General features: G+C 42.9%; 13 protein-coding genes and 1 long non-coding RNA gene across 15 annotated transcripts in view; 7 read left to right on the forward strand and 7 right to left on the reverse strand.

Moving 5' to 3' along the window:
* The first annotated feature begins 3,769 nt into the window (after positions 1-3,769).
* pld5 (phospholipase D family member 5) lies at positions 3,770-19,670 on the forward strand. Its single transcript, XM_062388451.1, has 10 exons — positions 3,770-3,922; positions 10,115-10,251; positions 11,206-11,389; positions 11,623-11,731; positions 12,178-12,305; positions 14,269-14,466; positions 15,258-15,409; positions 15,789-15,954; positions 16,238-16,328; positions 17,215-19,670. Exons 1-10 carry the CDS (start codon positions 3,770-3,772, stop codon positions 17,472-17,474), a joined length of 1,578 nt encoding a protein of 525 aa, XP_062244435.1. The 3' UTR covers positions 17,475-19,670.
* A 1,263-nt stretch (positions 19,671-20,933) lies between these two features.
* On the reverse strand, positions 20,934-36,522 carry LOC133953171 (uncharacterized). Its single transcript, XR_009920669.1, has 4 exons — positions 36,384-36,522; positions 27,436-27,637; positions 21,182-21,318; positions 20,934-21,069 (listed from the first exon to the last, which is right to left on the reverse strand). It is a non-coding gene; the product is annotated as an uncharacterized LOC133953171 (long non-coding RNA).
* On the forward strand, positions 21,260-42,125 carry LOC133953170 (girdin-like). Its single transcript, XM_062386964.1, has 29 exons — positions 21,260-21,322; positions 21,403-21,494; positions 23,619-23,724; positions 26,133-26,202; positions 26,722-26,780; positions 26,935-27,018; positions 27,191-27,331; positions 27,458-27,639; positions 29,092-29,173; positions 30,178-30,336; positions 30,460-30,606; positions 30,764-30,908; positions 31,726-32,400; positions 32,496-32,701; positions 32,804-32,998; positions 33,413-33,540; positions 33,641-33,782; positions 33,854-34,027; positions 34,638-34,799; positions 34,937-35,214; positions 35,302-35,445; positions 36,368-36,554; positions 36,664-36,809; positions 37,038-37,130; positions 37,779-37,984; positions 38,735-38,815; positions 39,717-39,944; positions 40,120-40,185; positions 40,477-42,125. Exons 1-29 carry the CDS (start codon positions 21,260-21,262, stop codon positions 41,544-41,546), a joined length of 5,511 nt encoding a protein of 1,836 aa, XP_062242948.1. The 3' UTR covers positions 41,547-42,125.
* Positions 42,126-42,894: 769 nt separating this feature from the next.
* On the forward strand, positions 42,895-45,167 carry mettl26 (methyltransferase like 26). Its single transcript, XM_062388973.1, has 6 exons — positions 42,895-43,215; positions 43,424-43,586; positions 44,351-44,410; positions 44,533-44,600; positions 44,693-44,771; positions 44,882-45,167. Exons 1-6 carry the CDS (start codon positions 43,022-43,024, stop codon positions 44,936-44,938), a joined length of 621 nt encoding a protein of 206 aa, XP_062244957.1. The 5' UTR covers positions 42,895-43,021; the 3' UTR covers positions 44,939-45,167.
* A 252-nt stretch (positions 45,168-45,419) lies between these two features.
* Positions 45,420-47,658, reverse strand: wfikkn1 (WAP, follistatin/kazal, immunoglobulin, kunitz and netrin domain containing 1). The gene is made up of 2 exons (XM_062388596.1): positions 47,370-47,658; positions 45,420-47,258 (listed from the first exon to the last, which is right to left on the reverse strand). The coding sequence occupies exons 1-2, from the start codon at positions 47,652-47,654 to the stop codon at positions 45,741-45,743; spliced, it is 1,803 nt and encodes a 600-aa protein (XP_062244580.1). The 5' UTR covers positions 47,655-47,658; the 3' UTR covers positions 45,420-45,740.
* Positions 47,659-48,920: 1,262 nt separating this feature from the next.
* LOC133954231 (ras-related protein Rab-40C-like) lies at positions 48,921-52,880 on the reverse strand. Its single transcript, XM_062388573.1, has 6 exons — positions 52,183-52,880; positions 52,033-52,093; positions 51,873-51,933; positions 51,713-51,790; positions 51,263-51,485; positions 48,921-50,860 (listed from the first exon to the last, which is right to left on the reverse strand). The coding sequence occupies exons 1-6, from the start codon at positions 52,334-52,336 to the stop codon at positions 50,565-50,567; spliced, it is 873 nt and encodes a 290-aa protein (XP_062244557.1). The 5' UTR covers positions 52,337-52,880; the 3' UTR covers positions 48,921-50,564.
* A 688-nt stretch (positions 52,881-53,568) lies between these two features.
* zp3c (zona pellucida glycoprotein 3c) lies at positions 53,569-56,271 on the forward strand. The gene is made up of 8 exons (XM_062388820.1): positions 53,569-54,171; positions 54,252-54,358; positions 54,488-54,591; positions 55,068-55,251; positions 55,336-55,462; positions 55,533-55,621; positions 55,785-55,858; positions 56,051-56,271. Exons 1-8 carry the CDS (start codon positions 53,632-53,634, stop codon positions 56,218-56,220), a joined length of 1,395 nt encoding a protein of 464 aa, XP_062244804.1. The 5' UTR covers positions 53,569-53,631; the 3' UTR covers positions 56,221-56,271.
* Positions 56,260-58,681, reverse strand: LOC133954408 (inositol 1,4,5-trisphosphate receptor-interacting protein). Its single transcript, XM_062388819.1, has 2 exons — positions 58,603-58,681; positions 56,260-58,304 (listed from the first exon to the last, which is right to left on the reverse strand). Exon 2 carries the CDS (start codon positions 58,297-58,299, stop codon positions 56,344-56,346), a length of 1,956 nt encoding a protein of 651 aa, XP_062244803.1. The 5' UTR covers positions 58,300-58,304; positions 58,603-58,681; the 3' UTR covers positions 56,260-56,343.
* A 1,929-nt stretch (positions 58,682-60,610) lies between these two features.
* LOC133954447 (calcium homeostasis modulator protein 1) lies at positions 60,611-62,797 on the forward strand. The gene is made up of 2 exons (XM_062388878.1): positions 60,611-61,195; positions 62,285-62,797. Exons 1-2 carry the CDS (start codon positions 60,650-60,652, stop codon positions 62,795-62,797), a joined length of 1,059 nt encoding a protein of 352 aa, XP_062244862.1. The 5' UTR covers positions 60,611-60,649.
* A 2,417-nt stretch (positions 62,798-65,214) lies between these two features.
* zgc:175214 (uncharacterized protein LOC557610 homolog) lies at positions 65,215-74,035 on the forward strand. Of its 2 annotated transcripts, XM_062387434.1 has the most exons (8): positions 65,220-65,376; positions 65,474-65,911; positions 66,096-66,463; positions 67,890-68,043; positions 70,055-70,097; positions 70,580-70,621; positions 71,385-71,467; positions 73,175-74,035. In XM_062387434.1, exons 3-8 carry the CDS (start codon positions 66,439-66,441, stop codon positions 73,293-73,295), a joined length of 468 nt encoding a protein of 155 aa, XP_062243418.1. In that variant the 5' UTR covers positions 65,220-65,376; positions 65,474-65,911; positions 66,096-66,438; the 3' UTR covers positions 73,296-74,035. The 2 variants fall into 2 exon arrangements, with proteins under 2 accessions (XP_062243419.1, XP_062243418.1); XM_062387435.1 differs by having other exon boundaries at positions 65,215-65,911; positions 66,039-66,463.
* Positions 74,028-90,961, reverse strand: pdcd11 (programmed cell death 11). The gene is made up of 36 exons (XM_062387433.1): positions 90,879-90,961; positions 90,431-90,549; positions 90,057-90,206; positions 89,757-89,921; positions 89,501-89,662; positions 89,311-89,425; positions 89,036-89,211; positions 88,752-88,859; positions 88,337-88,549; positions 88,106-88,230; positions 87,955-88,015; positions 87,193-87,339; positions 86,809-87,060; positions 86,322-86,447; positions 85,997-86,188; positions 85,707-85,877; positions 85,401-85,614; positions 84,623-84,772; positions 84,234-84,346; positions 82,849-83,348; positions 82,620-82,682; positions 82,039-82,135; positions 81,841-81,930; positions 81,605-81,707; positions 81,316-81,490; positions 80,424-80,480; positions 80,184-80,306; positions 77,347-77,469; positions 76,878-77,043; positions 76,433-76,570; positions 76,194-76,340; positions 75,677-75,927; positions 75,250-75,418; positions 75,009-75,162; positions 74,655-74,820; positions 74,028-74,560 (listed from the first exon to the last, which is right to left on the reverse strand). Exons 2-36 carry the CDS (start codon positions 90,530-90,532, stop codon positions 74,389-74,391), a joined length of 5,436 nt encoding a protein of 1,811 aa, XP_062243417.1. The 5' UTR covers positions 90,533-90,549; positions 90,879-90,961; the 3' UTR covers positions 74,028-74,388.
* A 144-nt stretch (positions 90,962-91,105) lies between these two features.
* On the forward strand, positions 91,106-92,362 carry atp5md (ATP synthase membrane subunit k). The gene is made up of 4 exons (XM_062388689.1): positions 91,106-91,210; positions 91,828-91,929; positions 92,024-92,117; positions 92,233-92,362. The coding sequence occupies exons 2-3, from the start codon at positions 91,846-91,848 to the stop codon at positions 92,108-92,110; spliced, it is 171 nt and encodes a 56-aa protein (XP_062244673.1). The 5' UTR covers positions 91,106-91,210; positions 91,828-91,845; the 3' UTR covers positions 92,111-92,117; positions 92,233-92,362.
* On the reverse strand, positions 92,352-97,149 carry taf5 (TAF5 RNA polymerase II, TATA box binding protein (TBP)-associated factor). Its single transcript, XM_062388688.1, has 11 exons — positions 96,738-97,149; positions 95,878-96,109; positions 95,466-95,781; positions 95,192-95,355; positions 94,589-94,724; positions 94,359-94,479; positions 94,126-94,255; positions 93,845-94,009; positions 93,552-93,729; positions 93,099-93,276; positions 92,352-92,949 (listed from the first exon to the last, which is right to left on the reverse strand). Exons 1-11 carry the CDS (start codon positions 97,147-97,149, stop codon positions 92,735-92,737), a joined length of 2,247 nt encoding a protein of 748 aa, XP_062244672.1. The 3' UTR covers positions 92,352-92,734.
* A 20,266-nt stretch (positions 97,150-117,415) lies between these two features.
* inab (internexin neuronal intermediate filament protein, alpha b) overlaps positions 117,416-120,342 on the reverse strand; it is a 4,471-nt gene continuing 1,544 nt past the window's right edge. Inside the window, exons 2-3 of the mRNA XM_062388873.1 lie at positions 120,093-120,217; positions 117,416-119,977 (exon numbers count right to left, since the gene is read on the reverse strand). Of these exons, the coding sequence (XP_062244857.1) occupies positions 119,701-119,977; positions 120,093-120,217 (402 nt within the window). The 3' untranslated portion in view covers positions 117,416-119,700. The remainder of the gene's footprint in view (positions 119,978-120,092; positions 120,218-120,342) is intronic.

Raw genomic sequence — 120,342 nt, forward strand, 5'->3', positions numbered from 1 at the left:
GTTTATGTGCACCGAAGACGGTTTTCCTGAATGAAACATAATTTGCTTTGTCACTGTTCACATGTAAAAAAGTTCACTACTTCAGCTTGATATAAACCATTGCAGCAACACAACGCATATTGTGATAGTATTTACAAAGAAAAGGTGTTGTTGCCATGACAGAGATCAGCACCTTGACAACTGTAAATGTCTGTGTTAGTCCGATTGGATGAAATATAAATAACCACATTATCAAAATGATCTGGCCATGATCTTGACCCGTGGTTCAACCCAGTTGCTGACTGCAGGTGTAGTTTGTCTGAGGACGTAGAACTAGATTCAACTCGGTCTGCCGACTGAGGGTCACGGTACCCCTCCGCCACCACCAGACCGGAACACCTTTTTATTCCATTTCAATTCATATGAATGTATCACGTGTTCAAATTGAACAATACTCTGAACTTCACTCCCCAAGGACTAGAATAATACATTTATTAAATATGAGGCATCGTTAAAAATGCCATGTGGGGTTTTGTTCCTGTTTACATTCAATTACTCCGAAAAATGCATTGTGTGTGCCCTTGATGTCTAACAAATGAATGTTGTTTTTTTTTTTCGTTTGACAGCTACATTGTTTACTTCCCAGTTTCCATCCCCGCAGGCTTCTTGTTAACGTGATACACAGTTTGCACAGCGGCATAAAATTGCTTGTAAGCAGAGGTGGCATTAATCAAGCTTCACTGAACTAATGAATGTGATCATGTCAAAAGGATTAGAGGTTGGATCAGTGGATAGTGTGAGATCATTACCAGGCATTTGTATAGCAACAACTGTGTGTGAAAGCGTACGCATTTAGTCTTCTTGCTTCTGCCTGACAGCAAACCCAACGTGGAGCCACACATGATAGCATCATTAATACAGACCAAAAAAACACAGGGGAACACAAGATGAATATTCTACTCTCTTGAGCTCTACCTGCTCGATCAGCACCAAACTTGAGCCTTCAAAAACTGACAAGACATGGCTGGTTGGTGAACATGGTAACTTTAAGCTCAAGCCAAATGTTTACCTTGGGAGCTTGTAAAAATGAATAAAAGAGGAGTGAATACTGGACTTATATCAGCAAGGTGAACAGAAACATGGTGTCAGGTTTTGTTTGGACCCCAAAGCAGCGACTGACACAGGGAGTTGTATTGCTCAACAAAAAGCTAGAGGAGCAGGCAGTGGAGCAAAGAGCAGGCTGGCTATAGCAGATTCAAGGGGCGGCCCGAGGGATGAGCACACGGAAAACCCACCTGAGAACAGGTTAAAACAAAAAACACAAGCTAAATGAGAAACACTGCAAAACTGGAAGCTAAACAATAAGGCACTTCAATTATACTGAAGAATCACTGAGAGGAGGAACACAGAGCAGTACAGAACCAGACTGAATCATCTGGCAGAGCGGAGGAGAGCAGACCAGGCTTTTATAGTCAGGTTGATGAGCTGAGTGGAAGCAGGCGTGGCCTGTCTGCTGCAGGAGAAGCCAGCCACACCCCCTGCCACCACATGCCCTGCATGATAAAGAACAGATACGTGAACCTATATTAATGGAAATGTTACTGCTCTTTGGAATTGGAAACTATGTTACCTGTTCAGGTTGAATAGATGAAAGTTGTGTTTCCAGTCCCCCTGTTTCCCCAGGAACAGACTGCAAGAAATCATTTGTTGCCATTAGTGGATATAATAAAGTACATTTACTTTGTTCTTGTTCATTTTTCAAGTATTTGTACTTCGCCTAAGTATATATTTCACTTTCAACCCATTACAAAAATCTGCAAACAGCTGTGCTTGCAAATCCACTACATATTTTTGTTTTATATTTTCAAAAGTAATCAATAACATGGGGGAACCAATCCACAGATCCAATCAGTGGGCAGGTAACATTAGACCCGCCTCCTCCTGAAATAGATTTGGAAGAAGGTGAGACTCATAATGATGAGATTAGGGAATAGGTTACACCCAGCAAGTACATTTAAATTTAATACTAAGTATATTTGAAATGGAGGTCTAACTTTAACTCAAATAGACAAGTTAACATGTTTTTTTTACCTTTACTTATGTATAAAATAATGATACACTATTTATTTGTACTTTTACTTTATGAGTCCTTCCTGCACCACTGCAGGTTTTGGACGAATCATGTAATTGCTTTGTTATTCAACAGTGTGGTAGTATCTACAGTTATTCCACATTTGATTATATGTTAACATAAAATTAGTAAGTGAGTTTTGACAAACCTGATTCGTCAAACTCTGGTATGCTCATCACTCCATTGATGCCTCCACTTCTTCATCTTCATCCCCTCGGAATCTCTACCTGCTCCCCTTCCCTGTCTGGCCCCGCCCTCACTTTTTGAGCCGCCGCACTACTAATTGCAGGTCTCCAGATATTCTGCTCCACTTCCTTAATCCTGGAAGCTGTGTCAGGGGTTTTCCTCCCATGCGAGCAACATATAGCGCAGAGACCCTGATGCCGGTGTTCACCTTAGTGGGAACACTTTATTTGAATTGCTCCCGCTTATTTCCATTAGGTCCAGGTTCCCTGTTGGCCTTGTTACCTCACTCACACTGCTTGAATTTATTGCATATGAATAAAATGTTCCTATCACTGCCGCTTTCTTACCTCTGGGATTCCGGGAGTCTGAATGTCCTCGAAATAAAAAAGATCTCTGAACTCACATATGTAGACCTAATAAAAATTCATGACTGTAGAATATTTGCCAGGTGATGCACAGCATGCACCTTACGTGCTGTTGTGTGTAATTTGAGATGCCATTTTTTTTATACAGGGCCTGTGCGGTCTCAGAGTGAATAAGATATGCGATGTAATCTGTGTGTGTGTGGGGGGGGGGGGTTAGAAAGCTGTATTGACTGAATCGGTGAATCTAAGACAAGAACTTACATTCGCTGATATATTGCTGACACAGTGGCCAGAGTGGATCTGTGTTTTTATTTAGATCACTGTAAACTCCCTGTTTTTATTACACAGCACCTGTATTATGTATCCCAAATAAAAAAAGGAGGAGGCCATAACAATCTCAAGTCACCCTGTTTTTGTGTGTGCATGCGTGTATGTGTGTGTGTGCGTGTGTGACATATGGCTGCTTTCTCGAACTTTCCAAAGGTTTCTTAAGGTGAAGTTACTGTAGCTCAGGACATCCAGCCTCTGCAAATCAGTATTCTGGGTGTGAGTTGCAGATGGAAGAAATTAGATTTTAGAGTGTGTGTGTTTGTGTGTGTGTGTGTGTGTGTGAGAGTGTGTGTGTGTGTGTGTGTGTGTGTGTGTGTGTTTGTATGTGTGTGTTTGTGCCTTCATGTCTGAAACTCTCCTTACACTTTTCTCAATCTGATTACCATATTCTTCCTCCGTCTTGTGCGGTCTGCTCATATTTAATATCCACTTAATCCAGACGCCTACAGAAACCCCCCGCCTGCCCCTCCCATCCCGCCTGAGACTGTACTACACACAAACACACACACACACACGCTCGCACGCACACACACACACACACACACCCTCCCCAACAAGTGTGTTGGAGTGTCCTCAAACGCTGGCCATAAACAGTCAGAGTGCACTTTGTCGCTCAGACAGCACAGAGACCAACAGCTGCGGACTGATGGAGAGAGATGCAAAGAGGGGAGACGTGAGTGACAATCTTTAAGTGTGTATGAGTGTGTGTATGTGTGTGTAAGTGTGTTTGTGTGTGCGTCAGTCTGTGGCCCGGCAGACAGGGGCACGCAGGTCATCAATGGAACTGTCAGTTGACCCAAGGTCGAGGGGGCAAGACGAGGCTCCCCCGGCACTCTCCCCCAGCGCTTCCAAGATGAAAGGCAGCACTGCTGTCCAGCAGCAGTACTACTCAGCATCCATCTTCCTCCGACGCAGAGACAAACTGGAACAGGTGAGTCCACCGGCAGCTGTCTCTCTCACATCAGCACTGACTTATATAACTGTATAGCTGCCTTCTGGAAAGTGACAAGGTGAAGTGTAACTGGGAGGGAGGTCATCCACTCACTTGAACGATCTGCATTAAATATGCAAAGTATTTTCAAGTGTATCTATTAAGTATATTAAACTATGTCCAGTCGACCAGCCAGTTTACCCAGTGCAGTGTGTTGCAGGCTGTGAGCCCAGGAGAGGCATTAGCTTCATCCTCTGGAAGCCCATTCATTCTGCATGTCTGCTGTGCATCAGCCTCAGCACTCGAGAGCTGCTGCTGGATAAGTGTGCGACTGACATCTGTATCTTCAATGAGAATTGATTACCACTTTCTTCACAGCTGCCAAGCCCATAGCACAGACACCCACACCCACAGCACAGACACACAAACACGCTAACACAAAAAATACAAACAGACCAAGGATACTACACTCTTTACAAGCAGAAATTATTTTTAAATGAATTTAGAACTGGTAAACCTTCATTTTTACTTAAGCGTTTTCTTCAGTAGCCTAAAGATTAACAAAGTAGAACATCTTGTATTTATGAATATGATATTGTTTGTTGTTGTCTATTGATTAGTGTTTTTCGCCTGAACTCGTATCTACTCACAAATGCTTAGGCAGGGCAAAGTTTGAAATCAACCATTTAGTGGATTAGTTGATCAACAGAATATTGATCTCTCCTCAGTTTTGATTTTTAAGATGTTTTTTTTTTTTTTGGAATGAGAGCCATGTCTGTGTGAGATTGTTGTTTGTATTGTTGTTTTTTGTCAACACAGTGAATATACAGTATCTTCTTGAGCGCTGGTAAATTCTGAACCCTGGAATCACACACACACACACACACACACACACACACACACACACACACATATCTGCCCGGTGATGCAGTGGTTGGAGCTGCTGCCACACACTTGAAGGTTCCAGGTTGGGCTGGGATATCTCTGTGTGGAGATGACTTGTTCATATTTACATTTTTGTCTAGGTGAGGCCTGTCCTGTGTAGGAACTTCATTCCCCCAGTTGCCTTTGGGTGTGCCAATAGATACCTCCCCTAGCCCCCCCCCCCCCACAGAAAAAAAGAAAACCTAGAATGGCACTTAGTAGAGCACACACCTCCACCACGTCCCCTTACATTTAATCATGCTGCACCAAATTTTGAGATTTCCGTCTTCGAAACGTGCCTGATTTTTTCATCAAGATACATCACTTATTGTCTAGGAAATCTGTTAAACAGTGTATCTCTCCTCTTTTAACCATCTGACCTGTTAGAGGCTGAACTGACAGCTTCCGTGCTCTGCTCACTGATGGAGCCTTCTACAACTGGATATCTATCTGCCCCCCCCCCCCCCCCCCTGTCCCCACTGCTTTTGGCACGTGGCCCAGCTGTCTGGTAACGCCCAGTCAGCCTTCACTCAGCACATATCACCCTGACCAGGATGTTATGCAGCACACACAAAAAAAATAAGCATGTTGTGTTTGTGAATGGAAAGCATGCTGCTGAGCCTCTGGTGTGAAGGTGAAACACCTACATCGAGGCGTCCTTCATAGAGATGTGTCTGGATGGGAGGAGTGGACGGCATCATTCACGCTATTCTAAATTTAATAATAATAAATCTAAAGATTTATGGGTTTATGGGTTCAAAAACAGGATAAGCAGGATAGAAGTGGGATGAAGTGGATTTAGAGATGCCTGGATGGTTTAAACAGCATTTCATAAAATCAAAATAGGCCCCACGCACAAACTGAACATCTAGCCTTTACCTCATGATAACCTTTTGTTCCACTGTGATTTGTGTCGTTTGTGTGTACAGTATAATTGTGTCTTACCACTTAATGATGAAGACCGTGTATAATTGGTCCCCTGTGTTTGAGAATTGTTCTGTACATTTTGAGATAATGATGTTCCGCACAGAGAGTCAGAGGCAGGGACATCTGAACGCCTGCCGACAGCACGGTGTGAAAAATGTACATATCAAAGAGCAGCTTAGCCTGAGGGAAAAGAAAAATGGACTTGTTAGCACCTCATGCATTAATATTCATCGTTGCATCGTTGCTGTGACTGTGCAGTCATCAAATTGTTTGTGTCAACGTTTTCCTTGCATGTGCCGTCATGTTGTTGCTCAGCTAAAATGTGACCTGTGTTTCTGCCTCAGCTGAAGGTGTCATGCCTGTGATGGTCAGCTGGACCTGTTTCTCCCCCTGTGTGTGTGTCTGTGTGTGTGTGTGTGTATTTGTGTACAGAGACGGTGACGTGCACCTGCACCGGACAAGTCACAGCAGGTTTCACTGCTCGGACTTTGTTTCACTGAGACGAGTATCTCTGTGGGATCTCACACAAGTGCACCGCAGGTTTAAAACATTTGAATCACCTCAGCTGTAATCTGCATACGCTTTTGGTATTACCATATCCAATGATCGGCCTTTTCATGGTACAACCAGCGTATTTTTATGAGGATTCACATGAGATACCCTGAGACACTCAGTTTGGGATCTAAAATACTGAACATAAGAGGATTAAGTTTACAGCCATGCTAGTAGCTCTGCAAGACTGTATTTTAAGTACAAAATGACTATATATAAAAATGTACAATGTATTTTCCAACTCCTCCTAATGCACACAAATGGAGTGCAAACATTGTCAGTGTAAACATGCTGATTTCTCTTAATATTTAGCGTGCTAACATTTTCCCAATGACAATGCTTATGTATATGCTGTTGTTTGGCAAGCACAATAGTATAGTAGTCATAGGTAAGCACAAAACACAATGTAGGCTTCATCTTAGCCAGGTATTTCTTTTTTATCAGTTCATTTCCTGAACAAATTTTGGCAATACATCCTAAATAGTAAATTTTAAACACGCATATTGATATGACTAGTGTGTAAAATGTATGTCTTTAACTTTCTTAAAGTCTTTCTTAAACAACTGTCAGACGCTCTGAGTTAACTCTCTCCATCCCCCATTAGCCGGTTATGCTAAACAACGCTTGACTCAGAGACAGAGCAGCAGCTTGCCTGTAGTCAGCAGCATATGTTGTTTTCTGCTATTAGGCAACACTGTATTCATAGAAAAGGGTTGGGATGAATAAAAGAGTGGAAGTATTGTAAGGATGAAAGTATTTGCATATTTTAATTTCCCCCCACCGAGGCACTTTAATGTAGTTCTGGGCAATCAGAGGAGCCAGAGCTTTAGATTGGAAGCTGTGTATGATAGAAGTGAAACATGAATGACAGCTCAGGAATCTGGTTCATTACTGAAAAGACCATTTATTATAACGATTTAAACAGTGGGAATTAAAGCTGACAGTAGTGCTGACTTACAGCTATTGGACTATTTTAAATTCTTTTGTCTTCGCTGGGCAGAATTGTGTGTGTGTGTGTGTATGTGTGCCTATAGAGAGCAGACATGTCCAACCCTAATGAGTTTAAAACAGTTTCAGAGTTTTGCTGCAGCTGTCACACACAGTGGATCACCAGTGGCATGCCTCAGCAGCCCTCCACTCCAAGCCAAGACCAACTGCTTTCTGCCAAATGAGTTTTGTTCACAAAGCAGATAAAAGAGGAAGATAAAGGAGGAAGAGGAAGAGGAGGGAGGAAGCAAGGAGGAGGGGGTGAGTTGCAGGGGCTCCGAGCACCAGCTCTGTATTGGCCATTTGAACGAGAGGGGTTGGTCTTCTCTCCATCTCTCCTACTGCCTCCACTCAGAGCCTGCACACACACACACAGCTGCACACACAGGCAGGCGAGGACCACGTCGGGACTCGGGATGGACCAGGAGCTGAGGTGCACACACACACCTGATAGGACAGGGAGGAGGCAGCAGGAAGAGGACAGCGGCAGAGAGTGAAGACTTCAGACAGGCTCGACACCGAGAGACAGACAGGTTAGAAAGATGAGCTGCTGTTTCCCATGTGTCAGAGAAGTTTGAAGGAGTGCTGCTCTCATGGCTGGACCGACCCCACAGGAGCCCGTGAAGGTACAACTGCACCTGCTTCTCTCTGCTTCTATTCAGGATGATGATATTCTCACTTTGACTGTTTGTGGAGTCTTGATGCTTTTCTCCATGGTTTCTATAAGCTCAACTGATCACATTGCATGAAGCCTTAAAATCAGTGAGACAGTGAAACACTGATGTGTATATGTTTAACCAAAAAATATTTTTACGATCAATAATTGTCCACCGAGTGTAAAAAACGCAACAGAAAACGTGTTATATAATAAAAAAAAAAAAAAAACTTTAAACAAATTGTATTTTATACTTATTACCCTTTCATTGTTTTCGGGATAAAATGTCAATGGAAAAATCTAATGTTCCCAGATTTTGATGAGATATTTAAAATGCTTATTTTCACTTCACTTTCACTTTCATCATATTAAATACCAGATACAAAGCCAGAAACATATGGTATAAAAGAAGAAAATGCTCATGTTTAGGAAGCAGACACATTTGACATTCTCACCGGAGTGCAAGGGGATGTCTTCAGATGGCAAACTGCTTGTTTTGTCCAAATAACAGAATGAAATACTCAATTTCCATTGATACAAAACAGAGCTATCGTGAAAAAAAGATTACACATTTGAGACAGTCAAACCAGCCAGTGTTGTGTCATCTCTGCTCGACAAATGACATTGACAATTACAGTGATTATCGAAACAGTTGCTGTCGAAAAAGTAATTTTCAAATAATCGTTCAATCTGTAAAATAGTGGAAAAAAGGTCTGTGCCAGTTTCCCTGAGTCCAATGAGACACCTCCATAAATCTTCTTTTGTTTAATTATCAGTTCAAGACCAAAGGCCAGGACAAAATATGCACCAACATAAATCAAGAAAGTTTAGCTCTTACGCAGTTTATCAAATTAATTGTCTGTCCATCATCCAACCAAATAATTGCTTCTGCTACAGTTTCATTGCTGTAACTGTGTCTGGTTGTTTCCCTGTGTCCCTAAATGTGTTATTGAGCTCATGAAGAGGTGGAAACCAGTCGCTCTAGTGCTGTGGTTTAGCTGTTCCGTCTCACTCTGTCAGTCTGGTTGAGGCTTTATTTCCACCAGGCCACGAACACAAGTCAAGCTTCTCGACTCTGCTAAACGTTATGAAGAGCTGCCCGGTCCCAGTGGACCACAGAGGGGTGTCAGGTGCATCCAGCTGGCACCATGTCTCTCAGCCTCATTGCCTGAGACGGACAGTGTCAAGACGAGCAGGGGGACGATCGTCCTCCAACCCCCAATTTTCTGTTGAGTCCAAAGCTCAATGCACATTTCATTAAGGTTTTTACTGGAATTCATCTGTTCTGAACCGAACTGTACTGCTCACTCTACTGTATGTATCGGAGGGAGGCCATTTATATGATTGATTGGAGAAAACAAAAGAGAATAAGTAATGTGATGTTGACGGCTCACGAGAGCGACTAAGCCAAACAGGGCAGGGAATGAGATGGTGGAAATCTGCAGTCGTAAGCAAAACAATAGTGCCTATAACTGCACTTTTTAAAACAGTGAGAATCCAGACTCCTCAGGCTGGAGCAGGGCGGCTGCTGCTTCGTCACCTCTGACCACGCCGGCTGTCACTCAACCTTTATGACAACAACACGCATACATGCACACAGATATAACCTTTCTAATATTGCTTGTCATATATATATGCACCGCCGGGGGTGTCCCTCCTTGCACAGAGGTCATAAAATCCCTTTCAGCTGGGATTCGCTTCGACAACAAAGCTGCTGCTGGACAGAACAAGCATAAACCAGAGCTTTCCATTATTCCTTGTAGTTGGGCTTTGGTGTGTATCAGTCTGCCTTCAGCTGGAGAGCGTTCCACTTCGCTCATCCTCAGCTCGTGGCTCAAAAGTGGGGTTTGTGAATGTGGGGGGATTTTCGCTCTGGCGAACTCGATCCCTCTGCGGCCTGGATGTCAAGTCAAATGTTTCCAATGTAAAGAAGACATACTGCTGTTGTTGCATCGATCATGAATCCGAAACCTCTAATCAATCATATTGACTGAGGACATTAGCAGCTATGGACAGATAATTTCCTGTTGTGCACGCCCCAGGACTAACTGACTAACCTGCAGGAGGAGGGTTGAGGTCTACAAAACAGGGGACTAATGTGTGTGTGTCTTTTTGTGTGTGTCTCTGTATGTGCGCCCATCTCCTAGACCCAGCAGAAGTGCATTGCCGTCTTCGCCCTCCTCTGCTGCTTTTCTGTGCTGGTGGCCCTGGTCTGCTCGTCAGCGGACCTCTGGGGAGACGCTGAGGATGGGATCACAGAGGAGAACTGCAGCAGAGACTGTCGGTAAGAGGCTCAATGACAGCATAACAAGCCGAGAGGAAAATTAGGCGTTGCCATTAAGTCGTGCAACAAACCAAAAAAAATCCAGGTTCATTAATATAACATATCTGCATTTATTCTTGAATAACTTTATTGTCGTCAGGTCAGATTTATTGAGGCAGACCCAGGGCAGGGCCAAAGGGCCCAAGCTGGAATCTGATTGGCTGGAGAAGTGCCCCGTCCAATCAGAAGTCTGTTTTTGTTTTTTTCAGTTCTAGACCAGAATAACCACAACAATTTGTAAAGAAAGTTTTATTTTCTAAGCTTTTTTGAGGGAACAATTTTCAAAATACTTTCAATGATGAATGACTTTTAAAATCAGGAATTGAGAAATTGGACACTGTGTACTGTACTGTATGGCCCCTGATTTAGAAAAAAATAGATTCACCTTTGCTGTATGGTATAATTTTTTCTACATTCGCTCAATTTATCTGAGTAATAATAGATGATTTTTCAAAGGCAACCTGTCCAGGCTGTGCCCCACCTCTTCCCCATTGTCAGCTGGTGGCTCCACCTGCAATCCCTTAAATGATAAGTGGTGTAGATAAGGGATGCAGATATATTTTTTAATGATCAACATCAATAAAGGCAAACCCAAGATCTCTCCTTATTTATTTCACACTCCTCTTCCTTGTCCAAACCTGCCACCTACACACAAAATGCAACTTGTCATGCTAGCAGCGGCTAATATAGCCTCAAGTCCTTCATTTCAAGCAGAGATAAGGGGGGGGGGGGGGGGGGGGGGGGGGTGTTACAGATATTTGCTAAGCTCACTTCTTTGTAACTCCACACTCTAGATGCTGACTCAACTCTGATCACCTGGGGCGGTTTATTCGATTTTGCACACCTCTTATCTGCCACAGAACATGTTTCACATATGTAGTCGTAAATCCATGCACAAACATGTGTTACTTCCAGCATTGTGCTCGTGGAGAACATTCCAGACGACCTCTCTCTCCCCATGGACGGCGGACCCCACTTCCCTCTCTCTGTTGGCTTCCACACCCTGCTGGAGCAGGCAAAGCACTCAGTTGAGCTGGTGTCACCTATCTGGAACCTGAACTCCGTGGATCTGGAAACAATGGCGACCACTGCCAAACAGGTACAAAGTCCTGGTCAGATTGTGTCCCCCGACATTCCTGCGGAGCATGGACAGGCTGCAGTTCCCAGGTGTCCCTATTAGAGGGAAAGCAATTATTTTCAAGTAAATCTCTGTGCAGTCTTCGTTAATGAGGCTGGTCTTGCTGAGGCAGAAGATGCCCTTTTTATAAGACGTCTGGAAACACTGCTCACCAGCCCGACGACAGTCTCACACAACATCCCTCTCCTCCTCAGGGTCAGCTTTTGTTCCAGCAACTGCTCAGCCTGAAATCTCGTGGGGTCAAACTGAAGATTGCCAGCGGTCTCACGAACTCTGCTGATCTGAAGACCTTGGCAGCGCACAGTGAGTGGCTGTCATTTTTTTAAATACCTTTTATACATATATTAAAGGAGTTTGTTATGTGACTGTAGCAAACCAGAGGGAGGATTTATATCTCCTCACTTGAGGTATCCATCTGATTTCTTTTGCACGAACATTAACTTTAGCAGCACAATAATATTACACATTGCAAACTGCAAGGAAACAGCATGCAGCCTCGTCCAGCAGCTCCACAGCACACATCATAAAAACCCTACTGTCTGCCAAAGTACACAATCAAGGTCAAAACATTATGAATGTGCGGATGTACCTGGCTGGTGTTCTGTCAAAGGATTCGCCTCGCAGGCTGCTCGCCCTCTTTCCCATTTATTTCGACTGACAGTCGAAGGCCGATTGGCACATTTCCACCATTTTCTCCCTCTCTAACTTTCCATGCTCCCTCCGCTCTCTCTGTTTCTCACGCTATCTAGATGCAGAGGTTCATTTCGTAAATATGACTGCTCTCACCCAAGGAGGACTCCACTCCTCGTTTGTGATCGTGGATCGGAAGCACGTTTACATCGGGAGCGCTGACATGGACTGGAGGTCACTCTCCAAGGTAAGAGTAGGCATCAACAAACATGAGCGTGCAGAGTGGAATCAGACCGAGGATGAGCATCTGCAGTCAAATCTGCAAGAAACCTTCAACCGCAAAATGGCTACAGTATATTTGGACAAAGACACAACTAATTAAATGATAACCTCTGCACCGCACAAGGATTAAAACACACCAGTCTAGATTAGCACTGTTTTATATTTAGTAAATCCAGCAGCTCTTATCAAGCATCAGCGATGATTTAAGACTGAGCTGTCTGATACGTGTCAGAGAGACAAGTGACATTTCACTTTGCATTGAGTGTGTAACTCAAGTGGAGGACGGACCAGAGAACAGCAGCATACTGTTACTTGAAATGATTACCTGGCACTTTTCATGCTGGAGTGCAAGCTGGAGGTAGAACTACTGTTGAGTATAATTAACTAAAGAGCCACAGGGAAGGAAGGAATAGACATGTATATCAATGTGTGTGTGTGTGTGTGTGTTTGTGTGTGTGTGTGTGTGCGTGTGCGCGCACATACACACTTATACACATGTAGAACGAATGACAGGCAGGCGGTAAAGAGGAGAGACGAATGCCCAATTTATGCGTGCCACTATAATGTGTTTTTGAGGATTGGATGCAATCTGATCTCAATGTGAACACTGGAGACATAAATAATACATTACATACGTTACATTTACTGGTGTAAATCCATCCATCCATCACCTATGCTGATTATCCTTTTGGCAGTTTAGGCGGAACCAATCCTTGCTGACATTGGGAAAGAAGGGCCAACATGAAGATACAAGCAACCATTTACGCTCATATAACGACCTACAGACAATTTACATTCTACCAAATCTCAGTCTGCAGGTCTTTGGACTGCGGGAGGAAGCCAGAGTACCCAGAGGAAATGACACACAGACAAGGGGAGAACGTACAAACTCCACACACAAGTGCCGTCCTAAAAGTGTAGTTTAAAATACTCATCATCACCATGATACTTCATCTTCATCATCCAGATACGAGACTCATTTAAATGCCAGGTGTAAATGGAGTCAAAAATGAAGAAATGCAGACTGAAATGTCTCAACATCTACTCGATGTGTTGCCATGAAGATTTGTAAATGCATCCATCCACGGGATACCATGGGGTTGGTTGAACAGCAATGCATTACGGTGGGTAGCCTGGGAGTCACATACATTGCATTATGGGTATTGTAGTCCCTACTTGTCACTACTCAATTATCAGAACCACAAGTCAACACTGTGCATCCTTGTGTACTAATCGTTCATCAGCGGTTTGAGGGTGTTGCAGTATTACAGCCGATACGCAGCAGGGGGCGCTGTGGTTGAAAAGTAGTTGACAAGTCATAGACCTACTTATCCTGTGCAAGGCCGGAGATATACTTGCTTTTAAGTATGTGCACGTGTAGACATCATGGCTGCCTGTCCAGCATCCACTTGGTGCATACATTGTGCACATGCGAACCATCTGCGAGGTGCAGTACGCACAGGAACAGTTGGGGGCAGCACAAGACCACACCAGGTCGCCTACATTTTACTTAAATACGAATTAGGTAGTTCAATACAATTTGACTCATGTGTGTGCCCCCTAGTGGAAAACTCATAGTAGTAGATATGTAGTCCCTACCGCTACACTTTGCCTTTAAGCTCAGCAACACACAAAGCCAAGTTTTTTTACTCAACTCTGAATATGCTGCCAGCATCACAACTCTATAGTTGCCTCAATTCCCCTCAGAGAAAAAGAAACTGATCCTTGTCTAATGGTAAAATTACTATTAGATCATCAGATTCTCTCACTATGTTACATTCTCAAACTGCCATCAGCATAATTGTGGACTTCCATGAAACTCTATATTCTCTCTATCATGTGTAATGTGTTTCTGTTCCGTGAATAACTTTTCTGCTGCATCACCTCTCCCTGTGTGTGCACTCCTTTCTTGTCCCCCCCCCCCACAGAGGAAAGAACTGGGTGTGTTGGTGTTTAACTGCAGCTGTCTGGCTCTGGACCTCCACCGGGTCTTTTCCTTTTACTGGCAGCTCCACGAGAGGGACTACATCCCCTCCATCTGGTCAAAGCGAGTTACAGCCCTCTACGGGAGGCACAGCGCCCTGGAGCTGCAACTCAACGACACCAATGCCACTGCTTATGTGTCTGTGAGGATCGACTTTGACTCGTTACAGTTTTTACTGCACCCTGACACATAAGTCAACTCTATACAAGATGCTAAAAATAAACACAAAGACAAGGGAGGTTACATTTCATTAGTAACTTTTTACGACTGGGTTATTCTCCTCGTAAGGCGGCAATTTCCTGGCTTTGCACTACAGAGGAAGAGCATCTTTATAAAAATCTTCCTCACCAACTAATATCAGAAACACCCAGTGGGTGATTAATCATGTTAATATCACGCTGAGGAGCATCTTGGGTCTGCATATGTTAGTACCTCAGCCTAATTTGACAGTAATGAATCTTGTAACCCTCAAAGCGACATGGTGCCTGCCAGTCGCATTTCAGGCATTTATCATCCTATAGGAACTAATGGAGCCATGCTGTCGCTGGCTGCTGGCAGCTCCACCATGCTCCTGTGCATCAATTCCTCTTGTAATGACAAATGACTGCAGGGTCATGTTCTTCTTGCTCACTGTCAAAATTTAACACTGAAAGTTTGCACTGGAGAGTGAATTAAGCAAACTAAGCAAAATAAAATCCATCTAAATCATTTTTTTCCTGTCCACTGTCTAACTCTACCAGTTTTGGATCACAGCAAGTGGGTTACAAGTTCGAAACCCAGTCGGGATTGGCTCCAGCCTTCCCTGCGACCCTCCAAAGAGATATTAGAGATATTAGAGATATTAGAGATATTAGAGATATAGATGATGAATGGATGGATGGACATTATTTTGGGTGCAAACTTTGACTGTGTGATTTATCCATGTATCCGCAGACCTCCCCTGATCTCCTCTGCTCGAAAGATCGCACCAGAGACATAGATGCCATTCATCAAGTCATCCAGAGCGCAGAGAAGTTTATCTTCATATCTGTGACCGACTACCTTCCTCTGGTGAACAGGAGATTCAGAGGAACCTCAGTCACAAGGTACAAAGTCTTGCATTTTCTTTTATCAAACAAATCAATAAAGAAAGTGTTCAATCAATTTCATTTTGCAGAGAAACATTGAGATATTGAGAGACACCTAGTATTAGAGCTAACATCCAACCATTTCCATTTTATATGATATTTCATTTTTCTGTGTAGCCCGTCTGATGCACAGGTATAAAACCTGACTGAGAAAATATTTGGCAGTAACTGAAAGAATCATGGATGGATGTCATGGTGTTAATAGTGGTTCAGATATGTCTAAATACAAATCTCTGATTTCTATAAAGCCCATGATAGTAAAATGAAAAGATACACATCATGTATGTAGCACTGCATATATTGTAATTATGTCTGCTAACGATGGTTATATGTAAAGATATTGGTCGCCTATCGATGAAGTGATCAGAGAGGCCGTGGTACTGAGAGGAGTCAGAGTTCGTCTGCTGATAAGCTTCTGGAAGAAGACTCACCCCCTCACCTTTAACTTTGTCACCTCCCTCAAGTCGCTCTGCATGCACCTGCACAACTGTTCCCTCGAGGTGGTGAGTGAAGTTCATCACAAGCTTGGGTTTTGTACGATGGCTGAGAGAGCTCAACGCAATGCAGATTAAGAAAACAACTCCATCAAGTTAACGACACATGAGTTGTCAAGTTGAAGGAGTTGTTTTCCCAATTGCACGTGTCTTTTTATTTGCATTTGATTTCTTAATCTGCAGTTTGTTGACTCTCTCGGCCACTGCAGTTTAGTGGTTTTATGCAAATAGTGAGTTGCTTTGGTATTTTCACACACGGATTCTGTCCACACACTCATTCGTGTTTTTGCAGAGGTTCTTCAGTCACAGAGAGCAGAAGGAGGACTTACAATATGGACTCAACCACAACAAGTACATGGTGACTGAAAATGCTGTTTACATAGGTAGGTCATGGATTAACTGTTTCCAAACTAGCTCAGTTCCTACATCAAATGATTTAATTTGTGGTATTTTAATTGCATTTTCAAAATGTTTCATCATTCTTGCTGTAAGTTTTTAAAACATGAAACAATTATTTTCTTAAATGAACAGGTGGATTGATATCATGCTAACATCTGTCCATTAAATATGGACACTGTTGGCAGCACACAGTTAGCTTAGCTTAGCACAAAGCAAAGACTGTAGGCTATACAGAGATAGCTGACATAACTCAACCCAAAAGGATCAAACCATTGTGGCTGCCTGCAGCACAAGCTATGAAATCATTCTCCTCCGTGGTAGCAGATGGGATATTGACTAAACTAAAAAGTCAAAGTGGACACCAACATTTCCTATCACGCTGATGTTAAGTGTTCATTTTTACTGCCAATTTTTGGCTTTAATCAGTTTTTTAAAACTTCATGATTGACATCCAAGAGTGACTCATGATTGGTTGTCCACGTGTGTCATCAGCACTTGACACTGCGATTCCATCCCTTGATCATTGCTGCACAGTATTTGCTCTAAATGCATTCGTCTCAAGATGTCAACGTTTGAATTGCGGATATTTTGGCTTCATTTCTGGATAGTGGGAGGAAGTGGAGATGTGTCTTCCATCCTTCTATACAGTTTATGATTGTAAATAGCTTAAAACAGCTCTGCTGTGTCTATAACAAAGAGATATACTTAACGTGGACCTTTTTTTGCCATTTGTATTGGAATAGTCCAAAGCTATATCAAGAAGAAGCACGTCGAAAAGAAAACCCAGCATTGAAATTCAAAGTCATTGTTTTGTTTTTTTAAATACTACCTGTGAGATATAATATCCAAGGTCTTGCTTTTTTTCCACAGGGAACCATAACTGGGTCGGTAGTGACTTTGCCGTTAATGCAGGAATTGGGCTGGTGGTGCAGATGAAAAATGACCCTAAAGACAGGGGAGTAACAATCCTGGAGCAGTTCAAGGCTGTTTTTGAAAGAGACTGGAGGTCACGATACGCGAAGAGCCTACAAGGAAGCAAAGATCCACAGAGTAAATACAGAAGCCTGCGACAAGAAGAAACTAAAGAGACGAAGGAGGAGAACGAATGGAACAGCCCTTTATCTTTATAAGCACAGAATGTTTACAAATCCTAAAGCGTCTTAAGCCCAAAAATAAAAACATTTACAACATGTACACAATATAAGAATGTAGACCTAAACTATTAAAGGTTCAGTATGTAGAATTAAGTGATATCTAGTGGTCAAGTTGCATGTTGCAGCTGAATGCCCCCTGCCCTACCCTTCCCTTCCAAACATTAGAGAGAACGCTGCTGTAAAAAACATGGCGGCCTCCGTACAGAGTTGTATAATTTAGATATTAGACACACTAGGATTATTTTATATTCAATTTCTGCCATCAGATCCTTTCACCTATATTTCACACACTGGACCTTTAAACTTGACCTTGAATTTTGTGACGTATTTAATAGATTATATAATCATAGAAGTTTTACAACACTAATGAAATACTTTGACTCTGAAACATTTGCACGCTACAAACGACTGAAAGGCAAGACAGAACAGGAAAGGAGGATAAAACACATTCACTAATCATCATGAATCTTTCCCTGAGGATTATTTCGTTGAATTTTTGTATTACAAGTTTTCTGAACATTAATTTTTATACATCCAATTTGCACATCATGTAATTTTTAAAATATTTCCTAATTTGCATACATTTCCAGAGCAGAAAAGTCAACATCAAAGTTCCTGATTCTTTTTATTGACATGTTGAAGTCAAAGGATTTCACTGAGTGGATTTTATATCAATCTTTTTGATATGCTTTAAATCAGAAAATAGTGTCAGCCATCTAAAATTACATTTAAGCAACTTCATCGAATGAAACAAACCACTTATAAAAAAATCTTTCCTATTTCATCTTGAAATAGGAAACTAGAATGTTTGCTGCTAAACTTGACATTTCTGGTGTATTACAAAAACTGAAGAAATCTGAAAGATATGTGTTAAAAGAGCAAAAATTCCATACATTTTTATCAGAAAACATTTTTTATGATATTGTGTAAGATACAGAGGAATGTTTGAATCCAATAATATCATGCATGAGAGAGAGCTTTATATTGACACCTGTGATGACCAGAGTCCTGCAGTTTGGGCCAGTGCATGAGAAAAACGTTCTTACCTGTAGTATTTTGCCTTAATGAATTTTCGACTGTTATATGAGCATGTGCCGTTGCATGAATATTGAAAGCAATATTCAAATTCAAACTATATACTAGGACAAGCAATAGGATGAATGATAGATAATATGTGTGAATCCACAGAAATGTCCCATCAAATGCATAAACAATCACATTCATGGTAAATGCTCTGTATTTATATGGTGCTTTTCTAGTCTTGATGAACACTCAAAGCTATTTACAGTTCAGTTGTACATTCATCCCTTCACACACCTACAGTGCATCTGTAAAGCACTTTCTCTATGGACAGGGGCAATTTGGGGTTCAGTATCTTGCCCATGGACACTTCGGCACGCGGTCTAGGGAAGACTGAGATCGAACTGCCGACCTTCTGGTAAGAGGACGACCTCTCTGAACCCTGAGCCAGAGCCGCCCTTTCCATTCAGTATCTAATGATGATGCACTGTTTCCATTTGTATTGTATTCACTTTTTAATACAGTTGGATTTGCGTTGCATCCAGTATGGCCTGCACTTAATGATGGAATTTCATGAATGAGACACAGGGTTACGCAATAGCTTTACAAACATCACAGCTGTCAATCATCTTATTGAAAGTTTTCATCTTCGTCTTTCGTCTTTATAAAAAATAACTTTTTGCCTAATTGTTGTTGTGTTTATTTTATTATAATCGCTGCATTCATATGCCGATTCCAATCTAACAAAGTCAGGTGCTCCGTGGTAATAAGACTTTCATGGTTGTGTTTTCCCTTCTCCATAGTTCCTGATCAACATTATTAATTCAGCATTGAATAAGGGAGCAAAACTCAACCATTGTTCATGTTTCCCTTTCATTCAAACCACTAAACTGTAAGTTCGTCACGCACTGTGTCTCTTTGTGGGATGAATTGGATGGAGGTGGAAATGTACAGAGTGAGTTTAGATTTGAATCATTAGGAGGCATGTGGAATCATATAATCTGCTGCTTTTATAGGTTTTAAATAAAAGCTATAAGTCATTAGAAATAAAATATATAACAATGTGTAATGGCAGGTACATCTAGTGAGGTCAACGTGTCTAAACCCACATTTACACAGCATTTTGAGAACAGTTTGAGCAAATTTAACTCCTTTGCGTTGTTGTAACTATGGTTTGATAGACAGTTTATCATTTATTATAAATAGATCATATGTTTTATTAGTTAACTTGTTGCTTAATGTGTGTTTAAGCACAATCTTCTCCTATTTCTATCCACCACAGCGAAGTGTGGGACTTTATACCATATATATTTGTATAGTTTAGCAGATTATAGTCCCTCACATATTATAAATTGTTCAAATGTTTTGTTTGAAATATTGTTGCTAAGTTCAATTTCAGAGAGTTAATGGAGAAACATTAAGTAAATGCAATATAAAATTACCTCAAAGTTATACTAAGAATTTCACTTTTTCATTTGATACAAGTGGACTATAAAGTCAACTGTATATTTGGCTGTTTACATTTATGAATGCTATTGTAATTTATAATCAATTCATCATTTTATAATTTTCTAGTCCTGTGAAATTTTACTTGATGGTGTAAGAAGAAAAATAAGTGTAGCCATTTAAGCATGTCTAACACATTAGATTTAAATGCATGTAAATATAACATGTATGTGTCGTAACTAATGCGTTTATGTATTTTATTAAAACTACTGTAAAGCATTTTTTTAACAATAATCACTGGGTGATGTGGTTCCAGTATTTAACACACGGTGGTGCTGTTGCACTATCGCAGTCTCCAAGTTGCTCCAGGTTGAATAAGAGCGTGAAGCTGCAGCTGTTATATGCAGAGGATCGATGATATATGTGGAGAATATAAGAACATCTTTTACTATAAATATTATCATAAAGAACTTTTTAATTGGGACAAAATCTCTCTTTGTAAACTCATAAGGCAACAGTCACCATAATGTTTAGGAAATTATAACTTAGCTCAGTGAATGTCTGTGGTTGTAACTTCAAACAAGTTATCTAGAATAAAATAGAACAAAATGAAATTAAATTAAATAAAAAAGATTTAAATAAATAACTTTAAAAGTTGCAGGTTGGGGTGATGGCATCGTCGTCACGGTAACAGATAAAGGCTCGGTTCGCACTTTTCCTGCAGTGGATTCCAAACTACGAGAACAACGGGACGGACTCGGTTTGTATCAAGGATGCAGGACTGTATGCTACATATGTATATCTATATATGTGGCTGAATCCTCACTTTTTTGTAGTATTTTGTCTTTGTAAAAACTCACATCAGTGCGGAGTGTTTCTGTGACGAGCAGAGGCGTCGAGAGGAGGGAGGGGGAGGAAGGGGGAGGGGGAGGAGGAGGAGGAGCGGATGCCTTTGCAGCAGAGGACCAAGGAGGATGAATGTGTGAGTGTGTGTGTGGAGGCTGTGCGTTGATTTGCGGGACAAAATGCGGGCGAGATTTTGCGTGAGCATCGACGCGTCGCCGGTTCCACTGACACGTCTCCCGGGGGAAGCCGCAGGCGGAATCTGTGCGTGGGTAAAAAAAGAAGCAGACAAGCTGAATCCGCAGTGGAACTATACTCAACTCTAGTTTAACAGAGATGGACGGGACGAGTTGATTGGTGCAACACTGACTCACTGTGGAGGAACATGTAGCGCCCAGCCGGCTCTCCGTGGATGATCTGTTGAGATCCATCAGCCACAAACCTCAGCCAGGATGGAGAGTGGAGGGTTTCTGCCCTGTCTGGACCAGTTCATGCTCAGCCCACTTGTCACCTGGGTAAGTCCAATCAGAAAACAACTCTCATCTCCTGCTCAACCGTGATGTCTCCCTGTCATCTGTATTTTCTGTCGCTACAGGTGAAGACCTTTGTGCCAAATGAGGGGGGCATGTATCTGGACTTCTCTGAATTACTGGACGGGGTCTTTCTGAACGACATAATGACCCAAATGTAAGTCGTTGCTTTGATTTCAGTGAGTCCCCTCGTGTCAGTTTATGTTCTCACAGCTCGTTCTACACATCTACCAGCCTCGGTTGTGATGAACAGAGTCCAGATGGATATTTCAGATTAGTAGCTGGTGTTTTGAAGCTGCTGGCTGTTGCAGATTCGGCATAACATCTGTCATGAAGTTATGATTCACAGTGAGGTTTGGGTGGACAAGTCAGAGCGTCCATGGTTCAAATCCACACCATCAAACTAAGTTGTTTTCATTTTGATGATGATGATGATGGTTTGGTGTCTTCTTCATCTTCGTCTGTCTCAGCTTTGATGCAGAATCAAGTGTCTGCAAACATTCTTATCCAGACGCCAACAGTACCTGCTTTTTCATTTCTATGGTGATGAAGAGGATCTTTGTCGTCTGCTGCCGTCTTTGAACGTAACTTCCTCATGACTTACAGGTTAAACCTTTTCCAAAAATATGTCAGAGTTAGCATAAAAGTTGAAGAAAGACAGTGTGCGATGAGGATGTGGACACGGGGGACATCATACTGTCAAGATGCTACTTAAGAGATTATGATTTGCCTTATGTTCTGTTCAACACAAACAAGCTCCAGCATCATCTTCATCTGGCAGTTTGCAGTTGCGTCTAAGACGAGACCCCCTGCATTCAGCCACTGAGCCACTGAGCCAACCAACATCTGAAGACACTTCAGATGTCGGTTGTCGAATCCTAACTGAAACTGAGCAGTTGTGAAAAAAAGGGTTAAAAGAAACTGATGACCCAAAGCACTTGTGGATAACGCCGTCTAGCCACCCCAAGTCTGTAGTATCCATTCATCCCACTTATCCCCCCCAGGATCACAGAAAAAATGCTGCGCCGATCGGAGGGGAGGGGGGGAGAGGCGGGATAATCTCTTGGATTGGGAGACCCTTTGGGATTAAGGGCCTCGGTGCTGCTGGTCTCTGGGACACAGATGGGCCGGGCAAAACGGACAAACAGCTCCAAAGACTGGCAGACTGAAAAGATAGATGAACAGGGCCGCTACAGCTTCTCTCTGTGTGCAGGCTTTCACTTAGATCTTTAGTCAAATTGTTTTAGACCATATTTTGCCCACATTGAATTGTCATCCGGCCTAAGTACAGTGTGGAATGATGGCACTTGCAGCGGTCTGCTCCTGTTGGCCAGATCCGGGCCAAAAGTAGCCTAAACCATAGCAATACCACATGTCATCCAAAGGATTTGTTTTGTTTTGAGCCATAATCACCAGTCACCAAATGGGCCACTTTAGGTTCACTGTCAGATCTCACATTCTGTAGAGCACCACATGTTCGCCCAAAAAGGCTCACGTTTGTTTTGGGAAATTTTAGCCACATTTACTATTTAACAAGTTGGCCACAACAGGCGCACGTCCAGTTTGTCTGGTCCACAAGGAGACCAGCAGTGCCAGCTCGTTGCCTGTCTTTATTCGGTACAGTTTAAAAAATATATTCTGAAACATTTCAAATAATATAAAATTTCTCAAAATGAGAAAATACAAAACTGATGTGAAATACTAAATTATTACCTATGTTTGACTCAGAATGAATGATAACGTGTGTATCCCAATAGACATAGAATAATAGTAAAATCAAAAGATGTGTGTATGTGATCAATAGTAAAAAATAAACCATTAAACAAAAAAGAACAACAGTTATAGAGCAGCAGTTAACTGGTCTTTTTATACCATTTTGAAATCTTTCACATGCTGTGGCTCTCCTTTCCTTGGCAACAAGCTGAAGTCTGACCCATATATTTGCAGCGAGGCCCATGAATGCTGATGTTTCAGCTTCAGGATGTGACAGCTCTAAGTCAGTCGACAGTGGGCTCAATAGCCAACAAACCCAAAAATCCATCTGAGGCATTTCTGTGGAGTGAACAGTCCCATTCGACTGGACAACGCTCCTTAAAGGAATGACGTCACTCAGGCTAAAGTTAGGAATGAACAGAGAACTCATACATGTTCTCATGGTGACGTCTGGGCCAAGCCTTGTGCCAGCTTCCGTTCACCCCATTCCACTGACAACCATGTATCTGTGTTTGTCTTTTAGCTGAAATGTCAAGTAAAATGTCTTGGTACTGTGTCCCATCTTCAGAAACCCCTCAGCTACTCCCCAGGGGGCAAACAACCTGAGCAGGGATCCCAGTCTGAGGATCCACAACCTGAACTTTCTCGTCCAGCAGATCAAGACGTATTATCTGGTGAGTTTTGGACCTTCTCCCCATCTGGTTTTTGTCAGCCATATATAAAGTGTTATACAATGCACCCGAGCTACAGGGCAGCTAAGCTTTCCATGCCGGATTATGATATCGTAACATTCGATTCAGATGTTTCGACCTCAACTTTGCCACACGCACACATCGGATCACGCATGCGCACGTCGGGGAAGTCGGGGGCACGCGTGTCCCAGCAGATCAACTAGTTCTTCTTAAGATGCATGGCTTAAATATCAGCCGTGTAAACATCTGTGTAATCTGCACAGCAGCGAGGGTAGAGCACAGCGTAGAGACAGGACAGAGAGACACACAGACAGAGAGACAGAGAGAGACACACAGACAGAGAGACAGGACAGAGAGACACACAGACAGAGAGACAGAGAGAGACACAAAGACAGAGAGACATGACAGAGAGACACACAGACAGAGAGACACACAGACAGAGGGACAGGACAGAGAGACACACAGACAGAGAGACACACAGACAGAGGGACAGAGAGAGACACACAGACAGAGAGACAGGACAGAGAGACACACAGACAGAGAGACAGGACAGAGAGACACACAGACAGAGAGACAGAGAGAGACACACAGACAGAGAGACGGGACAGAGAGACACACAGACAGAGAGACAGGACAGAGAGACACACAGACAGAGAGACAGAGAGAGACACACAGACAGAGAGACGGGACAGAGAGACACACAGACAGAGAGACAGAGAGAGACACACAGACAGAGAGACAGGACAGAGAGACACACAGACAGAAAGACAGAGAGAGACACACAGACAGAGAGACAGAGAGAGACACACAGACAGAGAGACAGGACAGAGAGACACACAGACAGAGAGACAGAGAGAGACACACAGACAGAGAGACAGGACAGAGAGACACACAGACAGAGAGACAGGACACAGACAGATACAGACAGAGAGACAGAGAGAGACACACAGACAGAGAGACAGGACAGAGAGACACACAGACAGAGAGACAGAGAGAGACACACAGACAGAGAGACAGAGAGAGACACACAGACAGAGAGACAGAGAGAGACACACAGACAGAGAGACAGGACAGAGAGACACACAGACAGAGAGACAGGACACAGACAGATACAGACAGGCAGGAAACAGGCAGAAAAGACAGATAGACAGAAGGACTGAAAGATGGACGGACATACAGGCAGGCAGACAAAATGATGGATGACAGTCAGACGGACAAACAGGCAGAAAGATGGACAACAGACAGACAGACAGACAGACAGACAGACAGACACACAGACAATACAAACAATAAATATGAAAATGTTTGAATCATTTTTATGTGTCAATTTTCACAATATATTCAATGATGTGTGGCTTTGCTTAAAGCTCAAGAGCTAACAGTAAACAAGGAAGGACTTAAATGTGCACCTGACTGAATCCAGGATTGTGACTGGATGTGGGACATTTATTTAAGATTTCCTTTATTGTCGTCCCTCATCAATCATGAAAAAATAATAAATAATAAAATTAACATCTCAACCAAGTCAATTGATAGGAAGAATGCTGTAGATGAAGGCCGGTGATTAAAATGACCCCGTCCATTCGTTCCAATCTAGTTTTGCCTAACATGCCAATGTTCCAGAGGGTAGGGGGAGTAATAATGTGGTTAACTATGTTCATTATCTAAGGTTAGCATTTTATCATGCAAGTATTTGCAAAAACAAAAAACAGATGTGGCTGATGAGATGTTATTCTGTTGTAAATATTATTGGACAAATTCAAATTTTCTTTCTAGATGAGAAGTGAATCACCCAAACTTTTAAATCCGAAATCTACTGCAAGTGTGTGCATCCCTGATGGATTTAAAGGTGCATACTGGTTTTATCTTAAGACGCCGTTTCCTATAATCTCTATTCTCTAATACCTCTAAAGACCAGGGACTCGCTCTCAGCTCCACATGCTTTAATCGCACTTAAGCTTGGAAAAGATGAGGATGTTTGAAGCTCCATGACCGTCACACTTCTGCTGTTCGGGTGTCGGACCCGGCTAGACATGACTGCTGGATGAGGATATCTGCAGTGCATCACAGGCTAAATGATGACACCACATACCAATGCATTAACACAAAGAACTTAAAACAGTTTTGGTGGATTTTACCGCTGCACCAAGGAAACTGGCTCTGTCACCCAGCCATTCAGAGCACCCGTTCATTTGTTGGCTGGGCCTCTATACATGTTTGGAGCAGCTGCTATGTGCGGTACATACATACACTCCTGTCCTTTCAGGCGCTTTGGCCGGAGTCCAAGAAAAGAGAAATGTTTTACTTTGCTCAGTTTGGCCGAAATCTGCTTATCTTCCTTTTTCTAAACCCATCTCCCTCGTCTCTTTCTGTTCTCTCCTTTTTTGCAGGATAATCTGAGACAGTTAATCATGATACCTCTGCCAAATGTGCTGCTGCTTGGCAGGACTCCGTACTGTGGTATGCTCCTTTAAAGTGTTTCTTATCTCTCCTGTTTATGGGAACTGCCAACTCAGTGTATGATTTGTCTATACTCATTACAACATCCATTGATTTCACATGATTTATCTAAAATCAAGAGATAAATTTAACATGATATGTCCATATGTCAATTTGAAATATGAAAACAACCTTTTCAGTGAGACAAACAGCAAAAGAGTAGTGTAAATGTTATTATCTAGGAAACAAAAGGATGAATATCTTTTTTGTTTCTACAAAGTGATGAAAATCACCTGGAAAGTAGTTTCAGTATTTCCTCACACGCAGACAGCTTCAGCTCTTTCTGATACACGTTGAGTTCTGTTGCACGCAATCAGCCTGATCCCCACGCTGGCTTGTGATGGTCAGGCTTTGGCAAGTGGTGACCCACATTCACCAGCCAGTGCTCTGATCAATTACAATCCATGCCTGCAGCTCACATGACTTCGATCTGATTCAATTTATGTCACATAATTAACTTTTTTTTTTTACTCTCCACAGAACAAAGTCTGGAGGAAATGAAGAGGCTCTTGTTGTTATTGTTGGGATGTGCAGTCCAGGTAAACAAGACTCACTGACATTCAATATCAGTCTGGAATCACATTTCGTCCTTTTTGTTTTTATATCGACCTATTTTTTACACCTTGAAGCCAGAACAAGAGCTAATTTACTTAAAATCGAAGTGTTCCAATGAATTTCCATGTTTATTTTCAGTGTGAGAGGAAAGACGAATACATCGAGAGGATCCAGACGCTTGACTTTGTCACAAGAGCAGCAATAGCTGCACATATTCAGGAGGTATTTACCGTAAATCAGTTTGTGTGTTGTTGGGGCGGGAGTGTGGGACAATTAAGAACACTGTGGACTGGTTCCACAGCAGTGAAGGTCAAATAACGTCCCTGCTGATGGAAAAGAAACTGTTCGTTCATACCAAATCATTTCGTCCCCCTTCCCCTCTTCTGCTGATTAGTTGACCCACAGTCAGGAGAACATGCTGGATCTGCAGTGGTTGGAGTCGAGTGACATTAACCCAGATGAGATGGAGGCCGCAGCAAGGAACATGGCCAAGCACCTCCGACACCTGCTGGACCAGAGGGACGCCCACCTGGAGGTATCCCTATTGGATGTTTTGGGGGGTTTTGCACATTCATTTGTCATGCTCTGATGTATATCAGAAACTGGTTATTGATTTACAGTATATGCCATCTTGCGTACCTCTTCTGCTTCCTCTCTGCAGACTATAGCAGAGCTGATGCAGGAGAAGGAAGGCGTGGTTAGCTTGCTCGGTAGCCCCTCCAGCCCACAGTCCGGCAGCTACTCTCCCAGCATTCAGCAGCAGCAGCAGGCCGGGTCCCAGCAACACCTGGCGGTGGAGCTGGCTGACTCCAAGGCCAAGATCAGACGACTCAGACAAGAACTGTGAGTAACAAGGAGAAGATAAAGAAAAACAAGGAAAAAATACATTACAAATAAAGGAGATAGTGATCAGGGGGATAAAGCATAACATTCTCTTTGGGGTTATGAGGTTAATATATAATCTACACAGGAGAAGAGAAAAAAATACCTCCTTCACTGCAAACATACCAGAGCATAGGAAAAAATACTAAGATCTAAATACAATGCAAATCATGTGAGGAAAGTATACTTTTCAGCATAAGAATTACATTTAAAAATATTTTTTAAAGCTGTAGACTGATATGTTGATGATTTACAACCTGCACAGGAAAATCATGTAAGTGATATATTAAATCAATAAACATGTGAACCATCAAGCAAAATAAGCGAGTGGCTACGTTAGCAGGGATGAACAGATCAGCCTTTTCTAAAAGGTGCTTTGGGACATATCTGTGCCAAATGGTGATATTTGGGATTATCTCAAGTTAATTCACAGAAAATATGATTAAAACCCACCAAGATAGAGAATAAGGCATTAATGTTATGCTACATTTCAGATTAAACCTCAATGATCAGGTTTTCTTCCATGAATTGGTGTGTCCTGCAATTCACCGGCAATCCTTTTTTTACTGTCCAGAATTGTCTATCACTGCAGTGAAATGTTGACTGGTAGTGATGGTTTGAGTTTCTCTTGTGGTTGGTTATTAATTGCTAAAGAGGTGGCCGGTCCTCTGGGGACGTGCCAGCACAGAGTGAACGAGTGGCAGAGAGCGAGAGTGAGAGATACTACAGGATAAGAGAAGCCCCGGGGAGCTTGGCCCACATTACTGCCGGCTTCGCAGGTTCCATGGCTGTGCACTAACACTGACCCACATTGCCTCTGCGTTACTGCACATACTGCACACACACATACACACACACACACACACACACACACACACACACACACACACACACACACACACACACACACACACACACACTCACACTCACATGCACACACGCTCTCTAACCCATGATCCGATCCAGATCTCCGGTCCATCGTTGCCCTCCATCCCCATCTTCTGTGCTATATTGTCCTCTCTTGTCGTGATGCTCTGAGTCACACACTGTTGCCTCTGAGCAAACACAATATCAGTTAAAGCATCAAGTATGGCTGGACTGTGCCTTTGAATGGCCCTGTCCTTACAACCATTACTATACATATACTCTATACATCTGAGTATGCCATAGCTTTCTGATAGCATTGGTTTCTAAAGGTAGTGGTTTAAAATGAAATTAAATGGGGTTTACAGAGAAGGATCATGTTGTAGCACTTGTAATGTATATTTTGTTATCTTGTAGGAGTAATTGAAATTGAAAATGCATGTGTGCTTTCTCCATGAACTTAAATATCAATAAAACTATAGCAGTAAGTAGTGCACACTAACCTGCTCACTTGCATGTCCCTCTCCCTTGCTTGCCTGACCCCACCAGAGAGGAAAAGAGTGAGCAGATGCTGGACTGTCGACATGAGCTGGAGAACATGGAGTCGGAGCTGAAGAGGATCCAGCAAGAGGTTTGAAGTCAGACAAGAAATAGAATAGATTGCAGCTCCTTGTGACGGGGACACACACTAACCTCCTGAACCCCACAGCAGCTTAAATTCAGATGAATGAACACCAAACTTTGCTGCAGAGCAGAGCTTAATGGCTGCAAATTTAAGCCACTGAACTCTCAGCAAAGCTCATATGGATTTGTCTGAACAGGAAATCTCAATTTGAATTCACAGTATAAGTCATGTGGCTGAGGTTTTGCTGCACTATAGTCACCATGGTTAATATGTGAAGTATTTAATGGAAATTAAAGCACCAGTAATCATTTGGCCACTTGGGGAGCAGCTGAATTAGCTCACAATCCAGCAAACAGAAAATGTGCTCCCATACAAATGCCTATTTATACATCCACCAAATGCAATGTCATATACTTTAAATATTATATTTCCGGCCACCTGGTGAATTCCATGCCATCACTGTGGCTCAGGGGGTTCGACAGGGTCATCCAACCACAAGGTTGGTTGTTCGATCCCTGGCTACTCCACTGCACTTCAAAGTGGCAAAATGTACGAGTGTGTGCGTGAATGAGAGGATGCAACTTGTACCTTTAAGGGTATTGAGTGTTTGGTAAGTGCTATATGAATAGAGTTAGAGCTCAGTTTATGGTCCTCGCCAACCTCTGAGAAAAACATTTGGCTGGTTCGCAGATTAATGTGAAATTAAATGTCAATGAACTGAACTGAAACAGCAAATCTGTAAATCTTTAAACCAAAACAACAGGCTGACTTCCAGGTTATAATTCTCCGTGTTCTGGCACTTCCACATATTTATATAGATTTAGTCACTTGATCCAGTGTTTGTATACAAATATTGATAAGTGTAATTTTAAATAGAGAGAGACACTTGATTAATCCCATCCAGGTCAAAAAGGTTTCCCACAGTAAAGACTACTCAACACTGCAGAGCTACGTTTACTTTGAGCTGAGGTTCTTGCTATAAATCCGTCCTCTGACTGATCCGCCACCAGAACACCCTGCTGCTTGTGGAGGCGCGAGCAGCCCGCACCTACCGAGATGAGCTGGACGCTCTGAGAGAGAGAGCCATCAAGGCGGACAAGCTGGAGAGCGAGGTGGGACGTTACAGAGAGCAACTGCACAAGATGGAGTTCTACAAGGCCAAAGTGGAGGTACACTCAGACTGATTTATGTTGTACCAGGTCATGTTAATAAATGTATTTAGATCTTTCATGCTCAGAACCCAGTTATCACTAAATATGAGCGTTGCTTGTTTTCGTATGTGTGTATTTCAGGAGCTAAAGGAGGATAACAGGATGCTACAGGAGACCAAAGAGGTGCTGGAGGATCAGCTGGCAGGCTGGAGAGCACGCTCCGATAAAATCCACCAGCTGGAGAAGCACAGTCTGATGCTGAAGGCCCAGGTTCATGATATGGAACAGGTCAGACATCAACACTCGAGGAGATGTCTCCTTTGTAACCTTTGTGTTGCCTTGTATATCAAACATTCAGAACTCAACACTCGACCCTCACATCCTGTTTGAATGATCCTGTGATCCTGATACATCCTGTGTTGATAAGTCAATACTTTCACTCCAGGAGCGGGAGGCTGATCGGAGGCGCATCGAGGAGCTGCAGGAGGAGAACCTGACCATGTGTTTGGCTCAGAGGAGAAGCATGGAGGAGTCTCAGCACCTGGGCTGGGAGTTAGAGCAGCTCTCCATGACCACTGACAACTCCCAAGGTAATATCTAGTGTTAGTGTTACTAATGGCACATTAAGTTAACTAGAAGGTCACTCAGAAGAGCAAATGCACACACTCATCAATATCAGTCCACTTGACTTTTTTCATCAAGATCCATTAATTATTCTTTGAGAAATCAACGAATATGTAAAAAAAATATATATATATTACTCTCCACACTCTGTAAATGAAAGTGAACAACAAATCCTGGATCTACCCCCTGATCTATATTCGCACCAGAATTTAATGGGTTCTTCTTTGGGTCATTCCTTGGGTCTCTCAGGGATGAAAGGACGCATTTGTGTCCCTGTCCTTTCACATGTCCCTTTCCATTTCCCTGTCCCTCATATTTTCCTGTCCCTTCAAAATCGGACAGTCTAGTCACACAATCGGTCTTCAAATGAAGCCCCTGGAGGTAGGTAGGGAGATGGGTGTGTAAATTGTGTAATTGTGTGCATGCTCCCAATTATTTGATATTTTTACATACATAAAAAACCTGGGTCAAACCAAGGAGTTTATCTCACACAGAGCTTTATACCAACTTATTCATTTTTTTATTTTTCTGACAAAAGCCTTTGGATTACTTTTACAGCAAACATATTATAATAAGAATCATAATCTGTGGGTTAGGAATACAAAATGTACTCGCAGAAATTGAGCTTGATTACAAAAAGTGCAATTTTCCCACAAAAAAATATTCCCCCCAAACCCAAACTACATCTTTCAATGTTTACTACTTGCCTTTCATTCTGTTTATCTCCAGTCGTCTCCTTCCTTAGACAATAAGTTTAATTCCCACAATGTGTTTTGTCGACAGGCCAACAGACGCTGAGTGTGGAGGTGAGTGAGAGGACCCGCAGTCAGATGCTGAAGCTGGAGAAGGAGAACCAAAGTCTCCTGAGGACCATAGAGGAACTGAGAGCCGCCTCTCCCACCATCAGCCTGCGGCCCAAACAAAGACAGTGCCGTGACTGCGACCGGGTTGACCGGGTGGTCTGCGACACCAACAACTGGACCCCATCAGCAGACGAGCCTTCAGGGCCTCAAACCTCCTGCTCAAACACAGCAAACCACACTAATATATTCCCGCTGAGCACGGCACCACAGCAGATTCTGAATGGAGGTTCAAACTCCCATCGGCGAGCAGATACAGTAGAGCTGGAGGGAGTCCAGAGTGAGATCCTCCTCACAGACGATCCAGAGCGTCACACTCAGGAGAAGGGACAGCTAGAGGAGCGAGGTAGAGGGGATTTCAAAGACCTGATGTCCGATCTGGAGGTTTTAGAAAACATTCACAACAGGCTCCATTGTTTTGTGGGATCACGTGATCACTCCCCTGGCTCAAAGAGCAGCAGTCCCTGCCACGACAGCATCTTCACAGGGCTGCCAGCACGGCCGTCCTACGCCAGCAAGCAGACACAGAGGCTGGAGGCCAAGTGCAAGGTCCTGGACTCAGTTAATCAGCAGCTGCAGGCTTCTCTGGACAACACTGGTACGAATTGTCAATCAAATAAGAATTATACTTTAATAGTTTCATTAAACAATTACTAATTTATTTATTTCTTCTACCATAATACATCTCCTTAGACCGTAAAGTGCAGCGTCTGGAGGCAGAGGTTCAGGAGCTGGAGGCGGAGAACCAGAGTCTGCAGGCCACCTTAGAGGAGCTTCGGATCTCCGCGAGACGCCTCGAACAACTGGAAACCGAGAAGCAGACTCTGGAGCAAGAGACCACAGCTCTGGAGAAAGACAAGAGGCAGCTGGAGAAGGAGAATCGACGCCTCCGCCAGCAGGTTGTTCTCTAGGAGCAAGAAAGTGTCAGTTTCTCATGTAAAGTAGGATTATGCCTTCTCTTGCATTGCCTCTGAGTGAACAAACTGCTTCCTCTGTGTCAGGCTGAGATCCAGGAAGCCAACTTGGACAGCAGTAACGTCTGCATGGCCAGCCTGGAGAGGGAGATGCGTTTTCTGGTGAAGGAGGTGGAGGGGTTGCGGGAGACTGCTGAGAGGGTCAAAGGCCTGGAGAGAGACAACAGGGAACTGACCAAGCAGGCAGCTATCGACCACAGGACGCTGGCCACACTCAGAGAGGTGAGGGTGGGATGTCCACGCTGTCTAGCTGACACTGAATGACATTTCACTGATAGTGCACCGTTTCTCCTTTTAATAGCTGCAGGTTGCATAATTTACACAACCTAACTCCAAACAAGCTAACTCCAAACACTTATTCAAAAACTAGGATGGCACCCAGCAGAGCACTTACTAAACAGTCGCCTCAATGTCTGAATCAAATAAGTCATCTTTTTTTTGTTATAGTTTTAAAGCTATTAAAGATACACGTGAATTTGAAGTTACAATAATCTAATCATTAACAGTAACTTGGTCATATATCTTTATGTCCTAATATAAGCATGGTATAAAAAAAGCCTTATCCAAAGAAATCACAATTAACATCCCATAACTGGTAAACACCAGCTCACAGCAATGTATGCTTTCTATCTTTAGGAGCTGGTGAGTGAGAAGCTGAAGACCCAGAAGAGGGACAATGAACTGGAGCAGCTGAGCCATGAGCTGGAGATGAAGGTCCTGAACCAGGAGGAGAGTCTACATCAGGCTGAATCACCAGACACCAGGTGCTCACACACTGAGCTCCTGCAACCTTTAAAGGGAATGTGATCAGAAAAGAAGAGTGTTGTAATGCCCCCTTCTCTCTCTCTCTCTCTCTCACTTCAGCAGGTTCAAGATGCTAGAGTCGGAGCTGGAGTCCTCTTTGAAAAAGTCACTGCAGATCAAAGAGGACAAGATGGCCACTCTGGAGGCTCGTCTACAGGAATCCTCTCACCTGAACCAGAAGCTGCGCCAGGAGCTCAGGACTGTAAGTCACCAGGCCTCCTGAAAAAATATACATGATACTAGGGATCCAAGTGACTCCTCTCCATCACACAGGCGAGGCTGAGCTGTGAGGCTCTGCAGCAGAGGCAGCAGGAGGAGTGGACGCCGTCGAGCTCCACCCCCCCGACGGAGACAAGCAAAGCGATGAGTGAATGGCTGCGTGAAAACCAAGAGGCCACCAAGGAACTGCTGAAGCTCAAAGACCGTCTCATCGAAGTGGAGAGGACTGTAAGTCGCAGGCCTCAATTAAATATATAATATATAAAACATTATATAACATAACATACGTTATATACGGTATGATGGGAAATTGTGCACTTACATTTCATTTTTGAGACATTCATTTTGGTCGCCTTTTAATTGCATCATATTTGCATTACCCGTGGTTTGGTCCGTCTCTACTATAACCTCCGGGGCAAGCTTTCCTAAACTTTCCTAACACACTGCTACACAGTTAACCAGCTAGCTGTTTGTATTCATCACTCTATTCACTATTCATTGTCATTTTGTATTACTTCATTCATTACTTCATTCATTCTGTTTTGATTGAATAACCCCTACAGGCTGAAGTTACATATTGTGTGTTTGATATCGATATATCCCAGAGAAGGGCCTCTGTAGAATAAAAGATTCATAAAGTTGTACTCTTGGCTTTAAAACTCTCCTCCTCTGCCCTCTCCTTTCCCCTCTCCTCCCCTCTCCTCTCCCCTCTCCTATCCTTTCCTCTCTTCTCCTCCCCTCTCCTCCCCTCTCCTCTCCCCTCTCCTATCCTTTCCTCTCTTCTCCTCCCCTCTCCTCCCCTCTCCTCTCCTCTCCTTTCTTCTCCTCTCCTCTCCAGAATGCGACACTGGAGGCAGAGCGCCAGGCGATGCAGGCCCAACTAAAGCAGCTGGAGAGTCAGTGTGTCAGCCAGCAGGCTCAGATCCTGGCCCTGCAGAGGCAGGCTGCCTCACTGCAGGAGAACAACACAGCTCTGCAGACACACAACGCTAACCTGCAGGTACCATTACAATACAGTTGTTGTGTTTTGCAGCTATACTTAACAGCTTCCTGAAATCACTAATCCCTCTGAAATACAGTAGTTCTATTTTTTATTCAACATTAACTACTGATTGACTTCACCTTCTTCTGCTCCAGGTGGAGAAGTCTACGCTGAGCTCACAGAGTGCCTCCCTCATGATGCAGAATGCTCAGCTGCAGCAGCAGCAGTCAGGGACAGAGAGCGAGCGGGACAGCGCCGTAAGGGAGCGCGAGGAGCTGCGTGGGGTTCACGAGCAGCTATTACGAGATCACGAGCGGCTGGCTGCTCTGCATGAGCGGCAGGCCATGGAGTACGAGGCGCTGATGGGCAAACATGGCTGCCTGAAAAACGCTCACCGCACACTGGAGCTGGAGCACCGCACCCTGCAGGACAGGTGGGGAGAGGCACTGTCTGTGAACTGTCAACCTTGTGGAGGAGGAGACCCTTGTGATTCATGTGTTCACTGGTTGTGTATTATTAGATACAACAGCCTGCTGCAACAAAGGACCAAGCTGGAAGACCTGGAGAAAGCCCTGAGGGAGGAGCAGATGAGGATAGCCCTGGAGAAAGAGCAGCACAAGACAACAGCAGTTGAATGTTGCAGGCTCCGTGATGAGAAGGACTGGTGAGGAGGAACACATCACAAACTCATGAGCTGGGTCTCAATTCAGGGAATGCACATGAAAACCGGTGCCTTGCGTCAAGGCGGCTTGACTAGACTCTTCCATCTTAAACAACATAGGCTCCAGCAGGTGGATCCCTGCCGGCCCCAACCTATCCCAGGATTCATTGCACTTCAGTGATGAACCGTTTTTCAAAGAGATAATCGAGCCAGCAAGTGCCGAGACATCCAGTTTATCAGAATCAGGCTTCAACACAAGTGAACAGCTAATGGTACACAGAGGAGAGGAGAGGCGGTGGACTAGTGGCCGAAACTTGGACTGTGGGCAGAAAAGGTGTCTGGTTTTGTCTCTGGTTCGACTCCACGGAGAAAAAACTAAAAGACGAACCTGGATTGATCTGTCCAAAAATCCAAGAGGATTCTCCCTGCCCTGTCTAGTGCCCCTGAGCAAGGCACCTTACTCCCCCAACATCTGCTCCCCAGGCGCCGTACATGGTCGCTCACTGCTCTGTGTGTCCTTCACCAGATGGGTCAAAAGCAGAGGTTACATTTCCCTACCTGCATGAGTGTGCCTGTGCATGTCTGTGTATGTGTTTGGGAAAAATAAATGTATCTTAATCTTAATCTTAATCTTAATCTTACATGTTAAAGAACCGAGGGTCAATAAAATAATTGTGTCGTGTCCAACTTCAGCTCTGTTGCTTGGCGATATAAGGGTGGGGCAAGCTGGGGACACCAATCCGGAATCCCCCTGTAGACAGGACCTCATGTATAGATCTCATTTCAGTTCAGCCGGGTGACCCTTGAATTGTAACACAGCTCAATACAACTTACCTTATTGTCATGGCAAGACACTGCGCAGTTGTTGACACCTAAACAAAAGCACAAGCATAGTTTCTCATCACCGTTCTTCTTTGTTTTCAAGGCTGAACCAGACGTACCGGCAGCTTCTCAGCGACAACGAGCTGCTGACAACCGATCACAAGCAGCTGAAGAGCCAGCTGAACGAGGCCAAGCTGGAGCACACCTGGCTGGAGGCCGACTTCTCCAAGCTCAAGAAGGAGTTTCAGCAGCTGGACATCACCTACACAAAACTCAACAACCAGTGTGAGGTACGAGACACGCAGCCCGTCACGCTGGTGTGTGGCGCACTGCCCCTAATCCCATAATCCTTTGTATGCCTGCTCCATTTGTACATGTTGTGTCTGTGTGACGTTTCAGCTGCTGAGCCAGTTAAAGGGAAACCTGGAGGAAGAGAATCGTCACCTGCTCGGCCAGATCGAGACGGTGATGCTGCAGAATCGAACGCTGCTGGAGCAGACAATGGAGAGCAAGGATCTGTTTCATGTTGAAGAGCGACAGTATATGTAAGAAAATCATTACCAACACAGGGACAAGATAATGTAGCATCAAATACGACCTGATCCGCTGTAGACACTTACAGCAGATCATGTTATTTTGTTATAAAACTCACTGTTTCATACGTGCAGGCAGATTAGCGCACAACATTTACGACGCCAAAAACACCACAACAGCAGGCCCAAAGTTATGATTGATGATCTATCTATTCTCTCTCCCTGCATGTTTCTGCTCAGTGACAAGCTTAATGATTTGAGGAGGCAGAAGGAGAAGCTGGAGGAAAAGATAATGGACCAGTACAAGTTCTACGAGCCTTCGCCCCCACGCAGGTAAGTCTCCTATAACACTGTTGACCACATATTTTATTTACCCTTAATACTAATGACTAACTACTTACTGACTGTGTCTATGAATGACTGTGGAGGGACACCAGCTAGTTGCGGGCTTTCTCGGGCGGCTGTTTTGTGCAGAGCAGGTTAGGGTTAGGGTTTTTCCCTACTGCGGCTAACACTGAGCTGCAACATGATAAAACAAATGTAGATCTTAGAGAAATTTCAGAGATGTATAATAGAAGGACACTCAGTAGAGCACTTACCAACAGTCCCCTTAAATTCAAGCTGTACCAAATTTCATACATTTTATTCATTTTAAAATGATTGCTAGATCTGTCCCCTCTCCAGATCTGTCCCAAAATGGGTTCTTCCCTGACCAATGCCACATCCTACCACTTAGTTTCATGGTATCAGTCCCGTATCTTTAGTGTAAACTCGCTTACAAACAAGCAAACGAGAAAAGCGGACAATAATCTCCCTGATCGTGGTCATTAATATTCATTTCAGTTTGTCTAATTCACCTCTTCATAGTGCCTGTGCATCTGATGCCAGAAGTGTCTCTCTTTGGACCAGCCTGGCTCCTGCCGTGGATGTCCTCTGTGTCTCACTCTTCATTATTCCTCTTGTATCTCTGCTCCTCCGCAGGCGTGGAAACTGGATCACCCTCAAACTGAAGAAGTTGATGAAGTCCAATAGCCGGGAGCATGGACTAGAGCAGCCCCCCATGGCCACACACTCAGGTGAGCCACACCTGTCCTGTCACGACAGCAGCTCCTTCCTCAGCTCTGATGGCTCCGGCGGCTCGGCCTGCACCTCAGCGGGCAATGCCATCTCACCCAAACGTAACAACAGTAAGTGTGAGCTTGTTTTACCAGATCATCTCTCAATGTAAAGTCCCCCCTTCACTGCATCATACACAGACCGCAAAGTAAGATCATCCAAGCCTGGGAGCGAAGATTCAGGAGATATCCCCCCTACATTTTTTAGGGAGATGCAAACATTTTTAGATTAATCTATAATTAAATTAATTTGTTTTTGCACCGATGTAATTTAATTAAAGCAGCAAGTATTTTATGTCAACAAAAGATTAAGAAATTAACAGCAAAAATGTAATAATCCCTTTAAATTGTGTTTTCCATCGATAAACTCAAATGAGATCCTAGTGAAGATCTGGTCAGTGTGCTAATCGTTCAGAGAAATCATGTCAGCGTTGCATTGTGTTCATTGTGTTGAACAGCCAACAAATGTTGTCATGTCCAAACTGCCATTCTTCCTGATGCATGATGTGTGTGAACATTCCTCAGCAGTAACGTGTTCCCTGTGTCTTTCACTTGTCTTTGTGTATTTCTTCCCCTCCATACCCCCTGATTCCTCCCATCCCTTGTCTTTTTCTTCCCAAAATTATAATCTCTCTCTCTCTCTCGCTCTCTCTCTCTCTCTCTCTCTTTCTCTCTCTCTCTTTCTCTCTCTCTCTCTCTCTCTCTCTCTTTCTCTCTCTCTCACCCTCTCTCTCTTTCTGTCTCTCGGCTCACGTCCATCCCCTCCCTACCATCTTCTCTGCCCGCTGCTCATGTGGCCCGTTTGTTGCCGTGAAAATAAAGCCACAGTGAAAATGTTTCCCCGTATGAGGAACAGGCTGAAGGACAGAGACAAGGTCAAGTCCATCTTCCGTCGATCCATGTGTAAGAAAGACTATGGTCGAGTGTCTGTAGCCTTTTGTTTAGCCCCTAACTTCATTATACTGCAGTGGTTATGCTTTATTGCAATTTTGTATCTTCCATCACATAGCTTACTGCTGCTAACATAACACTGACTTATGTAGGATTATCAGTAAGGTTTGAAATCAGAAGTCATATGTTAAATGTGTCCATCCATACCAACCTCATTTCACCCCACTAACTGAAAATATTTGTCATGATCTTATAGAATTGAGTATCACAGTTGTAAGCCCAGCTCTGGCTCTCTTTACAAAAGATTTGGGTATTTCATTGGAGCAATGGAGGTCAAAGAAACTCTGCATTGCAGGACGACACTGGAACTGCAAGAGATACAATAGAACAATATAAAACTACAAAGCACTTAGTAGAAAACCTCCACCAAGGCCCAACAGTCTCCTTGTAAAACCATATTTAGATTCACTACATCAAGATTTGATCAGGATCTGCATCATATTGTGCACACTCATGAATATCAGTCCCCAAACATGCCTGGTTTTATCATGTATCACCAAGATACATGAATTTATCTCTGAGAAATTAAGGAAAATGTTGAAAGATTTTCTATTTACAATGTTTAGGCCCGTTGATTTGGATCCATACTAAATGTAAATCGGCTCCAGTCCCATACCACAACCTAGTTTCTTTATAAAATGTTGAGTTGTTTTCGTGTTATCCTGCCAACTAACAGACGGATAAACAAGCGAGCACAGTAAACATGACCTCCTAGGCAGAGGTAACAAGAGTTTTAGATTACTGTAGCAGGACATCCATGTACTACCTCATAGCTTCCATGACCTGTTCACCTAACGACCGCCTCCCTCGTCCACCTCACCGCCTTCTTCCCCTCCTCACTCCAACAACGCAGCCCTGAGCAGCCTGGCCTCTCCCGCTGCCTCGTGGGTCGACGGCTCACAGCAGCTGGAAGGGTCAGAGGCTGATGTGGAGCGGGACAGGAAGGCCACACTGACCTCATCCCTCACCACCTCCATGTTGTCCATTCACCACCATCACCATCCCACCACTCCACCATCGTCGGGCCCTCCCAGCACCACCACAGATACTGTTCGGGATGTTCCCGAGCTGTGGGAGACAGGTAGAGGCATCCATGAACCATTGTTTTGTTTGGTGTCATCTCCATTAGTTTAATGTTAGAGCAAAGTGCAGAGGGGAGGAGAGCACACGCAGCTCTTTTCATATGCTTTTTTTAAATTTAAAATATAGAGACAACACTTAGATCCTTGCAGTGATCACATTTGTTTGCCCCACAGACAAGGATTCAAACGATAGCGCTGTGCCACTTGGATTTGAGGACAACGATGAGCTGCAGAATCACGGTAAAGCCCTGTGGACTCTCATTTAGAGGATTCAGCCGGCATGCAGATGTATACCAGCTCAGGAAATAGAGTAAATCCATCAAATCGCAATCATGACCTTGTTTTATATTAATCTCTTTGCTCAGCACAGAGGCCGACAACTGGTAGTGCAAGGCTTGACTCTGCTGCCCCTCGTTGGTCATTAATAATAGTGTGTGTGATGCAGTTGGCAGATGTTGGCATGAAGTGAAAATGTGGTATTGGTATAAACTTTACTGTGGCTCTTACAAAAGCACCATCCTCTACTTCCAGCTCTGAACGGCGCCCAGAGTCGCGCCCTCAGCGAGAGCAGCGGTGAGTTCAGCCTGAGTCTTGAGAACGAGCCGTGGTCCAACGGCAGCAGCCCTATCCAGCACCCCCCTTCACGCCGTTCGTCCCCCTCCCACCAGCCGCCCAGCGCTACCTCCACCCCCCAACACAAGGACAAAGCTTCTACCATGCCCATCACTAGCAATCAGAGCTCAGATCTCCAGGCTGCACCGAGACAGAGAGATGTTGGGCTCTCACAGGACTTCTGGCTCACCAGGGGCACAAAGTGCATCCGGAAGGGGTCAAGAGGCAAAGTGATTCGTCGCTCATCAGATTCAGCGGGAGCAGTCAAAACGAACACAGGGCTCAGTGGGATTTCTAAATCAAGCTCAAGCAAAGTGGACACCACCCGAGTCATAGCTTGTTCACCAATCACGGTGTTGTATGTTCAGGGGAAGGCGTCCTCGATGTCCGGGTGCCTCAACTGCTTCTCCACGCCTGTGGGGAAAGAGGGCCGGCTGAAAGGGCCAGGGTCACCCAAAAGTCTCCCTCGCGCCAGCAGTGTGATATCCACAGCAGAGGGCTCCTCCCGACGCTCCAGTGTCAACAGCGAATGCAGGGTGACCATCAAGACTAGCAGGCTCCAAGCCCAGGCTTTAGAGGAGAGAAATAATCAAGAGGAAACATCGAGTAGTAATCAACCACCACACCCAGACTCAAACAGTGAACCAGTTCCTCCTGTCAAACCTCCCAGAGACCCAGCGGTTGTTGTTGACTGTCCCAAATCCCCCGTGCAGGAGTCACTTCTTGGCTCCTCGTTCACGTTCAACTCCGTCTTCTCCAACACCATCTTCAGCGATTCCGTGGTCACGACTACAACAGGTCTGGATGCGCCTGACAACCAGACCTTCCTCTGTCTCAGTCCATCTCTGGTGAGGAACTGTCCAGGCGAGAGCCAGGAGACATCTCACAACAAACCACGGACAGAGCTCGGGGTCGATAATGAGCAGAGTCAAAATGTAGGACAGGCTGCTGGGAAGGAAGAGAAGGACGAACCGCTCACAATCGCATGAAGGCAGCTATCACACCATAGAATGTTGTGTCATTGATGTAGAGCAGGAGGCTGCAAGGGCTCATTTTATTTCATCGATCGAAGCACACAATATAAGTCATTGTAGAGGAATTGTATTCCACTCACTGTCTGAGTTTAGTTATCTTAATTGTTGTGTTGAAAAAAAATGTGTTTAGATGTCTTTGTTTCAGATTTCTATCACACTACTTTAGTTACACGACCAGGTTTTACTTTATATAGGTCGTACAGTACACCTAAGTGACATACTCCTCAGCAGTTCACAGTATTGAGTTTCTATTTGCACAGGTTCTCCATTATAAATCTATATATCCTGTTTTGCCCTTGATTAATTACTCTGGTGAGACTCTTTACTGTCATATGTAGCTGTGTTTGCCAAAAGTTTTTCATATTCATGTCTGCTGTCTTTATTTATGTCCCTACGAACCTTTAACTTATTTTCACTTGCTTTGTTTCCATTAGATCTGAATTGAAAGCCTGAGGGAAAATGTATAAATCTTTTATTTAAACAAAAAGAAAACAAAGGATGTTTTCCCTGAATGCTATTTTCCCTTAAATAAACCCTCTGTGTAAAATATTAATTTGCATTGTCAGTCTTTTACCTACCTGCCATATTTTATTTATCTATTTAGAATACACATTTATATAATCCTTGTTATTATTATTTGTATTATTATTATATAAAGAAATATAATTTGAATGCGTCCACACTGTTTTGGGATGTCTGTCTGTCGATCTGTCTGTCTGTCTCTCTATCCGTTCAGCTTGAGGGGATGTCATCAAAGATGAGCTGATTAGATTTTGTTGCCTGAAGGTCAAAGGTCATGATCACAGTGGCCTCATGTTCCTTTGAATGTGACATATTAGGACTGCAGGTAGAGAATTTGATTACATCTGGTACAAATCACTGATAAATTGATTAGATTTCAGTGGTCATAGGTGGAAGTCAGGGTGACTTCTTGAATGGGATATATCAAGACTGCTTGAGGGAAATTTCTTCAATGTTTGACCCGTGGTCACTTGGGCTCAAAGATAAAGTGATTATGTTTCAGTTGTCAAAGGTAAAGGTTCCAGTGACCTTTATATGAATCTGGAAGAAATGAATATACACAGAAACTGCAGTGCGGTAATTCTTCTTTATAATATATGTATATATTTAGCTCGTCTTTTGTGTTATTCTTTATTGGATATCTGTCAGTGCAGATCTGGGTTTTTTATAAATTCTTATTTGTATTCCCTTCCGGGTTAATACATTTGTATTTATTGTATTTTATAACGAAACTGCTCTTGCGCCCGCCCACTCTTCCTATTGGATGCGAGGGAGATCACGTGAGTCGATCTCGCAGTGCATTGTTTTGTGTTGCCACGGTCTGGACTGAACGCATCCACTGTGTGTCCTCCGGTGCTTCTCGCAAACTGTACCGAGGCACTCGACAGCTGTTCTCCGGGGTCGGCACGATGCTGAGCGCCGCCGCCGCGGAGAGGAACAAGGAGCACATCGTGTCGGTGCTCCGGGAGAGCGCGGGCACCGGCCGAGCCCTGCAGGCCCTGGAGGTGTCCTCCGGCACCGGGCAGCATGTCACCCACTTCGCACAGGCCCTGCGGAACATCACATGGCAGCCCTCAGAGTTCGACCCCCAATCTATCGACAGGTACAGTTTGTCCGTGTCACTGTATGAAACGGTGTGGTTTCGAAGTGCCCAGTCACGTGTAGTTACGGTATGAATCTCTGCGTAATAAACGTCCTATGAGCCATCTCGCAGGAGGATAACTCCATGTTGAATGTGACTGATAACGCCGCTGCTGTTGGACTGTGCTGGCAAGTGCTTTAACAATCAATGTCTTTGTTTCCATTCTCAGTATAGACGCGTACAGAGCTCACTACCAGCTGAGCAATGTGAAGCCTGCCATCCACCTGGATGCTTCGCAGCCCCATCAGAGCTGGGGAGGGATCCAGCCTGAGAGCCTCGACCTGGTGGTCAACATCAACATGATCCACATTTCCCCCATGTCGTGCACAGAGGTATGACATGTTATTAAGAGATTTTATTTGTGCACATACACGCTGTGACGGGTCTTGCCTGATTGCACAGTTGTTTGGGGCTGGGCAACAAAACAATATCAAGTATTATCCGGATGTAATTTTTATTCATAGCAATATAAAAAAAAGGCCAGTATCATTATATTTTTAATAAGCAGAGTGAGGAGATAAGACACATTTGATCGAAGAATGGTAAACCCAAACAGTCCTCATGAGCAGAAAAGCAGTCTTTAAACTAAATTGACATAATAATGTGCCATTTATCCTGATAACTATTGATATCTACTGATGTAAACATTTCTATCTTTACAGCATTTCTGGCCATATTGCCCCAACCCTACTTTGCAACACTGAAATGTAAATTAATGCGATGTGTTAAAGGTCTTGTCAACACCTGCATTACTATCTAATCCCAAGTCTTATAGCCTCGAGGGGCCCTGAGATAAACTTTGGTAAATACTTATTTTAGTGTATGTTGTACAAACATGGTTGATATTTCTTAACCAACCAATGTATGGGAAACTAATTATGAAGTGGAAACAGTTAATGGACCCTAGTCTGTATATACACTACAGCCATGTTGTCTCTACAGCCATAACTCTGAGCATTGCCCATTCAGAACATCTGCCTCAGGTCTTTCACTCTATAAAAGAGACCAAGAAATCGAAAGCTCCAGTAGTTCGGCCCCATCGTCTATTCATCCGTACTGCTGTCATAGAGCCTGAAGACATTACTTTCTTTTCTAGGGTTTATTCAAAGGGGTCGGAGAAGTGTTGAAGCCACAAGGTCTTCTATTGACATATGGGGTGAGTGAAAAACCTTTCATTTCAAACATGCACTCTCCTCATTACGGCTATCAAAAGTAAAGATGAAAGTGTAACAATACTCTGTGTGCTACTTTACATGTTTAATATTATTGTATCTTCAGCCCTACGCAGTGAACGGACAGATCACCCCACAGAGCAACGTGGACTTTGACTGCAGCCTACGACAGAGGTATAGTAACTCTACAGTGCCCGATCACCTAGGATCATGTGTCATCTGAGTGTGGGATAATTAAAACTCTTCTCATAATCTTTATTTTGTAGGAATCCAAAGTGGGGGCTTAGAGATATCTCCCTGCTTAGCTCTTTAGCACAACAAAGTGGTTTGTTCCTGGAGAAAATAGTGAGTATTTGAGCTCAGTTAAGCATCCGACTCAAAAAAAGAGGGAACATAAACAATGCAGGCGGGATCAGTAGTTTACTAATGTGAGATGTGTGTTTGTTCTCTCCAAGGTGGACATGCCAGCAAACAACAAGTGTCTTCTGTTCAGGAAGGAGAGTCTGGTGTGAGGCGTCCCGTCGTTCATCCCCTGGACTCAGACCAGTTTTGGATCAGGATGATCAAAGCGCCTTAACTTACACTTGAAGCTCAGATACATTGCCAACTTTTCCAGAACTGTAAATTAAACGTGTTTCCCTATATTCCAGTGCACATTGACATTATTTGATCTGCACCGGGACCCTCTAACCAATCGCACGATATATTGCACACTCGAATAAAATGAATAAGGCTCACAGACATGCTGGTTGTGTACTACATTTAACGTTATACAGCTACCTACTCCTTTTTAGTACCTTAGTTCAGTTTGTATAACTACTTTAGCAGAAGTGCTTTGTAGAGCGATGTAATCAGATCTTGACTTTGTACACAACAACACAAGAGAATCTATACAAAAACACAAATGTGAATGACTAAATAAAAAGGCCCATTACAAAATAAACATAATACAATAATAGAAAAACTTAATATAGAGGTAATATGTTGTAGGAGTCTATTTTTAGCATCACAGGCAAGTCATTTTTGTAAAACACAAACAGAGAAAACATGACAAACAGAACATTTGTATTAAAACTAATTTTAAAAGGACCATTTGTATAAATGGACGCACACCACACCTCGAACACATTTGGAATGTTGTACAACCTGTGTTGTACTGTGTTGATCTCTCACAACTACATTAACACACAGTATTAAACATATTTTTGCCTTTGTAATTAAATATTAGTTTCTTCTTGTTGAAAATGTTTATCTTCAGTGCTAAAAGTGAGCCACAGACACTGTGGAGGAACAAGGCCGCGTGCCCGGGGAGCTCTACGATGCCCTGCAGGTCTTTTTGCCCAAAACCTCACGCAGCCTCTTGAGTCGGCGTTCAGTCACGGCTCTGACGTAGCTGTCTGATTGGATGATGGCAATGCCGTCCTGCACCACCCCCATCACCAGCAGTGGGTTTTCCTCCATGGTGATGTTTGGGCAGGGACAGCTCCAGTCTATCTTGGCGATCGTCACCTCAAGGTGTTTGGTGTTGAAGAAACTCAATCCCATCTTCTCGTCTCTCAGGACCTCATCCAGGCTGAAGCGTGCTAACCCAGAGTCCAGATCCTCCACCAGCTCTGTCAGCCGCCCTACAATGGCAAAGTCACTGCGGCATAAGCTGGGCACCATTTTCCCCTTCACCCGACAGGGCTTACAAGGTTTCCTTTTCGGCTGTGGGCAGTTTGCTTCACACTCCTTTTTGTCGCGGAAGCTGTTGGCATTCCCATGGCAGCCGCCGTAGCCGAAGCCTTGGCACTGTTTCATGACCGAATTCCAGGCCCAACGTGCCTCCCAGGACTTGCAGGGGCCCTGAACAGCAGGTAGGGAGCAGACGCCCGTCCTCTCCCTCTGACAGGAGGCCTTGCACTCCTCGTAGGTCTCGAAGCGGTTGCGGCTGTCGTCGCATCCACCGTTGCTGAAGGCCATGCAGGAGCCCTGCTTGCTATCATAATACCAGTCCACGTGGCGCTCACCACTGCACACCCTCAGATCTGCTTCCGCCAGACAGTCTGCCGGTGAGAACGGTCTCCCCATGGGCATCTCAGGATCGTCAAAGAAATCATCAGCAGCCCGGCGGACGACAGAGAGAGGGAAGTCTGCACGAAGAACCCCTGCAGAGTTCCGTGCGATGCAGGTGTAGATACCCGTGTCCCACACCTGGGCGTTGTAAATGACTAGCTGTCCGATGTTGGTGATGACCACGTTGCCGTACATCTGGTCAGGCCTCATGACCAGACGTTCTCGCCGTTCACTCTGTTTCTCCCATGTCACATCAGGCTTGGGGAGTCCAATGACGTCGCAGTGGAAGCTGACGGTGCCTCCGACATAAGTGGATTGATGGTGAGGGTTGGAGTACAGTGCGGGAGGCAGAGGGTCCTCCTGGGAGGATGTAGGGGTGGGATTGGCGGTGGTGTCCTGAGGCGGAGGACTGGTGTGGGGCCCGGTGAGGTAGAACCGGCAGGCGACCACAGTCAGAGTCACCCCGCGGACACAGGCCTCTGCATCCATGTAGCAGTGATTGAAGTAGGTGAGTCCGTCTGAGGCACAGGTGAAGTTGGGCTCTTTCTCACACCGGTCCTGGCACTTGCAGATGGGCTGCCCCTCCCAGATGTCACAAGTGGCTCCTTGCTGGCTGCAGATAAAGCCCTCACAGGTTGCGTTAGTGTTTTGGTTTTCATCTCCATCTCCTCCACCCAGTCCATCTGGCTGAGCAGAAGAGCCATCGGAGAAACGTGCAGACACACAGCTGTTGAGGCCACATACATTGGTGCAGCATTTCTCAAAGTCAGCACAGTCCTGCACACACAATAGACAAAAACACATCAGTTATGAGTTCAATATAATAGACAAATACACAAAATCTTTTGAATAATACACAAGTTAGATTATTCTTAAAAACGTTGTCACCTCATCGACAGTGCATTCCCTCTCGCAGGTGCTTTGCGCATCAACCCAGAGATTGGAGTTCAGCTTGTTGGGACAAAGTCCCTCATGTTTAACTTTGGCTTCTGCCACACTGGCGCACAAAGAGAGGTCGCGTAGTTCGCAGAGCAGGAGCGTCAGCAACATCCATCGTAATCCTAGGTTGCTTGAGTTGGGTGCGTTATGACAACGCGTTTCCTGTGGACGTCTACCCTCCAGGAGCTGCAGAGGGAGTTTAAACATCTTTGCCCTTTTGCATGAGTCTTGCATCGAGTAATTCCATACCTCCTTTAGGTCTTCAAAAAAGGAACTGGCGGTTTTCAAAGGTGGTCATTCGTGTTGTGCGTAAAAATTAAGCAGGAGAGATGAAAGTTGATCCATTCCTTACGATCACAACTAGTTCCCACGCGCTGGACATTTAGAGAACAAAATATAAATCCTGAGTTAAGTATTAAAAAGGTAACTGGGCTGCGTCGATCCGCTTTCGCAATCAAAACAAAACTCTGCAAACAATGCACAGAAGCTCATTCAGATCGATTCCCCTCAAAAACCAGCGAGGAGAAGCGAGCGGAGCAGCACAATGTGAGGGAAAGACGCAACATCAGCCTTTCAGGGTGTGAATGGAGGTGGAAAGGGCAGCCCCCTCTGACCGCCCCCGCGGCCGTCCGGTGTCTGAAACTTTTATGAAGCAGCACCGTGCGCTAAGCAACTGGACAAACATTGTAAAAACATCAAAGGAGGCGTGGGGCCGCGGTGGCAAGCTGTCCCAACAACCGTGCGCACGGAGCCCAAACATCCCGGTGAGAAATCCAGCGTTAAACGCGTCCAGACAGAATTTATTGAGGTACCATTCATAAATAAGGCAATGAGCTGTGTTGCCCCTGTGAGCTGCAGTGTCTCCATCCTCGGTCACAGCTCAGGATGCGTCCTGGAGGTTTTACGCAGCGCAAACCCTGGATTCCATTCGCGCACATTAAAGCTCAAATCGTGGAGGAAAGCTCTCTTCTTCTCTTTTTTTTTTACAGCGCGCCACGGAGGGCGTGAAAACCCAACACGAGGCGTGTCGCAGCGCGTCTAGCATAACAAGTTGTTTACGTCCTGCTCGTCTAGACGTGGCTCAGTTTACCGCCATCCCGCGTTCACACGGAGCTCAGACATGCCGCGGTCAGGTGGGAAGACGTAAAGCGACACATTTTCAATAGCGTGCGACTCATCTTTGTCTCTGCGCGCCCCCGAGCAGCTCACCCCCTCCCGGCGTCTTTTCATTGGATGTGACCCCCCGCAACCTCTGCGTGACTTTTGACCGCACCGCGGCGATGAACCGGTTGTCCCCCCCAGAACTGGCCAATACCGAGAGAGCAGCTATAATCAATTCAGCAGCAGCACCCCCCACATGATCGACGGGGTTCATGGCACCGGCGACCCCTAGCTGGACAATGGGAACAAAAATGTTTTCCCACAACCGAAATCGCATGATGCCCTTTATGTGTATCTAAATGAAAAATCATTTCAATACAGCATCACGCACAGATCATGTGGTTTCGACCTTTTATTTTTAATGGGTGACTGGTTTTCAAAGTTGTTATTAATCCCGAATCCAGACTTTAAGACACGGCTCTGGCAGCAACAATCATCATCACATAATACATCATATAGTGCTTTAAATGCCACCCCCCCACTGCTCTGGCACCATATACCCCACATAAAAACAGGCGCCAGCAGGAAAACATGCACCGATGTTTTATGCACTCGTTGACCCTATTACATTCATACAGTCATGCCACTGGGAATGTTCAAGTGAAAATACAGCACGTGTTAATGTAGGTGGAAAGAAAACCGCAATTTTACATTTGAATATAAATATATTTGTGTTGATACTTCAATTATTAAAACAGAAAAAATACAGTTAGATGTGACTAAAAAAAAATTGTTTGAGCCCCTTCTGACATCTTTAAGTTCAGAAATCATGATGGCATGGTTTTCTATTTTTAAGAAGTTTGGGGTAATAACTCGAGTTAAAGTACAAATATTCAGACAAGTAGAACAGTTCATTTGAAAATATCAAAGGATCAGATGAACCCGGTGACTTTCCATCTCTGATTCTTACAGCCCCAACAGTTCAACCACATGGCCAAAGAAAGGTAGAAGATGAAGATTGTTTTACATTCATAAATACGTCGCATATGCATAAAATACTCAGAAAGAAATCAATTTAAAATGTTGCTCACACCAACACTGCGAGTTTATACTCTTTTGTTCCGAGGCGAGACACAGTCGTAGGAGACAGAAGGCAAAGTGGACAGGTTCAGACTGATTTCAATGTGAATGGGTTAAATAATTTAAAGCAAATGATAAAACTAGGAATATTAGATTATGGGGCAGAAATTGCCCGAGAGAGTTGACAGCAGTCCGAACCAATGACAGATGGAGCACCGCAGGAGCTTTTGTAAACAAGACGACTTGGGTCTACTTTTCTGGACAGATTCACAAAAGGAAGTAGAGCCGGACTAAGAACGTTTTCATGAATTTCTCTTAGGTCTTGTACTTGTGAACTTGTGAAACTAGCCCTGCATGCTCATGACATTCACTTTAGGCCAGTTTTATGTAAACACTTCCTTTAGGTTGTAAAAGGAGTTTTCTGTGGCAGGTGGAGGGAGTAAGACACAAATAAGTTTAACATCACACCATCGAAGCTCGAGAAACATTCAAGACAAAACAAGAGCGAGAAGCTCAAGAACAACCACCAAACACAGAGCAAAAGAACAGCACATACAGAATATTTGCAACTTCAAGTCAACTTTAAATACCAATAATCAACCCTGTTCCACATAAAAAGCTAGCTAAAGTCCCTCCACTCATTTGTAGTGTTGACAGTTGAGTGATAATCCTTGAATTCATATCCACTGGTCCCAGGGAAATCTTGTTCTGCTTGATCACAGTGAGCCCGTGCAGTTAAGACTACACGTAAATGGACATCCACAAGATGGCTGTGCGTAGAGAACAGAAAACAACCCAGCTAGCCAAGTCACTTCCCAAAGGTCAATGTAAGTTCAAGCTGACGTCCGTCTCCGGTGAAGACAGCTCGCAGCGCTCCGTGCTCTTCTCTGGCCTTGTGACCTCTTGGAGCAACAACACTTTTAACACTGGTCCTGTGGAGGCAACAGTGGGTCGGATTCTTCACTATGAAATCTTACAGTTCCCCTTCGAGGAGGACGACTGACTCTTTGGAGGACTCTGTGGAGGCCTGAGAGACTTTGAGCGTTTGAGACTGTTGGCTTTGCTGCCACTGCCACCTGAGGCTGCACTGGCGGCCACCGAGTAGGAGCGTCCGTGCATCATGACTGCATTCATGCCGTTGGCCATTGAGAAAGACTTGAGGTGGGACTTGATGGCCACAGGGAGGGGCAGCTTGTCGATGAGGTGCACCGGTGTGCAGGAGACGATCGAGCGACAGCACAGATCCTGGAGGCTGAAGACTGCAGGACAACATAAAGAGAAACATGAATATGGATGTTAGGGATGTAAAATATACTTTTGTTAAGTTTGCTTAGTGTGGTTAATATTTAAAGCGTATCTTGTAAACCCTGCTCATTGTTCAACCCCTTTTAGAGCCCCTTCTCTCAAAGTCTCCAACAGTGAAGTTAGAATTGTTTGCATTAACACAACTGTTGGTCTGATAGCAAGATATCCAGAAGAAATCTGAATAGATCCACAGCTTTTAAAATAACTACGTTCTGGCAAATATGTCACAGCCCCATTGTGTGCAAAGTAGGGGTGTTTTGAATATAATTTGAATATATATTTAAAAAAAACGATACTATTCAAATATGTATTTCTATTTATTTTATAAAATACGTAAGAAGGAGTATCCAGCTCACCTCTGTTGGGTCTCCAAAACTTCTCCATCCCGTGCCTCATCAGCACGATGCGCGATAGCTCTGTGAAGGATTCGATGACGTTGAAGTTGCAGAGTGGACTGACCTCGAAAAAAGTCATGCTGTTCTTCTCTGCGTAAGCTCTCGCCTGCTCTGTTGGCACCTGTCGCTTGAAAGCCAGGTGAAGTCGGTTTCCCACCAGAATCCTTGGCACACCTGGCGCATGCTGATGGAAATAAAAAATACTGTTAACGTAACAAATGGTTATCGGAGTTTAATGCATTTCTTTAAAATACGAAGCTTGACTGAATGTCAAACTGTTAGGTGTACAGACTGTGGCAGAAACACACAATGGCCTTTCCCGGGCCTAGAATAACACACAGGATATGTCCCCATCTACATCTGTTTCCTATGTTTTCTTTGTCAACCAGTAACAGGTCGAAAGGGGATTACCTCATCAATTTCCCGAATCCAACGGTCAATGCCATCAAACGACCATTCGTTGGTGATGTCATACACGAGCAGGATGCCCTGTGGAATGAACAAACAAATATGTTGACACGTTAAGACAATTACACACTGAGGGACAAACCCCAGGATTGTTTGACCTCACCTGTGCTCCACGAGAGTAAGACCTGAAGATGGTGCAGAATCGACCCTGCCCTGAGGTGTCCCTGCACACACACACACACAAAGCAAATATGTAGATCAACATGTTTTTTTTTTTTTTACATCACTCCAGCCACTACTGACTTGATATATTAAACACTTACCATAACTCTAGTTTGACTCTCCTTCCATCCAGCAGGATTGTGGTGGTCTTGTAATCGATCCCTGAGATCACACACAGGGTTCAGTAATGTTGGTCATTCCCTTTTCTTTTGTTTCCAAACAACTGAGTTAACGCAGACACGTGAACTCACCACTGCTGTAGGCATAAGGAGACTCGACGGATCCGTCTTGCAGGCTTGCCAAGATTTCTCCCTTGCCGACATCACTGTCTCCCACCAGAAGAAATTTCAGGAGATAATCGTAACTCTTGACAGGACTGGTCTGGGTGCCCATCACGCCACGCATTGGGTCCGATTCACAGCGAGCCCCTGAAGCTCACTAGACTACCACTGTTCGGGGTAAAGGACCAACCGGGGGGGGGGTCTCCAGCTTAGATTGAGAAAGCTGGCTACTGTCGTTTGACGTTAGCTTCTCAGCTAGCTGGTGCAACACTGAGGATGTACATGAACTGTATCTTTTACCTCGCGGCTCCTGAGAGAAGAACTATGTCCCCATTCCACTGGTTTAGGTGGAAAACGATGTTCAGTGGGTGTGTTGGCTCTGACCACCTGAGCACAGACGGCGTCGATGAAACCTTAACGGTCACGTCAATAATCAAAACAACCTTAGCTGTTAGCTGGCTCGTTAGCCGGCGAGCTAACACAAACGAGGTTAGCGCAATTAGCTCCAGCAAGAACAGAGAATACCAGGTGAAAACGAGTGTGTTTGCTCCGACCTCAAAGAGATAGTACACAAAACAAAGAGTGTGTATCTTAGTCTATTAAGAAAATCGCCAGCGAGGGATGTTCAGCTTCTGAGCGAGCCGAGTGGTCTGTGTTGGTATTTCCTGGTACTGACGTCAGGATCTGCGTAACATCCGGCTAAAAGAAAAGTTGTTAACAATCGATTATTAATAATAATAACAATAATTATGATATACTCTCGTATAAAAATGTATTAGGAACAACAGGCTTAAACTTCTACAGCCGAACACTGTAGACAGTTCTATGATCACGCCTGCCATTTATGTTGGTTGGGTGATAACAGACAGTGGTGTTGTTGAGCTGCACAGCTTTATGTTAACCGGGGTACCGACTGGCACCCAAAGCCAGGATGAGGGGTAGGCCCCACACACACACTCTCTCTCTCTCACACACACACACACACACACACACACACACACACACACACACACACACACACACACACACACACACACACACACACACACACACACACACACACACACACACACACACACACACACACACACACACACACACACACACACACACACACACACACACACACACACGTGTTGCTGCATTGGAACTCATCAGGTTATGTCCCCTGATCACAATGACAGCTGCGTGTTGCTTTAAAAGGCCTCAGAGGTGAAGGACAGATTGAGAGAAAGGTGTCGCATGTTAAGGTGGCTAATTATTGGCCTCCTCTCATTGGTTGTTCCCCGACTGGCATTGGCTGCAGCTGTGGGTCCTCTCTTAATTGCAGCGCACAAAAGCCACGTGAAGCGCCAAGCACCGTGCACGACCTGCTCCGGTGAAGGTTCAGTCTCAGTTGGGGAAGCAGCTGCTTGAGAGATGGAGATGACGCGCGCTGGGCTTCTGTTGCTGCTCGTTTGTTCTGCCCACAGTTACCGGTTTAGAAGTGGAGCCGGTCGCGGTCTGGCTGTGCGAAACCCTGACGCTGAATGGGACAGACTGGCGACAATGATGTCCGAAGAGAGGAGAGTGGCTTCTTCACCCGGAAGGTGGAAGGCTTCCCCCTTAAAAGCCAACGTAGACACCTTCCCTCAGTTCAAGCTCATCTCCATGTCCAAGTATCCGAAAGAGGCTTTCAAGCCAGAAAAGGGTGTCCGACCCCTACCTGCGTTTGCCACGGAAATCTTAGTGGTTCCCTCTAGTACCGGAACAACAACCGCAGCAGCAGCAGCCAGAGCACCTGTGGTCGAAGTCCTTTGTCACCTTGACAGAATTTACGTGAGAGTTCTGCGTGCGGGGTTTAGGAGTGTGGATGCTTACAAATATATGAAGCTAGGTTCCTGTCCTGTTAACCAAGGCACCAAAGAGCACTACTACTTCCTGTACCTTCTGACAACTGACTGTAACTACAAAAAAGAGGTTGGTTTTATTTATTTTTTTTATTTTAATACGTTTCTGCTTCATTGTGACCAACTACAACTAACTCAAATGTGTTTCAGAGTCTGCCAGATGTTCTGTCCTACACTAATGTGCTCGAATACAACCCAACTGGTCCAGTTTTAAGGGAATTGCCATTTGTTGTCCCTGTGCAGTGTAAATATCATAGGTATGTCTTTGACTTTACATTATAACAGTTTTATCACCTACATGCATTTCATGTGTAATTTAGATTTTTAGGGAGACTAATTTCTATGCTTTTAAAACTTTAATGCATATGTTCACTTGACTGTTGCAGGCTTTTTCACTCCTACAAAGTTGGTTTTAATCCCATACTACAAGGAGGCACAGTATTCAAAGAACTCACACCAAAACAAAATGCTGTACTTCAGGCACAAGATGGTATGTTCTTTTATTTTAATGTGTCTGCATTACTATGTACAATTTTAAAACTACCTTTCTCCGCCCTCACTACTTGAGCAAGCTTTCTAGACACGGGATAATATCCTAAAAATCAAAACCTTGACAATTGGGAGGGCTAAACCTTTTCTCATTTTGTTTGTTAAACTACTGACATCTGTATGAGGTGAAACTTTTTTTATTAGGGCTCTAGCTAAATGTGAGCTGAACACACAGTGAGTGATTAGAAGCTTGAGAACTTTTGGTTCATGCATTTTATTTCCTCTTTCAAGCCAATACAGAGGGGATCTGTTAATCATTTAAAGCTGACAACACAAAAGCATTCATCAATATACTAGGCTTTTAGTGAAGTATTTGAACTCTTGTGATTTTATTTTTTGCTAAATTAACCCTTAACGTTTACCGAATACCTTTTTTTTAAATTTGTGAGTGTCCTTATAACGGGGACTTTGTTTCAGCCTCAGGAAATGCACTCTCTGGCAGCAAAACTTACACCTTGGGTCAGCCAATGTTCTTTGAAGCAAAGACAGCAGATGCCACTACACAATCTGGTAATCAGCGGATGTACATCAACGAGTGCTTCATGACTGCAGACCAATCCCCCAACTCTACCCCCAAATATACAGTCATCAAAAACCAAGGGTTAGACTTAAAATGGTTTCAAGAACAACAATAAAGAGAAACTCACTTTGTTCACTGTAAATATGCATATTCTCTCAATTGCAGCTGTATGATTGACAGCAAGCTGATATCGCAGTCCAAGTTCCTCAGCGGCTCCTCAAAGATGTCCCAGAAATTCCAAGTGTCAGCCTTCATTTTCAAGGACAGGGTTTCCACTTCCTCCGTGTCGCAGGTATGCCGGTGAAGTAGAGCTGTGCACTCTCATTGTCCATCTTTTTAAACTCGCATCTAATGTCTTTCAGCAACTCTACATGCACTGTGATGTCACTATGGGGGAATCGCCGCCGTCTCCAAGTTCTAAGGCTTGCAATTACGATTCAGCAACCAAGAAGTAAGTTGTTGGGCACCCACAGGCTCCGATGGTTTAGACCGTGTCATGTGAGCTTGACTGCCTTAACAACTTGATGGTATTTTGAGTGTTGCCATCTGTGGTTGTGTATCTTCAAACTTCCCAGGTTATGTTTGAAGACCTACTAAAACTCTGAATTGTTTAGGTGGAAGGAGCTTTATGGTTCTGACTCTGTGTGCACCTGCTGTGAGACGACCTGCCCCTCAGCACAGGCCACCGGTAAGTTTCCACATCTTTGTTATACATCACAGGAAGTTATTTTAAAACCCTTGTATGAATGGCAGACGCTTTACACATCATCCTAATTTGCCACAGGGCTTATCTCGAGTGGTAAATGCAAGCTTTTAGTTGTCTTACTACAAAGCTGATCTTCCACTAACGCAGATTTGATTGCAAATTCTATTTCAACAGCTTCCAAGAAGACTATCTCAAGCGCCTCTTGGAAGGTCAACTTGAGTGACAAGGATGGCCATGTGAACGTTGAACCTCGGATGAGATCGCTTGATACTGACCAATTCAATTTGGACGACTCTGACATGGCAGTGCACGCAGACTTCATCAACTACTGGGAAGATGATTAAAATGTGTGTGGTTAACTTTTAAAAAAATAAATTTCTTTCTCTTGTACTTGACATTTCTCTGGCTTGATGTGCACATTCATTCTTCTGCGGGTGAAGAAACTAACCCTAATTTCAACTGTACACTTAAGTCTTTAGAACAGAGTTTCTCTCAAACTGCCCTGTCAACACGCCAACATGATCATTTATCAACATCTGTGTGTTTCTAAGCATTTCCTGGAAATGCATCACAGTATTTCTGTAGATGCAGTTTTGTACCACAAGGGGATAGAAGAGATTCACTGGCTTTGCTTGGGTAAACTCTGCAGGAAGCAGCATAATCTTCTGAGTTGCGGGGTTTCCAATGAAGACATTGTGCAGAAGCTTTTTCTCCAGGCTTCTCTCCATGAAGTCAAACAGATCTCGTAGCCTGCAAGCCACAAGACTAGGTTTCCACTGTGATGGGTCTTTGGTCAGAAGCATGTGAAATAGAACCGTTTTGAAATGGGAGAACTTGAGCAGGCAACCTGCAGACATTGCAGTCTGTCTCTGGTGAAGGAACCATGCAATTTCAAGAGTTTGCATGTGGCATGGGTTTTCAGGCAGGTGTTTGGAGAGGCATTGCAAGAGACGATCTTCATAGATGGTCAGGGAGAGCGTCCAGTGAGTGTCTAAATTGCTCGGGGAGAAAGGTGTAATGTAAAAATGAGCATCGGAGTTGAATTTAACGACAGGATTCATACTGAAGCAGAGCTTCTTCCCTGATCTGAATCTAACAACCAGAGCACCTGGAGCATCAATGTAGCAAATACTGAGCTCAAAATCATACTTGTGTGAAATCTGAGCCCATGCTTGTTTGATCGTGCTCTGGAACCATCTAGTAACCAGAGATTTTGACAGGAAGGGGGTGTTCTTCAAGCAGAGAGGGTGCTCACAAACATCAGTAGTTTTTGTCTGTACTTTCTCATTCTCGCAATGCAGCAGGCAAACCATGTCGTCGGCACCAGAAGAGTGGCAGGGGCAGTCATTTTGGAATTTGTTATCCTCTACCAGTTTTATTTGACCACAGACTTGCATATCTGGCAGCAGGTCACTCCCCTGGTGATTCGAGAGCAGGCACTGAAAATCATACGGCTCAGGTGGAGTGAAGGGTACTATTAAATCACATGAATCCAACAACTGACAGTCCTCAATCACCATGCCTCCATCCCCCTTACAGACCACCCTCATGGCCTCCACCATATCATTTGCAAACCCCTCTAAAAACTCTCCCTCCCTCCACTTGTTATTAGATGAGGCTTTAACATATTTAGAGTGGAAGTTCTGCAGCGTGTTGCTGTCGGGCAGTGGCACTTCACCAGTGATGCAAGTCCCAGAGAGGGTATTGGATTCATCTGGTCTCATTGAGTTTTTTCTCAGGTATTTCCTGACGAAGCGGATGATGGAAATAATGGAGAAGGTATTCCATATGTACCAGAGGTAATCCTCCTGCCAGTCAGGCATCGTCTTCTCTGAGGTTTCATTTTCGGACACCTGGGTGTGGACCTCTGGTGGAGACTCGTCAGGCTTGTGTTGTGGAGCTTGTGGTCCGACTGGGTCACTGAAAAAGCCACCAGTCAGGATGTCTTCCTCCCGTTTACTCCTCACCTCCAGCAGAAGGTTTCCCTGTTGCTCATGTTCAGTGTCTGAAGTCGTCAGAGAAATCTGCGATTCACTTCTGAATTTAAGTGGCTGACTTGTGTCAGACTGTGATGCAAAATGTTCTCCAGCATAATCCTCCTCTGAGTCGGGCTTGGAGACGGTCACATCTTTTTCGCCTGATGTATGTTCGTCAGAAACATGAGGATCAGACTGATATGGTTCCTTTACAACAATTTTCATCTTATTCGGAGGCCCTTTGTCGTCAGTCGGTTTCACTATCTCTCTGACAGGTGCCATTTCCTCCCCCAGCTTCTCTTCTCCCCTTAACAGCGTCTCCTCATGCCTTTGCAGACCCAGTGTGACGTTGTCATCCCATTCCTCCTGCACCCCCGGGTCATCCCTCGGACACAGAAGGAGACCCAGAGCCACGACAACCACTCGCAGCAGAGCGTCTTGCATCATCAACACTGTTAATGAACAAGTCACACAGAATATAGAATTGTTACCAAGCATTCCAGAGATCTTAAAGCTGCTTTGGTGATTAAAACACCATTGAATAAAAAACTTAAAATTGCAAATATACTTTGAAAGATTTTTCTCGCAGTGAATTTAAATCGCGATGCAAGTCTAGATGAGCTATTTCCTTGATGGCAAGGAAGCATCTACTTCACTTATTTCTATGGTCACATTTCATATTACATCAATACAGCACATAGCATTAAACAAGAAGAAGAAGAATACACACCAGAAGAAATATTTGATTACCTTGATGTTGCGACGTTCCAGTAACGTGTGAGTAGGTGTAAAGGAGGAAGAGAGAAACCTTGCACAGCCTCAGGCTCGGTGATCTCTTCCTATTTTGGCTGTAGGTTGTGTTTCGTGACTTATTTCCTGCACGGCCTCCACACCCTGCCCATGTGCTCTGCTGCGACATCTTCCTGTGCAATACTGTGAAGAAAACAGATAACACCAACTTCCTCTTTTCAACAGACCCTATATGACGGGCCAAGCATTAGGCTGCACACTTTTAAAATATAAACTAAGGGTAAAGAATGCTCTGTGCCTATGAATGGTAGAATTTATTGTCTTGTAGTTTTGTATCTGGTTTGTCGAACTAAATTAAACTGGCTGTGTAATGTAAACTAAAACGATCCCAGAGACAAGGATTGATTTACATGTGATAGCCACTGTGACCTGATTTATTTGGTTCTGTTGAGTCGAGTGGAAACAGATTAACCTTCCACCTCTCAGACAACAACCAAATGTTCCAGCCAAAGCCACAGATATTTGAATGGTTTTTGCCTGTGTGGATTGTTATGGCGATGCCTGAGCAGCACTCAGTGTTCATACAACTTCTGCAACTTCTGTTAACATGACTACATATCTCTGCATTCATCTGAGGAAGCCAGAACGATTATTTAGGTCAACTGCGAAAGAACGGGGAACCTGCGTATAAGTGATTGCCTGAGCTCTGTGGTGTTTAGGTTTGAGAAAGTGCAGGTTGACTCTTTTGTTACGTCACACTAAACACAGGTGCATGTGAGGGGAGGGGCAGGACGACAGGTGATACGTCGGCTTTTGACATCACCACAGAGTTCATGAGACTCCTCTCAGTCACGGCTGTGATAACAACTACAAGTCTTTTATTAGGGATATTTACATTTTGTGAAAACGTCCTATCCTTTTGTTCATCCACTCTCAAGAGAACAGGTAAGTGTGTGTGAAGTTACTTTTTGATCTGATGAATACCTGTAGATTCTTGACTTGTTTCACTGTCCGTAGCTACAACACACAGACAAATCCTCAGTCTGATGGACAGTTGGTTTAGGATAATAGTGTCTGGTTTTACTATGAGCATGTGTGACTACTATTTTTCTCATCAGGTGACTTTTCAGAGAGTCCTTATGGGATAAATAATAACTTTTCATTGGTTAATTAACAGTTTGCAAATTATTTGTGGAACAGTTAAATGTCATTGCTAAAAACCAGCAGGTTATTTCAAACTAGATTATTCTATTTCACAATTTATTATCATTTATAACTGGAGTATCAAATGATTGTAACCACCTTTTATTAATAAAATATTTACATTTATATGCCTAAAATGAAAAATGAAAGTGTCTACTGTATGATCTGTGAGGGGTCAAAAAGGAAAGGCACTTTTTGTGTCCATTATATCACAACCACCGACACAAACCTTTTCATAAGTTCCTTTTTTTTTTTTTTGTTTAATTTGTGTTAAAATGCCTTCCTGCATCATTGGAAAGCATTAAAGGTTGTACCCTAAACACGTGAATGCTAAAGTTATATTTCATATGTTTAATGTCTAAGGAGAAGGGTTGTGCTTTATGTTGGTGGTTGTGACAGTATGAAGATGTATCAGTTCTTTATTTGTGATTCCGCCTATGCACTCATTTAGGTCATGTTTGTAGTAACTTGTGTAAAGAAGTCAGGGCACATTTTGGTCCATCACTCTACTATTACTGTCTTTATTAGCCTTTATTGATGATGTTAATTGTTAATGTGCATGTATTGCTGTTGACCTGAGGGTTTACTACTCCCTGCTAATAACAGTTAATAGCTTGGCTTTATCAATCACTCCATTCTGGTTCTTATGAGAAAGTGACAATGCAATATCTTCTAGATGTAAATATAAGACAAACCAAAATGATTTTTTCTGCACAATAATGAAAGAGTCTGCATGCTTTGGCACCTTTTCTGCAACGTTTTAACGATTGGTTTAAAAGTTTCTACTGCCCTTCTGTCCACAGATTTATTCCATTAGAAGCAAATATCCACCACATCTCCCAAGATGGATAAGTTTCGTATGATGTTCCAGTTCCTGCAGTCCAACCAGGAATCTTTTATGAATGGGATCTGTGGTATCATGGCACTGGCTAGTGCACAGATGTACTCTGCCTTTGAATTCAGCTGCCCCTGTATGCCAGAATATAACTACACCTATGGGATCGGACTGCTAATTGTTCCGTCTATATGGTTCTTCTTGCTGGGTTTCGTTTTGAACAATAATGTGTCCGTGCTCGCTGAGGAATGGAAAAGACCCGCAGGACAACGAAGTAAGGATCCTTCTATCCTCCGCTACATGTTTGTTTCTATCACACAGAGGTCCCTGATAGCACCTGCAGTGTGGGTGTCTGTCACGCTCATGGACGGGAAGAGTTTCCTTTGCGCCTTCAGCATCAACCTGGATATTGACAGGTTTGGGAATTATAGTTTCATAACCGCGATGTCAGAGACGGAGAGGATCAAACTGCTGGCACGAATTCCCTGCAAAGACCTGTTCGAGCACCATGAAATAAGAATAGCAGCGTCACGATACATCAAGTGCATTTCACAGGTAGACTGTTTTTTTCTCTTTCTTAGTTTTCCAATAATAAATGGTTTGTACTCTATTTACTCGCTACAGCATGGCTAAATTTAATTCTAAGGGCCAGCTTCGCCTCTTGTTCACTTCCATCTCTGTGAGCAAGGAGCTGAATTAAACATTTGCTTCCAATGGCGAAGGAAATCCCAGAGGGCTTTGCGTCAACCAGGCGTTTTTTCATAGTAGGAAAAGTACACAGTAAACAAAAATAACAATAGTTATAAAATAAATTATGGCTGGATTCAAATTGCCTCCTGCTTCAGACTCCTGGTATTGTGCCCTCTGCTTTCTGATTTGAGAAATGTCAGTTGAGGACACTGATGTGAAGTCCTGGGTGTATCTTCTTGGAATGTAGACATTTTCACAGCCAGGGTGGAGTTGGCTGATTATGGTATTTCCCGACTACAGAGACGGAATGTATGACAAAACTGTCTAGAACAACTAAGCCTAAATAGATTAAGTATGAATTGACATTTTCTGAGGAGGTACAGTAAGGGACCTTAAATCCTTGCTATGGCCCTGCTTGTCTCACAGAAACACACACGTACACACATGTTTTTAATAAGAGTATAGCAATTTTTCAACTTCATCACCAAAAGTTATGACTCAGCTAAATTAAAATTGTCCTTGCATTATCCCACAAAAACTGTATTTAACTTAAATCCCCACCAGACTCTAATTCTGTTTGCTTTTTGCACTCGCTGAATCGTTTCTGTTCGCTTATTAGAGCGATAGATACGCTTTTTATGGTCTTATCATTCAAAGAAGTGGGAGCTATTTCAATTTGTCCCAAAAAAACAAAACAAACACACACCCACACCGTTTTTTAGGTCTTTGATCAGCTGAAGGGCAATTATCAAGACCTAAAAGTAACATGTCTATAAATTCCCATTGATATACAGATTCTGGAAATGAGCCATGAAGCTGCCAAAGGCCTTTAACATCACATGCTTGACTGTTTGACTTTAACCAAGTATCTACAAGGATAACAAAGTCCAGTTTGGGGAGGTTCCAAAGTAATGTTTAGCTTCCTATACTAATCTACCTGTCTGCATCTCACAGGCATGTGGATGGATGTTTCTGCTCATGATGACCTTCACAGCCTTCATGATCCGGGCCATTCGACCGTGCTTTACCCAGGCCGCCTTCCTCAAGACCAAGTACTGGTCACACTACATTGACATTGAGCGCAAGATGTTCGACGACACCTGTAAGGAGCACGCCAAGAGCTTCGCCAAGGTCTGCATCCATCAGTACTTTGAGAGCATCAGCGGCGAGATGCGCAGCCTCCACAAGCATCGCTCATACAAGAACGACAGCGATGATGACGACGAGGACAACAGGAGAAGTGATGAAGACAAGCTTCTGGGTATCAGGGTCCAGGATGATATGAATAAAGTTCTGAGGAACTGGCACAACTGTAAGCCAGCTCTGGCTCTGAGAAAGGAGAATATAGATGGTGAAAAAAATGGCAAACTAAATGGAGACGCTAATGGTGGGATGAATGGGCATGTAAAGGGACACCCCCCTGATGTGGAGAAAAAGGAATGGGCGGTGTATTACAGTAAAGTCTGAAGGGAAAAGTCAGTCCAGTTTTCAGAGGTTCAGAGTTTATCTTTTTAGTTTAGAAAACTAAGACATATTATCCAATTCAGTCAGAATGTCTCACTTTAAGCAGTGTTTAAGAGAGTTTTAGAAACGATATAAAGCGGAAATCAATGTATAATTTCACTTGTGAAATATGATAAGCTAAAAGTTAAATAAAATGTCATACCACTGGTTCATAAACAGTTAGTTCTGGGTGTAGGGCAGAACTTGTTGTAGTGTTGCCACGACTGCTGTGGGTTTCATCTCTAAGTCATGATTAACTATTGAAAATACTCTGACACTTCCCTCATGAGCTTGCCAATAAAACTAACTGTAAATTCCAGGCTGCAGAAGTGGAGCAGTTGAATCAGGCTTATAGTAAAGCATTTGACAGCACACTGGAGAATTCTTATTTGTAACCACACTAATGAATGATTGTGATGCTCACAAGTGTAGAGTACAGAATGACATGGGTCAAGTCAGCAAAAAACAACAACAGCTGCATATATACTAACCCTAACCCTAAATAAGCAGAACTTAGTCTAATGTTAGCTAACTTAAACTAGCTGTTTGCAGTGTCCTCTTTGGAAGATGCAACCTATGTCCTTTCTGGAAGGTTGAACCTAAGTGAGACTGTCTGGTCTGTGGTCCAATCTAAGATTTCCTTTTCGCATCACTAGCTTGGCCCACACTTACTGTAGCTCAGCGCAATGAATCCTGTTGGATCTTTCTTTGCTTGGGAATGGATGGACGCATTGCCTTCCGTATTTGACAGAGACTTCAAAATAGGGCAACCTTGTCATCAATCGATCTTCAAATGCGGCCTCCGAAGGATGAGGCCCCTGGTTGTAGTCACAGTAACAGGCTGTTGTCGGACATTTTTTGTACTTATGCTACTTATACTGTATATTTGATCTTTTACCTTGTAAATTATCTTGTAATGGTCCTTTATGGCCACAGGGGTCCCTGTTTTGTCAAACAGTACCACAGGTTTATTGTAATTCTTAATAAATATCAACTTGGCCATTCAAACATGAAAACCTTTTCTATTATTGCAGTTGTATAATCTTGGTTTGTTAGGATTTGCAACCATATCTCCTACAATATGCTTGTTGTATTTCTGATCAGGCAAACCTATGTTTTATGCAAAAAACGTGAGGTTGTGACGACCCAAAACATTTACATGTCACTAAAAAAACAAGGTCAACATTTGCATCGCGCCACTCAATCGCTCAGTTTCTCACCGAGGTTTGTCAATCACTTCCCTTTTTTTTACTGAAAAAGTCGAGGTACTTTCTTTTCTATATATTTGAAAGAATCTTTAACCTGTGTTCATTTGGAATTTTAATGCACATCTTCAGAAAGCTCTTGACAGAGATGTGTGTTCCCCATATCTCACAAGAGGGCATGCTTTCACCAAAGCTGCCACCCTTCACAAGGCCAAAAACACAACCCTGGAGAGGCAACCATCCATCATCCTGAAACCTGTAAACACCCTACATTGCACTCAGTGTATTAAAGGCTGTATTTATGCTCGTGCATCTGTGCAGTCAATCCAGCTGTTCCTGAGCACTCAGCAGTAACATCATTATTAGAGCAGGGGGGAGTATAGGAGGAGGGAAGGATGAATGAATATGGCATGGATCCCATTGAAGCCTCCTCCCCCCCCCCGGGGATTAGTGGAGCAGCACTCCCCTTGACCGTCTCTCAGCTTGCCCAGTAGCCCAGCAGCTGTTCGCTCTCTCAGCGAATTGGCAGCCATGCAGGGTCGCTGGTGTGGGGGTGGACGTCCATGCAGTGTCTTTGTCCGGGCTGTGATTCTTCTGTGTCACTCTTTTTCCTTCTTGATATCACTTTACTTCATATCTTGCATATTATATTACATGATGCGCAGCAGTACCCCTCCTCTGTCTTTTTGTTCCTTTGTTCGGAGAGAGTGACATGATGTATGTTTGTGTGTGTGTGTGTGTGTGCATGTGCGTATGGATCAACCAAAGCAAACATAACAAATAAACTGCTGTGGCTCGACAACACCACTGAGTGTATGTGTGAAGGAAGGAAATGGTGAGTCACCTCAGCTTCTCACTGACCTCCATTTCACACAAATGGCTTTGTTTTGGTTGTGAGGACATCAGCCATGCGCATGCTACTGACCGGGGCCTCCCTTGACTTTGCTGCAAGTGTCTCTTGTCTCCCTCTCACATATACATGCACAGACGTGTGCACACACACAGACGCACACACACACATCAGCATGCTTGCAGGCGCCCTATTCGTCAGTGTCTGGCTCATTCTGCCTTCCTTCTGCCTACAGATTGGAGGACAGAGGCAGTGAGGGAGGGCTGAGGCAAGGGAGAGTTGCGAGGCAAAACGGCTGGTCACATGAGCAGAGATCTGTTTACAAACCCAAGGCAGAGCAGAGCCAGAGCAAGGGGAGGAAGGGGAAGGCAGACAGCACACTCTCTCCCTCTCTCTCTGTGTCTTTCTCTCTCTCTCTCTCTCTTTTAGCAACCATTGTGGATTGAAAGTGGAAGAGGGGAAGCCTGCCATGACAAAGCCAGCTGGAGGTGGGAGAGACTGAACACGACACACGCAGACACACTTATACACACACACACACACACACACAGCCTTTGTCTCTGATTTTTTTTTTCTCAATTGAAGGAGCAGATGGTTAGAGGGAGAGTAGGACCCCCCCCCCCCACACCACCCCCCTGCACAGACACACACACAAACACCCACTCACCAGCAAACACTAAACCCCAGCTAGAGGACTGTTGTTGACTGTATGGAGCTGTCCTCACTTTGTTTGGGTTTTGAGGGAAGTACATCTCTGCCTCCTGCACTGAGGTGGACTGCCCACTGCAAGATCAGAGGACTGGAGGAGGAGACAACAGACGAGAGGAGAGGGGGATGAGACTTGTGAAAATCCTCTGTTAAAAAAGCAGCTTTGGGAAGAAGACAAAGCGCAGTCTTAATGCCCGATAATTACCTTCATTGGACAAGGACTGTCATTTTGATCGGTGGATGTCACTGGATCTGGTAAAGGGGAGACACTGCAGACGCAGAGTGAGGACAGAGGTTTCGTTTTCTGCTGGAGATGTAAGTATTTCCTGTTACCAAGCAGCCTGTGTTGTTTTTGACAGTGTGGATGAGTGAGATTCAGCTTTTCACAATAACAACTCCTGGTATGAGGCTTCTGACGAACAGAGATGTTCATGTCAACAAGATTTCTTTGTCCCCTTCTTGGCTCTCCTGTGATGACATCATCCTCGCTGGGATCCAGGAGCACATGAGGTCTCCAGTCCTGGTCCAAACCCTGGTCCCAAATCTCCCAATCTTTACACGGAGTGCTTAATCCAGATTTGGGAATGCTGGGCAGTTCAGACTGCTGAGCCAACATAACCACACCTCCCGAGGATTTGTGGAATCTGGGCAAATCTGAAAATCTTGATGGTTTTTTTTCCACTGGAGTTCACACAGCCCAACAAAAGAGGGATCTGGCTCAGGGTGAATCCGAGCTTCAAGCAGATTCAGTGTCCGGAGCTCCAGCCCACAGTCTTGGCTCCCATCCAGCCTACTCCTGACAGGGCCTGAATTTACTGCTGCTGCCCTGGGAGTCAAATTTCATGCAACCATTCCAATGGTGTAACGGTAAGGGAGTAGATTTTTCTGTCATCTGCCAAATACACTAGAGGTGCTAGCACATGTACTTACTTGTATTTCGTAAACTCTTAGTCGCCGACAGATAGCTAATGGGATCCACATAAACGGACATGCATGTGAAATTGTAAATTACTGAGAGGGTGGAGGCCTTGGTTTGTTATTTTTCAGGAGGGTTAGGGCACTTTTTATTCAAGGTCATGTTTTTTTGACAGCTATGTCAACTCGTGATATCCCCATGATATCTTATCCTCTCTGACCTTATGGCATTTTATTGCTTGTTTCTGTTGAGTGCATCCTTGCCAGGTTCATAATTGCATCCCTCATTATGCAGCGCTAGGACTTCCCTAGTCCACCCCCACCCACGTAACCCCCCCCCCGACTCGATGCCCCCCACAGTGCGCAAGCTGTACCCATTCATTCACTCTAAAGAGGGACACATGGACACTTATGGCCTGGCAAAGAGCGTCCTCGCGGCAAATTAATAGGAACACATGTGGCCTGTGGAAGTGGGGCTTCCTCTGCTATTGTTTTACCAAATGGTCCTTGAGTCCCCAGAGTTCAATCTGTTTAATGTAGCCCACCCCCTGCCACCTGCAGCCCCCCCCCCCCACAGACACACAGACACACACACCAGTCACCTCTATACAGTAAGAGTCTGTGGAACAGATGGTGGTGTGGTGGAAGTGGTGTCTATCCTCCATGTTTGTCTAGTTCACAGCCAATTAATGCGCAGCCCATCGAGCCCTTCAGTCACCAGCACGGCACAGCTTACAGCTCCCTGGATACGTCTGTATCCAAGCAAAAACAAAATACTAAACTTTTTTTTAATGTGAATAAATCTCCTGATTTGGTGGTGAGTCCAGAGAGCCACATACAGTTTGACTACTGTCAAGCAAATGTACGTAAAGTACTCAAGGCCCAGTAGCATGAGCAGCCTGTGATGGCACTGTAGCTCTATGCTCTAGTAGATGATCAACAAACGAATATCTCAAGAGCTTGTAGCTGCTCTCTAAACTTATAACAGACCAATTTGCCATTTCAGGTCAGACTGTCTAATGTTTATGCCACAGATTTAGACCTGAGCAGCCTCTTCTGACTGTTGTTTACTGTGGGTCTGCAGGGATGGTTTTGACGAAAAAGTAAACAATGAGTTTGCAAGACAAGGTTTTTGTGCAGCTCTCTATGAATAGAAAACACAAGAAAACCTATTCAGAAAAAGTTTCCTGACAGGCATCGAAACAAAGAATGGAAGTTACTCTTTTAAAACAAGTCCATAAGAAATGAGGAGGATTAAAGACTTTAAGGGTCAAGGGTTAAGCTAACGTGTAGCTTGGGGCTCTTAACCCAAACAGTTGAAGCAAACAGTTAAATGCGTGTTGGGTATTTAATCTGCACCTCGATCTCTTCCTGTCAGGATGCCTGTGTGGTTTGGGTTCTCAGCGCTCTGAACACTACTGCAGCATGACGTCTGAGATCTATCACCTCCCGCTCAATGTCTATGTCATTGTGCTGGGCATCGGCCTCTTCGTCTTCATGCTCAGCCTCATCTTCTGTTGCTACCTTTTCAGGTTGGTTGATCGAGGACTGTGGAAGTCTGGGTAATTAGGAAGAAATGTGTAAAAGAGCTATTTTTGTCATTTTGAACCAGCACTGCAACAAAATGTAACCCCACAGGTTAAATAGATTTAGATCTCCCTCTGTAATTAGATCATAATGTGATGAAAGAAGAAATCTTGATGCCAATTTAAGAAGCTTTGCCATGCAGAGCAACCAAAGTTACTACACATGTTTTATAATTGTTGGACTTGAAACTCCATAAATCTATACTAGTGTTTATGTATTGTATACATGCATGTTACAACATGCAGCAGACATGTGTTACAACAGTAAAACCCTAGTTATGAATCAATATGAACCAGTAAGGAAGAGACAGATTGTTGACTTATTGTATGTAAGAATCAATGTTGACAGACATATCCAAAAATATGTTTGATGAACTCTATTCCTCCAAAGATCACTGATTTATTTATCAAAATGTCCTCCTTCTTAAACATTTCATGACCTTATCAATATGTGTTCAATAGACAATGGACTTTAGGCAACATGAAAAAGGTAAAGAATATTAATAACATGAACAATTTGCAAGAACTCCACTCTATGTGGCCCTCATCTGTATTATTTCTAATTACAGCCGACAGCTGTTTTCCTTGGTAGGAACAAACAGCCACTGTACGTTACATACCTAGCATCAAAAACTGCAGACAGACCCTGTTGCTGACGAGATATGACTAACTTAGTGTAACTTCTAAAAGCTAAAGAGCCAAATATCTCAGTTGGTAGTAAGTGGGGACCAAAACAAAGCTAAAGCTAAATATCAAAATATTAGGTTTAAATTCATCCGGTGTACACAAACACAACTCATAATGAAGGCCAGTGTTGTTCCATGTCTGCTGCATTTATAAATTGACAAGCTATTGCTAATACATTCACCATAAAAATACTTTTCAGGCGTTAACATGTCAGTCTTTAGTTCGCAGTTCCTTCTACTGCCTCTAAGTGGCAAAAAAAGGAACTGTTTGTGAAGGTTTATAACAGTTTGACATTTTGCATATCTGCTGATTCATTCATTGGGAATTGGACGAGAAGATAAAAAGCCTGGCTAGAAACAATAGGATGAGAAATAGCCTGGATCAGTATCCCCTGTAAAACCAAGGATTGCAATTTTTCCAATTTAAAGGTTTAGTGTGTAGAATTTAGTGACATCTAGTGTTAAAGTTGCATGATGCAGCTGAATACCCCTCACCTCAATCTCCCCTTCCAAACATTAGAGAGAACATGTGGAAACCGTCACTTAACAAAAAAACTCAAAAGGTGTTTAGTTTGACCAGTCTGGGCTACTGTAAAAAACATGGCTTGCCTCCGTAGAGAGGACCCGCTCCTGATGTAAATATAAAGTAATTAAATATAAATTGCCCATATTAAATGAAACACACTACTGAAAACATCACAAGGATTATATTATATTCAATTTCTGCCAATAGATCCCTTATTAACAAGACACAATGTGTTAACAAGTAAGCTGTAGGGCTGTAACCTTTGTACAGCGTAACTGTTTCCCCCTGCTTTTAGTCATTATGCTACATCCAGATAATCGGCTGCTGGCTGTCATTACTGTGATGACTACCTTAAACTGGTCATTTCAATCAGCAACTATTTACTAACATGGTCACCATATAAACTTCATACGGTTAAAAAATATACAAGTTCATCATTAGTATAAAATATTGATATTATTATCCGCTGCTTTCAAAATCTAGCGTCAGCCCGGTTATACACAATAATTGTTAAATTGTACATGTTCTCACCTGTGATTTTTAATCCATAAAGTTTCTCAATAAATCTTATAGAAAAACTCCCTCCATTATTACTGTGATATAAATAACCTATGCCAGGATGGTGCACTGCAGATGTAGGAAATAGGAGTATTGATTAAAAGCATTTGGCTGACTTGAGTTCCAGATGTTACTCCTGTCTCTTCCACTGTACAGATGTTGTCCTCTCTCTGTGTGTCTCTTTCAGGCTGAAGCAACAGGGAACGAGGGAGCAGTTCAGCTACAATGAGGTACGTCGCCGCCATATCTGTCGCCCTGGTTGAACATGTAACACCCGCGTCTGAGGCGGGTTATAAATACCACTATAGCATTCTCGCACTGTTATCGTCAACTCAGTGACACCTAACACCACTCTCACTGGACGACCTTGACTCCATCCGTGTGTCACCGCCCGCACTCCCAATTTGAAAGCGTTAATCCAGCTGCAGGGTGGAGAGGCCGGACCCGGTGAGCAGGTAGTGGCGACAGTGAGGCAGTGTGGCAGTTGGTGTGGTTTGGTTTCATCTTGTGAGAAGGTTTTGATGATGATATAAACAACTTTTAAAAAAACAAACAAAAACACACTACTCATGAGGATATTGTAAGCTGGTCAGATCGGGAGAGCGAACCAGTGTGAAGTGTTTGTTTCACACACTTCTGCCAACAGAATAGTGTTGACACATGATTCACATGACCCAATGCTCCTCTCTTTCCTCCCATTTCCCCTCTGTAGGTGGTGCTGAAGGGTGCAAGCAAGAAACTGAGTCTTCTAGGAGTGAGTCACCTTCTCTACATGCATGCACAGTACACGTCCTTTTTTTTTTTTTAAACATCTATGTTCATCCCCGGCATGATGCATACATTTCGTGTTTACCAGCACTATTTCCCCAACAGCTCAGGCGATCCATCATGAGCTGGGATGGTTTTGGTTAGTTAACTCAATCAACTTGTCCTCGCAGATGTGATTAACATGCTGCATAAGCTCGCACACAGTGGAGAAGTCCTGAAAATAGCTTGCATCCCAAAACACAGCCATTAAAAAAACAAGAGAGTGCCTACTTGAGTCTCTACTCGTAGCAGAATTTAGGACTCCAGGAATAACTGCACTCATTCAATATGTATCAGAAAAAAAGGTCTTCCAGTCCCTTGTGATTTCTAAAACCTCTGCCTCTCTATGTTCTTTCTTTTTTCCCTGAGGGGGAAAAAAGAAAAGGTGGTGGTTAGGAGTCCTTTAGGAGTATTTTTTGTTTTTCAATCCCATGTCGAATCTCTGTTTTTGTATAAGGGGAGGCTGAGATGGTCGTGTTACTTTGAAACATGCTCAAGATAAATGCACCATTTTAAAAAGCAGGCTCATGCTTGTGTTATGCTCTGAATCTGGGTCAGATTAAATTACATCACCTCTCAAACTTATTTCACGCAGCTGTTACTGGTGATTTTATTGGCTGTGGTGAGAGATAAGGTGATTACTGACTAAAGATGAATGTGGAGAAAAAGACTAACTGTGCTGTTATCCTTTTTTTTTTTTTATCTTGCAGCAAACCTGTGCAGTGTGTCTTGAAGAATTCAGGACCAGAGATGAACTGGGAGTTTGTCCATGCTCACATGCATTTCACAAGAAGTGAGTGTTGTTAAACTGGTCATTATGAAGTGCAGAGAAGGATTAGTGTGGCATTTAAGGAAATTAATTACTTTCCTGCAAAGTAATATGAAGGCATTACTACTTCTCTCATACATGTGGATGTAAAATGTAGGTGGCTATATAGACACTACATGTTTGCATAGCTTAGCATGAAGATAAAGGCAAGGCTAGCTTTTCTGACCTGGTTGCCTGGTGAAGTCTCCAGGTGATAACATGGCACTTGAGGTGACGCCATCAGGGCAACACAAATCTTTGCAGTCACATGGTCATCGGAAGCTTCCACTACCAGAGTTCAGAAGCTGCTGTTTTAACTTTGGTTAAATATGCTTGATGTAAACAACATGGTGCTATGAGCAAAATGTGAAGTATTTTTTTCTTTCGTGTTTAAAAACCTTGACAACTCTTTCCAAGATCTGCATAATTATGTATAGTTAATTAGTCGGATGAGATGTGACAGGCATATATATAAATCCAAACACTGTGACCTTTGATAATTTCATATTTATAGCTCTCCTTTATACAGCTGATTGCAAAATTATCTCAATTGGTTTAAGTGATAACATCAGCAGCTCATGTTTCAGGTTATTGCTAAATACCAAGTTGTTCATGCTAGTTTTCAAAGTCGCCACTATATTTTTGATCATTCCAACACCAGCTGAATGCATTAAAAGCCATGAAGCTACTTTTAACCAAAAAAGCACTCAATAATATAAACTTGTATTATTGTGTTTTAGAGTTCTAGGGGACTGATGCTAACCCTTCCCTCATGTTTAATATCTTTTTGCAATGCTAAGCTAAGCTAGGCTAGTTGGCTGCTAACGTAGTGAACAGTTTCTGAAAAGCCATCACCCTGATGTGGGCCACTTCAGGCACCTCTGTCCTTCATGTGGCCCACACCAGATGGATTGGAGAAAAAAGTTTCCCACTTTTAAAATAGCAAATGTGGCCCAAATATTCCAAAACAAATGTGTGCCTTTTTAGGCAAACATGCGGTTATTTTAAGTTAGGTTTAATCTGGATGTGAAACTAAAGTGGCCCATGTAGTGAATGGTGAATATGGCTCAAATAGCACCAAACAAATCTGGGCCAACTTTGGTTGAAAAGCGGTGCTGCTATGGCTTAGCTGTGGCCCAGACCTGGCAAACCTGAGCAGACTGCCCAAGTGGCATCATTCCACATGGTATGTGGGCTGGATGCGTGTTGTGTGGGATGTAAGCCAAATCTGGGCCAAATTGCCCAAAGTGCTGAGTCGTGACATTGCATAAAAATTATGCAATGTGGTGCAAAGCATCATCAAATCATATACAGAAGACACCAGAACCTTTTCAACAAGATCTTTCTTTGTCCTCGGCTAATCTGAGCAAAGTGGTTGCTGACCAATCTCAGCAGACCCCAGAGAAGAGTTTCTAAAAGTGTCCAACTGAACGTCTTTCATGCTTAATGGTGCAAAACATCATTAAATCATATATAAAAGACACCAGAACAGTTTCAACACACACTGTGTGCTAAGCTAAGACCTACAACTGTAGAACTAAAGATTGTCTTCATAAAAAACATATGTATTTACTTACTGAAGGTTAAGTAAACATAAAAGCTTTGCATTTACAATGTGATAGCACAACTTATAGATTTGTCAATGAGGTTACGTAGTGTTATTCAATAAGCTGTGTGTGCGTGTTCCGTCAGGTGCCTGCTTAAGTGGCTGGAGATCCGCAGCGTGTGCCCCATGTGCAACAAACCCATCCTCCGGCTCCACACAGAGGCTCCCCAGGGCGCTGAAAGTCCAATGGACCCAGAGGAGGTGTGAGTGAATCAGGGGAAGAGACCAGACTCCCCCCTACACAAACCACACATATTAAATCCACTAGGGACGATGGGCAGCGGTCATCTTTTAAAGACATCTCACAGGAAATGTTGATCATGATCCCAGGCCTTGCTGCTGACTATTGAGCAATAAGCCTTGGTGGAAATTGGATATTGACAGCACCAAGATGGTTTGGTCAGATCAGTCAGGGAGAGGGTGGAGGAATAGGATCTTTTCATAAAAAATGCTCCTAGTTCTACTTCCATATTGCACTGCTCACCCAAAACATGATTGGAAAAAGGAGCCACTTAGAACGCACGACATCATCGCAACTGTCCCTGGACGACGAGTGCGGAACTGCCAGAGACAAACAACACTACAGGCATTTAGCAGGACATCAGAATACAGGATTAGTATGGATACCTCTAATATCTCAGGGGTGTAACCAATATAGCCAGCACAAACCATATCAGTCACCCTATAACCCTGTGCCACACATGCATTTTCTTCAGTACTGCCAACATAGATGAATACTCCGGATGAAACCAAGACCAGCGGGACAACAACCACAACAATTTAGGTAGAAGACATTGTTACCGATTGTGACCCAGGCCCTTTCCCTAAAAGAGAGACTAATAGAAAACTAGTCTTGCCTGTATGTATTATATGTAAACGTGTCCCTATATATATTGTTATTTTGTATTTGTTGCTTTTAAAATAAAACGTCACGTAATGTATTGTGATGGTGCTGGATTTATTGAAACATCAACCAGAAAACAATGAAACATGAAAAGAAGGATAAAGGACTTTTTTAAAAATCTGTTCAAAAACATTGTCAAGTAATCATCATGACATTTCTATTCTCTTCTCACCCTCATTTACAAACAATGGATCAAAGTGTGAGTTGATGAAATGCTAAATACCAGTTTGTTTGTAACAGGAGTTAATGATTTACAAAGGTTTGATGTGCTCTGCAACATTAGAGCATCCTGCCCTGACTCAGGTTTAACTGTTCCCGGTCTGCAGCATAAACAAGAAAAAAAAAAAAAACTCAACTACAAGTTACAAAGGTGATTATTCTGATTAAAAAAACATTTTAGTTTGCAGCCTCTGTGCCTTTAGCTTCCACAAACTCCATCGCCTTCTCTTTGACTGCCTGGATGCTCTGTGGGGTGCCATGCTTCTTTTCGTACTCCAGGTAGCGCTTGAAGAAGAACTTGATCTTTTTCACTGAAACGCTCAGGTGGATCACGCGATCAAAGAGCGCCCTGCAGGGGACAGGAATTAGGACGTTTTATGTGTGATCATAACCGTCTGTGTAACGTTTACCACGGGGGGCTCGACAACTGATCATTTGCTCACCTGACTTCCTTCTGGGATCCATGTTTGATCATCAGGTCGATGAAGACGGACCAGAGATCTGTACGTTTCGGATAACTGGTTAGGACTTTGTCAAGCATGGTGCGACCTTTCTCCACATCACCAAAACGGAACTCCAGCCGAGCAAACTTGGCGATCACATCCACACCTGAGTGGAGGGAGGACAATAAATGAAAGGTTAAAACCTGTGGAGAGGCACAGCTGCAACAGATAACAGAATATGACCGGTTATGTACACTACACGCTGACCTTTATTGCACAGTCCAAGGGGTGACAAGCTGACTTAAAACTCCTCTGTGGCATGTCTCAACTAGTCAAATCGGCCATCTTACTTACTTTCTTTGGAGGGGAGGCTTTTTAGCGCCCTCTGCAGGAGAGAAGCGGCAGCATCACTCTGACCCTGCTGGAGCAGGAAGGACCCGTAGCTCAGCCACACCACCTTATTCTGACGGAAACGCTTCACCATCGTCTTGTACAAGCCCTCCGCCTCCTGGGTAGAGCCACAAAGACAATGACAGCTACAGCACACAGTCTTTCAAATGGGTAAGAGGGGTAGAAGCTCCGAAATAAACTGTACCTTGGTCTTGTCGGACTTGGCGTAGATGTCAGCCAGCTGCTGGTAGACGGGCATGGGCTCACAGAACTGCAGAGCCCGCTCAAACACTTTCTTCAGGGTCTCCTGTGTGCCGTACATGTTCTCCAGGTTCAGTAGGGCCACCCACACATTTAGCTTCTCCTGCTCCTCCCTGCACCAACACAGGATCAGATTGTACTTTAACATTGGCAGTAAGGTCTTGCACATACACAAAAAGAAGCAGTAAATTGAGATTAAGATTATGATTAAGATACATTTATGCAACATGGTAACTCATCAAACAAACGTCCAGTTTTCTTCATAAGGAATAAGAAATAAAATGCAAAAGTATTTATTCAGTGTTTCACTGTGAGAACTAACAAGTATAATCATTATAGGAGTAATTCAAATAAAGTATTCTGTCAATGACCTGAAGGAAATAGTTTTGAGAGCCCTCTCAGCCACAGCACGGGCCTGCTCGATTTCTGTAGCCTGCAGATGGTGAGCCATGTACTGGAGCCACAGCAGAGAGCTGCTGGGCGAGGCCAGGAGCAGGCGCTCAAAGGCAGTTGCGTCTTCGGGGCGCAGGTTGGGATTCATGAGCTCGACTTCCCGCTGTACCAGCGCCTTCTCTGTCGCCTTTTTCTCCTCCTCCAGGTCATGGCGAGACTTCTTCTGTGGCTGAGATTCAAGACAACAGATGAAGACGATATAAAGTGGTGAAGAAGAGCAGAAAGAAAGAAATCCTACATTAAGACTTGTAACGCCTCGGCCACACTGGGTGTGTGTGCACTGATCCTCTGTGTCACGTGCAAAGAGCTGCTATGTGAGATTTTTGGTTTGACTACAGAACTTGCTTGATAAAAGTAGATCTATGCACTAAATTAAATGCCATCACTCTATGGTATGAAGCCATGCAAATCCAGTGTGGCCAGTGTTTGCCTCACCTTGCTGCTTCCATCTTGGTCCTCTCCGTCACTGGAGTCCCCATCCTGAGCTGCAGAAGCCGGCTTCAGGGAGTTCAGGCCCACGTCCCACGAGAAACCTGCCGCCACCTGTAATCTGGATGGAGCTGCTGAGCTGGACGTCACCGGCTGAGAGAAGCGAGGGAACATTTTTATTTATCAAGTTTTAATATACAAATATCACTGCACCTACCGTACTGAGCTGCATTATATCGACTCACTTTTGCAGCAGCAGGTTTGGGTTCACCTTCCTGATCCTCCTCCTCCCGGAAGTACACCTCCACTCCGCTGTCATTATCATCGCCCTTCGCTTTTTTCGTTTTCTTCTTTTTCTTTGGGACCTGGGACTCTGCTTGTGACTGGTAATGAAAACAAAATTTAAGATGATCACCAAGGATTACATAAAACACAACACACACATAATTGGCTGAGAGGCCGTCTGGTTGTAATTAAAGCTGCAGAGTATGCAGACGAGATCAATGGAAAAAAGGATAATGAGTCAATGATAAATTAAGAAGGCATTGACCAATGGAGAAGTGGTTCTCCATGTTGGCTACCAACTCAGCTACCTAAAGTAACTGATGCTTATAGAATGTGCTCGTTTTAATGGAAAGTGGGGTTAGAGTCTGATGTGAAAGAGAAAAGAGACTGGGGGGTCTTTGTTACCTGTTCGCTCTCGGAGAGAGTGCGTTTCTTCTTAGCAGCGTCATATTTCTTCTTCTCCTCTCCAATCAGCCGCAGTGGCAGACGGAGAGATTCTGGTAGGATGTCCGGCTTCCCGGTGTCCACAGGAAGCAGAGAGAGGTTGACAAACCCATCCTCTCTGTCGATACTAAGGATGAGAAGAGAAAGAGCTGCAGACTCAAAATGACACAATAAAGAGCATTGATTCTAAAAAGACTAACATTAAGTTGCAATGGGGAAGAGCTTATGAGTAGATACGGTCAGTATTGCCCTGCTAGATTCTGCCCATTTGGCCAAGTCAATTTCTGATGGCTCGTTCTCCTTTCAGCATTTTGGCCCTAAATCTGGTAGTTATGCAGGAGCCGTACCAACCGTAGGGACCATAAAGTCTTAGATACTATGAAATAAGCTCATTGGTCAAAACACGGATGAAATGCGTTTTTTTTTTTACCTGACGATCTTTGTGGTGAGCAGCGTGTTGGGACGCAGGTGCTCAGAGAGGACCTTGTGGTTGCTAACAAAGTACTTGGTGGACTGCTGAAGTTGGGCTCTTCCAGTTATATTATGAGATAACCTGGAAGACAAACATGTGGGGAAAAGGGGTGAGCATATGTTCTCAAGCTGAAAAAAAGTGTCACCTTTAACAAGATCACAGAGCAGGAAGAAGAAATAAAAGTTTTAACGTCTCTCAGATGATGTCCCCACACCACCTGAGAATCAACCTATACAAGACCGAGCTACATCATCAGGAGGATACGACCCCTTCTCACTCAGACGGCAGCACAGGTCCTGATCCAGGCTCTTGTCATCTCATGCCTAGACTACTGCAACTCCCTCCTGGCAGGTCTGCCTGCTAGTGCCATCTGACCACTGCAGCTCATCCAGAATAAAGCAGCTCGACTGGTCTTCCACCAAACTAAGTTCACTCAGACTACTAAAAACATTTTTAAGGACGGCAGCCAAACCTGGTGTTTAACAAGCCCCTGGGTAGAGACACTCAGAGGCATAATGTATTCCTTCACTCAAAATGTCCTCACTTTTAAAAATGTACTCGCTTTGTAAGGTCTATGCTTAAAACAGTACTCACAATGAATTACGTACAAGTACACATGTAGATACACACTTAATCCTCAGAAGAAACTGTGACAGGTTCTTAAAGATGTTTGGAAAGAGCTACCTGCCAAGTATTTTTCAAAAAGTGTACAGAGGAGAACTGCTGCTCAAACTAAATATTTAAATTCCATGAAAATAACTGACAAATACAAACTGTTCATAGCATTATTTCTGCATGCTCTGTGCAGTACTATAAATATAAATAACTAAATATATCTAAAAATGATCCAATAAAATACACATTATAAACTAAAAGCGAAAAAGACTTAAAAGATGTCCATCTTTCTCTGTACTGGATACCTTCAGGTACTGTACAGACTGTAGGTCATCTGCAATTTATTTCAGTGGCATCTCTCAGAGAACAGTCATGGGAGTTGAGGTGTAATATATGGATGTGTTTATTCCATCAGAGTAAAAGTTGCAGCTGAGAACGCATCCTGTGTGGCGTAAATTAAACAAGAAGCTGATCTCAGCTGAATGAAAGATGTAAGGTTTTTCTAAGCCAGATTTAAATGTCTTCCAACACCACAAATGTTTGTGGAACTTTAACTGATCTGTGTATCAAAGAGGATTTCTGATTGAACACATGTTGCACTAATTTTAACTCAAACGTATTTAATATTTTAATATTTAAACGTAACAGCTCATTTTGTAGGTTTCATTTAAAACAATTGTATTTGTATAGCCCATTTTAACATATCACAATTTGCTGCAAATGGCTTTAACAAGGTTCTAGATAAACATATTCAATTGACCATTAATACAAAAACAGTGTCTGCCTTTTAATCAGTTAGGGTTATCAGATGGTTTTTAATTCTAATTAGTTTTAATTTGAACCATTTTCAATATTGACAGTGGAGCATCACTTATGTTTGAATTGGAATCACAGATTGGGATTTTGTAAACAATGCATTGGAAAAAACAATAGAAGAAAGGTGTGTTCTAAGATCAAAGGCGTGTTGTGGCTATGATGTGTCAACACATGTTCGAGCATATATAAACGGATGCAGCTCTCGACTTTGATCATTCTGAAGCGAGATCGTGGCACACAACTCAGAGAAACCTTAGAAAGAAGAGCAATTCTACCACCATGTCCCGATACAAATGGATCAATGAACATAGGAGAGACGGACTTCAGCACAGGAGGGAGGTCCAGACCCTTCAAAAAGAGATTGCACAACTAAAAGACCAGTTAAACAGAGAGAAATTAAACGCTCTATATGAACGAGAGTGGAGAATCCAGGCCTGCAATGACCTGCTGGAGACCCAACAACAACTGGAAGAAGTGAAATCGCTGAATGAACAGCTCATTGTGAGCAAAAAACGAGCTGGAGAAACCCTGAATCCGAAGAGAATGATGCAAAAGATCTCTAGAACCACCAGCTCAATGGAGGGGGTCACTGAGCAACAGGCTGAGAAGGAGAAAAACAAGGATCCCCAAAAACGACGGAAGAGGCCGACACCTTTAAACAATATCAAATGGCAAGAGGATCACGTCCCCACAGTGAACCAGCACAAGGAGGAAGAGTCAAGTTGTGATGCTGAGCCGGGAGCAGAGAAGCTCTCAGTCCTGACAGACACAACAGAAGACTGGGCTCCCATACGTAAAGCCACCAAGCCACCGTGGTCTGAAGTTCACACTGGAAAAAAACGTCTGCAGTTGTTCTCTAACAGGGATTTTGAGGAATCCTGCGGAGACAAAAGGTTCATCTGGAAGAATGCCAGAATGTACCTGCACTGAGGAATCCAGAGAGGGACAGACACACAGCCAAAGAGAATCCACTCCCAACAAGAGACACTGTGGCAATTATTGCGTATGAAATTATATATAATAATAAATCCTGAAAATTAATTTGTGAATAGTTAAGAGTAATTTAATCACAAATGTTGATATGAAGCAGCTCATGTTGCGTCACGTTTTGCAAATAGTCAGCAGGGTCTGGGTTATCCTGAACAGGTAGAGGGATTCTTCCACTGCAGCGTTTCAACAGGTTTTTGCCACAGACCAGCAGGAGGATCACCGGGTCTCTTCTCGCGTGTGTTTTGCATTGAACGTACATTGGGAACCAGGGGGTGGTTCCCCGGGAGAAAGATCATGTAGTGTGTAGTGACTGCAAGCTCCCGATCACAAGACAGCAACTCTACCTAAAGCCAAATTTGCGTGCTGGTGGTTACCTGATGAAGACCCCCTGCTCTCCCACAGACTTGACGTAGCCTCTGATGACCTGGCCTTCCTTCAGTTGGTCCATAGACAAAACCTCTGGGTCTTTCACTAGCTTGGCCTGCTGTGGATTCAGCCTAAAGCAGAAGAGTTGCAATGAGCAATACATCGTACTGAGATCTAATGTTGTCTTAAAGCTTTGAGTTGATACAGAAACAACTGTATCGTTTTTTTTGCAGGGACATTTGTAATACCTTGATGGCCGTAGAGACAAATGCCACTTGTCATTTTCACACGCAATGAGGAAACACCTGGAGAAAAAAGACAGAATATTAAACTCTTTTAATAAACCTTAGTGCAATTGAAACTGAGAATAGTACCGTTTTTTTTTTCATTTAGCTGCTGTTTTTTGACAATGTTTCCCCATAAATGTATTGTGAGCTGGAGAAATTCAACATCCTCAACAATAGTAATGGTTAATACTGTTTGACCTATATCAAAGTTAAAGTTCACCTTCGGTTACATTAAGGTACATTATCAACTTCAGTTTGTAACTGAACTCGAACTTTAGATGGCAAACATTGGCCTGATGTATCGAGCAGGATTTATACACCTTCCAATCTGCTGGACTGAATGTCAGTAGAAAACATCTCCTGCACCTTTCTGACAGCAGATTTAGGCCAATCACAACAGGCCAATCACAACTTCAAATTGTGATTGGCCAGTTTTGTTGAGGTGAGGGAAGGAGACCCTGACCGTCTACGGCCCTGTTCAGACCTGCGCTGTGTCCGAAATCCCTCATTAATAGTCTATATAGTCCACATAGTGACTATATAGTTTGTTTTCCATCGTCAGAATGTTAAGTGAAATTTAGGTTAAGTGAAAACCATCATTAGAGACGAGAAGGCAGCAGGAACGGCCCAACCTGTCCTATAAGTGTAAATAAGAGCAGAGCATCTCAAACAAACAGCAAACAACTAGGTTTCTAAATTTAAAAGATGGTGATTCACTGCGTTTTGTTACCTGAACGTATTAATACCAAGTTAAAAAAAAAAAATAAACACTTTGTTGACATTGACCCTCAGAAAATTTGTTGTACTTTTACTGAAAGACCTTCATAGAAACATTGCTTCTGCATCTACTGACCTGAGGAGCTGATCCGTGCTGTACACATCCAGTGGGTTCGGCCGGTAGGCATCAGCCAGCTCAGTTACAGCAACATACCCCTTGCCACCAAAGGGAAGCTTGACCACGAGGCCTTGTGGCTGAATGAGAGTCACCATCCCCAAAGTAATGCTGCCTTCCTCCAGCTTATGGACTCCTAGAAAACACAGGGAACTAAGGAATCAAACTCTGTGTTTGCATTTGATATGTGATACAAAATCAAATAACACAAGACATCCAAACTTAAAAGCACAGTCTAAGCTGCTCCAACCTATGAGTGAGAGCCCGAAGCGATGAGGTTTGGAGCTCGTTTCCACCACTTTAGCACGAATTGCTTGCCCCAGTTTGTACAGCTTCTCTGGGTGACTGGCATCCTGAAAACAATTTACTGAGATTTTAGATCACTGTTCATCAAATTACAAACTCTCTCCAACTGCAAAAAGCCAATCAGACAGGTGCTTTTCCAATACAGGAAATGGCATCAGGCAGGTACTGCTTCAAACTTACTTTAGTATCAGTGATCATGGCCAGAAGTTCGACTGTGCCAGTAATACGTGGATCAGTGGTGACCTCCAACAACTTCTTCTTTGGGTTAAACTGGAGCAGAAACACAAGCAAAGTTCAATTTGTCATCTTATGATTGAAGAGATCATTTTGGAGATGAGGTCCAAGATGAAATAAAGCAATACAATCTTTAAAACTTACCTTTGATACAAAGCATGTAATATCTTCTCCGACTGTGTAGGTGTTAAGTATTTCTTTTGCTCCAACTTGTTTGAAATCAGAACTTTTTTCTACTTTACTGCAACGAGAAAAAGAAACTGTTTACAGACCAACAACATGTAAAACACACACACACATCTTTAGTTTTATATCGTTGTGACTGTGCAATACTCATTTCTGTGCAATCAGTGGCTAATGTGCCTGTATAGATTCAGCTGAGAGTTATTTTTATTCTATTTATATTTTGATATTCTTGTTTTTATTGCACGTTTATATTACTTTTACTGATGTCTAGTGTTTGACTGTTCTCTTTGCTGTTGCTTTCCCAATGTGGCACTAACATAGGATTCATTTATCTTACAACTTATCACAAAACATAATCTGTGTACTCGATTTTATTAAAACAAAATGCTACGAGCATCGGTGTCTGAGAGTATCTGAGCATCTGAATGTTTTTGTGGAATCCTTGTAAAACTACTCAAACAAGACGTTCAGTTTTACATGCAGTGTGTTGTGTAATGTTGACCATGAGAATTAGACAGCGCACTGAATGATACACTTACCTGGGTATTAGAGTGAGCTCAGGAATGGTGTATGTAAATTTGGGATGAGAAAACGGCAAGAATCTGAAAAAAGAAGAAAGTTGAAATTCATTTGAAGTTTAAAACAGTTTAGCATGTAAGAACAGACACTTGAAAGTCACTCTTTCAGGGGTTTAAAGTTTGATAATGGGATAAAAACTAAAATCTATTCCAACATGTAGACTGAGGCCCTGAGTGCTGAAGTGTTTACCTGTTACTGACGGCTTCTCGTCCCCCGATGACCCGGGCGGTGACCGTGCTGCCCACCTTCACAGAGGACGTCGGGAAAGATCCCGGACACACTTTGGCAACCTCCATCACCTCAGACACGTGCACGCTGCCGGTGCTCCCATCCTCCAGTGTGACCTGAATGCTGACAGGCTTCACCGTCCGCACTTTGCCCTCCAAGATTTCGCCGAAGCAGTGACCCTTGGTGTCCTGCTGGTTATCGGAGGTCGTGCGCTGTCGTTTAGGGGCAGCGCGTTGCCACGACACTAGGGGGAGCCCTTGTAGTTCCTGACAGCTTGGTTCTGTCACCTCAACGGCCAAACTCATCCCTGGCTTCAGCTTCTCTGACTCAGAGAGGAGGACCTCATTCAGGTGGCTCCTGGTTTGGATCGCAGTCAGCTTTCCTGTGTTGTCCAATGAGACCACGGCAAAGTCTTTGTCTAGGTACTGCACCGTCGCCCTGTGTTTTGATCCTTCAATCAACTGTAGAAATACAAAAAGGAAAACAAATGTACAGAAAATTAAGGAGGACTATAGTCAAATTAAGAAGGAGCGGGGTCAGACGAGTAGGAAGGGGCTGACATTTTTCTTCTGGGTAAAGGGGGGGCCACGTCTAACTTATTTGGGTGAGCAGGGAGGTTCTATTTTAATTACCAGGTATTTCATTTAATTTCTGCATTCCCTTGCTTTATAAAGACATGTGCATCATTATTCATAAATGTGTGGTTCACTATCCTCCGTCCAATTGGGGCGTAATTATTCTCATTAGAATTTTCTGATGGCCAATTAAGAAACTATGAACACTCTTCATCAGTGATTGAACCCGTTTCCCCAATGGCTTAATGGCTGTTGTAAAAAGGATTCCACTGCTATTTTAGGTTCAATATCTGAAGATGATTTTATCACCAACACCGATGAGATTAGGTTTCCCCCGTCTGTTTGTAAGCAAGATTACACTAAATCTGCAGGGCGAGGTATGAGGTCTTTAACATTGTGACATATCATACTTGTGAATGATGTAAGCACAGTGAAGAGGTAGGACACAACATTGTCAGATTTGTAAAATGCTATGAGATTTGCTGTTTATCATGTTTTGGTCATTGTCTGCTCATAAGAGGATGAAAGTAACACAACCTTGATTTCGGGAGCAAAAATTAGTCCGTAAACTTAAAAGAAATGAATCGTGATGATTATGTGATTGCCAATCTCACCTCTGTATTTTGCATACTGTCACATAAAACCATTATTACATTGTCTCACAGTGTGACTGTTTAGAAAATAACCGTCCACAGCATATGACTGTACAAACGTGGTCAGCTGAGATTTCCCTTTTTATAAAACAATGGTACGAAGAAGAGCAACACTCACAGTTTTCTTCTTTTCCACCAGCTTGGGAAGGATGGACACATGGACAGAGGCAGACAGGATGTCGACATGAAGGATGACGGCAGAAACTTTCTGTCCTACGGTCAAGCTCACACCTGAAAAGGACGCGGCCAACAGGAAACAAATAGTTTATAAACCTAAACTGTGACGTGTAAAGAGACGTGAGAGGTGAATATACTCGATGCATTGTACTGAAATCAATACATAGTAAATCTGGATTTTTAATGTTAGTACAACATACAAAAACTATATCGATCACGCAGTAATTCATTATTTTGGTTGATGCGACCATAAAATGAAAACCTAATTTCAAACCAAGACTGACACGTGAGTAACGACAACTTTTCATATGTTCCAGGTTTTGTACATACCCATGACATGGTACTTGTTGGCCAGTACGGTGGCACTGACCAACTCATGAGACTTAAATGTTGCTCCGTCGTCGCTCACAGTGTCCACAGTCAACTTCAGCATCTGACCAACACACAGAGCAGCCAGCTGCTGGCGAAGATCACAGTTATCTGAGAGTAATGGAGGGAATAACGAGGAGTTAGACGATGTAGCTGATGAATCAAAGTATCGATAATATCAGATTGTCATTGAAACATTCAAACACTGCAAGAGGAAGCGGCTCAGACTGGTTCCTGTCAGCCCCCAAGTAAAAACTCTGGAAAATATTCAAGTGAGTCCATGTGAGAACAGAGCAGGAGATTATTTGGAGGATTCCCTGCGAGCGAGCCAGCGAGTGAGCGCGGTGATGACGTTTCCTCAGAAAGAGGAACCATACACGTAGAAGACACTGACAAAGATTTCATCTTGAAAAGACAACAAGCCTTTAGTAAACAGGGCTGACGTCTGTGTCGATGTCCTGAAAACAAAACCCTCTGATCTCCGCAGCAGAATGTATACACCACGTCCTGCCTCCTACATGCTGCACCACCCCTTGACAGATTTTTCAGTTGTTGTGAGTAGAGCGTCTGAGTAGAGACTCTTCCCCCCCCCCCCCCCCCCCCCCCATGCGTTCTTAATATGTGAAAGGAAACTCTGCACAAAGTCCTGATCTCACTGTCCGGACATTCATGAATTTCATATCTGAAAACAGCTTAAGGCTAAACTACCTACACACAGAAAGTGACATCACATACATACCTTTCGTAGCCAACACTTCATTCAAAGCTCTTCTCTCCTGCAGGCCGTTAATAAGTCTGGTCTGGGCGTCCCCGTCTCGAGGAATGACCTCAGAAATCTTCAGCGTGACCAGGAAACGCCGCTTCTCCTCATCCAGGTTAGTCACCTTGGCGATGACGGTCTGGCCCAGCTGGAAGGCGGCTGCTGTGTCGCTGACGAACTTGTCAGTCATGGCCTGGGAAGCAGAGCAGTGGGGGGGGGGAAAGGTTAGTAGGAAAAAAATCAATTAGCAACATGCACATATGCAACACTGAGCTCTTTACTCACCGACTTGGGTGCCAGACCCACAAGGCCGTATGGGAACTCCACAAAGACGCCATAGGACATGATGTTCTTGATCCAGCCAATCAGCTGCATTCCAACTGTGATCTCAGAGAAATCCTTAGCAACCAGTCCCTCCTCCAATGCCCAGCGCACAGTCGGTTTCTTAGTGAGCGACTTTGAACGAGGATTCAGTTAAGGAAAACATTATTACTTAACCACCTAAGACACAACAGGATTGAGGTTCACTTTTCAGTTGTGATCCGATTCACACAGACACTTTCAAAACAGGATACAATTTGCCTGCTATTGCTGAAGCAGACGAGGTTTGAGACGTCGTCTCCCTCCTGCAGGCTCTCCCACAGCAGGGGGCAGTTGGACATGTGATCAGAGAGGTGCATGGTGGGTAGTAATGCTCGTATGTCATCAGGCAGGATGGAAACCTCCAGACCGTTGACTAACTTCTTCAGCACCTTGGCCTCCAGTTGCTACGTTAAACAGAGAGATGATGTAGATGTGAGATCCGTAAAAATTGTAGGAGTTGCAGGTTGGACAAATATTGTAAAAGGAAAATAGACTTTTAAAAATGTCTTAAATAAAACCTGGAGGTCTTTAACTCACCTTCCCCACCTCACAGTCGTCCTGGAGTTTGGCAGCTTTCTCAGTGTCTCCCTCTACTGCACCTTTAAAGGACAGCACCATCTTTTCCTTCTCAGGGTCGCATTTGAGAACCTTAGCCTTTAACACCTGGAACATCAACCACAGCAAACAACTGGTAAGATGCCAAATACTTCATAATCCAATACTGGGAGCATGTGCAACCAAACAACTTTATATCCGTTATCAATGACCAACCATTGACAACTGTCTGATTGGTCAGTTTCGTTCTGTTATCTCGAATTTAAGAGGTAAAGTGCGAGTTACCATGGCGATTTAACACCACAAGAAGTTAACTAACGTCACAAAAAAAAACAAAACAGTTAAAAATGTAACGAGATCGTTACAAATCTTAAATTGTATTAAAGGCCACTGGAGCATTACAAGGCAAACAAATCATTGAGAGAACCCTGACGTTATTCTCTGCGTCCATGTCATGTGATCTCCTCACCTGCCCAATATAGAAGACCTCCTCAGGACTGATGATGGGCTCAGAGCTCAGCTCACTGATCGGCACCAGACCCTTGACGTTGTTGTAAAAGCGAATGATGCAACCGAAGCTTTTGATGCAGACGATGTAGCCCTGGGAAATGCAGCCGGGACGAGCATCGTTGAAGGTGAGGAACAACGGCAGGGAGGTTTCCACCAGGGCCTTCTTTCTGGTCAGGTACAGCTTCTTAGTCACTGGATCCACTGACAGCACCTGAACAAAGAAATTCACCAACACACACATGGCTGAGTGAGAAAAAAGGTACATTTAAAACCTGCGTGTCACAGACTGTATTCTTGTGGTTTTCCCAGTGGCTTTAAAGAAAAATTAAGGAACTGCACTGACCCGACATTTGACCTTCATGCCCTCGACGTACTTCTTCTCCGGGTTCTTCAGGAGGATGTCAGACAGGTGGGTCCGAGGCACCAGACCTTTGATATGGTCGGACAGATGCACCACCATCCCATGAGTCAGCAGGACTGACACTTTCCCCTTAAGGGGAAGACGCAGGGAAGAAAGAGGACGTGAGCGCCAGGATACATCCAAAAATCAATTAAGAGGAATCAAAAGAATAATATATGACAGTGGGTGAACAAAATAAAATATTAATAAAACTATTTTTCTTTTGTCTATTAACTCCATTTTCATCCTGCTTGACAGATGTTGACAATGGGCTTTATAAAGATGTCTCAGTGTGGTCGAAAAGCCTAACCTTTATTAGGTTTGATATTTTTAGGTTGATTATCATAATTACCCAAGATTATTGGGTGCTGGTCATAATTATTCATTTTCTTATGTCAATATCTCCTCCATTTGAATTCTGAAAGATGCTAAACCCACACAGAAATATTTTCTTTAAATTATATCACCTGCATGTTTTTTTGGCAAACATCATAATGGACACAAGATGTTTCCCACTTCACTGCAACATTTATTTTAAATGCATGTGACGTGGAGCCATCAAGATTCCATATTATACTTGTGTTAAGTTGTGTATTGTACCAGTCCTTCTTTCCAAACTGATCAAAATCAGCTACCATTTGTTGCTGTAACCAATTTTTAGGTGAATTCAAGTCAATTATACACCAAAGCTCAATTAATTCTTACCTCCACAATTTGACCAGCCTGAAGATCGTTATATCTATAAAAAGGCCTCTCAATCACACTCCTGTAAATTGAAAAAACATTTTCAGAATTTCAAAGTCAAAGAGTCTAAGCTTAATATTTGGTAATATGCAAAACATATTGTTATGCTTACCGGCGCAGACTGGCAAAATGAATTTGGTCGATAGGGCTGAAGTCCAGGATCCTGCAAGTGTGCTCAGGCTTTGCCAGCACTCTGTTCTCATTGGTTGGCGTATTCATCTCCTTCATGTGGTTCCTCTGCCCAGAAAAATGATAACGTGATGATGATGTTAACTCAAGTCTACGTCGACTGAATATCTACAGACAGAATTTATTATTCTCTACAGACATCACATCGACTCACGTGCACAAATGCCAACATTTCATCAGGCAGTTCCAGCATGGCTCCAGACATGTGGTGTACAGTGGTCATCTTACAGTTCTTCACCACCTGACCAATGCGGTCGCCACAGGAAGGAGCGGGGTCCACTCTTTGCTCGGGCTGCACGAGGTAGCTGCGCAGACTCAAACCCACGAGGCGCGTGGACTGCTCCACGTAGAGCACACATGCATAAAGCTGGAAGGGCGAACGCAGAACAGGATTAAGATGTCAGCTTCAGTATCTTGTATAAATAAATACATGACACAAACATTAAGTGTTGACAGTTTTCATCCAGGATCATTTCAATAAGGTGCATTTCAATTGAAAACACGTCAATAAGGACTCTTATCAGAAAGTTGAAAACAATGACAGATACAAAGCATCACGTCAGTTTTACCTCAGTTCCCTCTGCGTAGTTTGACTTCTGTTCTGGATCCATGTGCAGAAAGTCCACCTGGCCACTGAAGGAGGTCAGGAAGTCCAGGATCAGACCATGTTTTGTCATCTGATAATCAGAAAGGTCAATATTATCAAAATGATATAATTGGAGTAATTACACAGATATTTACAGAGCAATAGCAGATCGTTCACTGGACACAAAACATCTGGTTTTTAATCAAGAGTGTTTGGGTAATCAAAGTAATAAAACAAAATGGATGTAATTGTGAAAGTTGACTCTACCTTTTTGATTGTGGCTTTGACCAGCAGACCGGGCAGCAGGTTGGTGAGGTTCCAGCCCTGCTCGGCCTTCGCACAGGCCTGGGCGACGGTCGGGGGGTTGATAGAGAGCCGCACCAAACGTCCTTCGTTCTTTACTTCTTCCACTTTACAAGTCAAAAACTGACCTACTTTCAGATCTATAGACACGAACAGGGATGGTTTGATCAGTAAGACAAATTTTTCCGTGACGGAATTTCCTCAGCGACTATAAAACAATCTAAAATACTTTCTCATACCGTCCAGAGTGATTTGTTTGTCTGCTGTCTTGGACAGGAAGGCTTTGGACCCACTGATGCCGATGTCAATTATGCAGCCATGATCCTCCACACTCTCGACACATCCACTCAAGATCTAATTCAAAACATAGAAACAACATTTCAATAGATGCTCGGTTCAAAATCAAAAATTCACTGATGAATGACTCACCATGCCAGCTTTCACTGAGCTGGAGGTGAGAGCCTTGTTCACCAGCTTTGGATTGACAGAAAGCTGGATGCTCAGGGAGCCTCCCTTCGCCACGTCCAGCTTTGCAATCACACATCTTATCACCATGCCAGGGGAGAAGAGGTGAGGCAGAGAGAAGATGTCCTGTAAGCAGAAGAGCCAGACATTATGAATATGTAAAAAAAAACATCCGGGAGTGTGTGTAATATCATCAAAGCACATGAGCCCACAGGCCTACCTCTGTGTCAGCTGAATCCAGCTGCTCACTGAGCAGCTTGGTGTACGAGTCGCTGATGTTCCTGATGTTGAGGAAACCTTGCAGACCACACGGCAGACTGACCGTCACCTCAAAGTCTGCAACATCTTTCACACAGCCCAGCATCAGCATGCCCTCCTTCAGATTCTGTTCATAAAAACATATACAGTATCAAGTCAACTCTGCTAAAACAAACTTCAAATTAGTGTCACACTGAAAATCAATTCGCCAAACACATTTAATGGACTCAAAATATGCATTAGGCCTTTACTGGGAGATTACCTTCAAATGCAGGATTTCCACACTCTTGGCTGCTGCGTTGAGTGCAAGACCATCCCTCTTCTCTTTGCCCGTCTTCTGCTTCTTGAGTTTCTTGGCCTCATCTTTGAGCGCTCCCTTTCTTTTCTTTTTCGCTTCGGCCAGTTCGTTTGACTGCAAGAGAACCTGTTGTTAACTGTGGAAAAACTGATGTGTTCTTTCGATAGATATCATTTCTGATCCAGGAGCTAATGGTGTCTTCTGTGGATAATCACATAAGCTATACCCAGCACAGTGGAGCCTTTTCACAATGCTCAAAGGATCGACTACAGTAATTTGACCTTTTTCTGTGGTGCACATCTAGATACAGACGGAGGAGAAGATGAGCAGTTGTCTACCTGGAAGAGATTGTCCACTTCATCCCGATGAACCACTGGTTTACCATCAGTGCTCTTCTTCGCTGTCCCTCCTCGAGGGAAGTCCTCCTCTGCTGATGCCATGATTGATGTTGTGTCGTCTGAAAACACACAAAATCAATATGGATAAAAAATCTACTTCCAAAGCTCTTTAAAACTAACAATCAGTAAATATATACCACAGAGAGTGGATGGAAAGAAAATCTCGAAAACTAATTTTTGTACATTCATACGCCTGTATACGTGTTTCTATTCATTTCACATTTTAAAAAGTATGGTCCAAACGTGCATGAGATAATCGTTAGCTAAAGTCAACACGTTTTAGCTTTCGAGCTAAATGTGTAGCAATTTCTGCCAGAAAACCACAAATCTTCAAACAACAACTCGTTTTGTAATCGAACACAAATCAGAATAAACTTCCGTGGCTTACAGTTAAATATCTCCTTGTGTTAGATGTTCGGCTTCAGGGTAGATCCAGATACACATGTTGTTCAGGAGCACGCCATGTTCGCGACCCGGAAGAAAAACTCAGACAGGCGTGTTTTCATTTGTCCAATCACAGAGCAGAACTGACGATTGGCACCCTCTCCAGCCAATTGAGGATCAGTGTGGACCCTTGGCATGCAGCGACTTTATTACTGTCCAATAGCGACACACCTTTGCGTCACAGATAGCAGGCGGGACTTCCGTGCTGTACTAGCATCGCGGCCTCTGCTGAAGGACACTGTCACACTCTCTCTGCTCAGGGGTCGCGTATAACAGGTAAGACAGAACACGTTTAGAACACGTTAGCCACTTCCTGCTGGCTTCAACTGTGTTTACTGGTCTCCCTTTATCTTTGAAACACTTCTGTGACGATGTGCTGTTTAACTATCGGTCTGTGAATTCAATTAGCTAGCAGGCTAACCCAGAAAGCTACGTAGAGTGTGCTAGCTAACGAGCCGCACTGCCCGGTGAAAGTCAGTCTGAATGAGAAGACAAACTCAACGTAAATGCATTCAAGTTGGTGTACCCGTCAGAAATTAATATTGTGATAGAGTTTCGCGCCAATGCTTGTTGGTATGACATCAGATTTAAAGGTTGCGTGTCAAGACTAGCACCATTAAAGCAGGAGACGGTCTTGTGTAGTTCTTATGACTACAGGAGTTAGTGGTTTCTGCAGTGTTTGTCCTTCAGCTGCTCACAGCCCGTGATTATGTCTCCATTTTTAAAAAGTGACTTAAGCTTCATTGATCGGAACATTACTTATTTCAATAGATGTCTCACTTTTCTTCCAGATTGTTTGGTCACACAAACTGATTCCAAGTTCAAGCATTGACTCGCTCATTTGCTGTGCATTAAACCCTCATTCACCTGTTGTTTCCCCCCCTTCGCTGTAGGACCACTAATCATCCACAATGGGAGGACATGATGCAGGAGGCCCGCAGTTCACTGGAATTGCCAAGTACTTCAATTCATACACGATTACAGGAAGGAGGAATGTGAGTTGTGTGAAAAAAGCCATCCCACACATGAAGGTTGTCAAAACTCTGTAACTGCTCTAGATTTCTAATCACGATTGTGTTTTTCTTTTAGTGTGTTTTGGCCACATATGCTAGCATAGCAGCCATTGTCCTTTTCTTCAAATTGAAGCCCAAGAAACAGGCGGCCATCACAGAATAGTGATCATGTAAGTACATTTAAGACTGTACATTAATGTAATCTAAAAGACTGTATATCCTTTTAGATAACAAATCCACTTACGCAAATTGATATATTGAATTCACTCTATTTTCTCCTGACAGGTATCTATTCTGGCCAGCAGCTCAAGCAGCTGGGAGTGGAGGGAGCAGCTGGACATGCTTGTAATAAAATATTCCTGTTTGGTTTCTCTGTGTTGACAATAAAAAACATTTATGCCCACAACATAAAAAACACTTTGTTTTATTTACAGTGTACAACAGTATAAAAGACTATGATACAGAAATGTGAGCCATGTGATGAGCAAAGCTGTTCTCATGGCAGTGATGCTTTTTTTTTAATACATGGTCCTCTATAAGGAATGGCACTTCTGAGGTAAATGGATATCTGAATGAAATAACAAGCTTCATTGGAAGCCTGAATCTTCCAGGGTCAGGGCAGGAGTCTGCTCTCCTTATTTCACAGCTAGATGTCCACAGGTGCATTGGAAATACAGTTTTATGGAACAATTCTAACTGTCCTGCATCCACCTCAATTAATAGTAGAGCTATGGTACCAAACATTTGCACCATTGATTTTTTTTCCCCCTAAGAACTCAGCCATGCCTCATGGATTGTATGCTCCAGCAGCCAAAAGCAGATTCCTGCGGGTGAAGTGGAGGTGTATGACAGGTGTGGATTTAGTCATGTAGGTGCCCAGCAGGAGCTCCTGTGAGTTTTCTTGTATGTGAACATGTCCTGTGGCTGCTGTGAAGTCATCCGTCTCTAAATCATCAAATGCTTTTGTTGCATCCCACAGACGAACCGTGTTGTCCATAGAGCCTACAAAAAGTAGGATACAGTTAGTATAGGTTTGCTAAATGGAAACATGGTCATTTAAAGTTGCAGACACTCAGAAGTAGGTGTAAATTACATAGCTCTTGATTCATAGAGTTGATATAAAGTATTAAGAGCCATTGCAAAACACCCACCAGAGGCAAGGATCTCTCCATCCCGACTGAACTTGAGGGAATAGATGGTGTCTGTGTGGCCTTTGAGCTCGGCAAACATCAGTCCATGACCGATGTCCCAGAGGAGAACTCTTCCATCAGTGGCTCCCGAAGCTAAGAACTTCCCGTTTGGAGAGAAAGCCAGTGCATGGATAGGACCCTGGGAGACAAAAGTTAAAAGACTTGTTCAGAAGTAGCCTCCCCAGCTTTCTGTTTTCCTGTGCTGCAGCATACTCTACAACTGTAAATCTGAAGCATCTTTTAACTGGGGGGTATAAGGAAGATTCCCTAAATAATCAAAGTAAATTGTTACTCTCATAAGCATCACAGTATCGAACCCTGATGAACACATCTTTTTAAACTACCATGCCCAATCCACATAACTAAAAGAGTTCTGATGCTTGGTAAAAAATGGCAAATGGTGACTCATCTGACCTTATGACCAGTTAATATACGGACGCAGTTTCCGTTCAGGACATCCCAGAGGCGGATGGTGCGGTCCGACGACCCTGTAGCTACATAATTGGAGTTGGGATGAAAGCGGGTGCAGGTGATGTCAGCTAGATGACCAGAGAACATCCGTAGAGGCTGGTGGTGATCCGTCGCCCACAGACTGTTGGAGATAACACAGACCAAAGACAGACATTGGTAAAGAGTGCGGCCCCCAGTGGATTGTTTTCTATGTGTTAAATAAAAATATGGACTGACAAGGTGATGCTGTTTCTTACCGGGCAACTCTGTCATGTCCTCCAGAGATAAAATAGTGTCCATGGGGAGAAAACTGAGTGTCCCACACTGGGTAATTGTGGCCCTTGTAGCCCACTAGACATGTGAATGTTAGGAGACTCCACAGCCTGATCGTAGAGTCTTCTGAGCTCGACAACAAGTAGTTTCTGAAAGGCAAAATTGACAGTAATTACCTAGTGTTTAAAAGTAATAATGAAAAAATACATTCAGTTTCTGCAGGGGCTGTTACTTATGTCACACACATGTGCATCAGAGCTGTTACCTGTCTGGGCTGAAGCTGATGCCATACACTGGGCCGCTGTGTCCGTGGAGGATCTTGGACTCACTGGCAGTCTTCTCGTCCATGATCCTCTCCAGAACATCGTCCGACTCTTTGTCAATCAGATTCAAGTCTAAAGAGAAAATGAGATGGACAAGATGGGAACAATGAAATGTTTTCGACTCACTTATTTTCTAACAGTAATCGGAGGGGAAGATACTTTCACGAGTCTGTACCTGCTGCAGACTTGACCTTGCGGAGCTTTTTCGGTGTGACACTCCAAACCCGTACTGTTGAGTCAGCAAAGCCTCCTGCAATCAGGCTGGAGTCATCTGTGAAGTCCACTGCAGTCAAACCCTGCATGGGAAAAGTGACAATAATAAGAAATGCCTTATACTGTAACTTGAATCTTTAGTTAACTGCCCAGTTTCTTAAAAGTGTAAACACCCGGTGAATGAGGTTTTACCTGATATGCATTTAGAAAAGAGTAGAAGCAGATGGACGGGAGGTTATCTGGTCCCACGCGGATCCTCTTGGTGGACTCTTTCATGTACATGATCTTATCCAGTTTGTCTGAGTCCTTAAGTTCTGGCAAAGGTATCCTGAGAAAAAGCAAACAAAACATTGTCCTCAGTACCAGGCTTGTAAGTTCGGAAGTATTATGAGGAATTTCCCAAAAAAGTTCACAAATAAACATCTCAATTATCTCTATAGTCTCTTTTATCATTTTTACATATACAGAAAATAAATTGTGGAATAGAAGAATGACAGGGAATGGGATAAGCAATTTCCCCTTTAATTAAAAGTTTTAATATTCATAACGCATATGAGGGAAGTCACTTGTTTGCATACAATAAAAGTAATAACTTGTGCTTTTACAAGATTAATACGATTTCAGGAAGAAAAAGCTGCTGTGATAAAATGTATTGAATTTTCAACTGAATCGTAATCCAGTTTTGAAGGATGTGTTACTCTATCGTCTAATTCTTCCAAGGTCTGTTGATGGAACAATACCAGTGAAGCTGCAGAATAACACAATATACGGCAGTGTTAAAAAAAGAGTCCCTACCTAGTTTGAACAGGTGCATTAGGATCCTGCTTCTTGCTCTTAGAGCCCATACTGTCCTTTTTCGGTTTCTTCTTCTTGGGTTTACCCTCCTCATTCTCTGCCTCCTCGTCCTCATCATCAAGTGGAAGCTCTATTTCCGGTTCCTTCAGCAATCCATAGTAAACCTATGCGTGACAATGAAACAAGGACATCAATTCAGCGAGATGGTAAAGAAATGTGGAGGGACAAAGAACACACAACATTAATTTCATGTGCGTAGCTGTATAAAGCAAACCTTCGCCTTGTTGGCCTCTCGCTTAGCCTCTCCGGCCAAGCTGCCGGACATGGCATCGATCTGGCTCTTGCCGCGGGGAATGCCATCAAAGATGTCGATGTAGAGGTGCTCTTGGATAATAGTCCAGATCTGGTTGTTCTGACGCTCCTGCAGGTGTCTCTTCAGCAGCTGGTAAGAGTCGCGGGAGATGCGCAGGACGAACTTGCTGGTGCGGAAGTCAAGGAGAGTCTCGTTGCCTCTCATGTGCTCCTTCTTCGTTAGGCTGGACAAAATGCGCAGGTCGTCTGCATAATAACACTCCTGGTCTCCACTAAACCTGAGATGGAAGATAGAAGAAAAAAATGTGTCAGGGGGAATAATACCTATATAGAAGTGCTTTAATCTTGGGAAAACTGCAGACTTGGACACTCACTTGTCAAAGAAAGCCTTGGCCTCACTTTCATGATTGTTGTACACCAGCTCCAGATACATGTGCACAAACAGCGGGTAGAAGACCTGGGACAGTTCTGCTCTGTGGCAGTCCAGCACCGTCTCGATGAACCTCTTCAGGCCGCTGTAGTAAACCTGGTACAGAGGCGGGTCTCCCTGCTGGCTGTACGCTGACAGCACCACGTTGACGTCTGGCTGATCCTCCCCTGCTGAGGCTGGAGAACGGAGTCAGAGTGAGACGTGCAGACTCAGGACAACACTGATCCACTGGTGTGCCATCAATCGGAAGTTATTTCATTATATTACTTCTAATTTCAGTTAAGCTACAGAATAAGAGCCACGTGGACTGTTGTACTTAAACATTCCACTTCACGGACGGACGTTGTGTGACGTCACTACATGACAATGTGATGGAAGCTTGAGTAAAAGCTCTGGAAACACCTCGTAACTGGACCTTTAATCAGGAGTGTCTCATCTCGCGCTGTAGAAACTGATTAAATAGGCATGTCTGATTATCACCATGAAGGAATTTTGCCTCTACATTTGAAATGACACGCTTACTTATCAAAATCAATTGAAAAATATCAATTACTTAAAAAAAAAACATTATCAGTTATACGTTAAGCATAAAAAAAAAAATTGTAAGCACATTAAAAACTATGAAACACTGACTAAAATCGCAATGGAATTCATTCATCACTTCTATTCATACTACTTATGCAGTATTTAAGCATTATTATGAACTTGTATTCCCTCCCTGAGAGATAGCTTCTCATCACTGTCTGTTATCAGTTGTATTTACAGTGAACATTTGTGTTAACCGCTCATCAGTGTGTTCCGGACCTTTTGTTGGCGCCTGAGCTGCGGCGGAGGATGACACGGTCACCCGGCTCAGCAGAGAGCTCGCATTCGCGCCTTCTGCGTCCCCACCGCCGGCAGCACCTCCCGAGCCTGCCCCGGAGGAGTCGGCCTCCTTCAGTGAATCCTCCGGTAGTCCCGCTTCGCGACGCAGAATATCGACCGACTCGGTGAGTTTGTTCTTCTTGAGGAACTGCAGCACCGCCAGCAGCGTCTGCTGGTCCTCCGGGTCTCCCGCCGCTGGTTTGGTGCCAACGGCCGGTGCGCTGGAGCCCGGCGAAGCAGGGAGCACCTTCCCGTCGCTCGCATTGTTGTTTGCCCAGCCATCGCTCGATGGTTCCGATTTAATGTCCTTTTCTTCATCCGCGTCGACCACACCACCTTGTATGGCCGCCATTTTTGAAATGAAGTGCGCATGTGCGAAGTTGAAAAAAAAGCAAACACGGACTGTTCAAGATCCGGTAACCTGATTGGTGCTAACTGCTGACGTAGCGTCATCCGGGGCAGAGTATAAGTCCCGCCCACTTCTCCTACAGAAGACGGTGGCCTGTTGGTGTTTTATACAGTCTATTACAGTCTATTCTTTTTATATACAGTCTATTATAAAGATTCTATGGATTTTCATGCAGTCTACATACAGTCTATGGTTTTATATACAGTCTATATATAGTTTATGGTTTTTATATACAGTCTATGGTTTTATATACACTGTAGGGTTTTTATGTACTGTCTTTAATATACAGTCATTACACATGTATCATTAATAAGTTGTATTCTCCACTATTAGTCCTCAGTCAACACATTCCATTTGATTTGTTTCATCTGAGAAGTTGTGATGAAATTCTGTAAAACCACATTGGAATTTACTAGATTGGGATTCTTATACGGATCTTCTAATTCCACACACTCATAAATATCAGTCCCCGAAGCAGGTCAGATTTTTATCATCAAGATACATGGATTATTTATTTAGAAATCAACAAAAAAGTTGAAACATGTCCTATCTCACAATGAGTCAAAACACAACTGCTGGATCCGCCCCCTGATCCGGTTCCATACCAGACTTTAATTCCCTGATCCGTATACACATACGGATCCACCAAGTTCTGTGGTAATCCAACACTTAGGTTTCCATAAAACTAACAAAAAAACTAAATGAAACAAACAGAGGAAAACATAACCTCCCTGGCAGAGGTAACATTGACTATCATACAGTATTTGAACAGAACCTCAGAAGACATCTTTGTTCTGTCTGTTCAAAGCCAATGACTGCTGACTAACTATCATTTTTAACCAGGAAGATCCTCACATTCGAAATCTAGAAACAACCTGTTTTGCCATAATGCTTAGAAAAATTATTGAAATTACCAGCTAAAAAAAAAAATGTTTGCCTCTTTAATTTCTATGAATCAACACATTTAATAATCAATGACTCATCTTAGTTTTAAGGCTTCAGCATAATTAGAATGTGTACCGTTTTGTACCAGGTGGTGGCACCTTGCTCCCACATAACCCCTGCTCCCTCTCAGTGTCCAACCCCCACGGACAATGCATTTCCAGTGTGACACATACATTACAGAAAAAACAAATAGAGCTGAGGCTAATATTCTCTTTATTGATTACCAATCAATAAATGTTCCCTCATCAATTGGTGATTTGTTTGACTACAGATATAGGAAAATTGCCAGAGGCCACAGTAACATGTTCAGGTATCCAAACCTGTGATTAAAAACCTAGACAGTTTGCTGTCATAGAGGATTGAGAACACACTTTTACATTAGGATGTGCAAAGCATTGTTGCTTTGAAGAAAATCTAATAAAAAAAATTGTATTGACAGACTAATTTAATTATCCAGATATTTTTTAGATAAATGCCTTTGAGATCTTTTTTTGAAGCATCTTAATCCTGTATTGGTAGTATTTAGAGATTAATAAAATTATTAATTGTCAATTGTCAATGACAGATCACCTTCCCCACTTTTACATTGAGGCTCTATGCGCTGCCGCAGTCGAACAGGAATATCAAATTAATTATAAACAAAACACTTCCTCTTGACTTGATATATAAATACTTTTATGTGACACAGTTTGATGCAATAAGGTAAAAAAAGACAACATAATCCTTTATTAGTCTCACAATTGGGAAATTTGCAGGTGATGAAGATAAGTTTTTCTTAACTTTATTCTCCTAGTAATTACCCAATGGACTGATAAAATGTAGTTTAGGTTTAATGCAACTTGTAGCAGTGAGAATAAACACCCAAGCTGCAGAGGCTACGAAAAAGAATCAGCAGTGTGCACTTTACATTCTGCTGAAGCTGAATTTCTGCCTATAGAGAAGAGCACACCTTCTTCCCTCACTGAACCACCTGACAACCCTGACAGAGATATTCATATAGCGCTGAGTGTGCATCTTTTGGGTCCGAACGGCATCTGTTGTCATTTGTTGGAGTGTCGGTAGAAAATCTGATCTTAACGGCATTTCATTTATTCTCCTTTTATGAACACTGCTGAGGACGTGTGTGCTCCGGCAGTATCTCCAGCTGCTCAAGCTTCGTCTCTAACTTTACCATGACCACATGTTTAGATATCAATGTCAATCAATCGATCGATCATCAATCATATTTTGTTTTATAGCCCATATTCACAAATCACTATTTGTCTCATAGGGCATAACAAGGTGCGGCCTCCTCTGCTTTTAATCCTCAGCAAGAGTAGGGGGAGGGGGGGGGGATTTACAGGGAAACCTCAGAGATGAATATTCAAGAATATCCGATGATTAATTAAGATGTAATAACAGACACTGTATTTCTCCCAATCTGAGTTTTCTTTCAAGATACCTCCAGGGTGAGAGAACCTAATATGCAAATCTTTTGATTTTTTATTTTTAACCTTGTATAACCTTGTTCCCTGTCATGTGTACATGAACTTTAACACTTCATCGTCCCCTGACCTGCCTCATCAGCAGCAGGTTTAACGTGCAGCCCGAGATCCACAGAAAGAGTCGGAACAAAAGAAAGGGTTCACAGCAGAGGCAGCAGGGCGTTGTATAACATTGCGGCTGCGAGGCTCCGTGTGGAGGGGAGAAGGGGGCTGGGTTAGGCTGGCTCGTCTCGTCAACATCAGCAGCTCAGGGCGTGGTCATCTGTGTAGGTGCAGTGTAGAGCTGTTAATTAGGGGAGCAAGGACACACGCCTCCCTCCTGGGTTGTCCATTGAAGGACAACGCTGGTGTATGTTGCTGTGGAGAATACTGACATCAGCAGTATTACTGTACATGGTGGACACAGCTCTCACTGTGTTCACCTTCTCTGTGACCCTGTAAATATGCAGGTGATCAGACCTGAAACACACGTGTCAGGCAAAACGCTTATTGATTTAAGTGTTCCTCTTTATCCAGCAGTGTAAATGACTGCAGTGGCCCCGGCACATGCACATGCACGGGGGCAGCTGCCTTCACGATTTATTATTGTGTTGAAGTGCTTCTATTTAAAAAATACAGGGCACAATAACGGAAGATAAATTGAGTGTCCGCTAAGTGGTTCTAGCATCCCTTGGCAGTTGCTCTGTGTTGACCCTGATTTGAAAAGAAACTGAGTGATCACAGGCAGCAGTCACTGTAAGGAGACTGAAAGGATTAATTCATATTATCCTCAAGTAACATTTACACTTCATTAACAATACTGCATGGCACTTTACACATCGCATCATGATTTAACTCCATTCATTTGACAGGGAACTTTTCCCTCATCTACATTTATCTGCACGGCTGTAGCAGCTTCTTTCTTTGGCAGGTATAAAATTAAAAGGCAATCAAGACCACCCAGTTCACACATTATATAAAGCACCATTATTTCACACTCTTCTTGCTGTCACGCTTCGTTGAGTATCTCTGCGTCACTGTATTGCTGATCTCACTTGAGTAAATGTTTTTTCTTGTTGTATTTCCCTACATCTCTATTAGGAAAGAATAGTTTGAGATGATCTAAGATTAGATTGTGGATTAAAATAATTACAGTCAGTTCAGGGTTATTTTTCTTCAACTTTATACCCAATATTCCCCTTTTTGCACACCCTTATTCATACTGATAGTTTATACGCATATGTATATTTTCCCCTTTGACACAAACTGAGCTCCGTTTACTCTCCGCAACCCTCAGTGTGGTCTTTGTAATAATCAAGAAATGGTTGAGTGAGGTAGAGACACGTGTTCAATTGTATCCTCCTATCACACTTCAGCTGTGACTTTGCTCTCTCTCTCTCTCTCTCTCTCTCTCTCTCTGTGCGTGTGTATGTGTGTTTTTGTCAGGAGACAGCAGGGTGTGGCTTCCCCCAGCAGACACAGCTCTGTAGGGGCACACACACTTCAAAGCAAAATAATCAGTTTTAAACTCTAGTGCCTGTAATTCTTAATAATGCAGAGCCATAACACACTGTCTGAAAGAAGACTGTCTGAGTTGTATATTATGCTGTTAAAACAATTGTATATATTTTCTTTGCATTATACAATGGTTATGATAATGTCTCGTTTTCTGCTGTACTTGCAATAAGAGCATATCTTCATACAGTACCAGCCAGTACTGAGTAATGATACCACAAACTGGTTTAAATGAATATAGCCTTTTGAATTGTGTTTACAGGGTTGATGCGTATCAGAGAAAAATATGTGCTGCTCTGGATCTCCCCTCAAGCTGTTAAGCTGTCCTCTGTTGAGATTGCAGGGGAGGTTTATAGCATATGTTCTAATTGGCATAGGTGGCACCCGCCCAAGTCAGTTCCCCGACCCTGTGAAGTGTTCATTCAGGTTGAAGGTTTCTGGAAGGTTGGTTTGATGTCAGTCTTTTATAACATTTAAACCTTTGTTTCAGGACTTTAAATCCCAAACAAGACAAGTCATCCACATGCAAAGTGCAGGAACTGAACAAAATGTTCTTCTCAAGTCAGAGTGCAAAACAACAGTGCAGCATGTAATACAACATCGTTTTAAAATTGCTGTATGCACACCTGACTTAAATGACATCTGCCACTTATTCCACAAACGTCTGTTTGTGGAACATATCTCGAGAACTGTTCATCTTATCGACTTGCAGTGTTTAATTTGGTTCAATATTCATAAAAACAGAGTAGACAGCAGCACTGCACTTCCTCAGGGGCTTAACATGCATTCTGAGGACACAGTGCATCGTGTCTTCTTCTAACTCCTCAGATAAATTTCACAACTGGCCGACAACTGGAATCTAGTTGATCATAGCTCACTTTTGCAGTTTCAGATGGAAAAATAAGCTTTATCGCAGGCCAATCAAACAGCCCAATTAGACATGGCACTAGAAATAAATAAGTATTTGGAAGATTAAAAACTGTATGGTACAGGTCAATAATAATAATTAGAAATCATTATAAGAGGAGTCACAGCAATGAGTCTTGCACTGGTCTAACATCACAGTGCAGCAGGTTTCTTCATTTGAGCGGCCTAATATTATAAAGAATATATATCTTTGAGATTGCACGTGCTGTGAATTACTTTTCAACTTCACCTTGGATTTCCTTATTTTCTACATTTCCTTTATATTTAACATTAAAACGATGCCTCCCTGTCTTGCCATGTGTGTATTTCCTCAGTTTGTCACTATGGTGTTATAATGTGTTTAATGCAGGAATGCTCAGCTGTCATCCAAAGAGTGCCTGTGTGATGAGAAGATCTTTTATTGTTTAACTTTACCCTTAAAGAGATGCAAATTTTTACCTTTCAGAAAACATCGCCTGTCTCCGTGTTATCTGTAAGGAAACGCAGCGAATTCCCCCCCTGAAACGCACATGTAAATAATTCACGAGGTGTGACTCTTAGAATAGGTAGAAAATGCCCTGAAGAGAAGAAAAAGAGAGCAGGAGAGAGTGAGGAGAAGATGAAGGTGGAGGACAAAAGAAGAGGAGGATGGAGGAAGGGCAGGCAGATTGTGGGGTGGAATAGGGAGTGGGTCGGGGAACATGAGGGTGGGGCAGCACATGGCGATGGTGTAACAAGAAAGAAAGGATGGTACCTAAAACTCTGAGGATGTGTGGATGATCGAGAGGAGGGAGGAAAGGAGAAACTTAAATGAGATTGTGAGCGGTGACATGTACCGGCGAGAGGCAGGTGCAAAGGAAGGCGTCAAATGTGTGAATGATTACACGATACAGCAAGTGAAGAGAGATGTAACAGTAAAGGTGATCTCTCACAGTGATGCAAGAGGTGAGAGAGAGAGAGAAAGGAGGGATGGGGATTTCTTCTCCAGCAGTCGTTAGCAACCGAGGAGAATCACATCTTCACGCTGAGATGAGGCAGTAAGGAAAGAGCTGACTTAATGAAAGGCTAATAAGTGCCTTCTGAATAACGCTGCAGCATTTGACACACAAACACACACTTTTCACCCTAATGATTTGGCTTTAATTTGTACCGATGCCACAAGCCACTACCATTACCCTCCTCTCATTTGGAGAAGTAAATATGCTCATTGCCACCCGTTGTCCTAAAAATGTTTGTTACCGTCAGTGCTCCAAGATCAAGTTATTTCTGTTTCTGTCTCGCGAAGGCTGCTCTTGCTCTCTAGCGAAGTGTAGTGAGAGGGTGTGTGCGTTTGTGTGTGCGTGCCTGAATGCATCACAGAGTCTTTCCTCCATCCAAGTGGAATAATGGGTGTGACGGCACCAGAGACCTCCATTTTCGGGGGGGAGGCAGTGTGGGGGAATTGCATTATTCAGTACTGACCTCACTGGAGAGCTGCAGTCTGCATGCAGTTGTCTGTTCTGCCAGCCTCATGCTGGAGGCTCGGTGGCAGCTGCACAGAGGCAAGTTTGGACAGTGCCTCAGAGTGCAGAGTAAATGATGAAATGAAACACACTCTTTAGTTTCTCATATTGCCCTTAAACAAGGTATTTAATACTAACACCTGCTCAAAGGCTGCTGCAGTGCCCATCAATATGGATATATTGTCTTGCTTTGAGTAGTTTCACAAAAATTATATTGGGGTTGGGGGTTAAATGGGGGGTTAAAAAATATTTCCACTCACTGTGTGTGTGTGTGTGTGTGTGTGTGTGTGTGTGTGTGTGTGTGTGTGTGTGTGTGTGTGTGTGTGTGTGTGTGTGTGTGTGTGTGTGTGTGTGTGTGTGTGTGTGTGTGTGTGTGTGAGAACCACGGACCAAGCATTTTACGGTTTTCTACACGTGCTCATCTGTTACCAAACATGTGGGGTGATGCACATGAGCTTTATTATGTTACTTTAAAACTGTCATTTTGTATTAACAAGTTGTTTCCACTTTCAGCTCCACGTCTCTCCTCCCTCCCTGCTCAATGTCTCTCCCCCTGTTCCCTCCCACGTCTTTCCTGTCAGCGAGGAGATCTAACCAGGCACTTAAGCAGCCCTCCCGACTGCTGGTCCTGCACCACACCGTGCTTTCCTTATCACTGTAAATAATGCAAGCCCCCATCTAAAACTAATAAGGCAGCATGGCACGGTGACGCGACAAACTCAAAGCAAGAATCACGCAGAGTCTATTGAAGCATTTTGATTCAAAACCCGTATCTCCTCCACACAACGCTGTGTGTCCATATCACCCAATGAATCATAACTGTTGCCTTTATTAAAATTGTGTTATTACAGATTGACACTTAATGTGAGAGACGATTCACTGCATGAATGTCCTTTGTTCCCTGCGATCCAAACCACTTCAGATAGCTCCTTGCCAAATTAGCCCTTCCTGCGGTCCAGTGAGCACACACACACACACACACACACACACACACACACACACACACACTCACACATACACATACACATACACATACACACACACACACAGACACCCACGTACTCTGAGGGTAGGATAAAGGGGTGGCCTCCAATTTGCTAAAGGTCAGAGCTCTTGTACTTAAAGCCTTTCTCTAGCAAAATCCTGTAATCAATAATTATAATTTGTAACTGATGGCAACATAAACACCTTAGATGCAAATCATTTACAACATTATATGGTTTATATTTAGGTTTTGCATTTGTCATAATCAATTTGATGATATGTTTAATGTCTGCTGTTTTTACAATCAAGGCGTAGTAGCAGCTCTGATTCTTTTTGGTGTGTGCTGTATGCATAAGAGAAAAATCATACATATAATCAGCTCTTTCAATTCATTGTAAATTTTCTTAAGGAGACATACAAGGTCCTTCAATAATTAATCGAAGTATATCACAGCTTTCACTCCTCCTGAGTGTCATATTGGCAGGAAATCTTCCCTGAGGACATTCAGGACAATTGACAGGCTGATACGGATCTCTTCCCTGCACACAGAAGGCTTTGGTAAATACCTGAGATCTGTCAATGGGAGCTGAGCTAAATCCCAATCTACCCTCTGAGCCACAGTGTTCAGGTGAACCTTTTTTAGTGCAGGTTATCAGTTTATTTTTGTTGGAAAAGATTCATTGATTTTCACCCAGTTGCCTGTCATCGTGAAAGAGGAGGACTGGGGGCACACAGGCCAAGATGTAACCGTTCTGTCTATCATGGAAACACAGGGATGATAAACTAGCAAGTGCAAAAAAAACAACTGTTTATGGTAAAGTAATAGTTGTTTTTCTCCTGTAGGTGTGTGAGTGTGTGTGTGCACTTGTACTGCTTTCTTTGTGAGGACCAGCCTGAGCCTACAACCTACTTCTATCCTCACTAAGATACAAGTAAAAACGTTTGTGTGTGCATGCATGTGTGTGTGTGTGTGTGTTTGTGTATGTGTGTGTGTGTGTGTGTTTGTGTCCAAGACCCAAAATAGAGGATGGGGGTGGACAGAGGTTTTTCTTTGTTGCCACCGTTTGATGTCACCAGGAGGGGAGGATGGGTGGGATGATGGGAATGTCCTTGGGGACGACGGACCATGTGCAAAGAGAGCAACAAACGGACATGATCAAATACACAAAAGGAAAGGCACTTTCAGATATCAAACACCAATATATATATATATATATATAAAATCGTATTTGTGTCAATAGTAATACTCATGAACCAAAACCTGGCTAAATACACAAACAATACACTATGAAATAAGCCATAAATACATGTATTTAGATACATATTGCATTTGGTCTCTACCTCACTGTGTAAAGTGCCTTGAGATGTTGTATGTTGTGATTTGGCGCTATACAAATAAAGCTGATTGAATTGAATATAAACTCTGTGCTTCTTTCTACTTTCTTTGCCACTTTAGTTCAACAGTACAACCAAGTGATATTATAATACTGACATTTTCAGAGTTCACTTTATTTTTCCGTTTTTCTTTATTTTACTATATTTATTGTTTTCGCCATTAAGCCAAACAAGATATCAACTTTTGCAATTATACTATTTTGTAGGGATGCTTCCTATAAGGAAATGTTATTGTGTATGTATTTGATGCCAATAACCCTTAAATTCCTTGGGGAAATAAACAACAGTCAGAAGAATACAGAAACCAGTGGAACCTGTCTCATGAAATCTCCATCTACTGACTCTAATGTCCATTTCTGTGATAAATTAGGAGGGTTCAGATTTAGCCAGCTAATTATTCGGGGTAATTAATGTGACATTTTCTTCCTCCTGAGCACTAACGGGTAGTTATCTCCCTCAGAGAAGCTTTAATTATGTTATTTAATGAAAAAAGACAAGATCAGTGAACCCCATTTTCAGAGTGATTTAGTCCCGCTGTACATATCTTGAGGTTCGGATCTTCCCTAAGTGACCTTGACCACTCATATCGTTCTGTGCTCCTAGGAACAAAGCTAAAATAAGATGTGAGAGTTGGTTAAGTCTTGGATTTAAAGATGGAGATGTGACAGGCTGACCTGTGAAGAGGCCTGAAGGAACACTTATATAGACAAGTGATATATGGCCTCTCACTCTGCTCAGAAACTGACCGCACAAGTCTCTAAACTGCTTTTTAATTAATTGCTGATCCTGCTCCATCGATCTGCCCTCTAATTATGGGGCGTTGACATGCTATGGATCAGCTGCCCTTGTGATATGCACACACACGTCCACAGAGGCATCTGCATGCACACGCAAGCACATCATGCATATCCTCCTAACCCCTCAGCTAAAGATGTTTCACTGCACCCATTTCATTGTGGGAGGTGAATAATTGAACAGTTTCCCATTCATTCTCCACTGGCCTGAGTGAGTCTGCAGCCTGAGGTTTTGCAGTCTCAGAATGAGTTGATGTTTAATCTTCAGGCTAATGGAATGCTTTCGGTGTTTTCTGCCCGATCAATAGCTGTTTATGTGTGTACAGTGACACAGTATATCAGCCTCTGGGAAGGCTGCCAGCAGGTGGGGAAAGACTCCAGTCAGCACTTTGGAAGATGGGAGATTAGGGAGGGAGTGAGTGGCCAAAACACACATACACACACACACACACACACACACACACACACACACACACACACATGTCCATAGTGTAGCCCTGAAGATGGGATGTGCAGGGATTGTGTGTACATGCTGTGTGGATGTCATGCGGCAAAGAGGGTGGGGCCATGGGTGCTTAGGGTCTGGGTTAGGATGCATCAAGAATTTGAAGTATGTCAAAGTGTTAAATGAAATTATTTTGTGTGTTTTTGTTCTATAGGGCTCAACAGTGTGGTCCCAGAAGAACAAATCCCATTCATTTTCTGAATTGAACATTTTTAATTACAGTATCTGCGGTACACGTACCACAATATTTTGAAATGCTGTTATGTGCTCCTATAGAAGCCACAACTTTGTATGATATCAGCTTTTAGAGAAAAACAGGTTTTATTCACAATTTCAAGGAGAAGCACAATGCAACCCTCAATCCTTAGGTGTAACAGCAACTTCTCTCATTGGCGAAGCTCGCCGTTAGCATGAAAATGTTTCCCACAACTGCGAAAATTATGTCAACTACTTTATGTTACCACAGAGCAACCACGATCTCCCTTTCCAACATGCTATGTTTTTTTTGTAGAGACGCGGAAAACCACATCAAGGTTAAATTGAAGATGGAGCGCTGGAGGTCATTGGCAAGGGATCTGGTTCAATGGCTTATGGGATGCCGAGTTCCTTCACTTTAAAAGGATTAGGTACAGTTTTTGTTACCTTTGCTTCCATCGACATTGTGCAGATAGCGTGTCAATCTTGTGACATGGACTGCACCTGCGATATATTGCAACAGTTTGCCGTCAATTGAAAAGGTCCTTCACTTTGACGTCTGTAACAACACATCTGTGCAGCCACACCAAATCAAAATGAATCAGCGAGCTTACATCTGTCTGAAGGTTTCTCTCACTCAGCTGCCATCACCAGGGCAATGCAGATGATCCATGGTGACACGTGATGAATAAAAACAGGCATTAGTGCAATGTGCTCCCATAACTGTCTCCAAGTCTATTTAGAGAACAATCGCTCAGCCAACTTCAGCCGGCCGTTTCCTCCCCATCTCAGAAAATCATAACACCCTTTTAGGCATTTGTTGCTGCCTTAACGTTTTGAACGATGTGTTGTAATTACCCTGCACTCACCCGTGACTAGCAGTTAGATGGAATGACTCACTTCCAGGGAGGTGAGTCATTCGCTCACCGGCAGTCCTTCACTTATCTTCATGCAATTTCCTCAAGCTTCAAAATTAAAATTGATGTTGCCACTCAAATTTGCAGAGGGGGGCTGAGGTGGTGATGACACTGTGGGACACTTAAGCACCACCACACCTAGACACTGACTACACATCAAGCGGAGACATGGTCAACCCCAGTGGGTGAAGGCTGGAAGAGAGTGTGCAGCAGTACATTGTCATGGTAGAGTTGGCAGGCAAACTTTGTTGGAATCGGACAAGCTGCTTTCCCTATCTTTATGCTAAGCTAAGCAAACAATTTGCAGGCTTTAGCTAAATTTACTGAGTTGTAGTAATCGTCATCTCTCCAAGACGGAGTAGGAAAGGTTGCTCCGCAGCTTTAGTTGTTATCAAAGTTAAATAATGCTTGATAAAAAGAGAAAACAAGACAGGACAAGCACCGGCATTGCAATGCTAAGGTTTTTTGTTATTTTTATTCAAATAATGAATAAATCATCTTAAACTTAGGAATCTCCAACTTTGGTTGTCTTCTGTGTCTTTTTAATTTTCCATGAGATAATCTATATGCACAGGGATTTCCTCCTCTCTAAGAGTCCTTTGATGATAAGATTCAATACGGTACGATGATATGCGATATGATTATGATTATATGATACCTTATGTTAGGATACAAAATTATACAGCACATTGTGAAACAGTATGATATCATGTGATACTATTCAATGCAATTAGATAAGATATCTGGATAAATATGTTTAATTTCTGTAAACTCAACTCAGTCTGAAAAGCACATGTGGGCAGATTTCATTTCTTTGACTTCTATCAAAGTCATTTTCCAATTTTCTTTATGAAGAGGAAATGTTTGCAGTTTTGACAGACTGCAAAGTGTGATGAGAGTTGTTCTAATTCCCAACAGTCGACCTGATACAGGGTTTTTTCATTACAGCTCTTGTCACAGCATTCCATCAACTGAGGTGTGAGTAGAAGAAGAGTCGTGAGAGGTGTTAGGACGATGAAAAAAAGAGTCATGTTACAAAGACATCGTCTCCATTAACCTTCAAATCTGTATATGTCTGAGTGCTTTAATGAAATAGTGATTGGTCACTGCTGAGAGGTGATCAGTTGTAGGCTGGTGAAGGCAGCCTCCCACCTTTATGTCTCATTAGGTGTATGTGTAGGGTAAAAGATTGAGGAGGAAGGATGACTATGGACAGCACCCTGCCCCCATTCCAGTAGCCACCAATCTTTCCCTCCCAGCTGCCCTGTGCACGTCTGGAGGTTTGAAGACTCTATAGCACATAGAGCACGGGGGATATGTCAATAAGTTGGCCTCTGGAGGCAATCTTTATTCATCTCGCCTGACAGGCTGCAACGCTTTGTGGTGTGAAGGGGGTGTGTCCCTCGGTGTCCTTTTCCAGTTTTTACATCCTCTGCTGCACAGTGGTGAGAAACTGCTGAGGCAGTGGAAGGATTAATTGATAGAACATGTACAATCACCTCACACTCGGTGGGATGATTTAAAGGGGATTTTTAAAATGATGATGTTTAATGCTGAATATCTCCATGTTACGTGATAAGGTAATGAAAATAAAATGGATTTTTATTTTTACTGGAGCTCAAAAAAGACGAGAGACGAGAAGCAAAAATCGAATTAAACCAGTCAGGGCTAAATTATGTCTTTTGGTACATGATGAATTGAACACTTACAAACCAACAGTTCTGTGAGAAAATATTAATGAGAGAGAGAGATACAGAAGATTAATACTTAAAATAAACACAATATAATACCTTTCAAAGGTCACGTGCTGATCCTCTAAAAGATAAAGATTAAGAAGAGGGCGTAGATAAAACAATGAAACAAGCCGAAAAGAGTTGAGGACTATCTGGAAGATATCTTCAAAGCTGCTGTAATCAAAATCTATATATTAACGATGGTAATTTGCTGGTAGCTAATTACCATCGTTACCATCGCTTACCATCGCTGGTAGCTAATTACCCCCCCCCCCCCCGTCGGTCTACTCAGCTCTGCCTTATAGGATCTTTGAGCTTGTTGTTCTAAAGCCAGGTATTTTTTTAAGGGGTCAGTGAAAAACAGAAGAGAACAAAGAGACAAATAAACTCATATTCACACGTAAGCCAGAAACATGGCTTCAAGTGAGCAACTAGTTACATTATATATGTTGAATGTGTGAATAAGCAACTTTTTGCAAACAATGTCACTGTTATAACAATTATAATATTGAGGTGTTATTATGGCCCTGTCTTATTTGTTCTGCCTCCTTGAGGCAAACAAAAAAAAGATAGATCACTTCAAGTAGCCTTTTCTATTTAATTTAAAATGCTTATTTTCACTTTTTTGTTCAAAAGAAGAAACTGTCATCCATGAGACCATTATTTATGAAGTACAAACGTGCATGGTCTGCTTAGCTTGGCCCAATTTCATTTTGTACTGTTTTTGTGTACAAATTAAACAAATAAGACATAACTGTTTTACTTATTGTTAGATTTAGTCTTCTGATAAAAGTAGGTTAGCTCTAATATCCCGTATGCTAAACTTATCGGGCTTTTGGCAGAGAATTCATGCTGTAGCTAATGACTGGCAAATGTCTTTCCTCTGATTTCTTTTGTGACCAGATCAGCTGCAAATTAACCAAATGAAACGACCCAAACAAGTTCATTCAGTTGAATGACCTAGACTCAGAGACTCATATAAAGATGGACGACGAATCTCTACTTCCTCCCACTTAGCAGAAATGAAGTCGGAATATCTCTTCTTTGATCGCTGTCATCTTGCGATTTGGAGACAGAGTTTGAGGGATGACCAGTTGTGAGTCAGTCTGAGCTGTCAATCATTCATCCTCTTTATAACATCAAATAACTAATTAAAACCAAACTTATCCAAAACACGAATCAGTAAAAACATATATGATAATAACTACCTAAAATGACAGAAGCAATCTTTGAGAAAAAACATTTGACAAACACTTAGTTTGATCCATGTGCCATCCACTAGCATGGAGTTATGACCTATTCTGAAACCAGCCACTAGGTGGTGATCAAGATTCTGTCTCTTAACTATTGGGGAGCTATTGTGTCATCCATCTTTATAAACAGAGCATGCAAGGGGTTGTGCATCTTTAATCCTGACACATTAAGATCATGTTTGCTGCACGCAGAGCATCAGACCTGTTGTGTGTTGTGCAGACCAGCGTGACTCTTCGTGGTTTTGAAGACTGGTCATCACGACCAAACTGAGTTTCATCTTCCGTTGGCTAACTCTGAGTTTTCTCCTGTGTCCATCTTTCCAGCACTTATGTCTTAACCAAAAGAAGACCCAGGAGACGACGTCATACCGTACTGTTATTAATAACCATGATAATACAGCCATTACTTAATATTTTAAAGGCACATTGCCTACAGTCATATCCTCAGGGCCTGAAGATTAATGATCCTTGAAATCGTTCTGTCTGACCTCTCTCAGACTCACACCTGCACAACTGCAGAGGATATTAACGCTCACTGACGTGACCTAATTATGTTGAACTAAGGCTATTAATAAAATAATGAATGCGCAACTTGATATCATCTTAAGAATTAGGTGGATACGTTTTTGGAGCATAATCTAGGTACTTAATGCATCATCACAACATTTCTGCTGCAGCAGGTATTTAACAGCAGTACAGTCATAAAGTATTTTGAATATTTTATTACAGAGGAAGAAGAACAAAAGAGAATAAGTCCTGGATAAAACCTGGCTTTCATTTGATCGTTCAGCTGATCAGAAAGTATCTGTCAGCAGAGTTTTAACATTAGCAGAAGGGGGAATTCTCAGCATTGATCGTTAAAACAGAATCATCTAATACTGATCAGAGACATTGCCCTCACTCTAAGCTTTGAGCTACTGATCATTAACTATTCCATTTGACACTCTCACTGCTCTTACTGTCTTTATAGCAGCTTAACTTCAGGGGTTTTAATCCCTTAATGGTACCTCGAGAAAAGAACCTTTTCAACATCAGGCTGAGTTTCCTTTTGTTCTCCCTTTCAGAACGCTGTGTCATAGTGTGCAGGCAGGATGGTGAAGAGAAAGCGCTGGATGGGCTCAGCTGCTCTATTATAAATTAGGCGGTGGCAGCAGACACATCTCGCTCCCCAAACAGCTGAGGGAACATTTGATATTTTCCAGTGTGATCTTTAAAATCTCCTGTTTGTCTAGAAATGATCTGCTTTTATATCAAGAGCACCTCTGACATGACAGGGGATGATAAAGATGTGGTCACTACAGTTTAATGTGTCGCTCTAAATCTGCCCTTTTCTTGTTGAAGAATGTAGATCTCACAGTCCAGCCTTGGGTTGCTATATAAAGTGTATTAGTGGAATTGGTTAATGTTGTATGAGGATAATTTCTTGCTATATAGGCTTATAAAACAGAATGAATCTTTCATTGCGAGATTGATTCCATATTGCATCTGTTAATACTGTTAGTGGTTGCTTACCACCGCACAGTCATACTGTAAGGACACATCCCTGTAGGTTGAACTTGTTTTGCTGCACTCCTGTGCTCTCCCTGGCTTCCTCCAAAAATAATGAGTCCCATCTGAATAGGGCCCAAACAGCACTTCTTCCAGTCACTGCCAGTACAGGTTTGACAGTAATATTAGTTCATGTGTATCTGGTGAGTACCAGTATTATGAACTAATGCCAAATAAAAGCATGCACAGATGTACAACTTCAAACTAGGATCATCACATCTTGGAAGGAAACGTTTTAAGAAGGTTTTAATGGTTTGAAATTTCCAAAAGGCGTGATTTCTTTTCTCATTATTTTTCACCAGATTTATCTCCACGTTGACACAGTGAGACCCCAGTGCGTGCAGTGCTGCTTCTCGTGTAGACCCAATAAAACACCTAACATTTCATGAGGCGTTTAATCACTGGAGGAAGTGAGGATTGTCACTTCTCTACCTCTACAGAAGGAATACGATTTCACCTCACAAGGAAAAATGAAAGCTGGTGTGATGTGTTTTAAATATAGTATGTGTATAAAATCTCTGGCAGCCTGCTAATTGTAATGTAAAACACCGCTCTAACTAAACCTATTCTTGGTCTTCTTATAAGCTCACACATCATACATTAAGGTTATTTGTGTTGTGAAGTATAGTTGCACAAGGCTTGTGTATCTAGAGTGAATTTACTGAATTAACTCTTTAGCGTGGGTGTCTTATTCTTCTGTTTAGTTTAGCACAGGTATATATTTCAGCCTGGTTAGATTTGCTATGAATAAACATCTTTAAGCACAGATAGAGTCATCAGAGCGATAAGCTCCTGGCTGAAAGACCAACCACTCAAGTTTGTCAATATCTGGAAACCCTTTTCTGGACTACATTGAGCCTTTGGTGGGGTCTGAGATATCGGGATGGATTCACAGTTAGACGACCGTTACCTCAACAATGTCTCTGAGGACCCCTGATGCACTGTCTTTATATTCCTTACGTACATTTTAGTTTTGTTTTTCATTCTCTGTTTATTCTTCCTCTCCCTGTGTCGATGTCTCCCTGTGTGTACTCTAATGTTGGCTGAGGATGTGATCTTATCTTCTTAAGCTCTGAAATCGATAAGCATACTTATTAAAAAGATGTAGACATCAGTGACTTGCCTATAGATGGTGTGTGCATGTAGTACTTGTTTATAAAATATTTGAAATGCTCTCAACAAACATATATGGGTGTTTGTAAGGAAAAAGGAAAGATTTTAATAAATTGTATTCTCTTTTTCCAATCTTCATTCAGGTGTCCTATTCAGAATGCAATTCTGCAAACCACAGTACTCCCATCTTGTCTCTCAAACAGCAAAGAATGAGAAAAACGTGCAGTACATCTAGACTAGATTAAGTCGAATAACCTTTACTCTTTAAATCCAATCTTTACACCGAAATCAAATCCTCCTCAATATTTGAAACATTGAAGAACATAGACCTCTCCATTTGCTGATTAGTGAGATGGACTCTCCAGATAACATGATTTTATTTCTCTGGTTGAAAACCCTCAATACCACTTCATTCATCCTCAGACAAGCTTAGGCAGAGGTCAGGCTGGAGGATGTGACCTTCCTCTTTGTTCAAGGAATAACATCTTCCCTCAGTCTGTCTCTCTGTCTCTTCTGCCTCTGACTCTGCTATTATTAGCAGACAGAGAGAGAGAGAGAAAAAAAACATGGCTTGGTTAATAGAGAGAACGCCACGTCACACCCCACAATGATTCAGCAGCTTCTGCCAGGCAAGGCAATGGTTGTCATGGTGAACACCCTGTTAATGGGTCACCACATTGCTATTACTCTCACCAAAATATTTTTGTTGTGCAGCCACAATAAAGCTCATCCAATTCTCTCTGATACATTAAGTAGCCATAGCTGTGTATTCATCTCTGTATTAATCTCTGTAGCAATGTTAATGTCTCATGAATGTCTCTGTTCAGACCTCTCTGTCTGTCTGTCTGTGTGGACGAGAGGGAACCCGTCTCTCTGAGAGAGGTCATCCCCCAAGGCTGCAGCTCAGCAGGATGCTAGCAACAGATGCCACGGCAACGGCAGCATTTAACTCATAAATTACCAAAATGTTTTTAATACGACTGAGCCACAGTATACCAGTCACTTAGTCAGAGGGTAGGATGATTCCAAATCCCCAATAGAAAAATGATTTTCAATTTTAAAGACATTCATATTTGACATTCTGGAAAACTGGCTTGTCTGATGTAAGGTTCATCAAGGTTGCTTGAGCGCCTGCGGCACGAAGACCACTGCTTACAAAAGTACTAACACATATTCAAAATAAAGTTATATTTCCACATTTCACCTTTGATGTGTGGGGAAGAAGGTGTTTTAATGAGCAGTTAGCTGATGCAGCAAAGGGTCTGAGAAACTGCTAGCTTTGTGTGTTTTTATATCATTTAAATAAACCTCAGTTGTTGTTGGATGTCTTTATTCCAATTTCCAAAACTTCACCCAATTGTTAGGCCTTTTCTGGTTCTGGTTAATGTAACATTATTACTAGAGAAGAAACCGATAAGCCTCCCACACACACCCCTCGTCTGGCAGACGAAAATATCGATTTAACATGGAATCTTGCTTCGTGTAAAATTCACTTTGTATTTTGTCTGAACACATCTGAATACTCAACGAGGCTTTGAAGAAAGTGAGAGCAGAATTGGATTATCGCTTGTTCAGAGAATGACATTTCATACCCTTTTTTCTGGTTGTATAATACATGAGTGCATGTGTGTGTGTGCGCGTGTGCGCGTGTGTGTGCATGGGTGGGTGGTCCAGTGAGTACGACGAATGGCTTTGATCCACAGATGCTGACAAACAGATAAAAGTTATGGCCTGATTCTCATTTCACCACCATCACCGCCCCACATAGACACTTATCCCCAGACAGGGCATAAAACATGCTTCTCCCTCAACACCATCGCCTTTATCACTGGAAAGACATGAAATGGAAGTGTTGCCTCCGTGAGTGTGATGCACTAATGTACAGATATTTATTAACCTCTCGTGGCCAGATATTACAAACTTATGTTGTATTTTTGGGTAATGTGTTTAAAATGAATTTTAAGGCAGTTTGATCTTTAATCTTTCTTTTATACCATAAACCCTTTTACATAACACAATACTGAGTATGATAAGACAAGAACTTGTCCAATAATTGCAGCACAATGCACTTGAGTATAGTCAGCCAACTGTGCATACGCTGATTGCACTGGGACTGAAGGCTACACAAACTCTAATAGCTTTTAGCAGATATGAATTTGAAATTAATCCCAGATTGGACATGATTTCTTATAGGAGGCAATATGTCATAGAGTGCTACTCATATCTTTTTATAGTCTCATAACCCTGCTGTGTGTTTTCTATGGGCATGGTAGCTATGGTTAGACTCGAAAAAGAAAATTGAAGTACTCTTCAATGGAGGGAGGGCTGTTACATAACCGGGCTGTGGTGGCATTTCCGTGGACGGCTCCACCGCACCTTCAACTCAGCAGCATTGCAGGGGTATAAATCTTTGAAGAACTGCAACCCGCGTCACACATGCACTCGCAGCGACGAGGCTGTCCCACCCAGTTGGTGGGCGAGAACAGAGATGGGCTAATAGGAGAAGATTCGCGAGGCCCAAGGTGTCAAGGCCCAGGACTCTGTAAGTGTGTTTAAAATGTACTGAGCGGCAGTGAGGGTATAAAGGTTAACGTACAGTACAGCAGCAGGTAATCCATCACATCTGTAATGTACATCTGCACTGTGGCCCTGAGGAGCAACAGCAAAAAAACAAGATATTTTCAAGAAACAGCTCAAGGTGACATTGCTGTTCGTCCTATGTTGGTCCAGAACACTATTTGCCTTTACAGAAAACGCTGCAAAAGGCATTTTCCAAATCTCATGTCTGAAAACATGAGATATTGGCCCTGAACATTGAACCTCACCGGTCAACTGATAAATTGCCTTTTCATTTGCTGCAGATTACTGACTCGATTACTTTATCCTTTCTCAGTCCACAATTTGACATCTATGTGTTTATTATAGCAGGTAATTTAATTGAAATATTGCAGCTTTATTCTTCCTATTACAAATTCTATTACAAATATCAGTTGTGGAATATAGGATGTCATAGCTGTACCAAAGTGTGGAAATACACTCATAAAAGTCATAAAAATCGATATGCTAATTAATGTTAAGTAAAAAGCATTCACTATTCTCAATACGTATTATAATTTTGGATTATAATGATAATTTATATACTTTGGCAACTTGGGAAGGGAAGCATTATCTATTATTAACATATAATATTAAATGTAGGTTATTATTATATATTTATTCATCTAAATCTGCAAAGTAGCATCAAATTAATGTAGTTTCCAATATCTGCACAAGGAATGTGGTCGAGTTTAAGTAGGAAGTATAGGAAAATCAAAAATACAGAAACTCGAAATTTCGGTATGGGACTGTATGATATTAAATATAATATATATTTTCCAGTACAGGGCCTGCTTTCTTTAAAGTTGTGTGATAAATTGATAAAGAAATCACAGTGAAATCATGTGCACCTCAGTAACGTCAAGTCTTTATTCATATGGTGTCATACAGGAATACATAAGTAGTAATAACAGTAAAGAGAATAGCATGTCATCTACATTCAATCCCTATGCGTCTGAAGCAATAAAAGCTCTAATGGACTCTAATTAAGAGATAATAATGATTAAGCACCCACTGAGCAGAATCACACACATGGCCAGAGGAAAAGTTGCTGGTGTTTTAAGGCATGTTTACATCCTACAGATTTGTTCTATGGCTAAGTCTTGCTTCTTGGTTTCAGATTGGAGATATTCTGACATTTTCCAGAAAATGCTTGGCTCTGCATGAAGTGGTGTTGCATGTGCATTTTGCAAAGTTTGGCAGTGTTGTAGGAGTAGTGACATTTTTCTTCAGACATCCATGAAAACTATTTTGGTTTTGTCATAGAAAGATAAAGGCTTAGACATTTGCAACCCCGAACCATTCATCCATTCTTATAGCTGTTAACTATAAAATGTTGCATTTGTCTTTAAGTTCTTGTCCTTCTGAGATTTTTGTTCTGCTTGACGGAAAATGCCCAAACTTCCGGGTATGATAGGCCACTTTGTAGAGATCCAAACACACTTACTACAGTACAAAGATACTCATCACAAGCCTCAAAATAGAGCAGCAGTCAACCCGATCCATAACGTTCTCCAACAAAATCAGCTGTTTGTGTTTGTTTTCATTCTTCGTGTGTGTGTATGTGTGTGTGTGACATAACCAGCAGCACGAGAATAAGATAGGTGTGTGTTAAAGTTGGCAGTGCACAAGCAGAAAAACAAGCTACAAGTCTTTCATACTGGAGGATATCTACCGGTGAGATCAGACTACAACAGGCATTTTAAAGCAGTCATGGCCACAGTTACAAAGAGAGAGGTCAAGTTGTTTCAAACACATCGTAGTCTGGCAGGTTCTCACTTCACTCACTCAGTTTACACTGGGATGTATTTGGAGTTTGGTTGCCTTGGTTTTCTTCAGGGCAAATGATGCAGTATGGATTCTGGAGCTCTAATGTGTTTCAAGCATAATGAGTAGCATATGTGAAATGGTGATAAATATGCAAACTGTCCAACTACATGGATCATACAGAATGCCCATGCGTTTGCACTGAAGCATGATTTCCAATTCAGTGTCTTATTGACTTGACTACACAGAGAAAACTATCTTTTTTTCATATGAGCTACATTTAGAATTTTTAAAATATTTTTGCTCAACTTTTCTTTTCTCTTAATCCTTCATAGCATCCATCACTGCCGAAAAAAGGAAGGCAAAGGCCGAACAATGAACTCTGAACGATGGGCCGGAGGTTTCCATGCTAGAATGAGGTCTACATACACCATGCAAGTTATGCTCCATCAATACGTTTGATTTCTTGTTTACTTTGAATCTTCATCTCATTAAAAAAGCTATAATAATCCAATTTATTTAATGAAAGTTCAATGGGAAGTTTAAAAGGGTCAGTGCTCGCATGAGGCAATTATCATCTTTTATACTGTTGTCATGCAGAGCTGATAGAAACACAGTCAAAGGGCTGACGCACTGACTGTGGTTAGAAATATTGTGCAAGAAGAGAAACAGACAAAAGGAGACCAAAAGTAATGGCTCAGTAAAAGTTATCATGTATTATTGTCTTTTATTTTGGCAGGTTTCCTATAATTGTGGACTGTGTGCTTTCTCACTCCACTATGATCATTATTTCGAGAGAGATCTTCATTTCTACTGTATGAAAGGATTTTTTGCAGAGTGACCGATACTAGCTGATGTGTTATGAATCTTTTGTGCTCACAGTTACACTCACACACACATGCTACTATTGGAATGTGTTGAGAGCAACTCACAGCTTGTGGTTGTAGTGCATGACCAGAGGTTTTTATCTATTGTGCGTTGGTGGTACATGTTGTCGCTGCTACCTAAGTGCTTGTTATTGTTTAATGTTGAGTTTGTGGATGATAACACAGGAGAAACTGCTGTACTGTGGTATTGTATAGAGTGATGGTTATAGTAGAGTTACAATGGATTTCATTTTAGGAGAACACATGTGGGGACACAGGGGAACAAGAGGGGATCAACCAACATGAAACAAACCAATAAACTCAGCACTATATGTTAGAAACCATGGCAATCTTACTATGCTTATAATGAGAAGGCAAAGCAGGGTTTATCATTTCCCCACAAGTGCATCAGATGTTTTTGGTCAAGGTTTGTTTCAAGATGGGAGAGAGGAGAGAATTTCAGGATACAGGGTCGTGAACAGGCTTACAGTATGACTCTTAGTTTTTCTGAATGGTGGGAACATCGTTGGACTCTTGCTGCTTCTCCATCTTCTTCGGGCTAGCCATCATCTCCTCATAAACTTCACGCTGGGTCACCTTGCCTCCAGATTTGCTCTGCTGCTCCTCCTCCTTGACCTCCTTCTTGGAGCTTATGCCAGAGCTGGTGTAGATGCGGGACTGGTAGTTGTAGCCTTGCCCCATGCCACCACCTATGGCGGGGCTGCTAAAGTTGATGCCAGTCCCGATGCGGGTCTCCTCCCCTTCCAGGAGTTTCCTGCAAAGAGGGTGAAACAGGGAAGTGTTTATAGAAAGAACCAACTCTGAGATTTATAGGGGAGGGTCTGACATAAAAACGGATATTATCATTTTACAGGGGAGAGTGACCTTACCTGTAGGCTGCAATTTCGATATCCAGTGCCATCTTGACGTTGAGCAGATCCTGGTACTCCCTCAGGTGACGAGCCATCTCGCCCTTAGTGGTCCTCAGTTCATTCTCCAGCTCCATCATGCTATCCTGCAGACAACAAGACAAAGTTCAACATTTCCTAACATATATTTTCTACTCACTTATAGAATAAAAAGCATAAGGAGCTCTGCTATTCATTGCTGCTTGCAAGAGGAAATGCAGCAAAACATTTA

This window comes from Platichthys flesus, chromosome 5 (genome assembly GCF_949316205.1).
Source record: "Platichthys flesus chromosome 5, fPlaFle2.1, whole genome shotgun sequence".
Taxonomy (NCBI): domain Eukaryota; kingdom Metazoa; phylum Chordata; class Actinopteri; order Pleuronectiformes; family Pleuronectidae; genus Platichthys; species Platichthys flesus.

Coding starts and splice junctions, on each gene's coding strand:
- pld5 (XM_062388451.1), top strand. CDS start 3,770: ATGGAACTGTCAGTTGACCCAAGGTCGAGGGGGCAAGACGAGGCTCCC. Junction 12,306..14,268: donor ACTGGAGGTCACTCTCCAAG/GTAAGAGTAGGC, acceptor CCCCCCCCACAG/AGGAAAGAACTGGGTGTGTT. Junction 14,467..15,257: donor ATGCCACTGCTTATGTGTCT/GTGAGGATCGAC, acceptor ATGTATCCGCAG/ACCTCCCCTGATCTCCTCTG.
- LOC133953170 (XM_062386964.1), top strand. CDS start 21,260: ATGGAGAGTGGAGGGTTTCTGCCCTGTCTGGACCAGTTCATGCTCAGC. Junction 33,541..33,640: donor GCTGAATCACCAGACACCAG/GTGCTCACACAC, acceptor CTCTCACTTCAG/CAGGTTCAAGATGCTAGAGT. Junction 36,555..36,663: donor AACTCAACAACCAGTGTGAG/GTACGAGACACG, acceptor GTGACGTTTCAG/CTGCTGAGCCAGTTAAAGGG.
- mettl26 (XM_062388973.1), top strand. CDS start 43,022: ATGCTGAGCGCCGCCGCCGCGGAGAGGAACAAGGAGCACATCGTGTCG. Junction 43,587..44,350: donor CCCCCATGTCGTGCACAGAG/GTATGACATGTT, acceptor TTTCTTTTCTAG/GGTTTATTCAAAGGGGTCGG. Junction 44,772..44,881: donor GTTTGTTCCTGGAGAAAATA/GTGAGTATTTGA, acceptor GTTCTCTCCAAG/GTGGACATGCCAGCAAACAA.
- wfikkn1 (XM_062388596.1), bottom strand. CDS start 47,654: ATGCAAGACTCATGCAAAAGGGCAAAGATGTTTAAACTCCCTCTGCAG. Junction 47,259..47,369: donor GGGAATGCACTGTCGATGAG/GTGACAACGTTT, acceptor TTGTGTGTGCAG/GACTGTGCTGACTTTGAGAA.
- LOC133954231 (XM_062388573.1), bottom strand. CDS start 52,336: ATGCGTGGCGTGATGGGCACCCAGACCAGTCCTGTCAAGAGTTACGAT. Junction 51,934..52,032: donor AGAGTCAAACTAGAGTTATG/GTAAGTGTTTAA, acceptor GTGTGTGTGCAG/GGACACCTCAGGGCAGGGTC. Junction 50,861..51,262: donor GTTTTGGAGACCCAACAGAG/GTGAGCTGGATA, acceptor GTTGTCCTGCAG/TCTTCAGCCTCCAGGATCTG.
- zp3c (XM_062388820.1), top strand. CDS start 53,632: ATGGAGATGACGCGCGCTGGGCTTCTGTTGCTGCTCGTTTGTTCTGCC. Junction 55,252..55,335: donor ACAGTCATCAAAAACCAAGG/GTTAGACTTAAA, acceptor TCTCAATTGCAG/CTGTATGATTGACAGCAAGC. Junction 55,859..56,050: donor CCCCTCAGCACAGGCCACCG/GTAAGTTTCCAC, acceptor CTATTTCAACAG/CTTCCAAGAAGACTATCTCA.
- LOC133954408 (XM_062388819.1), bottom strand. CDS start 58,299: ATGATGCAAGACGCTCTGCTGCGAGTGGTTGTCGTGGCTCTGGGTCTC.
- LOC133954447 (XM_062388878.1), top strand. CDS start 60,650: ATGGATAAGTTTCGTATGATGTTCCAGTTCCTGCAGTCCAACCAGGAA. Junction 61,196..62,284: donor ACATCAAGTGCATTTCACAG/GTAGACTGTTTT, acceptor TGCATCTCACAG/GCATGTGGATGGATGTTTCT.
- zgc:175214 (XM_062387435.1), top strand. CDS start 66,439: ATGCAACCATTCCAATGGTGTAACG. Junction 66,464..67,889: donor ACCATTCCAATGGTGTAACG/GTAAGGGAGTAG, acceptor TCTTCCTGTCAG/GATGCCTGTGTGGTTTGGGT. Junction 68,044..70,054: donor TTCTGTTGCTACCTTTTCAG/GTTGGTTGATCG, acceptor TGTCTCTTTCAG/GCTGAAGCAACAGGGAACGA.
- pdcd11 (XM_062387433.1), bottom strand. CDS start 90,532: ATGGCATCAGCAGAGGAGGACTTCCCTCGAGGAGGGACAGCGAAGAAG. Junction 89,663..89,756: donor TGGATTCAGCTGACACAGAG/GTAGGCCTGTGG, acceptor TTCTGCTTACAG/GACATCTTCTCTCTGCCTCA. Junction 77,044..77,346: donor CTCACCACAAAGATCGTCAG/GTAAAAAAAAAA, acceptor TCTCATCCTTAG/TATCGACAGAGAGGATGGGT.
- atp5md (XM_062388689.1), top strand. CDS start 91,846: ATGGGAGGACATGATGCAGGAGGCCCGCAGTTCACTGGAATTGCCAAG. Junction 91,930..92,023: donor CGATTACAGGAAGGAGGAAT/GTGAGTTGTGTG, acceptor TTTTTCTTTTAG/TGTGTTTTGGCCACATATGC.
- taf5 (XM_062388688.1), bottom strand. CDS start 97,149: ATGGCGGCCATACAAGGTGGTGTGGTCGACGCGGATGAAGAAAAGGAC. Junction 93,277..93,551: donor GTATATTAACTGGTCATAAG/GTCAGATGAGTC, acceptor TTTGTCTCCCAG/GGTCCTATCCATGCACTGGC. Junction 92,950..93,098: donor TGGAGAGATCCTTGCCTCTG/GTGGGTGTTTTG, acceptor TACTTTTTGTAG/GCTCTATGGACAACACGGTT.